Here is a 144,179-nt window from a genome sequence, read left to right as displayed (position 1 = left end):
ATGTTCTGCCCATCAACAAACACATATACATAAAACAACATTACTTATATTTACTGCATGCAAATATAGGTTTTTGTGCAAATGTTTACTTCAAAATGTGCACAATTTTTCTTATTTATAACACAATATGATGGATTGCACCAAGCATAAACCATAACGTAACCACTCATATCATCAGTTGAGTGCAACTGTTCATAGAGACTCAAATACATAAAGCATTTTTTCAAAAACAATCTCTCACCAAACAGTAAGTACGCTGTATTTATTTGTTAAGTATTAGCATTCATTATGCAGAGATTGTTTATAAGCAAATGTTCCTTTAAAAAAACTTTATACATAAATGTCAAGCACACTTGAGCAGTTGGAAGAAAACTTTCCAACAGAAGAAATGAGTGATGATAACATGTCTAATGGTAAACAATACATGGTTTCATATAAAGAAATAATGTAATTACTAAAGACCTCAGTGAAAAAATAATGTCTTTTTTTCTTATCGTACATAGTTTACATGAAAAAACAACACCCCCATTTAATTACGAAGAATCCCAAGAATCAGAGAAGCCCTATCCCCAACTGTACATAATTAAATCATGATGTTGTCTTCAAAATTGTATATACTTACTAATGACTTTGAGGAACTTTTAAATTATGTTAAATATCATGTTATTAAGAATGTTAATTATCACTGTCCTTCTTGTACCTGTCCCTCTTGTCCCGAGCAATAATCGCCATCAAATTCCCAAAATTATAATGAAAGACCCTTTGATGAAACTTCACTCTCTTTCTCCCTGATCATCATTGTTCAGAAATTCCAAATTCGCCTATTAATGTTTCCCATTCCGATACCCCATCCCTTTCATAAATACTGGAAGAAGATTTGATCTTTAACCCTTCTTAATAGAGGCAAAGGTATGTAGCTTCTCTGAAGCTTTTTTAGCCTGTAAGCATACCAAGAATGTGGTTTTTAACTTTGTGGTGATTACATATATTTGCAGTGCCTGGCTACTTAGAAAGAAAGTGGTGTAAAAGATACCTATGAGTATAATTATGAGTATTTCTATGAATGCTCAGAGGCTTTTTTTATTGGACAGTAGTATGTGTAACCTCTAGCATTTCCAGCGCTTGTAAATGATCATGATACTGATCATCTCCCAGCTAACTCTCCACACTGAATCTGTTGGTTGTCTCCATGACCATCACTCTGGCTTCAGAGCAGCCTGAGGCATGGCAACTGCTCTCCTGAACACCTATGCAGATCTGCTCACTAATCTCGATTCTAGGCTTCTTTCTGTCTTCATCCTCCTCGATCTTTCCTCTGCTTTTAGCACGGTCAATCATGCCATCCTGATCGTCTCCCTGAGAACATGGGCATCACGGATCAGGCCTTTGCTTGGCTTGGTTGACCTCCTTCCTCCTTGGCTGACCCTCCCAGGTCCAACGTGGGTCCTTTCTCTCCACCACCTCTCTCTCCACATGTGGTATTCCCCAGTGCTCAATCCTCTCACCCTTCAATGTCTACGTGGCCCATTTGACCCACCATATCTCTACCTTCTCCTCTAACTTTCAGTGTTATTTGGATGGCATTCCGCTCCCTTTCAGGCTATCCTCAGCCTCCTCTCCCCTCTCGCTCATTCCTGTCTATCTGCAATTCAGTTGTGGTGCACCTCCAACGATCTCTGCCTTAATGCCATGAAACTGACATACTTCTCATTAGGACCCCTGCTCCCGCTTTCCCTCTCTCACACTGGCTGCCTTCCTTGGGCCCTCTTCCTTTGCCTTCCTATGAGGCCAAAAACATTGGCATCTTCGACTCCACTCTCTTCTTCTCTCCTCATATCAAAGACCTTTCCAAGAAGGCCCATTACCAGCTAAACCTCCTCAGTGGCATTCTCCCTTTCCTCACTTTCCTCCAGAAGCTCACTGTCTCCAGAGCCCTGGTTCTCTCTAGGCTGGACTACTGCAACAGCCTCTTTCTCAGTCTGTCTTCCTCTACTCTCCGCCCTCTGCAACTAATCCAGAACAGGACTACCATATCTCTCCAGCCCTGAAATCTCTTCACTGGCTCCCAGTGACTGCAAGGATCAAGTTCAAAACCCTCTGCATTGTCCACCAGGCTTTCTGGGGCCAGGGCCCACACTACATCCAAATCTTTCTTCCTTAACACCTTCCTTCTTGAGCCCTTTACTCAGCTACCTCAAACTCTTTAAAGGGTTTTAGAGTGGGGGTAGATCTCTCTCCTCTGTAGGTGCCTCTCCCTGGAATGGCCTCTCTGCCCCTCTCAAACGTGAGCCGGACCACCTTAAATTCAGCAAGCAGCTCAAGACCTTGTTTTTCTATTTTGCTTTCTCTCTCCCCCCTGCTGACCAACCTGTCTGCTGCGCTGACTAGCTGCCTAGCTACCTTATGAGTCTCATGGGTACCAGGCTCCCCCTTGACCAGTAGCCCCTGCACTGCCTCCGAGCCTATCGCACACATAGGGGCTGTATCTGGAACCCTACAGTCCCCTGCCTCCTTGCCCTTACCCAGAGCTGTGCTGGCCTGATTGACCTTTGCCCTCCCCCCCTGGCACTTCCCTTCTGCCTCCCCCCTGGACTTTGCATTTCGCACTTGCACGATCTGAATGCCTAGTAATATTGCTTGTTATGACCCCCCTCTGTCTTCCCTGTCTTGTCTTGTTGCACCTTGAAACACTTGTGTACATGTGCGTTAAAAATGACTTATCATATCATATCATATCATACCATATCATATTAATATAATTGTACTGTATTTTACCATTTTATGGGATGTTGTTCTCATGTTGGTAACACATGTATTGTACTTAAACTGTTGTATAATACTTGGGATTTTTATTGATTATGGTGATCTATCAATTAACCACTACAACCTGTGATGTATTTCTTAAAAATATCACTCCATTTGTCCTCCATGTGTTTGACTGTGTGTTGGTATACCAAAATGTAACAGGCAAAAGAACAATATAAAGAGGTGGTCAAAATTATTATTTTAAATGCAATATATGTAAATGCAATTTTATGTTGGAAACACATTTTGGAAGTGTATGTTATCTGTATTTCTCAATATTGCTCTTGTATTGATGAGATGCTTGCTTATATGACGGATTTGCTGAAATAAAGCTATCATTGATGGATTGAATGATTGATTGATCAAGTACAACATACATAATAAGGGGCAGTTTCCCAAAGTCAACATATCTACATATGGCAGACAACTTACTGTCACTAAAACAAATCAAATGCTGGGCCTTGTAAAATAGAAGTATAGGGCAGGTGGCCTGCAAGGGTCAGCAATATTAATAAACACTTTCATATTTTGAGGACACATAGTAATCAGGACTTGAGTAGCTAATATACTGGATGGACAAAAGTTTAATGTGTTTCAGTGCCGAGATTTGAAGCCAGTATTCCACTATGGGGTTTGGACTATGACTCCCATTTATCCTCACTATTGCCTATGCTGGGTAGGGCTAGTGGTGAGTGTAATGTAAAACCTCTGGAGATGCAAAGCTTGCAGACCTCTCTAATATTGAATCTAAATTGTCAATTGCTGTGACAAGAGCAACTTCGGTAGTTCCCCAACCATTATTTACAATGCTTGACAAATGTTTTCAGACCTTCATAAAAGACAGGGTGTATGGCATCTGTGCTGTATGCTCAAATAGAGTCAAACTTGTTTCCACATGGCTGGTACTTAGCAATAAGGTCAATGAAAAGGTTGCATTATGGTGTTGGATTTCTCATATGAAGTCATCACTGATGGAATCTCACATGCCCTAAGTGGCTACGGAGTATGGTTAGGTGGAAGGACTGTAAATGTTGCAAGTATTGTCAAGTGTTCACACACCTCGGGCTACATTCAATGCTTGGTTGTAGTCACCGCACATGTGGATGTCAGGGTGAGTGTGCTAAAAAAATGTGGCCTGCCTGTGAAGGTTACATGCTGACAGAAACCATGCAATGTCAATGCACATGTGAGATATACTGGGAAATGTAAATGTGGGAGCAGTTTACCCAGATACTTCGGTATGTCCCAGGAATATTATTTGTAAATGTAAATTCCAACCAAGCATTGCAACTGAATCCATGCTTATATGCAGAAACATGCTATTAAAATATTGCATCTCCCTTTCTTGCACAATATTCTGTATAGCAGAATGGTGTGTTGCTAACATGTTGATATGGTGGAAGGTGCTTTTGCAAGCAGTTCCTAAAATGCAGACTAATGAATGTCCTCGAAGTCTTTTGTGGCTGCGCACTGGACCAGAGTCTGTGGTTTGTAAAGCTTTCATTTTCTATTGTCTTTTAGTTTCACATACTGATTCAGAAATTGTTGTAAAGATTTAAAGGATTGTTGGTGTACGTTACACATGGTGCTGCATGTCTATTTGCACCCTGTACAGTTTGTTTAGGTGAAAGGAACATTTGGTTGAAAGTTTGCTGGGTATGTTTTTTCTATAAGGGTTTCTTTTGCCATAATGGTGTCTCCTACCATTTCATACCCTCTGCCATTACTGTCTATGGCAATAGTTTTGTGTTCTTGCTTAAAAGCCTCTAAAAGCCTATTCCTTGATATATGGTTCTGTGCTGCTTGTGTGAATCCATTCACCTTCACAGAAGTTGGGACAGGTATCAATATTGACATAGTGCATGTTTAGAAATACATTTTGCAATGTATTGACTAATTTAGTTAGTGGTTTCATTCTGTTTAAAATCAATATAAACAATTTTCTTTTTAGTAGAAATGCACTGTCAATTAGAGTTTCAGGGATTAGTCTCCTGCTGTAGTTTTTAATGGTAGATTGTGACTTTTCAGCTGTTTCTATAAGATTAAAAATGACTCTAAGGTGGACATTTTATTATCAAATACATTTTTGGGATTGCTTTACAGTGGATACAGTAACATTGGAAGATAGTGTTAGGTTCATTAGTAGATCTGCTTTTGTTTGTAAAACTTTTTTTACTTTTAGTTTTTGCAAGAGAGGTTTTACCTTTTTTTTTAGTGGTGGCTGGTTTAGTTTTGTTGAGTAAGGCCACTAGCTCTTTTGTTTTAATGTTTTCTATACATTGTTTTAGAGGTGGATGACTATATGGCTTGCTTTTATTCTTATCTGCTCAATACAGAGTTGCTTTTTAGTAGGCATTTCCTAGTGTCTGTTGGTAAAAAACAAAGTTTGGTGTTGAAAGTTGTGGAATGTGTATGCATGTATTGTGCATGGGTTCATGGATGTGTCGGTGTGATTGCAGAGATGAATTGAGTTCTGTTTTTGCAAAGTCTCATAATAGGTGTGGTTAAGAAGGTTGGAAGAGTAAGAGTCTGGAGAGGTGTAATGGGCTTGTGTTAGTGAAGAAGGGAGTTGTGGTGTGATTGAATAACTAGGGACATTATGATGTTTTGAGGAAAACTGGGTGTTAAAATGGTGGTGTTTAGATGATAATAGAAGGAGTGTTAAAGGTGCAATATAATGAGTAACAGTGAAATAAATGGTAATTCGAAAAGAATACTCTAGGCTAATATGTAGTGGAAGTTTTTTGTTACAATTAGAGAGATATACATTATACATTAATGTACTTACTTTGTAGGATGTGAAGGTTATTCTTTTTTCTGCAGCTGTTTTCGGCAATCTTCTTCTTTACTGTAATTGTAGAAGAAAGTAATTGGGTATATGTGGTAATGGTGAAGTAATTTAATAAGCAAGGCTGTTATTCATGAAGGTAGGAGGATCTGTTGGGAAAAATAGTTAATGGAGTTGTGTCATGGGTTGTGTTCTAAAGTGTGTTAATTATGTTGTTAGAAGAATTGGAGTTGAAGTAGTTGTGGTTCACACCTTAGAAGGAACAGGGCAAACATGGGTGTGAGGAAAGGGTGCATATCTAGCTTATTTTTGTGCTGCTGATTTTCTATAAAAAGTAGTGCTCTGTTTGTTGTGTTATGTATTTGTATTGCATTACAGTGTGTTTGAAGAATATGGAAACGTTGGCCTAGTGGTAATACAATGGTGCATTTTTGTTGCAGCAGTGTTTGGTGCCTTATAGTAGAGGTTGGGAAAGAAGAGTACTTCATATGTTAGGTGAAGTGTTGTATATAGAAGCTTAGGCGGTATAAATAAACTCCCAGCTAAATGTTGCCCATATGTGCCTGCACAAGCTCTTTGTTCTAACAACTCTCTCCTGGTTCGGGTTCCACACTTTAAAAGATCAAGAATTGGTGGCCAGGCTTTTTCTATGGTGGCTGCTATCTTATGGCACACGCTCCTCTGTTCTCTTCGGGTTATTGAGAATCATTTGACGTTTCACCATTCTTTAAAAATGTATCTTTTTTAGTTCTGCTGCATTATCAGCCACTGTTCTCATTTTGACCCAGTAGCATTATGCCTTTTCGGTGTAATTGTGCTCTACATATTTGGTAACATAACATAACATAGCATAACATAACAGTAACAACCATTCCTCCTACGTAGCAAATACCTGTTTCCTCATGTAGTGGGACTGTCGAAGTACTCCCAGGGAAGTTCAATGCTTGATTCAAAAATCATTTTTCGGTGACCTCCAATTTTTTCACTGCTATAAGGCCCCAGATCTTGGCACCATAGAGTGCACCATAGAGTGCAGCCTGCCTAGACAGCAACTAGACTGCAACTTGTAGATGTTGATATATTGAGAGCAGGTCTCAGAGCTCCCCCTCCATGTGCTTCCATCAATCTATGGCCATGTTGTATCTTTCCAGGGTAATATTAGATTCATCTACCTCTTGTGACTAGAGTCTTGAGTCAGTGAGCCTTATCCCTAAATAATTAAATATCACAACCTGCTCAAATTATTACTACCAATTTTAATACTTACATTTTTTAATTTAGCTCTCAGTTGTTTAAAAACCAAAGACTTTGGTTCACTGTAAGGCCAAAATCATCGCAGTTTTAACTGTTTATTGAGCCGGTTTTGGTCAACGAAAACACCAAAACCACATTGTCTGCGAACAACAAAATCGGGTATTTGTACCCACCCAGAATTTAGCTCTTAGTTGTTTAAAAACCAAAGACCTGTTTTTTGAATGATTGACCTTAAGGCCACAATCATCACAAAATGTGAGAAACAGTTTTAACTGTTTATTCAGCCCGGTTTGGGTCAAGGACACCAAACCACATTGTCTGCGAACAACAAAATTAGGTATTTGTCTCCACCCAGAGTTGATGCTTCAGATGGGGTCGTCTGCAAGGAATTTATAGTCCTATTGATATATAACCAGAATAGTGTCGGTGCCAGGACACAGCCATGGTGTGCACACTTCTGTACCTCAAAGAGAGCTGATGTGTCCCCTCCCATGCTCCATCTAACCATGGTAGTACTGTCTGAATGAAGCATTTTGACTCTGATTAAAATAGACACCGCAAAACTAATTTTCTCCAGTCTTTCACCAAAATGGAGTGAGTGGGACTTCATCAAATGCCCTTTGCAGATCAATAAATAATGTGTATAGCTTCATACTCCTTGGGGCAACATATTTTTGAACCTGGAGGTTCAGACAAAACGCCTGATCTATGGAGCCGATAAAAATTCACAATCCTGATTTATTGATCCTATTTATCCACTTATTGAACACTTATTGAACATATACAAAAGTACTCTGACATAAATCTTTCCAATAACATCTAATAAAGAAATAGGCTGAATGTTGATTGATCATTACGCCCCCCCTTTTGGTACACAGGGACAATAATCGCCCTTTTCAACGAATCTGGAATTCCACCCCATTTAATTATGCTGTTAAACAGGCATACTCGAAATCGTCTCAAATCAGGGGCTCAAATTTGAATAGGTTCGACAGGGTTTCAATTAGGGCCCAGTGCTTTATTACTGTTTTCGGTTTGTAATGCAACATTACCAAAGTAATCTCTACATTCTCTGTGCTAGATACAGCAGCGTTATCATGCTAGTGTGTATTCAACAATCCACTAGTATCATAAATTCTGCCCTCGATATATATAGCTCCCTAATATGATCATACAATATATTTTGTGACATACTACAATCTTGGATTTTAACATCCTCGGTAGTACCAAGTGTCACCAATTCCTAAAATGTAGCACTATCACCCATGGCGGTGGCATTGGTGCGCTCAGCCCAGTTGTTTTTTAAAATTAGTTTATTTCTCAGATGTTACTAATGGCACCTGTCTACTTGTAGACCATCTGGTGAATACTCGGAAGGATTATTTACACAATTCCAAAGGTCTGACATAGCTCATTTTCGATCTCTAGCAAACCATTATGTTGTTTTAATTACTTTAAAAAAAAACTTGGATCTAGGCTTAGTTACAATCTTGAAAGAATTAGCCACAATACTACCATATGCCAAAATCACCTCACCCAAGGGAAATTGTAGATTTAGGAACACTTTTTCCAAATTAGGGAGAATTTCTTCGTACATTTGGGCTATATTGGGCCTCATTAGAAGTTTGGTGGTTGCCTTGCCAGTAAAACTGGCAGACTGCTGCCAAACCTCTGAAAATTTCTGGCACTTGTGGATGGGCAATTACTAGGTAATTTGGCCCTGCCCGACCCAGTAATTGCCCTTTCGCGGGTGCCGGAACGGAATGCTCCCCATTCCCATTGAGCGGCATAGGGCTCAATGGGAATGGAGAGGTCAGATGCACAAGCAGTGTTATAAACTATGCCGGTGCATCCGACATGCTGTGCTCGCGGGTTCCTTTCTGCCTGCCAGGTCAGACCTTGTGGGCAGAAAGGCACCCGCAAGCACAACTCGTAGTTTGCCGGTCCAGGAATTATGGTACTGGCAACCTTACCGGTACCGTAGTTCCTGGACCGGCAAACATATAATGAGGCCCATTGTCTGCTTTATTTATGCAATCATACTTACACCTTCAAGACTGATCTGTATCGGACCATGTTGTGTAAATCAACTCCAGTTAAACTACCCAATGTGTTTAAGAGGGTGGTGATCACTGTCATCATGAACAACAGCAGAAAAGCTTTTGAATAGATTGCAAAGGCCCAAAGGATGTGGTCAATATTGCTGGTAAAAGTGCCATTACAAAAGGTGGCAAAGGCAGGTTGATTACCCAAAACCCTCCCATTGCATGCTCTTAGACCCAGTAGAGCGCCAACACTGTACTCTTGGTATACAGTTCTAAAGTCATTTCTGGAATGGGAGTACTGAAATGTCTTCTTTGCAAAGGGGACTGTTTTTAGAAGAATGTGATAAAGGTACTAAAGTATCTCATCATGGTGAATGCTCAATCAATACAGAGTAACTCTGATGTGTATGAGTACCATGGTTGTATGTGGGCAGTATTTTTAAACGCAAACTCCAACCATGCTTTGCACCTGAATCTACCATTATATGAAGAAACATGCTTTTTAAATGTTGCATCTCTTTCTTGCATGCATGATCTGCTGTACAAGTGATGTCCCTCATGATGCCATACGTGATGAAACATGTGCTATCATCTTCAAGCAACTGCTGCAATGCCAGACTTCCAAAAGCCCTTAGAAATATTGGCCAATAGGGGAGCCCGGAGGTCCACCTCAGCTTTAAAAAAAAAAGCTTTTGGCACAAATCTGGGGCCAGCACTTTTAGGGAAGAATGAGAAAATTATACCTTTCTAATTTCAAGGTCAGTAAATGGGGGTTCTTCTATGGTGCACCTAGTAATTGTGTGCAAAGTATCATTTATCTGATTGCTGGGATTAATTGGATTATACAGTTTAAAAGAGTAATCCATTGATGCTGACAGTGTTATATTTTATCAAATGAATATGTTTTGATGCCGTGGCAGCTAATTTCCAAACATGTTTGGAAAAATTCACATGAACAGCATTAATTAAATTGTCCGTGCTGTCTGGACCAGATCATCCTTGCCGTTAGTGCATACATCTGTGCAGGCTACCCTTTCAGAATCAATCAACCTTTTGTCCCTTAAGACATTGCTCAGACTGGAACACAATTCATTTTTTGCAATTCTGCTTTCTTTAGAATACCAAGAGTTTGCTCTCTTTTTGGCTGACTAGTTAAAGACTGATCAATAGTAAACATAGATTTTGCCTTTTGAAAAATCTGTTCAAAATCAATAATACATTCATAACTAGATGCAGCATCGCTCAAATAAACAACATTCATGTGTAATGGCTATGATCAGTCTAACTAGCATTTCATTATGGATAGCTTTTTCCCATTTAATGCATTCTGCATTCCCGATCACAATTACTTCTTCCATGTTACCCCAGGCTATATATCTATACTTCAGCAAATTAAATGTAGCGTAATAGAAAAGGCCAGCACATTGTGGTAACTATCGGCCTGTGGAATAACTTCTCTATAGGTGGGATATTCCAGGGTAAATCGTGTTCCCCATCGACAGCCTCACAAGGGTGTGCCTCATCAGCTTTGCATTAAAGTGCCCCACCCCAAGGAGACCAAAACTAGTCTTCAGCATCAGATATTCATGCCTGCATTCTAATTGCTTGAGGGGATCATGGGAAAGGTTATTAAAACATACATTATTAAAATTAATCAAAGCAATTGTCCAATTGCCACCCATTTCTACTATAAAACCAAATGGGAAATATTCAGGATCAGAACAACACCATGCTGTACAGTATCATAATGATCTATTTTATAACCTTCCCCATGATTACTCCATAAAACAAACTCACACACCCCCAATTTCATGTAACAAATATTAATTCAAGGACCTTGTGAGATTGTTTCAGAAGGGCTTTCCCTCCCATTACTATAAGGGAACTTTATGGATAACTCAGAAGACCATTCATCCTGATATTGCTTATGGGCGGGGATTGAAGAACCAATTACAATTCTGAGTAGCCCCTGTTTTAGAGTTGATCAACATCCTCTGCTGATGTGAAGGCCTCAACGCTGTTTAAATTATCAATTGGATGTGTAGTTCCACTCACTTCTTTGCCACCCAATAACGTGTGTGCATTGTTGCTGACTTTGTATTCTTCTAAAGAATATTAACCTGAATACTGTGAACAGAGCACAGTGTTAGACAGTATTTAACAGTAGAATTTAATCATTCTTCATTTGGGAAGTGTTATCCTTTTCACAATTCTGCCTCATGGATCCCTGCATGTGTAGGTCTTTACTAAAGAAGTACCACAATGGTGATATTCGAACCTGTGAATCTCCTGGATTGAAATTACTTAAATATGGGCTGGATACACTATGTGCTAAGTGTTGATATCTAAAATGATACAATAATCACATCCCCATCACAGATTTTAACCATAGGTCCCAACCCGCTATTTCACCTGGAAAATAAGAATGTCCTGTGGAATAATATCCAGGAACCTGATGTGTTGTTTTAACCAATAAATAGATTTCCAGATTCGCTACTTCTGATTCCTTAAGACCGTAAACTAATTTAGGGATGTTTATCAGGCATAAAAACAGGGGATCTGCTGCAGAAGAAAGATTCAGTCTGTACACTGGCCGTGATGACACATGACAGGCCTGTCTCTCATATGAGACAGCCAACTGATTAAAAATGTTCCATGGATAGTTCAGCCACTGTGTCATAGAGGACATTTAAAATATATGTTCTTATAGTTCCTTATTTAGGCCAGGTGATCCATCTGAAAACCCATTGGAGGCTGATCTTTTAGTAAGGTCAGCATAGCAATTCCCCCGCTTTCTGTTAAAAGGCCACACATTACCTTCATAACTAAAGCCAATTGTAACACCAAAACATGCTCATAAGACAGTGTTCTGGCTTCTGTTTTCTTTCCATAAAGTTTAGTATCATTCTTTCAATCATAGTATTTAGTTTTGAAGAACGAACATCAATCCAACCAGGTGATGTTGTTGGCCCAGAGAGGGTAGAACGTTCAATCCCTTTATTCATTCTAATTGGTACTAAATTGGAAACATTTTAATGGTTCCAATCAAAGTTTTTCTTGGAAGGACCATGTGTCTGATGGTTGTTGACCTCAATAGGACGCCTGTAGCTTTTCATTTACTACTTATTCTTATTTTACTCAATGAACTTGTTTTTGGCACAAAGACCCTGCATCTCTGTCTCCATGGGATGAAGGCTCTCGGGCAACAAAGGCAACTTCAGCTGCTTTCTTATAGGTCTGTAGATTTTCAGAATGTGTGGCACACAGCAGATCCCTTTAACCCTAAATCATGGTCAGGGTGCCTATAACCTTGGATCCTCAATATATTCATTGTAATTAGGATTAACCTTAGCAGTAGTAAGTAATTTTGTCAATTTAACGCAACCTCAGGTTTACCTCTGGGCCTTCCCAAGCTGGCATACTTTGTTGTGAGCTGTTGTGAACACTGATGGGCCTGTAGGCTATGTTGGTTCAGGTTTTACCAGAAGAACAATGGGCCCCAGTAGACACAATCATAGCTGTAATAGTTGGGGGTTAAATAACCATCTCCTTTTGGTTCTCTATGCAGGTAATCCTGCTTTCCACTTCTGGGACAACGCTCCTGAAAAATGACTTCAATAGTTTTTAAGTGAGGAGGTTTATTAGCCAGCCCCTTTTTGTCATGTGGGCTATTGAACGTTATCTTCCTCATAGCCTATCACAATATGTCCCTCCAATAAGTGAGCCAGAAAGCCATCTCCATTAGATGTAACAATGGACTAATACCAGATAATATGGCACTTGGAGGGTCTGTAGAAAGTGTGTATGCGTTGAGTTAATAAAGTCAAATCAAACAGTTGCAGAGGAGTATGTATTTACTCACTGCTCACGGTAAGCAGTCCACCACAAGAGGTAGTGACCAGGTTCTGCAGGCGTCTAGCAGTTCCCCTTTCACCTTTTAATTTCTTATATTAATGCAGGCAACAATGAGCCGAACATGGGCAATCGTACAACAAGGAGAATGGGTGTCACAGACATTTTTATCCACCAGTTCCGAGTTCTGGAATACTTTCAGAAGTGGAGACGACCTCCCAACTATGTATAACATGGCCCTTGGCGCGCTGTTTTGTATGCAAGCCATATGTATGTAGGCCGCAGGCTGCTCCTCCTCAGTAGAGGCAATCAAGTGCACCCCTTCAGCTACAGACCAAGCCTGCCTAGAGATTTCCCATAGCACAGCCCTTTTGTTAATGGCCTAATTATGTTGATGATGAGAATAAACAGTTTTCAGTTTAGTTTGAATGTGCTGTTCATTATTGGTTCGTAAACTAGTTATTATTTAAAATTGACAGGCGAATAAAGTGATTTGACAGATTTCTTGTCTAAGATTAGTCAGTACTATGAAACTGAATATTATATTTTAATATCATATTGGCGCCACTTCAATAGTGGAAGAGATGCGTCCATATCTATGTTGGGGGTTGACACTGGTAAAACCGTTTTGGAAGGAAATTGTTTCGATTTCCTTTTTTGCTGGAGATGAAGTACTATTTTTAATTTTTTTTATTTGTACTTTGCAAAGGTGAGAGTTATCTCCTCTCTTGCGTGTACATGTTTATAACATATGCAAGTGAAGGGTGAATGTATAACTCTCCCTTTCAATAGCCTGCACCTGGATATTTTCTTTGTTTCGTTCTGAGTTGTGTTTTGGTTGGAATGTTTTGTTTACGACGGAACAAACAGAATGTTGACGCTTACTTTTAGTAAAGTGCCTTTGGGTCGTCAAACCTTTGGGCCGTCAGAGGGTCTGTTGTTGTAAAATAGCAACAAAGAAAGACATATAGAATTATAGATGGGTAGATGAATTACAGGCATATATTCTACTGAATAACAAAACATATAATATTCAGTTGTTTATGCTATCAGACAGAAATTGCAATGCACTCTAGTTTAAATGATGGGCTGGTGCTGTAACGGTACATGTGTGAGAAACGAGGAACTGGAATGAGCAGGAATTGTGTTGGGTAATGAGGAAGTGGGATGAGTAGGGGCATTGTGGGCTAATGAGGGAGGGGGATGTGGAGAGGATTTGTTTGGGTAATCAAGCACTGGCATGGTGGAGCAGCTTTGCATGAGGATCAAAGATGAGGAAAGGAGTTGTGTGGATAATGAGGGCATTAAATAAAGAGGGAGGGAGTTGAATGGCAAATGAAGGAATAGGACAAGAAGGAGCGTTGCATGGATAATGAGGAGTGGTGGGTGGAGTTGTATTGTATGATGAGTAAAGAAGACATGGGATAAGCAAGCTAGTTGTATGGATAAAACTGAAGTGGGATGAGTAGAGGATTCACATGGATAATGGGAAGCTAGGATGAGGGGGGAGCTTGCATGGGTAATTGCTGAAAGTGAAGAGGAGTGGAGTTTCGAGTGTCACGAGGGCTGGGACGAGGAGTGGGGTTACATGGATAATGAGGGAGTAGGAATCCAGAAATGTGAGTTTACACTGTTTTTTATGTACTGGTTTATTAAAACCTCATACAAAAACAACAATACAAATTGTACAATAATAACATTAACATTTCACAACCAAATCCCAATTAATAACAATAAATACACTCCTTATATTTCGTTCTATCGCATGCATTCTCAATTAAAGTGCACAGCGTATTTAATCTAGATTCAAAAGAGTATCTCCCAATTTCAAGGAATTTAGAAAAGATACAGCAGCAATTAATAAGGAAGTTGAATGTCCATCTAAAATTCTCAACCAAAAAGACAATAATTTTAAGTAAATTACATCATGAACAAAAACAATAGCCTTTTTAAAGAAAAGTGCAATATATGAAAAAATGCCTTAAAGATTCAATGTCATGATCACAAAACCTACATAGATTGCTTACACAAATCTTCCTTATAAAAAGGATCTCCCATGTATGGATTAAATGAAAATGTATTCTCAGAAAAGTCTGCATTTCATGACCGTCTGGACATTTGAGAATATAACCTTGGAGAGTTCCTCTTGGTTTATTTTCAAGGCACAAATCATTAAACAATTTGAAGGACCTTCTTTTATCACAGGTTTCTCTGCAGTCTAGGTCCAGCAGTTTGCTTTTTACAGCTGAAGGATTTGTCATCAGCAGATCCAGACTAATGCTCCAATTGGAAAGCTCCTCACTACATTTGTTTTTGAAATGAGATAAGCATCCAGTTGGAAGTTCCATCTCTTTACAAATTGGGGCATATAGAGAATTGGGTGATCCGATAATGATTTTCCTATAAAGAGACATCACATTCCATATCAGGACACTTTTCATAGAAGCCAAACCAAATTCATATCTCACAATAACAGATCGTACACAATTAGGTACATTTAACAGCTTATGCCAGAATCTACCTTCTAAATTAGAAAAATCAAAGGTTTCTGAAAAGAAACAGGTCACGAAAGTGCAGGGAGAACTTTATAAAAAAGAGACTAATGGGACCAACGTAATCAACAGAACTTATTCAAGATATCATACATCTGCGTTCAAAATTGCACTCCCCTTTTCATGAGATTTTCAGGCACAAATGACACATTGGATACTCTTATCAGAGTAAAACAGATTGCATTATTGATAATCAGTTATCACAGAGAGTGCAAGTACATATAGGGCACTTCAAACCAGCTCCATTGAAACACAGTGCATTAGTTTTGGTTGAGTTCACCTTTAACTTATTCTATGTGGTATGGGATTAAAAGCCAATTAATACGTTTTTTAGTCCCACCTGTGTTCTGTCCATCAATAGGATATCATTGGCACAGCAAAGCCAAGGGCACTGTTCATTACCCAGTTTTGGTAGAACAAATGAGATGGGATTCAGAAAATCTCCAAATTCTGACATATCAGAATTAAAGAGACAGAGGGCGAGAATGCATCCCTTTCTCTTTCCCCGGCTAGCCGAGCCTTGTGCACCTAACCTGACCAGAAAATTACAGCTGCTAAGTTTTGTCCACAAGAGAGATCTATCTACCATATCGAAAGCAGGAGTCGGGTCAAAAAAGGTGAAATAAAGGGGATATGCTTGTTTTCTACCTGCCTTTTCGATTCACCCATTTATTACCAAACCATTTGCTTGCATTCCAAACCCCCACCTGAACCCTGTCTGAAATTTTGACAGGTGATTCTTGGCAGCTATCCAGTTCTCAATTTCTTTTCAGATCAATACCAGATTGATTTTGCTCTTCGCATCCAGGAGAGCCGTTGGACCTTAATTTATAGGTGAAAAATGATCTCTCTTTTTAAATATAGGTACAATTACTGAGATCTTCCATGGTGCCGGTGTTACTACCTTCACCAACATGCTTTTCAAAAGAAAAAATAGAATAGATGACCAAAATTCTGAAGCTGTTTCCAGAACCTTGTTACAAAGCCCATTCATCCCAGGTGCCCGCGATTCAGATGAATCACAAATGTCCATTAGGATATTGTCCATTAAGAGCTTCATGACCCATGGTCGGCCATTATTATAATCAGAATATTCGTTAGACTTATTCTTATATAGATCTCCAAAGTGATCTATCCATTGGGCCTCTGTAACCCGATTAGTCAGTGATACCATTTCAGAAGAGCTTCGATTCTGGACCAAACTTCAGAAACGTCTAGAATCTTGACTAAATAAAATCTCCAACATATGTTCAGATTCCCATTGTGTTAAGATAAATGTGTGTGCTTTTATCCAATTTTTATATTTTTGCTTTACCTTTTTAGTAAGATTACACTGAACCACAGGGCCAAAGTTACCAAAACATATAGCTCTTATTTAATACTCATGTGTATTTTCCTAGTTTAAACTTCATTGCTATATTTATGTAAGTGACCTTGGGCCAAAGGTGTAAAGCTGTTTTTACATACCTTTATTGCCTTCCACCTAATAAATACTGGGAATGATTCTGCTGAAAAAGTAGTCTGTTTAAGGCCAAATGTGGTAGAGTGCCAAAATGTTCACATTTTGTTATTATACCTTTCCAGGAGGTTAGGCCTCCATATCACATCAGTCCTTTTTGAGTTTGGTACTATATTCCTGCATGCACGTTTGTTCCTGCATGCACGTTTGTGTGCAGCATTTATAACAATCTCTATTGTCACTATCAGCATAAAATGATCACTAACAACATTGTTCACAATCTCAAAATGTTTACATTTGAGATAAAGCTGTTCAGATAAAAAAACATAATAAATCCAGTGTACAGAATTACCCCTATGCCAGGATGGTTGACTCAGGATATCACCTGAAACTTGTCTGTTAAGTTAAAAAAAGTTGGATGGTGAGGTGAGCACTCCAGTTCTCAGTCAAATTAGACCTGATACAAAAAGTAACTGGGCTAGATCCCAAAAACAATTAAACAATTTGGGAAATACTTGTGTATTAGGAGGGGTGTCAGTTCCTGGTCACCTGATTGGCAACATGAGACAACTACAGCTACCAGAATTCCTAGAGACTATTAGAGCTGCTAATTGGAACCACCTGCATACCAGCACAGCGTCCCTGATGAATGTTTGTGACAGGAAAGCACTAGGAGGAGAACAAAAACAGAGCAACAGAACAGCAGAAGGGATCCAACCATGTCAATACTTTTTCATTGTTTTGGGATTCAACCCTGTTAATACTTACCAAGTTGTTTTTAGGATCTAACCCAGGTATTTTTTGTCAGGTATAATTTGACTGGGAACTGGAGTGCACACCTCGCCATCCTCTTTTATTTGTCTGTTAAGGATCAACAGACCCCATTTATTACATAAATTGTGCCAGATCCTACCATTTGATGATTGTTTCTTAGTTTACTCTGTGCCCCAATCTTTGTAGATAGGGGCACAGTTTTCATGTGACAAACACAACGAATCCCAGTCCCCTGCTCGTATAATATGACCATCAGGAACTTAAAGTTTCCAGAATCTGATTTAAAGGGGCAATTAAATATTTAATTTCCAAACCGAGTGGGTGCTAGTATATGTTACCTGAAAAAGATATGCACTCCCTGGCAAACATATTTATATCGGCAAGATTCATCTGACGTCTCTGGATACATACTTACCCACAAAACCCAGGGAATTCTTGACTGCTATGAATAGCCCACCGATGGTCTCAATCCATTTATGTTAAGTGTCCGCTGCTGATAGCACTGACAGCATCCTGCATTAACTCATCAACTGCACAAGTTTAATTAGGTTGTCGGCTTGTGTTAATTTATCATAACGTCTCTCACATTCCATGAAACAATATGGTTATCTTTACTCAAAAATTCGCTATTCACTCACTCCAATCAATCCAGTTCACACTTAGAAACAAAATTGATTCCTCACCTTTATCTCATTATCTTTTGACAATGGGACTGGAAACCAGGACCAGTCCTCCTGCAATTGGGTGTTTGGGGAATAGATTACATAAAACAAACTTTCATGGAGTCATTCCCACTGAACAGACACTTTGAAGATCTGTATCCCTTAGACCCAACATATCTCCCCCCCTTAGTAGCAGTACAAATTATGTTTTTATGTGAGTTACTATATCTAAGATGCAATGAACTGGGGTGTAGGCCATATCCCATTATTCTCAAGGGCACAGTCTACTCAAGAAGCAATGCAAAAACAGCCTTCCATGGAATTTGTATAGCAACAATATCAGATCTGCTCTCAATAAAGACATCCACAAGGTCTATATCCTTAGAGGATATCAGAGGTAGCAGAGGGATATCACTAAACATCGCTAATATACTTGAGCAATTGAGAACTATGTCCGGGTTAGTACGTGTGCTGAACTATGTCCAGCATAAATTCCAATACAAAAATGGTGAGATATAATTGTGATTGACTACCAAGCTTCTCTCTAACGTCCCACTATTCAAAACCACCCCAAAGTTTGTTAAGCCCTTTTCTAATTCTACTTCGCCCTGTTTGTTTTCTACAACATGTGGTATATGACATGATTTATGCTTCAACAGTTATCAACCGTGAAACATGACCAAAGTCACTAGCAAAGGATTCATTAGATAATTCAGCATCTGCCTTTGTTTGAACACTTGCATCTCTTTTATTGTCTAATTTTTTGGGCCATACTATTTGCATTTGGGGGAGGCACGCATTCTTTTAAAAAACAGGGTAATTAGAGAGCTCATTGTTCAAAGAGCAATCTATTACTAAAGATACACACTTTGTACCATGGTCTTTAGATCCTCTAATAAGATGATCAAGAAGTATGTTTATTCAAGGAAATGAAGCACTGCATTGATTGAGAATTTGTGGAACCAAAGTACCCATAACATCACTTTCCTTATTAATCAATGAGCTCATACTGGTGCCATGGTAACAACTCATCACCGCACATTGAACACATTTTTGCGAGGAACCAAACAAAACAGGTGAAATGGAGTAATCGCTCAGGCTCCCAACTTGGGTTAATGCAGGCTTGCCATTGTTCTTAATCGCTGTTGGTGAGAACACATTTGGGGTAATTCATAGAATATAGCGCAGAAGCAGCGCACACGGGCAGATCAGAGAGGGAGCGTGCGCCAGCGTGCACCAAAATCCATTATCACACACAGCGTATTCATGGATACTTACATCCAAAACCAGCTGTGGCACAGCGACCCTGCAGCAGTGCCAGTTACGCCCCCAACCCCGCCGCGTGCACCAAAAACATCGCACAAATCCCCTACGTGGCGCAAAGGCCAGTGGACCAGCATACAGCCCACCAACCACGAAAGTGTGCTAAAAATGACACTCAGCCCTCACACGACAACCCAATCATGTGTAAAACTCCCTGTGCACCCCTCAGATTATGCGTACCCCACTCGCGCCAGCGAAATCGCGTGTAAAACTACAAGCGCACACCTCAGAATATGCGTACACCGCTCGTGCCAGCGAAATCGCGTGTAAAACTCCCCGCGCACCACTCAGATTACGCATACCCTGCTTGCTCCAGCAAAATTGCGTGTAAAACTCCCTACGCACCCTTCGGATTACATGTACCCCGCTCACGCCAGTGAAATCGCATGTAAAACTCCCTGTGCACCCCCCAGATTATGCGTACCCCGCTTGCGCCAGCGAAATCATGTGTAAAACTCCCCGTGCACCCTTGGAATATGCGTACCCCACTCACGCCAGCGAAATCAAATGTAAAATTCCCCGTGCACCCCTCGGATTACGCGCACCCCTCTCGAGCCAGCGAAATCACGTGTAAAACTCCCTGCGCACCCCTGGAATACACGTACCCCACTTACACCAGAGAAATCGTGTGTAAAACTCCCCGCGCACCCCTTGGATTACGTGTACCCTGCTCGCGCCAGCCCAATCGTGTGTAATTCTCACTCCCATACTCCCATATTCACGCCGCAGTGTGGTGAGAAGCCACATGCACCCCCTGCAGCCAGACCACGCCACAGAGGTCCACCCAACATGCCTCCCCATACCCCACAGGCAGCCCATCACCCCTCCCCATGCCCCCCAGGCAGCCCATCCACCCTCCCCATGCCCTGCAGGCAGCCCATCCACCCTCCCCATGCCCCACAGGCAGCCCATCCACCCGGACCATGCCCCGCAGCCAGCCCATCCACCCTCCCCATGCCCTGCAGGCAGCCCATCCACCCTCCCCATGCCCCGCAGGCAGCCCATCGACTCTGACAATGCCCCACAGGCAGCCCATCCATCCTCCCCATGCCGTGCAGGTAGCCCATCCACCCTGACCATGCCCTGCAGACAGGCCATCACCCCTCCACATGCCCCGCAGGCAGCCCATCCACCCTGATCATGCCCTGCAGGCAGCCAATCACCCCTCCCCATGCCCCGCAGGGAGCCCATCCACCCTCCCCATGCCCTGCAGGCAGCCCATCCACTCTCCCCATGCCCTGCAGGCAGCCCATCACCCCTCCCCATGCCCTGCAGGCAGCCAATACACCCTCCCCATGCCCTGCAGGCAGCCCATCCACCCTCCCCATGCCCCGCAGGCAGCCCATCCAACCTGACCATGCCCCGCAGGCAGCCCATCCACCCTCCCCATGCCCTGCAGGCAGCCCATCCACCCTGACCTTGCACCGCAGGTAGCCCATCACCCCTCCCATTGCCCTGCAGGCAGCACATCCACCCTGACCATGCCCCGCAGGCAGACCATCCACCCTGACCATGCCCCGCCAGCAGCCCATCCACCCTGACCATGCCCCACAGCTAGCCCATCCACCCTCCCCATGCCCTGCAGGCAGCCCATCCACCCTGACCATGCACCATAGGCAGCCCATCACCCCTCCCCATGCCCCACAGGCAGCCCATCGTCCCTCCCCTTGCCTGCAGGCAGCCTATCGACCCTGACCATGCCACGCAGGCAGCCCATCACCACTCCCCATGCCCCACAGGCAGCCCATCCACCCTCCCCATGCCCTGCAGGCAGCCCATCCATCCTGAGCATGCCCTGCAGGCAGCCCATCCACCCTCCCCATGCCCTGCAGGCAGGCCACATGGCACCATGCACTTGGGAGCCCCGACTCATGCCCCCCAACCCCCCAATTGATGGGCACCTGCCAGCAGGCCATGACTCATGTCCCCCCACCCACCCCCATTGACAGGCACCTGCCAGCAGGCCCCAACTCATGTGCCCCCACCCACCCCCCATTGACAGGCACCTGCCAGCAGGCCCCGACTCATGTCCCACCCAACGATGCCCCATTGACAGGCACCGGCTAGCAGGCCCCGACTCATGTCCCCCCCACCCACCACGAATTGACAGGCACCTGCCAGCAGGCCTGACTCATGAGGCCCCCACCCACCCCCAATTGACAGGCACCTGCCAGCAGGCCCCGACTCATGTCCCCACCCACTCCCCATTGATAGGCACCAGCCAGCAGGCCCCGACTCATGTCACCCCCCATCCACCCCCAATTGACAGGCACCTGCCAGCAGGCCCCGGCTCATGTCCCCCCATTGACAGGCACCTGCCAGCAGGCCCTGACTCATGTCTCCCCCACCAACCCCCCATTGACAGGCACCTGCCAGCAGGCCCCAACTCTTGTAAAATTTACAGGCACCTGCCAGCAGGCCACGACTCATGTACCCCCAAACACCACATCATTACTATACAGACCCATGGCCCTAATGGCAACCCAAATCCCAAACACCCACCCCCCAGTACAAACACCCAATGATCCATTGCACCCATTCCCTAGTAAATTACCCATTCCATGATAATATGAAAAGAACCAGCATGACCATCAACAAATGTTCTATAGAGCCACACAGTGGCAACACATGACTTAGCCAATGCTCATGGAGACATGCACAAAATAAATCATAGTACACCACACCAATAATGTTGAATCATGAAATGTATTAAAAAGTAAAACAAATGACAACATGGAAACCACACATGCAAATGAAGAAATAAATAGTGCAATAAGAAAACAAAAGTCTAATCCAAGGAAAAAAACAAATCCAAAACTTGAAAAAATATAAGTGGTCCATACCCAAAGTACATAGAAAAAAATCATAAATTGAAAAGAATAAAAATCATTAATCCATGTGAACATCTAAAAAAGAAAGTATGTACATGTCCGGAACAATTGTAACGAAAGTTTGAAGGGTCCATTATCCCAAAACAAAAGGAAACCTACCTAAAACCCTATCTAAAATACAACTATATACAAAAATACAAAAGTGGAACATAGTCTGTGAGCGCCAAATCATAATAAAAACCAAATGAAACCTAAACCTAAATAACTCTATTCAAAGGCGGCAGGCTAGTCTGACGGCTCACTTATTGATGTCCCGGGCTAGGGCATCATTGAACTCCATGTCTATGTTCTGGAGGCGGGCCTGTTCCCTGGCCTCGAGGTCTCGCAGGGATGTAGCCATGGCCTCCTCCAAATCCCTGCGAGTTATCTCGAGGCACTCAGCCCTTCTACCTCCGGGTTTGGAGCGCCATACAAATAAAACAAACAAAGCCCAGTGCATGGAGTTCTCCGCCCTGACCATTGTGAGCTGTACCCTCTCCGGCCGCCGCTCCACACCTATTCGCTGGCCCAACCGCTGCCACACGGAAGACACTCCCAATCCTGGGTCCTCCTGCCCGCTGGCCGATGCCTGTCCCGATGATGTAGAGGGCCCCGAGGCCACATGCCTCCTACGCCGAGCCTGCCGCCGCCTTTCTGCTGCCTGCTGCTGCCACCACGACTGACTCCGGGTAGATGGCAACACCCGGGGCTGTCGTGCAGGTGCCCTGCTTGTATGTGCCTGCACATTGTCCGTTGCCAGGGGTCCAGTTGCTGGGGTGACCATGATGTCCCTCCACAACACATGGGTCAGTGCAGGCAACACACATGGAGTAACAGGCATGGCACATGCAACAAACATTTGCATCCATGTCCAAGGCACTGTAGAAACATCCAATGGTGGGCTGAAACTCACATGCATCATGGGACATGCTGATCACATGCGCACACATCACCGGAGGGTCATGCATCTGGCCCCGTATACCCCCAGACACAGTGGATACAAAGATGACTAGGTTGTGTCAGTGAATCAACACATCGTCACAGACATGTGTCATGCATCCATGGTGTTTACCAGTCACTCACACACTACTCATACACACGGACATGTACACCATGCATGTTCATGTCCATGACAGCAGCACCCATCTCTCACACCCCAAACATGTCCAAGTACAGACACAGGCATGCATACATGTGTGCATTCCGCATGCTGCTCTGCATGATGCATTGTAACACATACACCATCCATGTGGGTCACGCCTGACTGGACTCACATGCAGCGCCATCATGTCCCTGCACACACACATCCATACATGACCCATGTCACACATACAGCCAAGTAGCTAACTACCACCACACTGCAACATGCACTGTTTTAAACGGGAATGCATGGGCACTTACCGTTCGACTCCAGATGGGCCTGCATCCTGAGGATATGGTGGTGAAGCACTGGACAAATGCGCTCCAGGACCCTCATCTGCTGGGTGGTAAGGTGGCCCCGGCACCCCACTGCATCCGCTACGTTCAAGAGGCGCCATGACTTCTTGAGGGTCCTGGACTTGTCCTCCCAACACTTCTGGACGTGTTTGATGATGCGGGGTGCCTCCCCTTCTGCGTAGATGGCACCCACTATGTCCATCCAGATCCTCTTCCGTCCTTCCTTTTCGGCGCGCAATGGTGTGAAGAGGGCATCGTAATGCCCCAGGACTTGCTCCGCTAGGATGACAACTTCATTTACCCCCCTCTGCTGGGGGGTTGCCACTGGTGCCAGATGGTGTTGCGACGGACATGGCAACCCTGAGGCAGATGTGGGTGGGCAACTGGATCCTGGGGCTGGGCTGTGGAGCGATGCAACACCAGTCGTAGTCTTCTGTTCCAGCAGGGGTGGTCACAGCAACTGGACCCCTGCAGATGGCTGTTGTGCAGGCACCAAATGGCAGGGCACTGTTGGCAGCAGGCAGGCAGAAGCAGATGGCTTGTAGGAGGCTTCCCGGGGCTCTGGGGGGCAGGAAAATGGCCTTCTGGGTAGGAGCGTGGTCTTCCGTGTGATGTCGCGTGGCCAGATTTTTGCAGAGTGAATTGGCACGTGATAAAACAGCACGTCAGCATGTAATTAGAGGAAAGGGCCTTAGCGCGTAAGAGTGTAAGTGACGTGATGAGCCCTGGCGTTTCCCTCGTACAGGTGCATAGTGAATCCGCACGTGCAAAAACAGCACGTCTGCGTGTGAATGCGTGTAATTTGAGGAAAGGGTCTTAGTGCGGAAGCACGCCAGGCATTGCCTTCAGCACGGGTTAAAGGTCCAGTGGAGAAGCAGTCCACTGTACGTGCTGTTCGTGGAGACCAACGCATGTGTTTACCATTCTGGATTCACACACAATTATTTCACAGCATTTGAAGTTCGTACCTCTTCTTTTGTCAGGGTGTTGCCTATGCGCACAAGTGCGTGTGTTTTTCTTTTTCTTTTCCACGCAAGGCAGACGGTGAGTCGCGCATGCTATTTTTCCCACTGTGGTTCCCCCTGTGCATCACGTACCGTTTTCAAGATCATAGTAGCCTGCGTGTTCCACGCTTACGTGTTTTTTGTGTCCCTGGGTGCCACACCGTACTGCTGGAGGTAAAATCCATGCACGTGGCCTATTGAGGTCACGTGCACATTTTTCATTTGAAATTGTACTATTTTTTAATCTTTTTTTTATTTCAATTTTATTTATTTTTGGGGGGGGGGGGCTGAGCATTGCGTGACCCGTCATTTTTCCCCAGGGGTCACAGACAGCCTTGCAGGAGCACAGGGGTACCTATTCCATCCAGTACCCTGCCCTCTTCACCTCAATTGCCCAGGACAATTGTTGAGTGCACCTCCCATCGGCTTTTTACCATCTGTGCCATGGTTGGGAGGCCACCAAAGGGTAAGGGGGGCAAAGCTGGGTGTATCCACAGGGGTGGGCATGGTCGGGCACATGGCCACGGAGACAAGGGGCGACAGGGAGTTCAGGGTGGCCAGGGTGGCTACAGAGGGGGAAGAGGCAGGGGTGCCCCACTGGGGCAGGATGCCCAAGCCATGTGCTGGTGCAGACATGCCACCACCCCCTGTGGCTCCTGGTGATGCATCTGTTGCATCACAACTGTGGCCCATATGACCCAACAGCAACTTTCATCTGCTGTCACGGGCCCACCAGTGGTGGTAGCTGCAGGAGCAGCTGTGGGGACCACCACCCGTGCTCGGGGTTGGGCAGCGCATGTTGCGTTGCATGATGAGGACTCTCAGGATGATTTCCATCTTGTCAGGAGGTGCGGGTCACGTGTGTCCAGTTTAGCTGTGACCGGGGCACACGTATCTGGGGCAGTTATGACATCTGCTGACCCAAGCAGCTGGGTGGTGGTAACTGCATGGGCAGATGCAGCCAACACCACCCCGGCAGTGAGTCAGACCCAAGCCAGACCTTCCGTCCTCATTCAAACACCAACTCCCTTGGTCCAGTCCACCAGTGCCACTGCCGCCACTGATAAGTGCCACATTGGCCACTCAGGGTCAGTACCACCGCACAAAAGGAGGAAGCATGCTCCTGCGCAAGAGGCTGAGACCCCAGACACGGCTCCGGCCTCCAGCACGTCGAGGAAGAAGCCTTTCGGCAAGCAGGAACTGGACTTCCTTGTAGACTACGTGTCGGCACACCAACGCGATATGCTTGTGGGCCCGCAGTGCCATACAATGCATCACCAGCATTGGGTCCACTGGCAGCATGTTACGCATAGTGTGACATCCACTGGATTTCAGGTGCACACGGCTCAGGACTGCTACAAGCGTTGGAATGACCTTCAACGCAGTGCAAAACAAAAGCGTGCCTCTAATTATTCCATGTCTCTTTGGACTGGTTGTGGGCCAGCACCAGAGGATTATGAACTCACTCAGCATGAGGAGATCGCTGCAGATTTCTTCCCGGAAGAACAAATCCATGGAGTGGGAGAGAGGATGGATTATGATGCATCGTCTGGTGAGTATTGATGCGTGTTACTCAATGACATGTATGTTTGGCATGTGTGACCCTCCCAGCTACAACTTGGGTCCTTCCTTTCATCAATCTCCCTCTCTACCTGTGGTGTTCACCAGGGGTCTGACCTCTCGGCCTGGCTTTCCAAACAGCACCTGGCAGCTCTCACCTACTGCATTTTCATTTTCTGTTACAACTTCCAGTGCTATGCTGATGACACTCAACTCCTTTCCAGGCTGCACTTGGCCACCTCTTCTCCCTCCCTCATTTCTGATTGCCTCATTGACATTTGAAATTGGTCTACTGCCAATGATCTCTGTCTAAATGCCAGCAATACTGACATCCTTCCCATCGGTACACCTTGACCATCCTTTCCCCTCAGTCTCTGGCTGGCCCCCCTTGGCCCTCCTCCTACCCCCACCGGCAAGGCCAACAATCTCGGGGTCACCTTTGACTCCACACATTCCTTTTCCGCACACATTTCTGACGTTTCTTGAGATATATTAAGTTCTTGCTTAACCTCCTCAGGGGTACTGTGCCTTTCCTCTCGTTCACCTACAAGCTCACAGTCTCTCAAGCTCTGGTTGTCTCAGTGTTGGACTACTGTGACAGGCTCTTTCAAAATTCTACCTGCCTCCACACTCCGCCCTCTACAACTAATCCAGTACAGGACTGCGAGACTTCGTCCTTGGCCTCACGCCCTGGGATCCTATCTTTCCAGCTCTGAAATCTCTTCATTGGCTACCAGTGGATGCAAGGATGAAACTTTAGACCCTCTGCATTGTGCACAAGGATTTCCAGGGCCTGGGTCCAAAATACCTTCAACTATCCCTCTGCCAATACCTCCCCTCTCGAGTCCTTTGCTCCTCTACCTCACACTCCCTGCGGGTCAGTCGTTTATTGAAGAAACAAGATGGGGGCAGATCTGTCTCTACGACTGGGACCTCCCTTTGGAACAGCTTACCTGCCACGTTCAAACTTGAGGAGAAACTTCCAGAGGCACCTCAAGACCTTCCTATTTGCTCCTGCATTAGCCCTACTTCTCCTCATCTGAACAGTTTCCTCTCTTGGCACTGTGCACCTGGACACCCTCTGTCCTTTGGCCCAGGTACCTGCTCACCATGCCTCCCTGCTGCACTGCCTCCAGGGCCCCCATTGCTATGAGTCCTGTATGTATACCCATACAGTCCCCCACTCTTCTTCTGCACTCATCAGATTTGCCCTATCCAAAGGATCTTGCACTTGCCAATTGCTGGCTGTACTACTACCTTTTGAATGCCTATTCTATCATTGGACTTCATTTATCTTTTTTGGTCTGCTCTGTTTGGCACGCTCCACTTCTCCCCCTTCCAGGGTCTTCAACCCTTTATCCCTTCTCTATGGACTTGCGTGTTCTCAATGTCACTGTGCTCAGTATGATCATTGTTTTCATTTCCTTTTCTCCCTTGTTCCCCTCCCTTTGCTTGGTTGCGCTCTGAGCCACTTGTGCACGAGGGCAATCTTGATGAGATGTCATATCATGTCATATACATCCTTTGTCCTTGGTGCAGTGTGTCTCACTCTGACTGTGCGGATGGCAGTGGCTGCCTGTGCACATGTGTGCACATTCATGTTCCATGTGCATTCCATGTATGCCCCTAGGTGTCCTTGACCGCCTACTCATTGTAGTATGTCTCCAGGATGATCCAAGTGTCATGTTATTTGGACAGCCATTTCATGCTCACTGTGGGTCTGTGTGTCATCATGCATGACCTTAGGGTGTCCACATCTGTTTCGTGCACATGGCTCCCCCTGGTACAGGCCCACTGCCTCTTTTCAACTTGTGTTGTGTCTTTTGCATGCATGGGTGTACTACTGAGGGTTCCTCATCTGTCCTGCATCATGTCCGCTTCTCATCCGCTGTAGTGACATTTGCCTGACGACATGCAATAGACGAAGGCCAACACTGTCTGCCAATGCCCAGTTCTGTGGTGAACCTTTCATTGCCATGCAGTGCCTCCCTACTATTGCCCAGAAGGTGGGTGTTTCACGGTATCCATGCTACATGGTGCATGCCATTTGCACATGATGGCTGCAAATGCCCTTACACTGCCATCACATTTGGAGATTGACATCAATACATACGTGTTGATGTTGGAAGTTGAGGGGGTACACATGCACTGCACCGCACACACCCACTCCTGTGCCAAGTTCAGCCCTTCAACATGCCAACACAATGCTGCTGTGTTATAGTGACCTGCCATGTATGTACCCATGTCCCTCCTTTCACTGTATCGAAACGCAGTAGAGTGGGTGCCTCCTGTGACACATACTCTGCATAGTCAATGGTTGTTGAGTGCTGCACATGAACATGCATGTTACACGTGTCATGGTGTGTTTGGTGTGATTGCCAGCTGTGGCTATTTGTTTGTTCCCACATGCTTATGCTACGTGCCATCTCTTTGTTGCCATCTCTCATTTCTGCCTTGGATATGTGCCTGCTAGAGGTTGTGTGTGATGCAGGTGATGGGCAACATGCAAAATATGTATTGGTTTCACATTTTGCACACATCCTTTTCTGCTTTCGGGATACCCTTGCATTGCAATGCCACTGGTTGCATGTTGGGCTTTGAGTTGTGTGTGACATGTCTGCTTCATGTGTTGGCTGTCAATGTTGTGATCTGTATGTGTGTGGTATGTGCTACTAACATGTGTGTTCTTGTTTCTTTTGTTTATGTTGCAGGTGATGAAGCACTGGAGGCAGAGGATGAAGATGTCATCCCAGACACGGTGGTCAGTTCACATGACCATCCAGGCACCAGTGGTGGTCGTGGGGTGGCAGCCCACGAGAACCCACTGGTGCTCCAGGCCATCGTGTCCAGAGCGGACTCTGAGTCAGGCTCTGATGTATCCTCTGACCACTATGTTGAGGCGGATCTGCATCATGATGTGTCTTCGCCGGTAAGTGATCCTGTGTTGGATGATCTTCTGTCGTGACACCTGCAGAAGGGGGCCAGGCGGGGTTGGAATTTCCACCTGTGGTGGTTACGGGTGCACGGTCACACTCAACACCAGTTGGCCATGTTCCTGGGGCATCAGGTCGACAGAGGGATGCAGTACTGCATTCGCGGGTGGCACCAACCCAGTAAGGACCACGGCTCCTTGGGCCCGGCAGGTGTCATGTCCGGCAACTCGGTGGCCGTGCTCTGCTGGGGTCAACTGAGTGGGAGCATGCTGTTATTGCCATAGCACAGCAACAGGGGGGAGCGGTTGAGATGATGGCTCAAGGTATGGAAAGTGTGGCCCGTTCAATCTTCCCCCCTGAAAGGCAAGTGCAGATCCAGCAGCAGGCTATGCGGTCCACGTGCCACTCACTCAGGCAGGGCATGGCGGCCTCTGACAGGGCACGCCGGGCTGAAATGGTGGCTCTGCGTCAAGCTATTTCAGCTCAGGGCAAACCGTGAGGCCCTGAGGGTCGAACACCAAACCCTCCAAACTACTCTGGGTGCTCTCATGATGGACGACAGTAGGCAGACAGAAGACAGGATGGAGCGGCTTGAAAGAACCATCTCAGCTGAACTCCATGCAAGCCAGCAGGTACTCCGTATGTCATGTGAGGCCATGCAGGCTGAACTCCATCTTACATGTGAGTCCTTGCAGGAGGAAGCACGTGTGACATGTGAGGTAATGCATGCAGAACTATGTGTCATTGCCATGCAGAACCTGGCTTACCAGACCTGCATGCTTGCTGCCACTGAGGGGCAAGGTGTGGATAGGCGTGGTGAGGCAACTGTGCCACGTCCACCTTCTGATTTTCATCCAGAGGGTGACGGCAACAACCTATCTCCCACATAGGTCAGGCCGTGCAGGCGCTGAGCTCAGTGATTTTTTTTTATCTCAATATCTACACATGTGGTTGTTGAGGTGCACCCTGTACACCCCACCTCCTGGGAGCCTCCCTACCCCCAGGTCATATGTGGCCATTTTTTAAATGTTTTTTTTTGTTTCCGGCAAGTTTTTTTTTTTTTTTTGTCTATATTGCATTCATGTGACAGTGTGATGCTTTGTGGCATTTGAAGGCATCCACTGTGTGTTCTAGCAGGGTCCATTTAGGCTTGTCTCGTGTATGTGTTTTGCTTGGGGTCCTGACTCATATGCTACTCCTGCTTCCCCTTTCCATGGGCTTGCAAGGATGGCTCGGTGTGACAGCGTCTCACACAGGGGCTTTGGGCTTCCATCAAATGTGTGGCCAGCCTGCAGTCCTACTTGTGTGTACACCCCTAGTGGGTATTCCGGATGGCTTCTCCAATGCATGTCTGCACTTCATTTTGGTGAGTATTCTGTTGACTGTGCATTTCATCATGTTGCTTATGATTTTTTTATGAATTGACTGTCTATGTTCATGCACTTCCTGCTGTAGACGGTACCATGCCCCCTTTGGCTGTCTAACACACACTGATGGTGGTAGGGGTCCGTGTGCTGACAATGTTGCATTGGGACACTTGGCCTACAGTGATTTTGATATGCCACATGAACGCTGCAGGCTGAGTTATCCTTGTCACCACGCATTTCAACTACCCCCACTTCCTTGCTTCCCCTGCTTTGGCCATCTTGCAGCACTGCCTGGTGTTTTGTTGTGCCATTGGAAATATGGCTGCATTGCTTTTGACTTGACTGTCATGTTTGTGGCCTGGACCTGCTCCCCCTCCCATTGGTTGCACTTTACCCTTGTGACAATCCAGCCAACCAGGAGGCTGGAGTCTGCCACCACTACCAAAGGCCCACAATGGAGGCCCTGTCTACCCCTGTCCAGCCCTGTCCACCACCCTTCTGGGTCCCTTGATTGTCCCCCTGTCTCCCCTGCCCCCTGCCTGTCTCCACCTGCCCCCTGCCAGTCTCCCCTGTCTCCCCTGCCCCCACCTGTCTCCACCTGGCCCCTGCCAGTCTCCCCCTGCCTCCCTTGCCCCCCACCAGTCTCCACCTGCCCCCTGCCAGTCTCCCTCTGTCTCCCCCCTTCACCGTTACACCCCCTCCCCTTCTGCACCGTCTTCTTTCCCTCTGCCCCCTGTGTATACCTTCTTTCCCCCTCTCTCCCTTCCTGCCTTTACACCTTGGCTCCCTCCTCCCTTCTCTCCACCCTCTCCCTCCCCACCACCCTTTCCCCTCCTTGTCCTCCGTCTGTCTTTTTCGGGCACTACCCCAATTGCCGTCAGGCATGGTGATACGTAGCCGCTTGTTCTTTGCAGACACTTCCCCCTCTGCCTTCGTACATCCACCCCCCACCTTCACCTTTTTGAGTTTTATTTTGGGACTTACTTTTATCATCAGTCCCTCCACCACTGATTACAGGTTGTCTGTTCCCCCTTTCCCTTCTGTGTTTTTTCTCCCCCTCCCTATCACTATCTTGATTCTTCATCGACCTTCCATAGTTTGTCACTTGTTTTGTTACTCTCCTCACCTCTTCCCTCCTCTTCCCTCACCCCCCTCCTTATGTGACTCCTGCACTGCAACTATTTCCGTCAGGCATAGCAATGATGATGCTAGTTTTGTTTTCCCACATTCCCTCCCTAGACTCTCCCTTATTGTTACAAGCACTTGTACTATGTACTTTGATTTTATAGTTCATTTTCACATTCTGGACTGTTTGAAGGACTTTTAAGAATGTACTGTTATTCTCCCTTGTTCCCTCCCTCCTTGAGGCACTTTGATGCACTCTGTGTGTAGGCCCTATAATGATTTTCAATGAATCAGTGATTGCTCACTGTCTACCATTGTCGATGTGGAGTACTATGTACATGATATGTTCTGCTGGTCAGTGGCTGATCCTATGTTGGGTTTGATTTTGAGGTGTCAGGATATTGGTGTGGTTTAACACACAGGAGGGTCCTTGAGTGCAATGTTCACATGTGCTGTGTACAGGACACTGGGGCTCACAAATACCTAGGCAACGCCCCCCCCACACCAACTACGGCGACACCATGCACACACATGCACCCAGATAGCCTTCTCAGGCATGCTGTCTCCTGACAATCCATGTTCACTTCCGATTTATTGATCGTGTACTTGCATGACAGGGTACTATTTGGTTGATTGTACTTATTTTTCATGATGCTCAAGGGGTTTCCCCAATGCAATGCACACTCACTGTGCTGTCCGGTGAGCAGTGTGTTGTAGGGGACACACACGCAGCACACAGTGTTTGTAATGCCAATTTGCTATTGTCCGATGTGCATGGCAACAGGTATTCTGACTTTTGTTGCTTGCACCACTGGTGGCATGCATTTGTGCCACTGTTTACAGGGTGTGAGGTTTTAGTCAGTCATTTCTTCAGATTCCATGTCAGGTGTAATTGCCTGGTGCCTATTTACATTTCTCACGTGGCACTTCATGACTATTGTGTCATGTGTTGTGCATATGGTTTGATGTTTTGCCATTGCATACCATGGTATGGTGTGGCAGACGGGGGTCATGGGGGCAGGAGGGTTTGGGTGGCATGAAAGTACTGGTATGCCACCCAAACCCATGGCCTGTTTTACAGGGGGGGGGTATGCACCTTGCATGTGTTCCTTTTGGTCACATGGGATTGGTTGTGTTTAAGTAGCTAGGGATGCACACAATGTGGCACATCCGTGGACACTTTTGTTAAGGTTGTGACAGTTAACTGTTCCTTTCTCATCATCGATTGTCACCTGGTATGTGCCAGGCCTGTGTGCACTCCGCAGAGGTTGGAGTTCAGGTTAAAAATGTGGCCACAAGCTAGGTCACCACATGCCCTTTACCCTCCCATGCGCAGCAGCCGTGTGTGTGGTTGGGGATGTGGGGGCACCACCATGTCCACCGGTACGCCCCACCGTGTTGCAACCTTGTGCAGGCCACATGCTGCCACAATAATCCTGCACACTACTGGGGGTGCATATAGTAGCTGTCCATCAGAGCGGTCAAGGGAGTGGAAGCGTGACTTGAGCACTCCGAATGTGCACTCCACTATGGCCCTGGGTGCAATATGGGCTGCGTTGTATCTTACCTGGGGTGGTGTGGTGGGGTTCTGTATTGGCGTCATCATGTAGGTGCTCGAGGGTAGGCCCTGTCCTCTGGTAAGGTGATAATGGTTGTCATTAGTTGGGCTTGTGTATTTGTATGTGTGTGACATGCATGCATGTGCACAGGCATTTGTATTCACCTATGAGCCATGGGTCGCCATGCTTCCCAGCTTCCAGGGCGAGGCTCAAGGCAGACATTCTGTATATGAAACGGTCATGGGTGGACCCTGGATAGTTTGCATAGACAGAGGTGATGATTCCCTTGGCTTGGATACAAACTGCACGTTGATGGAACGCCAGTGCTTGCGGTTGCGGTAGATGTTTTCAGTGGCCCTAGGTGGACGTAGGGTCACATGGGTGCAATCTATGGTACTGAGCACTTTGGGGAAGTGTGCCAACCTGTAGAAGTCCTGGACCACGGCCTGCCTTTCTGCGGGTGTTCTGGGCATGTATATGTGCCTGCGGACTGAGGGGTGCACAGTGATGATTGTCAACAGCTGGTGTGGGCAACGTGACTGTGTGGGCTGTGAGACGCCCCCTACTATGGCAGTTGTCCACTGAAATGACCCAGTGGCCAAAAAATGCAGTACATTGAGCACCTTCTCCAAGGGGCTCAATGTTTGGGAGCACAGGGACGGTTATGTGAGTTCATCCTCCCACTCATTGACCAGCTCTAGGATGATATGAGGTGGAAACCTTTACCTGCTATTGACCTCGTCATCAGGCATCCCAAAAAGGCTGGTCCTGGGCAAAACAATTTGGGGCTTTCGTGTGGCAGACTTATTTGTGCGTGTGCGTGTGTTTTGACATGAGCAGGTTTTCCCTATTCAATTCCATGAATACATGTTGTTCACTAGCTTGTGGGCATTGCGTGTGTTTCCCTGCGGTACTTCCCACGGTACGCCTACATTTTCACACGCTGTTCCCCATTCCCCGTGTTTCGCCCCATTTTTTGGTGTGTGCGCGAGAATTTGTGTGCTTTCCCCGTTCCTGTCGCACACGCGTTTGGAAAGTCGCAGTGACGTGTAAGGTAAGCTTGGATTTGGTGCACATCCTGGTTAAAACACGCCCAGGGTCTTCAATGAATCGCACGTGTGTAAATCGCAAGCATGTGCTAGCTTTTTCACGCTTGCACCACAAATTTCGGTGCACATTTTGATTCCATGAATTACCCCCATTATCTTCCAGGCCTCTCGGCTTGAACTTAAACATAAGTTACAAGCTTATGCTTGTTCTTATTCACCAATGGTGAAGTCACATTTTGAGCTTTTTCCAGTGCCTGGGTAACTGCTAATTCCGTAATATGCAATGAGCCCAAGAATTTGTCTGAATTCCCGCTGTTTGATTTGGTTTTCGCCTTCATCTCCCCTGTTTCTTATTACTAGGAAGAGCGCTGTTTGCTCAGAAACAGCTAAAGGAGATTGCGTATTAGCAACCAATTCTTGTGGATCCAAGCAAGCTGAGTTATGTTCTTGGATTCCTACTTCTCTCCCCTTTCCTATAGCAGATGAATTGCCCACTCCAGATGGAATTAAGCATGGAAATGGATTGGCTTGAGATGCCACCCTAGAAGAGGGGCACATACTAGGGGTCACAATTGGGCGATAGGATGCATGATATGATATGATGATTTATTTTGCATAGCGCCTATACAAAATGTGTTTCAAAGCGCTTCAAGGCAAGGGAGGGAACAAGGGAAAATACAATCACATTCTTACAGGCCATGAACAGTAAGGATGTGAAATTAACTATCATACTCGGCCTGACGGCATTTCAGATAGTACAAGATCTAAGACATAGATAAGGAAAGGAGGGGGAGAGTGGGAAGGAAAGGAAACAGACAGACGACCACCGTACTAGGTCTGATGACATTTCTGGTAGAGCCAGAGAAAACAAAAAGGTGAGGGAGAGAAACAAAACAAGCAATTATCGCACTAGGCCTGACAACATTTCATACAGTGCTGGAGAAAGGAGGAAAAACGTAATGGGGAGGGAGACAAACAAGGATGCTATCATACTAGGTCAAGGACAATTCTGATAGATTAAGTGCAAAGAAGAAAGTAAGGGAGGAGAGAAAGCAGGGCCGGACTGCCCCACCGGGACATCCCCCGGTAGGCCTCTGGGCATAGGGCCTTTTGCTGTGGAAGGATACACAACAGAGGACCAATTAGAATGATCGTGTGTCGATTCCGCCTGGGTGGTTTTCATTGAATTGGCTGCACCACCAACCTAGATATGCAGGCTTATGAATTTCTTTTCTTGGGGGGGGGGGTCTACGGTCATGAAAGTTGTAATTTTTATTTTCACAACACTTTCAGAATGTTGAGGTTGGAGGATTGACTCGAACCCCCAACCTATCAGGTACAAGTCCCAACACTTACTGACTGTGCCACAGAGATTGGCTTGGAAATGAGTGTACAGCAAGCCATGTTATATCAATTAGAGCAAACACCTGTTTTGAATTAACATGCCAAGATGCACAGACAAAACTGCACAAATGAGATCATATACAGTTTATAGAAAGGTAAAGTGCTGGAAATATGATTGGGTGGTGGTTGTGGGAACGTGTTGGGAGAGGGGCGGTAATTGGTGGTCTGCAATAGGGTCGTCCTTCTTTTATGTTGTTGGTCGTCCCGGTTTTTCGTTTTGGAAATCTGGTCATCCGACTGATCAGATGATGCTGGCTCGCCCCTGCGCATGAGGGCCTGAGCACCGGGGACGCACGCACTGGGGAACCGCACGTGCCCTGCCTGCTACACACACATAATTGCGCAGGTCAGATTCAGGGCAGTTGGGCAGCTAAGGCGGCAATGGGCAGGCAGCAACAGCAGCCAGCCAGCCAGCCAGGCCTGCTTCTTTCCAATTCCAACGATGACGAGCAACACCAAACCACTAAGGTGAGAAGGAAATTGATAAGAGAACGCAGAGCAGCTGACTGTTGGTGGGGAAGTCAGACGGCTCCGGAATGGGGGTGAAAAAATGCATTTATTTATTTTATACTTTGATTTTCAACGTACAATAAATGCATTTTTTCACACCTTCACAAACGTTGAAGATTTAAGAAAAATAAAGATTGTTTGGTTGGTGTGCTGCGGCCAGTGGCACTGGTCCGGTGGGATTGGAGGTTTGGGGGTGGGTCGGTGATGCGTAGTAGTGTATCCTGTGGCTGCTGCAGTGCTGTCCTGGAACAGGGCCATGGCCCATTCCTCCTTCCCTTCAAACATGGACTGCTAGTCGGACCTACGGTCCTCAGAGTCTCGGACAGTTCTATCTGGAAGGAAGCAATTAAAGTAAATATATTCCCTGCCTTGTGAATGCCATCGACAAGGCGCATAAATAATCCTGCATTGGAGAGGGCAGTGAGATCAGCATGAGCATTCGCGTGCAAACCACGCTCGTCGCCGCCGCCCCCATGCATTAGAATAGTCACTGTCATTTTGGAGTGCTGGGGGCCTTGCTTTGCAGCATGGGGGAAGCTAATTCTCACCCCTCCTGGTGCGCTAGTGCATGTTTGTTTGGCGTTGGCACGCCCTGTTCTGCATGTGGGGAGGAGTCAGGGTCTGGGGTCTCTGGTGCCAGGCCATCCAACACTTGTGTTTCCGGGGATTGAATGAGCCACGATAGAACGTTTTAAACATGTAATTATGACAAATTAAACTTCCCTCAGGCGCTGACCCGTTTAACTCTTGTGTAGGATGATCAGACCTAGCGAGAGTCACTTGGCATAAGCCGCCAGCGTGATTCCTTCTAAGATGGGCTTCCAGGTTTGATATGTGTGCACAGTGGAGCGAGTGTGAGAAACCAGAGTCCCTTCGCATTTCACCTACATTTTGAATGCTGCAAGGACACTTTCAATGTCATTTTATTAGAACTGTTAAATGCATGAAGAAGGGCACTGCACATTTTAGTACTTAAATGCTGTTGGGTGCCGTGCATATACAAGTTTTCGGAACGGAGGTAAAAAGTAAATCCTGTCACATATACGGGTTTACGCTCCGTTTTGTAATAAACGGAAACACTACCTGCAAATTATTCTTTGCAAAAACCACTTACATTGTGTTGCTACGACGCCCCCCCCCACAGCTTTTATTATTTGCTAAATTAAGGCCGACAACATAGGAATCCATTAGTTTTCAATCTGCATGAACATCTCATGCAGGCTTAAAACACTGCCCTTTGAAGAGAGTTAAGCACAGCAAAAATGTTATTTCCGTTTTGTGCCCCTTGTCCACCTTCAAGGGAATTGAAATACCACAGGGCAGTAAAGCAAGGTATACACACATTACATCTTGCTTTACCGTTTCGCCCCTTAGAACATGTACTTGAGTTTGTTTTATTTTTCTTGAAGTAACATCACAGTTACTTTTGTGATGTGTGCTGAGCAGGTTGGTGGCTGTGAAACCGTTTTATCTTTTTTCCTTTTTTACCTTCCACTTTGTTTTTGACTGCAATAATGCTTTTTACAAGTATCTACCCAAAATGGCCCTGCTCATAGTAAAAGGCAAGTTTTTTGTTCGCTGCCTGCTTTCCTTTCCACATTGCAAATAAGGGAATGCACTTTTGCTGAAGTTCAGCTCTGGACTCGTGAACAGTGCTTTGTGTGTGAACTACCTGGAACTGATATTTTGGGTTGTCTGGTGTCGATCCATAATTCAGCCAGAGGATGTTCTGTTGCTGGGCATAAGGGGAGTTGGCAGGCTGTCCCTGACTGGACAGACTCCACTTATCAGAATGTTGCAGGTCACTTACATAAGTGGGCTAAATCAAACCACAGCATGAAATTTCAATAACAGGAGAGCTCCTGGAGCCATTTGGAAAGGCCGACCACAAGATCCAAGTATCTGACGCCAAAGGACCACCAGAGAGCCGCAGGTGGAGTGCTGTTGCAACCAGCACTGGCCAAGCCAAACGCTGTGTTTCAGCTCTCAAGTCTTCAAATCAACTGGGAAGACCTGAACCTGGGAACTTCCTCCTTTGAACTGGTGCGACTAACCAGTCTGAAGCCCTTCTCTGCATCCATTGCCATTTGAAGGTTGTAGTCCTCAAACGGTCTGCATTTGTCCTGCTCCTGACTGGAAATGGAAATCATGCAGATTTCCACAGGCTCTTTGCGGCCTCAAAGCTGAAAATCTCACTTGCCTACTCAGTGCTCTGCTGGTACCTTACCAAACCTGCTGCTGCTGTCTCCCTCAACAAGGAAGGGCTTGCTGGATCCCAAAGTCTGATCATGCTTCTTCCATGGGCATGCCGGCCCTGTTCTGGTCACACCAACAGCCACTCCTGTCTGCTGCTCCTTCGGGGTCCTCCTGCGCTGTTGGAACCAAATTTGAGCCTCTTTTTCCTTGTCCTGGGATCTCTGGCTGAGCCTGACCTAACAGTCACTGGAAGCCTTGAACCCGCAGCCTGTGAACCGCCTGCAACTAACACTACAGTGAGCCTCTTTGACCTAACACATTTCATGTCCGGTGACGTTGCAAGTCAAGTCCCGCGGTTCACATACCTCGCATTACTTTACGTACCCTTGTGCATTTTCACTTGTACTGGTGCAAGGCCCTTGAGGTAAAAGTAGCCAGGTGTGGAGTGTCCTATAAGGAAGTCTGGAGATCCCCGGGTAGGCCCCTGCACCCTGGGCCTCTTTTGTGTAGTAACTTATTTTATTTCCAAATGTTCTCATACGAAAAAGGGTTGGGCATGCTGAACATTTTTAATATGGGGCCACTTTGAAAATTATTTCCAGGGCCTCTTTTTGTTCCCAGTCCACCCCTGGGAGAAAGGGAGAAAGGGGAAAGGGGAGGAGGCGAGAACAAAGAGTAAGCAGTGAAGGGAGTGGAGAAGCAACAGGGGGGAGCATATACAAATGCAGAGGTCAGTGGTAATACGAAATGTTGTGAGAGAACAGCAGTGCAAGCCAGGATTCTAGATGGGAGCAACATGATACAGGGCAACCATGAGTACAGAAGCAGCATGAGTGGAGAAAGGGTGATGCACCGTGAGCCAAAAATCAAATCCAGGCATAGGGCACAGAAGGTGGTGTATCATAATGTATCAGGACAGATTCCTGAAGCGGTAAGAGGTAAGGGGCAGTGGGCTAGAGGGACCGTGGGCAGTGGTCTCACACAGGACATCGAGGGCGGAACCACTGAGTGGCACACGGGCAACACGATGGGGTTTGGGGGGTCACAAGGAGCACAACGAGCATCACAAGGGGGTTGGGGGTAACAAAGAGCACAATAGGCATCACAAGGTGGGTGGGGGTGACAAGGAGCACAACAGGCATCACGAGAGGGGTGGGGGGTGACATGAAGCACAACAGGCATCACAAGGGGGGTGGGTGGTTTCAAGGAGCACAACGGACATCACAAGGTTGGTGGGGGGTGACGAGGAGCACAACAGGCATCAGGAGGGGGTGATAAGGAGCACAACAAGCATCACAAGGGGGGTGGGATTGACAAGGAGCACAATGGACATCATGAGGGGGTGGGGGTTGACAAGGAGCACAATGGGCATCACACGGAGTGTGGGGGTGACAAGGAGCACATCAAGCATTATGAGGGGGTTGAGGTGACAAGGAGAACAATGGGCATCATGAGGGGGTTAGAGGTGACAAGGAGCACAACTGGCATCACGTGGGGGGCTGGGGTGTGACAAAGAGCACAACGGGCATCACAAGGGGGTTGGGGAGTGACAAGGAGCACAACGGGCATCACAAGGGAGGTTGGGGCGACAAGGAGCACAACAGGCAGCGTGAGGCCATCTAGAGGGGGGGCGGGTGTTCCGGTGGCAGAAAAGGGGCAGACAGGGGCCCCGTTGTGGGCCCTAGATGGTGTGGCCAGCTACCGCCTCCCGGTTGCAGCCATTGTCTTAAGGGGCCAAGGTAATCAATGGGAGATGGGGGCAGGAGCTGGCCCAGAGAAGGAAACATTTTTTCAGAAACAACGAGGAATGGCCATCTTGGAAGGCCTGCAGGCAGGGAGGCAGCTGGCAAAAACAAAGCATTTGATGTAAAAACCCAAGTGGGTAGTTCGCGCAGCGCAACATGCTGGCCACACCATGCCAAAGAACGCACAGACAAAAAGGTTGCTCGCCACAGCAGAAACAATGTCACACAATGTCTGATTCCTTACCCCCAGCAATGTGCAGCAAAGGTGGAAGTCCGGCACGATGAAGGGTTCTGGGGAGCAGAGGGAAGGGGCTCCGTCTGGATATGAAGAAAGGATAGAATAACAATCCTTCCCTAAATATTATAATATACACTTCCAGAGTTGTTGTTCATTTCACATAACTTCAACCTCAAATGGGAAGCACTTACAAAATGTATAAAACACAGGTGCCAACATTGAAGCTGTATTTCTGTGAAGTTCTGAAATCTGAAATTCAAAACTGCAATGTTCACCCATTTGTTCTGCATCACTGTTCTCATCTGAGGCTTTTCTTGGTATTACACAAAAGCTCTAGTTTTACATTTATGTCACTCAGTATCAGAGAATGTGCTTGTATTTCATCGCAGATATTGTCATAAAGTTTGAAAATTGCACTCAAAACCGAGTGAAGTGCTGAAATGGTAGTGGTAGTTAATTTTATCCTCTCCCCGATATCACGCAAGTATGATGTAAAGACACTTTGTCCATTTGACTGTTGCCTGATTGAGAAGTAACCCTACTGTTTGATGGAATAAGATCTGTTAACATAGAAGGAGAGCCGATAAAAGACCCTCCACGTATTGGTGGAACAGGTGCTGCCATAAACATTTTGCTTGCTTCTCGTGGTGCAAGATCTAAAGGTGCAAGTTCTGACCGGGCAATCTCTTCCACTGCCTGGATCATGCTTTGATTATTAATGCTGGAACATTCCACCAGGGTTAAAATGACACAGTGCTGAAAATGTAACTTCCGTACTGGTCCCGAATGCCGGACGAAATCTGTAATTTTTTGCCCAGCAATGGGAGACATTTTCAACAATTCTAGTTGTTTCCACTTTTCCTTGCATTTGTTTTGTCTGTCCATCGAGGACAACGTTATTTGTCAACATCAGCCCACCTAGATTAGCACGAATTTGAGACACCAGGGCGTCTACTTTACAGCCCAAAGGCCCTCTTCACAAGTATTAGCAGGTATTTCAGCTATCAAGACCTTCAACCCACAGCCTGAGCCCTGCTCACGTAAGTTAATAGGGTATCGAAAGACCAGACCTCTTCCCTGCAGTCCATACCCTTCCCGCTAATAGGAGGATAACACTACACTCCAATCTATGCAGGATTAGCTACAGGATCAGATGCGGGGCTGGAAACCATGGCGCCCACCAGAGGTACGGAGTGATCAGGAAGCAAATGTACATTGTTGTCCATCATTCTCTGTTTTTTCAGGCTGTCCTCAAACAGCGTCAGCAGCCCGGGCAGATTACTCACAGTTAAGTACAGGAAAATACATTGATTCTTCTCATACCACAGCCATCACGCTGCTAAACTGCAAAACTGCTTTTTCACTTTACCAGTACTTGACAGAAGCGCGTCACCATTACTCTAAAATGTGTCCCAGGTTGTTGGTGAGGCCGGCATCTCAGCACTAATAAAAAATCCACAAATTCACGGGTAAGAGCCCAACTGCAAAACTGTTTCTGCACTTTACCAGCACTTGACAGAAGCATGGGCACAGAAGCATGTCACTGATATAGTGTGTCCCAGGTGGTAGGTGGGCCAGCGTCTCAAAACTAATAACAAATCCACAAATTCATGGGTAAGAGCCCACTGCAAAACAGCTTCTTCACTTTTACCAGCAGATGACCGAAGCGCTGTTTTTTTAATCTTGTAATTACATGGATTTAATGTGTTTGTGTGTGATGGAAACAGTACATGCGTTAGGTCATATTTTTGGGAGAAATACTTTCAAACCTCTAATTGTCATTCAAGAAGTCTCTCGCCTTGCTGCATATGGGTAGCCAGCTAGATGATGGATTTCTAATGTAAACTGTAAAATTTGTAATGCAGGTTCTAGTGGCCACTTATTCAAATGATGCACTTACTTTATGTGAAAAACAGTGATAGTAGTTTTTGTAGATTCAGATTTCTGTGAAATCTAGTAAACGGTAATAGTGTGTAGTATGACCAGGCATAATGGGGTTGTGGCTAGTAACACAGATAAAGTATTGTATGCGTTGTCAGCTGCAGATTGTGGAACCCTAGGCTACCCCTGTCTAGTGTAACAATACGAGAAATTCAAATTGGTTCCATATGCATGTGCTGGCATTGACAGAATAACTGTAACAGCATGATAAGAATGAGCAATTTATAGTGACTGGAATGACAAAAAATGTTGTATTCCATAGTCAAAGCTGGTTGTGTCGACACGTGTTTTGACCTCATCGGTCTCTTTCAAGGCACAAAATGTCCGTGGCTTGCATGTAGCCTGGCTGGTTATTCCAGTAAGGTATCCGTTTGGGTTGATTACAGGTATGCTGAAGCGTAATGCGTTAGTTGAATATCTGTGGGGTGTGGTTTCCTTCATGGAAGTTGTATAATGCTGATTGCTATTGTCATTGCGGGTCCACCTATGTCGAGCGACTTTTCACACCTCTTCGTATACGCCAGACAAAGGCTGGGTGGCTCGACTTAGGCGAAACACATGAAAAAGACTGATGAGGTTGAAACATGTGTCGGCACAACCAACTTTGACCATGGAATAAAAAACTTTTTCTCATTCCAGTCACTATATGTTGCTCATTCATGTCATGCTGTTACAGTTATTCTGTTAATGCCAGTACATGCACATGGAACCAATTAGAATTTCCGTGAAATCTAGGCAGAAGCTATAATATTGTTTTTTTTTACATTTAAACAAATGTATGATAGATACACATATTTGTATGCTCTTTTAAACTCCCTCCCCTTTGTATATGTGTGACTTCATGTGGGTGTTTCTGCACATTGGAATGTTCGCATAACATTTATAAGCATATTGCACTTTGAAATGTGCACACATGACTCACATATCCTGCTCTGGTTGGGAATAGGCATATGAAGAACTCCAAGAAATGACACCCTCATTACGAGTATGGCAGTAATTGGTAAAATTGGTGGTAAATCTGTTACTGGCAATGTTACCACTATGCCAAATTATGAGATTGGGTTTGGAGTGGAGGATTTACCTCCAGGGTCATTCTGGAGGTAAATCTTCCCACAACGCCGAAAGATCATCAAAATCGGAGGTATTACTGCAGCGGAAATTCTGCCAAAAGAGTCCCATTGAGTCCAATGGACTTCAAATAAATGGGGAATTACACCACCACCACCACCACTTGCAATCTGGTGGAAATGTCGCTGGACCAAATGGTGGTAACAGTAATTCAGTTGGGTGGTATTCCCGCACATTTACAGCCGGAATACCGACCAACTCGTAATGAGGCCCACGTGTGTGCCATGTATTCTTTTAAGTGCATGAGTAATGAGGTACTGGGAGGCGGAAGGGAGTTGCATAGGTTATAAAGGCACAAGAAAGAAGAGGGTTGTAGTGTCACAGATGTCCTCAAGAAGACAACAACATCCAGATGAGGTTCAAGGTTTTTTTTTCTGGTTTTCAATGGGCGTATTGGCCATCTTCTCTCCAACCTAGGGATGGGCAATCCCACCCTAAGCCAGACTTCCCTCAACCCCCACATTGGTTCTAGTGATCATTACCCCCTACTATATAAAATCAATCGAGTTTAAGATTATGGCCCAAAGGCACACACCTTATCTACCCAGCCCCCCTTAGGGAACAATCAAGGGTTTCTATCCATCAATTTACCCAAGATGTGATTTAAGGATGTTTCCTTCCAGACACCATGGTTTTCACCCCCTTTGGTCTGTTTACACTTTGATATTCCGCTCCTTTACTCTCTATGACACGCTCCCTTTCTCTGCCTATTCTCCACTCTTCTACTCCTCCCACCATTTCTCCCATCCCTCCCTGGTTCTTTTTCCTCTGTCCCACTAATGCATACCTCTCCTTTGTAGATTTGTGCATTTTAATGCTTGTTTCTGTGCATTGAAATGCACATATCAAATGTATACTTGTGATGCACTTTGAAATTAGAACAAATTCTCACTCCTTTACTCCATTACTGCTCCTTTTGAGAATAGGCCTAGGGGGATGTGCAGAAAATGTCACTGTCTGACATTTTAATATATGTATGAGTAATGAGTTATGGGAACATGGAAGGGAGTTGCATAGGTAATGAGGGTATTGACTAAGGAGTAGAATTGTGTGGACAATGGAGGAGTTCGATGAGAAGCGGAGATGTGTGGATAATGCTGACAGGCAAAAGAAGGGGAGTTGTGTGGGTCATTAGTGTATGGAATAAAGAAGGGTGATGTGTGGGTAAAGATGGAGTGTGATGAGGTGGGGAGTTGTGTGGAAATGAGGAGCTGGGACAATGAGGGGACTTGCAGGGATAAATAACAAGACTGACGGGCTGTTGATTTACCTGCATAATAAGGGACTAGGATGAGGAGTGGTGTTACATGGGTAATGAGGGAGTGCAATGCAAGAATTGGGTTCTACACTGTTGTTTTGACCCTCAGAAATATATGGGTTAACTGTGATAGCGAGTGAGTGTAATGGTAGAATGAGTTAGGTACATTTTTGGGAGAAACACTGCCACATTTCTAATTGTCATTAACATTGCCTCTACCCTTACTGCACATGAGTAGTCAGTTGGGTGATGCAATTATAATACACAGTTGGTCTCTCTAATTCAGGTTTTAGTGGGGGCACTTATTAAAGTAAAGCGCATACTTTCATTGGAATCCTGAGATTGTTTCACACGCGAGTGGGGTATGTGTATTCCTGGGGTGCGTGGGAAGTTTCACACGCGATTGGAGCGGGGTACGTGTATTTCGGGGGTGCGCGGGAAGTTTCACACGCAAAATGTCCTGTGCAAGTGGGGTACGTGTATTCCTGGGGTGCGCATGCGATAGGCCCTGTGCGAGTGGTGTACGTGTATTCACAATTGGAGCGGGGTATGTGATTTTCGGGGGTGCGCGGGGAGTCCTACACGTGAATTGGCAGTGTGGGTCCTCCCAGGTGTTCCCTCTACACCCTCCACGGCCCCTGCAGGCAGCCTACACCACAGGGGTCTACCCTGCACCCCTCGTCATGTCGCGCAGGCAGCCCATTCACTATGGGCATGCCCCCCAGCCAAGCCACATGTCACCTTGCACTGGTGATCACCAACTCATGTTCCCCAGCACCCCACCCCCCAGCAGTCAGGGGCACCTGCCAGCAGGACCCCACTCATGTTCCCCAGCATCCCCACCCCTCAGCAGTCAGGGGCACCTGCCAGCAGGCCCCCACTCATGTCCCCCAGCACCCCCACCCCCCAGCAGTCAGGGGCACCTGCCAGCAGGCCCCCACTCATGTCCCCCAGCACCCCCATCCCCCATCAGTCAGGGGCACCTGCCAGCAGGCCCCCACTCATGTGCCCCAGCACCCCCACCCCCCAGCAGTCAGGGGCACCTGCCAGCAGGCCCCCACTCATGTCCCCCAGCACCCACGTCATGACGATCCTCAATCATGGGCCACATGGCCACCCACACCACACCCCACCCCAGCCCAAAGACCCAAACAAGTATTGCATCCACCCACAGAGAAATGGCCATTACATGATACAACCTGAATGGCAAGTTGGTACATGAACACATGTCCGTCACACACACACACACGATGGGTGCAAGTGAATGTGAAAACCCATATCAGGACATGCATGAAACCAATGAGAGAATACAACACATCGAAGTATGAAACAAAAATGTATTGAACACAACATGAATGTAATGAAAAAAAAAAAATCAATAATGGGAATAAGAAATAAAATGCAGCATGTCCGGAAAAAAATAAAAAATATGAAATCAGAATCCAAAGAAATCCAAATGAAAATTTGTCCAAAGTCTCATCCAACAAAGCAAATCCAAGGGAAAAAAATATATGAAATCCATTGCGCCATGGTGAAATTAAAATAAAAACGAGAAACATCCACTGTTCAACCATATACAAATCACCAATCCAGGGTCCATGAGCCCAACAAATTAAATGAAACCTACAAAAAACCCTACCTAATAATGAACTATATACAAAAATTTGGTTCATTGTCCAAGCAGCCCAAAATGAACAAAAACAGAAAGCAAACCTAACACTATCTAACTATTTACAATGGCAGCGGGCTAGTCCGACGGCTCACTTTTTGATGTCCCGGGCCAGGGCATCATCGAACTCCCGCTCAATGTCCTGGAGGCGGTCCTCTTCCATGGCCCCGAGTGTTCGCAGGGATGACGACATGTTTACCTCCAACTCCCTGCGAATTGCCTCGAGGCAGTCGTCCCGCCTCAGGGCCGTCCGCATGGAGTTCTCCACCCTGACCATTGTGAGCCATGCCTCTTCCGACCGCTGCCGTGCCATATCTATGGCGTGGCCCAACCGCTGCCACACAGAAGACACTTGAAATCCGGGGTCCTCCTGCCCTATGGCCGATGCCTGCCCCTCCAATGTTGAAGGCCCCGAGCCATCATTGCTCCCACCATGTTGCTGCTGTTGTGCCTGTGCCTGCGCCCTGGCTCTTGCTGCCTGCATGTCCTCCTCCGGCTGGGATGCAGTTGTCGTGGTGGCTACCCCTGCTGGACGTCCGACTCCTGACTGTGGCAGGGATGTGTCCTCCACCAGCGCCGCTGGGTCAGGGGCAGCTCCACAGGGTACCCATGTGACACATGGGTGGGAAGATGGCATGGAGGACGAATGGCGCTTAGGGGGTTCAGGTGAGGAGGGGGTCGCAAGAAGGTCCAGCACACGGATGAATCCAGCACCAGTGACCCGTCCCAGTAAGTCAACCTGGTCAAAGAGGCATGCTAGACGACGTGCAGTCTCTCCACGAAAAGACTGCAGGTCACCTTGCATGCCCCATTGACGCAACGCTATCCCACTCAGGACAGGCTCAACACGGTCCCGGATAGCCACGTCCGCAGAGAGAGGAAGGCCAGTTGTTGTGCGCTCATACCTTCCCTGAAAACGGGTCTGGAGGTAGGCATCCCTGCTGGTGCCAGATGATGCAGTGACAGGATCAGGGACAGGATTACACACAGGCACCTCCGCGGCTGCCTGTGCTGCCTCCTGTCCCTGCCCTTGCACTGCACCACTAGCACCAGTGGAATCCCCACCTCAAGACCCCGTGTGTGTCCCTTCCGCAGCCTCCTCCTCCACCAAACCCCCCACCAACCTGGATGACTCCGTGCCATCTTCCTCCGTTGGACCCTGTGGGGTCTCAGCTGCCCCTTCTGCTGCCGAGGAGTCCATCTCCGACCTCTACCTGTTGGACCTACCCTCGGCAGCTGCAGCCTGGGACGTGGCACCAGACTCTTCACTCCCCGACGAGATGGCAATCTAGGAGGGAAGCCGGGCCTTGCGTCTCCCGCTGGTGGTGCGATCCCTGCCGCTGTGCTCCACAGCACCCTCTCTGCCCTCTTCATCAGTTGATGCTGCAGACAGGGAGAGATAAAACACAGACATCAGGGCACTGTACAATGGACTGATACACACATGACAGTTGCACATGAGTGGCAGTGTCAAACTTCGGACATGGCATCACACTCCACGACACACATGTCATTTCAACTCACACACATGAGTATTTCCACAGCAATATTGCACCAGGCAGCAACATCCATACACATACAACAGCATGAGCAGCGGAAGGTGAGCCTGACATCACATGAAACACAGGGAGTGCACTAGACATGCACACACACCACCACACTTACATGCATGTCTACATCTTCTCCAACTGTCGCAGTGATGCGATCGCCATACATGTCACATCTGGCATTCAGCCTTCTACATATCAGTGTCACGTGCATCCATGTTGCATCACAGTTGCACACTTGTGAAATACACACACATGCACACAGTGCAGATACATGCAGCAGGAACCACCATCCATGTGTGACACCACAACCATGCCAACGTACATACACAGAAATTCAAGCATGTGTCCTACCACACCTGCATTTGCACAGCATGCTTACCAACACATACACCATCGATGTGTCTCACACCTAAGAGGACTCACATTTGGCAGCCTCACGCCCCTGTTCATACACATCCCTACATGGCCCTACAAAACACTTGTGCAACCTGCACACTACTGGCACACCACCACACACCTCTTGTCCAATCAGTATGCAATGTAGACTCCAGACGGGTCTGCCTCTCAAGGACCTGGACGTGGAGCGCTGGGCATATGTGTTCCAGGACCCTCATCTGGTGGTCGGACAGGTGGCCCCGGCGCCCCTTGGCATCTGCTGCCCTCAAGAGAACTTCCAAAAAGGGCATCATACTGCCCCAGGACTTGGTCCACCAGGACACCAACATCCCTGGCACTGAAGCTGGTGGCCCTCTGCCTTTCTGTCTGGGGGTTGCCAGTGGTGACAGATGGTGTTGTGCCCGACATGGCAACCCCAGAGGCAGGAATGGGTGGGCAACTGGGTCCTGGGGCTGGGCTGTGGAGAGAAGGTATCCCAGTCGGGAGTCTTCGGTTCCAGCAGGGGTGGTCACAGCAACTGCACCCCTGGCTGACGTGCAGGCAGCAAATAGCAGGGCACATGGGCAGCAGGCAGCAGCAGATGGCAGGTGGGAGCGTGCTCGGGGCTCTGGGGGCAGTAATTTGGCCTTCTGGGCAGGAGCGTGGCCTTCCGTGTATTATTGCCTGGCCAGCTTGATACGGAGTGATTTGGCACGTGAAAATCTTGCACGTCAGCGTGTAATTCGAGGAAAGGCCCTTCGCGTGTAAGTGCGTCAGCACACGTACGCGGTATCATTGGACCAAAGGCCCTTATCGCTTAAGCGCTTCTGTGACGTGACTCGTGCAAGCGTTTCCCTCGTGACATGGGCATAGTGGTTCAGCGCGCGTGAAAACACTGCACGTCCGCGTGTGGATGCGTGTAATCTGAGGAAAGGACCTACGCGTGTAAGTGATGTAACGCACGCGGGCGTTTCCATCAACACGGGTGCATGTTCATCGTACACTTCCAAAAACTGCACGTCCGAGTGTCAGTTGTGTAATTGGAGGAAAGGGCCTTAGCGCGTACACGCGTAAGTGACGCTGTACGTGTGGGCCACTTTAAAAGGTACATGTAGGACCCCATTTGCTTGTACGTGTTTTTGGTTGAGAGCAAGTGGGTGAATTCTGTACTTCTTGTCGGTTCACAGGCGATTTCTTCACAGTGTTTCAAGTTCGTACTCCCTGTTACCTCTAACAGCCTTCTTTATTTTTTTTGGGCCTGTTTCCTCAAACAGCATTCACTTCTTCTTTTGTCCTGTCTCCTCAGACAGTGTACAGTTCTTCTTTTGGCAGTGGTGTTGCCTACGCGCACACGTGCGTTTTTTTCACATTCTTTTTCCAGGCAGAGGGTGAGTCGCGCACGCATTTACCAACTGTGCTTGCCCCGTGTGTCGGGTACCCCTTCAGAGGTCATTGTAGGCTTCGTGTAACACGCATACGCTTGTTTTTGTGTTTCTGGGTGCCACAGCGTAGTGCTGGTTCATTTTTCCACACACGTGGTCTACGAGGGGTTGCATGCACGTTACTTTTTGTTTTTGGGGTGCCTGTGCATTGCGTGACCAGTCATCTTCCCCCGGGGGTCACAGAAAGCCTTGCTAGAGCACTAGGATTCGAATTCCATCTAGTACCCTACCCCTTTCACCCCCAATTGCCCAGTACAATTGTTTACTGCAACTCCCATACGCACAACAACATCAGTGCCATGGTTGGGAGGTGACCTAGCAGTAAGGGAGGCAAAGGTGTCCGACCTCTAAAAGGTGGGCGCGGTGGGCACGGTAGGGGACGTGGCCAGGATTTGCAGGGTGCCCCTAGACCCCCATGTGTGGAGGACCAATCAGGGACACCCATGCCCCCCACATGGATGAGGGTAACGTGGCTGACACCATCCCAGCTCAGCCCTTGTTGGACCAGCCCATTGTGGCACCTGAGCTCTATCCACCCCAGCTCTGAGTCTCCCAGCCGGGACAGTGTCGGTCCTTGTCCATCTAACTGACGTTGCCCCTGCCAGCATCACACTTCAGCCAAGGCCTGCACCAAGACCTATGGTCATTGTGCCTTCGCACACTCCCAGTACCCAGTCCTCCTGCGCTTCTGCCCCTACTGATCAGAGCGGCACAAGCCACTCAGGCTCAGCTCCACCTTTGAAGAAGAGGAAGAAGGGTGATCTGGCACTACAGGCTGAGACCCCAGACACGGCTACACAGTCCAGCATGTCAAGGAAGCCTAGCTTTATTGACCCCGAACTTGAGGCACTTGTGAGTTATGTGTCGGCACATAGCTGCAAAATGTTGGTCAACGTAGGGTACACTTGCAGACCATCGCGGACCGCATAAGTGCCCTTGGATTGTGAGGCACACAGCTGATGATTGCTACAAGCGGTGGAATGACGTGAAACGCAGAGCAAAGAACAAGCTGGCCTCAAATCATGCCGCTACTCTGGTGACTGGCGTTGGGTCTCCACAAGAGGACAACAAACTCACTGAACATGAGTCTGTTGCTGGGACCTTCGTCACAGAGGAACAGATCCAAGGTGTGGGAGATGTACCTGATTACGACGCATTGTCCGATGAGTGCCCATGCATGTGTGTGTAATCCATGTGTATGTTGTTTGGGTGACGGGTTCTGATTGAGTGCCAGGTGAGGGTGTGTACTCCTGAGTGTTATGGGTCACCCATTGCTTCCTCCCATACATTCACGTGCCTTGGATTTGGGTATGACTGTATCCCTTCTGCCCACAGTTGTCAATTAGGCCCACATTAGTGCACTTTACCTTGAACTGTCATCTTGCAACTACATTGTTCAGATTTTGTAAGTGTTCATTCAGGCTGATTGTTTCCACTCTCCCATGTTTGCTACACATTATTCTGCCCTATTGCAACATATGTGATATGCTTCGGGCATTATTTACAGCCCAACTGGGCCACTATTTTTACCTGGTTATGTTAATGATTACACCATTCAGGCCGATGGAGTATTGGGCTTCACACATTTTTTGTTAGGGCCTGTTTGCATGTGGAAGATGCCAGATGTTTCCTGTAATTTTAAAGTGACCAACCATTTATCAGCCCACAATGACTGTGTTATTGGACACTGGATGTGTTTCAGTGTGTGGTACATGCATATTTTGCAACACTATTCAGCATCAATCTTCGCATCATGTCGATGTGACATGGATGTGTGACAGTACTCATTCACTGACATATTACTGTAGTTTTGTAATTTACCGTGGCTATGCTACATGACATCTGTGTGGTGCCATGTGGCATCTATTGGACATGCCACTCACAGCCTGATGTGTGATGCCAGTGCTACCCAACATGCTGCAAATGTGTTGCTTTTCCATCTTGCTCTCCCCAGTGTCGTCCTTTTTGACTCCATTTCCAATTCTTTGACAGTGCATGCATGGCAGGGTTATAGTCATGTGGGACATGTGTAAATCATGTACTGGATCTCTGATGCTATGGTGCTCATGCCTGTTTCCATTTGCTGTCTTTCATGTTTTTGCAGGTGATGACGCACTTGGTGCTGTTGAGGTTGAGGAGATGGTGCAGACCCAGGAGGAATCTCAGGCACGACCGGGCACCAGTGGGGGACGTGGTGTGGTGGTGGGTGAAAACCCAATGTTACTGCAGACAATACTGTCCAGGGGTGTCTCTGGGTGCACCTCCCCAGACCTCTACTCAGGTGCTGAATCGGATGATGAGACTTATGTGCAGGCGCAGATAAGTGTTTCTGGCAGGGATTCTGTTCTGTCCAACAGGTCCACCTTTGGCGGTTACGGATGCAGGGTCACACTCCACAGCATCTGATCCTGTTCCTGGGCCAGCAGATCAGAGGGGAAATGCAGTCCTGCAGCCTCAGGCAGTGCCAGCACAGCAAAGTGCAGATCGCCTTGCCCCAAAAAGATGTGGTGCCCGTCGACGCGGTGGCCGTGCGCCACTAGGCAATACTTTATGGGAAAACTCCATGTACTCCAACAGGCAGCATCAGTAGAAATGATGGCTCAGGCAATGGAGAGGGTGGCCAGTTCCATTATCCCCCCTGAAAGGCAGATGGAACAACAACAGCAGGCAACAGACTCCATTTGCCAATCATACAGGGAAGACATGTTGACATCCAACAGGGACCGGCGGGCGGCACTGTAGACTCTGTGCGAATCCATATCAATAGAGTCACAGGGCCACAGGGAAGCCCTGAGGGTGGAACTCCATAACCTCAGGCAGAGTCTGCTTGAACTTGAGGCTTCCCTAAATGCTAGGGCAGAACAGCAGCTGGAGCAGCTCACACGTTTGCTCTCAGCTGAGCTGCATGCAACACGTGAGGAGATCCGGGCATCACGCGACGCCATACGTGCAGAAATGCAGGCAACCCGTGATGTGCTGCATGGGGATTTCCGCACTTTTATCCTCCAGAATCAGACCTTCCAGACCTGCATGCTTGCTGCCATGTAGGAGCATACCAGGGCTTTGCGTGGGCTGCCTCCCATAGTGCCACTGCCTCCTGATGCAGCAGCAGAGGATGAGCAGAGCGACAGCAGTTCTCCCACAATGGCATAGCCGTGCAGGCCATGAGCCCAAGGAGTTTTTTGTTTTTTTTCGCAACATCCATGCAGGTGGGTGTTGGTGTGCAGCCTGTCCTCGAACCTCCTGGGTGGCCTCCCCCAAACCCCCTGGCCCCAACATGGCCATTTTTGATTTTTGATTTTTTTTTACAGTGTGTTGCCTTGTGTGGCTCCCGTGGGCATCCACTGTATTCCGGCTGGGCACATGCAGGCTTGTCCTGAGTTTGGGTTAGATGCTTGGGTTCGTGAGACACACACCCCTCCTGCTTCCCGTTTGCATGGGCTTGCAAAGTATGTGACCAAGTGACAGTGAATTACACAGTGACGTCGGGCTCCCATGAGCTGTGTGGGCAGTCTGTAGTCAATACTGTGTAGACATCCCTAGTGGATATTGTTGTATTGTACACTGCATGGTGTATTGATATGTGTTTGTGCATCCATGTCTTCCTCCTAATCTGCAGGTTCCTCCCTCATGTCTTCACAAGCCCGTCTACTTTGCAGATGCAGTTCATGTTGTATGCAGTACACTGAGACATTTGCGTGGCAGCAACACTCTACAGTTGGAAGGGGTCGATGTGCTGGCGTATTCAGGTTGTAAGACTACCACTACTTGAACTTAGTACTGTCATGTTTTTGCATTTTTCCATGGTGTGTTGCAGCATTGTGTTGGTGGTAAGTATTTGGTAATGTGTGCTGTTAGTTATACATTTCTGGTAGCATATTGTGTGTGAGCAGTTTCCATTAGGGACAGGGTACTTTGTGACACTTGTGTCAGGTCTTGTGCATTGCTTTGTTTGCTTTCACATTGCATGACATGCCATGGTGTGTTTGGCGGTGGAGCTGGGGAGGGGTTGGGTGACATGGTGCTGTTCTCATGTTGTATTTAGCAAGGGGGTAATGAATATAGCAGCATAGATGTATGTCTTTTGATGACACAGCATTGGTGGTGTTTGGGTAGGTAGGGATGCACACAATGTAACACTTCCAGGTGACCAATCTCAGGATGGAATGGTTGTGACAGTTGAGTGTCCCTTATGCCATCATCATTGATTGTCAGCTGGGGTGTCATTTTATGTGCAGTAATTAGCCACCAGCTGCGTACGGGCTGCCTCACCACGTGTCCTTTCCCCTCGGATGCACAGTGGGCGTGCATGTGGTTGAGGATGTGGGGGCACCACCATGTCCACCTGCAGGCCCCGGCGTGTTGCAACCTTGTGCAGGACACATGCTGCCACTATGATCCTGCACACTACTGGGGGAGCGTATAACAGCTGCCCACCAGAGCGGTCAAGGGAGTGAAAGCGTGTCTTGAGCACTCCGAATGTGCGCTCCACCATGCCCCGGGTTGCAATATGGGCCGTGTTGTATCTTACCTCGGGTGGCGTGGTGGGGTTCTGAATTGGCGTCATCATGTGGGTGCTCAGAGGGTAGGCACTGTCCCCTGGGGAGGTGGTGATGGGTATCATTAGTGGGGTTGTGACATTACTCAGTATCTGACATGCATGCATGTGCAGTGGCATTTTTACTCACCAAGCAGCCATGTATCGCCATGCCACCCAGCTTCTAGGTCCCGGTTTAGGGTTGACATTCTGTAACTGAAACTGTCGTGGGTGGACCCTGGATAGTTGGCATATACTGAGGTGATGATTCCCTTGGCATCACATACTACCTGCACGTTGATGGAATGCCAGTGCTTGCAGTTTCTATAGATGTGCTCAGATGCCCTGGGGGGACGTAGAGCCACATGGGTTCAATCAATGGCACCTTTCACTTTGGGGAATTGTGCCACCCCATAGAAATCCTGGATGGCAGCCTGCCTTTCTGCAGGTGTTCTGGGCAGGCATATGTTCCTGCAGACTGATAGGCGTGCAGTCATGATGGCCAACACCTGGTGTAGGCAGCGTGACTGCGTGGCCTGTGACACCCCCCCACTATAGCACTGGTCTGCTGAAATGATCCGGTGGCCAAGAAGTGCAGTACATTGAGGACCTTCTCCAGGGGGCTGAGTGCTTGGTAGCACAGGGCGGGTGATGTGAGGTCATCCTCCCACTCGCTCACCAGGTCGAGTATTATGTGAGGTGGAAACCTGTACCTCCCATACACCTGGTCATCAGGCATCCCAAAAAGGCTGGTTCTGGGTGTAAAAATTCTGGGCCTGACTATCCTCCTTCTCCTCTTGCGGTATCCCACGACCACTGCTGCTAGGAACGGTATATTCATCTTGGCGTCTGAGCTTGTTTGTTGTTTGTGTACACTTTTATGCTGCACGGGTCCACATACGCCTGCTTCCTCCTGGCGTATGTGTTTCCGCATTAGCGCGTCTTTTTTGGCACACGCATTAACCCTGTTCGATTCCATGAGTACGTGTTGTAGACGCGCGTGTGGGCGTTCTGCGCATTTGCCTCTTGTACTTCCCCCGTGACGCCCACATTTTCACGCGTTGTTCCCCATTCCGCGTGTTACGCCCCCTGTTACGCCTACTTTTGTTGTGTGCACTCCGCTATGTGTGCTTTCGTTGTGCGCTTAGCACACGCTGTTTGGAGACATGTGCACCAGCGTGCGCCACGCAGAATTTTAGCGCACATCCAGGGATTTACACGCACACGGACTTCCATGAATCGCTGTGCACGAATTTCGCTGCGATTTTCACACTTGCACTGCGATTCGCACGCTTTCGCCGAAAATTTCAGTGCTCATTAATTCCATGAATCGGCCTGTAAATGTACAAATGGAATATCCTCTGAAATGTGCAACAATGGCAATGGGCACGCGGGGCATGAAAGTGATGCCTGTGTCTAACTCTTTCAAGCATTTGCCATTATGTTTGGCAGAAGCAGGTTTGAATGCTGTTTTAGTTTTGCATTTCTGTCTTCAAAAAGGGATACAACTTTGTTTTTTTCTTCAGATTTTACAATGCTAAGAACTTCAAGGTCCTAACATTGTGAAAGGCACTCTCAGTGTAAAGTGTGTGTTGGAAACTTGTCATACATCAGTGTTGGGAGCTTGTTCCTGATAGTAATGTATGTAAATGGGCATTTCAGTGCTTTTTCTGCTGCTTTGGAGAAATGTGCAGGCCGTCTTTGTGAATTAGGTAACAAGTACTTTTATGAAAGATGTGCAAATAAAAAATAAAAAAAAATCCTTTTGTGCTGTTTTTCTCCTTTTACATTTGAATAATGGTGACCATTTATTGTTAGTTAACCTGGATTGTATATTTAATAAGAAAATTAGCTTCGAGTATAGTTGCAACCATGTGCATGTATTTGAATGTGTTTTAGAGCTGCCCTAAATATAGCTTCATTTTTTAAAGGGTTGCCAATTGTACCATCTAGAAATGGTGAAACTTTTGGAAATGCTATTCATTCTAGCACATAAATTGCCCTGAGAATAGTGCACTACTAGTATAAGTGGGTAAATAATGACAGCAGAAGAACCTTTGAATGCACTAGCACTATTCATCATTTATTTCCCCAGTGATTAGAATTTCAAGTGTAAAGTGTGTGTTAAATTCAAAAACAGAGTTTACAATGTGGATGTGAATAATTTAGCTTAAGGTAAACATGGTACTTCTTTACAGTTAACTGTTGTATCGGTTTTAAATTCTTGATTACATTTTTCAAAAGGCTGGTTTTTAACATACCTGAAGGAAGACTTAGATGTTGATGGCTGCAGATGTTGGGAAAGTAAAGCTTGCTGTATACGTTTGGAAAGAAGTGTGTAGAACGGCAGAAGCACACAGTACACATCCATGTAAAATAAGAGGACCTATTCAGCGCAGAATGTACGCATGACACATTGGGTCCAGTTGAAGGAGAAAAGAAAAGAGGGGCTCAACAGTAGTTACCAAGTTCACTTCCATACACAGTGTTCCTCTGTGCCAATATAATAGATTGTATTGTATTGTTTATTATTTATAGAGCGCGCCTGGCCTTTAAGCAACTGGGCGCTTGAAGTGAAATAGATCTTAGGTTACAGGTGCATGACTCAGTTACATTTCTTAGGTTACATACATATATTACCGTTCCATTACATTTCTTAAGTTACAGTGTCATATATTACAGGCTCATATGTCGAGCATTACTTACAAGGCATATATACTTACAAGAGAGATATATTACATTTATCGTAATCTTTTGTGTAACACTGTCGGATGACTTGCAGTATAGCTAAGTTACAGTTACACTGTTTGCAATGAGAATACAAAGTTTTTGGTATGGTTGGGGCATTTAGCGGTTGTTATTTTTGCAGGCTCGAAACATTCCTTTTTGAGGTGCTTTGGTGCCAGAAACCGACTCTGCTTCATGGACAAGAGTTGATTTCCAAGCTCTTGGTGCCAAAATCGGAGTATCCGTGGCATAGTACAGTCCTTGTAGAATGCCCTTTATATGGTCGGTGAGTAATCCAATACTGAGAGCAACAAGGGTATATAGGAATATTGACTATGCTTTAAAGCACCACAACGGAGACAGGTCTATAGTTGGAGGGATTGCAAGGGGTTCAGTGTTTCGTTCAGGATAGCAATGATCTTGGCTGCACAGGGATGAATAAGAGTGCAGGGTGAGTCGGCTGAGGGAATGAAGGTGTGACCTTGACTTCGAAGAAGGAGGTTGAGAAGTGTGATAGAGAAAAAAGAGTGTAGCCTGAGAGAAGGAGGGATTGTGAAGGACATAATGGTGGACACGCCTCCCATAAATTAGTGATTTTAGAGGTGACGTATGAGCCAATGTTGTCATCAGTGGGGGAGGAGGATAACAAGTGAGGTTTGAGGGGGTAATGCATGGACTGGATTGTGATGGACAGATTCCAAGGGTGTTAGCCGATGCAGGACATGACATCAATATAGGATGAGGATGTTACCCAGTTAAGAGCAGTGGTGAATGCAAGGAGATGGCTCGTGTAAACAATCAAAAGAGCAGGGGAGTGAGCTATGCTCCTGTGACCTCAGTGCAGCCATATATGTGTCCTCTGCTGTTGGAGGGCTAAGAAAAAATATGCATGAGAGGGGGAGAAGGATCAGGGTGAGTATTGATAGTCAAAGAGGGTACCAACTGATGTGAACTCAGAAAAGCCTGCCTTAATAGAGTGAGCAAGTGAGGGAGAGAGAAGTAAGCAGGGGAGGGAGTTCTGGAATTCTTAAGATAGGTACCATATATTTATTTTCATAATAAGTGAGGGAGGGGAAGTGAGGGTGGATTTAAAACAGAGATTTAAAATGGTAGTGTGAGTGGTCAGAGGGTTAATCATCAACAGAGAGATGAGATGAGTCGAGTAGAGGATAGGACATTACATCTATCAAGTTGATGTGAGTGTGAGTCGGGATACTGTGTGCACTGACCAGGGAGTGCAATATAGTTCTAGTCAATTGTTTATTGTTAGGTTGGTGAGGTTGAGGTCTAAAAAGTAGGTACATCAACCATGAGAGTTTCTTTTTAAAAATGTTAAACTTATGAATGACAGATTGAGTATTCTAGATGGGTGGTAGATGAATGATATAGTGTGGTGTTTGGAAGCGGAAAGTTGGACAGAGATGTGTTTGAAGAGGGACAGAGGCTTTCTTTTCCTGCTGATCGTCAGACCATCACCAATGCATTTTCTTGCTTCTCTGATTGAGTGAGAGAAGGAAGAAAATGTATTATGATATTAGGATATCAAGAAACTGGAGGCAGTGAGAGAGAGGGGTAGAGAGAGAGAGAGAGAGAGAGAGAAAGATAGATAGAGAGACAGAGACAGAGAGACAGTGAGAGGGAGAGAGAGATATGGGTCTCTAGAGGAAGAAACGTGATATAGATGAGGTGGAGTAGGGTGGAAGGTGCATGAAGGAGTGCAGTTTCATATCAATTGTAAATGGGGGATGGGAAGAGAGAGAGGGGTTAAGAGGAGATGTCAGATGGTGTTTTGGAGTATGGGGAAGCCCCAGGGAGAGGAAGAAAGAAATTAAGTCAGGAAAAGGATAGGCAGCAGCATGGTAGGCTAGAAGATGGCCAGGGGCTATGTATTGTACTACCTCAGGTCTGAAGGAGAATGTACAGCCAGTAGGTGCACCATCTGTATCCTGTAGGGTCTGCAGGTAGGAGACAACCCACATGGGCTCCAAGGGGAAGAAAAAATCCCCTATTCCGGGCTCACACCCCTCTCGAATATCAATTCTGTTTGTCGGGTTCCGTCTGGCATGTCATGCATTCAAAAGGCTTTCCCTATTATATTTTGAATTCTTGCACTCATGGGTCAGTGGGTGTTGCCTTTTCACCCTTGGATCCCCCTCTTTTGGGCTCAGATCTGACTTGACTGTTCGCCTCCCTTGATTGGGTTCACTATGGTTTCAATTAAACTTATTTGTTGACTTTTGTAAATCTTAATGCTTTTTTGCACAGGGTTCACTTTTGTCAACACACTGTATTTCAGGATTTAGACTTCGCCCCCTTAATCGGCATCCCTTGTTTGGGGTTACTCTTGCCAATCTTATCAATCACGCCTATTCCATTGTACTCTTAAGATGCAGGATTCACTTCTCTTAGTTTCGCAACCATCCGTCGGTCGAAGACTTTTGACTGTACAGAGGATTTTTCCAAGACCCCTGAATCACCACTTTGATAAACTTCTCGCCTTTCCCAAGGCCTTCTGGTTGTGGTAGTTTCAACAGTTGGGTAATCTCCCAGAGTTTCCTAAGTGAGCATCCACGTGGTGCCAGACTCCTCTGTTGCTGGTTTTCCCCCTTTCACAACTATCGCTCTTAATGCATTCAAAGTTCAATTAGCCGTTTGCTACTTTTCATCAACACAGTTCGGTTTCTTATCAACTCTCCCCTCGACTCACCAGCTTTGATGAACCGCTTGGCCTCTCTCATTGGAGTCAAGGTTGGTACCAGCGAGATAAGTGTCTATCCCTGGCTCGGTTATCAGCGGCGGTGGGTTTTGTGTACTGTTGACATCTGCTGGAACACACGCTGGCTATTGTTTGCAGTATTGCAATTCCTTCTGCAGAGGTTTCACAGGCCTTGGTCAGAAAGGGCAAGATCACTTCCCTCCTTGTCACCCTCTCGGTATGCACCGTCTTTCTCCTCCTCTTGAACTGCCATGCTTGGTTAGCTCCATGGACGTGTGGTCTGCCTTGCGCGTGTTGTGCTCTTTTGCCCCACCTTTTATCCCTGTGGAGAAGTGAAAGGGCCGTCAGGTGTGTGTGATTCTGGTCAATTGCCTGACTTTGCCTGAGACTTGTGTTGGAAAATGTCAGGTAAATGGTTTGAGTGTTAATCGGTCGTCTATCGTAATATGCAAAAGTGTTTGCATCGACAGGAGGGGTATTGTCATGGAAAATTATACTCTTCGTCCTAGGGGTGTTGATAACGTCAGAAGGATGAGATCGTGGAACAATCTAAAAAGGAGGATTCTCGGAGTTGGGGTGTTTGAGGTTTGTGTATCCTATGTGGTATGCTGGGGTAAAGCTATCGGAAGAAGGGGATACTGCGTCTCACCCGTCAGTGTCCCACTTCCACTCCCACAGTCCGCCCATCCAGGTGATCCTCCCTCACTAGTCCACCCCCAGGAACTGGATCCAATAGCGATGGCCGTGTCCTGGCCACCTGGATGACAGACCCCGTGGGACTAGTCATGTAGACACCTTCAGGTTTCTCAAAGCTCTCAGAAGAGTTCCCAAGTAATCAGAAATTCCCATCAAATAGGTCTTCCATTAAGACTACCATTCATGCTAACTCAGACATGACGTCTGACATTTGCTGTAATCGCTCAAGGGGAACAGGACTGCATCAACAAATGGCTCTAAGAAACTGAACTTCAAAGAAATGTTGTCATGAAACCGTGCATCTCTGGGGACCTAAATGACCCATCTCTAAGTCTCAAAGGAACTGACAACATATGGCCTGTTGCCAGGCCTGGAACTGGAAATACCTTTAATATCTCGGGAACCCAGCACAGGGGAAGGAAAATAATTTCACTTCTAAATTTTACATATGGAATCACATTTTCTTGATTACCTTTTGACATAGTAACTTATTCTTTTTTTTATAGTTCAGGGTGAAAAACTAGATCAGCTGTATTTATTTGATATATGCTATTTATGCAAATTATACAAATGTAGATTTTTTGTACAGAAATGTTGCAAATCAGTAATTCATATAGCCTAGCATGCATGTCAGGCAGGCCGATATTTTGAGATTGGATTAGGATCTTTGAGTGAAAGCATCAGAGAATGAAAAGCAAAAATCTGTCACACACATATTATATTGTAACGCTCACCTTGTATCCACAGGGATGCCACCCGACTGGTCTGGGATGCTTCTGGGACCGCTGCACCTTTTCCGGGGACTCACGCTGCCGAGGGCCAGTTCTGGAAGACAGGAGTTTGGTTTAGCTGTAACCCTCTCTCTTGGAGCCCACCTTCCCCGTGCTCCCCTTGCGATGCCCCCTTGGAGCCCTTCTCACCTTGTGGTTCATTGAGGTGAGCTCTCCGTCCTGCCGTGCTGAACAGGGGTGCGTCGTTGCTGGGCACCGTTCCGCGAGTTACTTCACTGGCGTGGCCCTGGAGTCCAGCCCGGCTGCGACTCCACTCTTGAGGTAAGTCTCTCGTATGGTTAAGAATTAATGTCCGTAATTGTGATTGCCCCGAATAACCTTCACCTTCTTTCTTGCAGATGCAGAAGGGATGATGGAGATGTTGAGCAGATGTGGAGGGTGTAGCTCGAGAAGGTAAGAGAAAGCACAAGGCGCGGTGCTATGAGCGTCCTTAGAAGTTGGCTGACCTGTGCTGTTGTTCCTTGCAGGTCGCCGGAAGATTCCTGGAAGAATGTGGCCAGATGGAACAAGATGCCGGATGGAAGGTGTTCGTACAGCGGTAGACTTCCAGGAGAGTTTGGTAAGTAAGTGAAACCCGGAGGTGATGGAGAGGATGAATAGTCGCTTACTAATTGTCCTCTTCTCGTCTCTTTTTCCTAGGATGTTGCTGGACGAAGATAACAAGTTCCAGGTAAGACTCCGGATTCTTAGAGGAGCTGGATGCAGAGCAGGTAAGGATGAATAACATGGTTCTTCTTCTTCTCTTGCCCATGCAGGCCAAGGATGCTGAGCAGGACCCGGTGAACGTCACGCTGCAAGATCAGAATAATGCGAAGCACGTGCCCCAATTCGGGCGTGGTTTAAATAGCCAGCAGGTATCCCAGGTGCCTTTGGGGTGGGCCATGCCCTGGATGCTAGACTGCTTGCTGCAGTTGCACATTGATCCTTGTGGGGGGAGCCATGTTGGTCCACTGCCCAATGGAAACTACACCTGCCATGTGAGCTGGCGCCAGCGGCGCCAGGACTGACACCAGGGCACCTGAGAGGGGCACAATTGGGCCCTTGGGGCTTTGTTGAAATACTGTGGTGAGCGCTAGAGGCCCCGAGTTCCCTGGCCAGGGGTTAAGGTCGTGACAGCACTCCCCCTAAGGCCCCTCTCGAGGTGGTTCTTCTGTCCGGTCCTGGCTTGGTGGGGTATTTTTGATGGAACCGCTGAATCAGGCGCAGAGCATGAATGTACTCACTGGGCTCCCATGTCCTATCCTGTGGACCATATCCCTTCCAGTCCACTAAATAAGAGTGTTTCGTTCTCACATACTTGGAGTCCAGGATGTCTTTTACTTCGTACACTGGTTCCCCATGAATGATTACGGGCCCTGGTGGGGTAGTTATTCACGTTCCGGGCTGCACTGGCTTCAGAAGGGATACGTGAAACACTGGATGTGTCCGCATGTGGGTTGGCAGTGTCAGCTTTACTGCGGCTGGGTTGATGATGGACTCAATGGGGTACGGCCCTAAAAACCATGGGCGAAATGTCCAAGTACCCTTTAGGGGTGTATGTTTTGAGGCTAGCCATACCATATCCCCTATTTGGCAGCAGTCAGCGCCTATACAGAACACTGACACAATAGCAACAGTACCACTTACATGACCTGGAAGGGTCATCTTGGTGGGGAACAACCCTTTCAAAGGAAATAGATTGACATTATACTCTTAATAGGACAGCCCAAGACAAATGTGATTTGTCTCATTCTGCCACACACACTCACGCACACTCAAACCTGAAGAGGACAATCGCATAGGGGTGGTGATAGGTAACAGAAAATGTTATTTTCTGGGTGACAGTGGGGTGACTAGGCCATGCATTAGGGAATGGAGATTTGTGACATTATGAGCAGACTGGATATGACAATTGTATTAACAGACGAGCCATAACTTGTTCAACACAAGGCATACACATGTTGAAAGTAAGGAAGATTGTTTAGGTATAGTGGAGGGGCATGATACAGAGGGGGGTGCATAAAGATAGCGCGTCACAAGATTTAGCTACATTCTGAGCACACATTTTTCAGCGAGGAGACTGGGCTCATGCAAACACGAATAACACAGAGCAATTAAATGAGGCACACAAGGTGGAGGAAGGTGCACTTGAGGGGGGAGGCGTACATTTCATTGACGGTTCACCACGGAAGGAGAGAAATAGGGGTAAACGGTGGATGATCCATGTTCCCAACAGACACCATTTGGCGACAAAATAACACAGTGCAAGTAGTAATGCCACTAGCGCTTTTGAACACAGCACTGGCACAGATGCATTAGCCAACACACATAGGGAAAGAGGTCATTGCTGCACGAATTGGAGAATAATGGTTATATTAAAATTTGGGAGTAGATAATGGGGGGAGAAATATATTGGAAGTAGTGGAGGAATACAATATTAGACTTAAATGAGTAATTATGTAGGTAGGGTTTAACAAGTGGACATGGGGTGGGATACAGAGTATGGGACTAAATAGTGATGGTTAGGATTGATAGAGAACAAAAACAAAAAGAAAAAAGAGATGAAAAAGGGGAGGCGGGTTAGCAAATACTTGGTAGCAAATTTTATTAGTACCACCTTAAAGTGCCTGAAGTTCACTGCGGGGCACGCCTTGAGAAGTTGTGAGAGGAGCCATAGAAGAAAGATTTAAAAAACCTGCGATTATTTTAACTAAGGAACATGACCCTCTTAATTTAGACACACAGCCACCCAATATGACAGATTTACCACCCTGATGTTTCCCTGTTTAGCTTGTCAGTGCCTAATGCTCCCCCCCCCCCGGGACAAAGGTGCACACTATAAATAGCTTAAAACAAAAGTACAGTAAATATAAAGATCCAAAGGCCCATTTGTACATTAGCACCTAAATTGCGTATATATGATGCGAGTGTGTCATTAGTATATTAACCTAAATCAAGTGCAGATGATCCAGATGTGTTAAGGATACAGCTACAGGATAGTGGTTGTCTACCCATTTTCCAGGTAAATTTCGAATAGTGTAACAATTTACGGTCAGACCGCCATTGAACACCCACCAGGTGGTGACAGAATGATGCATAAATGTACCCTTGGCTCCTCCCACTAGGACACTGAATAGTGCAAGTGTAGTGCAGAGAGGTTACGTCAAGAAATTGAAGAATATGTAAATTCTCAGGTTTCAAGCACTTCTTTTTCATTTCTCGCCAAATACAAAGGACCCAGGGCAGGCCTGAATACAACGGACAACTAAAACCCAATGGCTAGGGACTAGAGTGGGACATTTTACCCTCCTGACAGTCTTTGCGAGATGTGTAAGGTGTCAAGCCCTACAAAGTGGTGGCCACCCTGGCAACGAGGGAGCAACGATCAACAGGGCCAACGCAACAGATTTTCATGAACTGCAAGCACGAATACTTTCGAGTTATGGAAACATGACCATCCTATGGTCCAGCGCACACAAGCAGCTAGAATAGGGACCAACCCCCCAGTGTGCATAACATGCTGAAACAGGATTTCAATGATATTTTGTGCACACAACAGTTGTAACAGGGTTTTGTTCTTTCTCTTTTCCTCGCACATGCAGGTTGTTGCGTAAGTATGCTGTTAGAATTGTGTAGGACATTTTCTTAATGTTATCTCCCATTAGTCACCCTGAGGCCTACTCATTCAACCATTCTGAAACTTTTTCCCACTCAATTTGCCCACTCTGTCAGAAAACTCCGACCCCTTAGAGCACGGTTCCCTGAAGTATATTTCCTTGCTTTCCTTGAATACAAAGCCCAAACTTACTTGAATACAGTGCATATACTGTCCGACACACATTGAGAAACCCTCAACAAGAAATGTCCGTGGGGAAGGTTCATTTTTTGCCAAGTACTAACGTATTAACGCCTTTCTTGCGATTTTCAGGCGGGCAACTTTATCATCTCATCAGCTGCAAGGACCCAGCAGCGTAAGTGGTTATGGGAAAGCCAATAAGGACTCTTATCTTCATGATGGGACTGTTAATGATGAACGAAATAATGGGGGCTGGTCATTTAAAAATTACATGTAATAGTGAGCATTACCGCTGTACTCCCTACTAACATTCCCTAACCCAAGCAGGAAGACTTACGGTGTCAGAGGGTGAGGAAAAAAATGCTGCCAAAGTAAGCAGAGGTAAGCGCAGACACAAAGGGAGTAAAACATACACATCACACACATAGCAGAAGTAACAAACAACATGCACACATGTACAAAATGAGTAGGGACACCACTGTGGAGAGCTGTCCTGACTGCTCTTTAATAGCCTATGCCTTCAGAGAATTGATTACAACAGAAATTACTACAGCAGAGCACGACACCCATGTATCTCAAAGTGTTCCAAACGTGAAGAAGGGAAGACAGCAACATTGAGATTGATGTAAAAAGAGGCAATCCCCTATGAAAGAAGATTACATCAAGACACTACCCATGATGAACAACTACTGGCAGCTCAGTGAAGAACAACTGTATGTAACAAGTGGCCAGAGAGAGAAGAAAAAACTAGCAAATGCACTATTGAGCAAGCTGCAAAAAAAAAAAGAAATAGAAGAAAAAAATAAATAAAGAAACATATGATAAGTGCCGAACAGGGTGGGCCAAGAGAGCGCAGATGGTGACTTGGGTGGAGAATGAAGAAGGACCTATACTGTGAAGGCACCAGCCTTATGTTACCAGCACAAAAGTGAAAAGAAGTGGGCAAGAAGGTTGAGGAAAGTAGGGAGAAGAGAGCAGGAACATCAGTGCCTATGGACTACTATTGAGCATATGCATCTAAAGCTCAAGAGAAACCACCAGCGAATTGGGGAGGCGACTGTTCGTTGGTGCGCATCAGCATGTCCTTGTTGGTGATGCCCAAGGAAGATGTGAAGAATGACACATTCCCCAAGATGGAAAACAACGGAAGGAAAAGGAAGTGACTGAACAAAGAGACAAAAGCACAAACAACGGAAGAAGAGAAACAGACAGAGGGGTGAAAAGAGGGGGGAATTACTTCTCGAGCGAGACAGAAGCAACATTGGATGAAGTACCAGCACACTAAAGACTGTTCAGCAGAAAACATGTGTGAACAGAGAAAGACAAGAACTGGCTAGCGTTTCCATGGTAATGGATGCCATCATGACTGGCTGGTCGATTGAAGGTGATAACGGAAGCACTAGTACCGAGCGCAGCATCATCGTGCAAGATCAAGATACATTGCAAGATGCGATAGAACAGCAGAAGAAGAGATCGGAATGCAAATAAGAGACATGGTGGAAGCAAGAGCCGGACTAAGGGAGAAGATACCGGTGTGTGACATGGTTCCAGCAGTAATAAAGGTGGACACTCCCTGTGATCTGAGGAAGTACGAAGGGAAGTGAGTGTGGTGAAACGCAGAAGGAGAACACTCCTACATGTACTGTTCATCGACAATAATGTGAACAATTATGGACACTTTGAAGAATTGACAAAGATATGAAGACCGGAAGGAGGTGAATGTTGCTTGGTGGTGTGGTCGACAAGTCAACCAGAGGGGGACTGAAGAGGGAAAATCGAGATCAAACCCCTGCCCCCTCACCCCAGGCGCATAAACAGAAAGAACAGCAGGAAGAATAAGGAGCACACTCATCATTTGAACCAGGCCCCAGCTCACCCATGGGTGACAAATATGCTATAAGACACCCACTTCACCAACATTGCAACCTACATGCTACATTAGCCTCAATGCAGCAATACCAGAATCTACAAAACACAAGAATCCCTGTTTAAAGGCTTGCAGATGCTTATATGAATTAACCTAATCTAATTGCACAGTGTAAAGCCATGTTTCAGGAAAATTACAGCCAAGTGCATTTGTCTCACTGAACACCAGCCGCAGTGGGGATTCGTGCTGACTTCAGCAATGCGCCTCGCAAACCCAGGAGCAGCCAAGGTCTTACAGTAAGATAAGATTCCTTTCTTTGAACGACAGTGAACTCTGACAGACAAGCATTTTAATTCTTCACAAATACGAGTGAGCCACTGCAGAACATCCACAGCCAGTGTTTTTTCCCTGGGAACGAAAGACATTTTCGCATGACCCACACATCATTTGAAACATAATTGTAACAAGAATGGCTCGGCTCTGGCCAATGAACGCTGAGAGCCTAGGGGCGAAAAGACTGTCCAAGCAAAAACGGATGGGAACAAGTTCATAATGCAACAAGTGTAGAATTAGGTAATGGGGGTGGCGCAGTTAAAACCAGCCCACTGACGCAAAAGTCCTAATGTCCAATTATCAGGCTCCCTATAAGGGCGCCATAGGTAACCTATCACTTAGCAGCCAATAACAGATGAGATAGGTTTCTGGGAGCTGGTCCAACTATGTGATGTCAGCCTGCAGTGTGTTACAAAGCTGGCTTGCAAGCCAGCCTCGGGGGAGACGATGCCTGGATTTTCGCTGTGCACGAAGCTCTCTGTGGTTTTTTTTGCTGCCCAGAAATAAACGCAGTTTGGAAAATGTTGCTGCCTGCTTGGGACTCTGCTGCATTTCTTTGAGCAAAATGGGAGATGTAGGGGTCTCCCATAGCTGACCCCCAGAAGCACTGGGGGGGGTCCAACTTCTCCCCAACAACAGTGATTTAGTTCAATGCACAGTAGTCTATGCATGTTCTCAATTCTCCTTCCTTCTTCGGTACGAAGAATAAGGTAGCCGCTACCGATGACTTCGAAGGACGGAGGAATCCGTTGGCCAGGTATTGCTTCAGGTACGTCTTCAGGTGTTGGTTTCCGGGTTCAGTGAGCGCGTAAATTCGCCCACATGGGATTCAGGCTCCAGGTAGCAGATCGATCTGGCAGTCGTAGGGCCTGTGGGGTGGTAAAGTGTTTGCTTGCTCCTTTTGGAATACGTCTTGAAAGTCCTGGTATTGCGTTGGTAGGGTAGCGACCACCCCTAGGGCACTCATAGTATTGTATTGTATTGTATTGTTTATTTGATAATGCGCACACAAACCCAGGGGTAGCCGGGCGCAGCAGGTACAAGGTTACTTAAACTTGGGTTACATACAGAGTATAGGCGAGAAACAACATAACAGTACCGTAAGACAGATCAATACTTGCCGTGTGGCAGAAGAAAAAGAAAACTAGCATATTGTAGTTTTGAGGGAGTGTGCAGGTCTGAGAACAGAAGTCATTATGGACAACGGTATCATGGGTGCCTCAGGGGTTAGTTGTCATTTGTCCAGAGCCAGTTTTTTACCTTGCGTCTAAAATTGGAGTAGGGTAAATTGGCTCTTAGTGCAGTGGGTAATGCGTTCCAGGCCTGGGCAGCTTTGACAGGGAAACTTGCTCCGCCCGCTTTGGAGCGTCTGAATCTAGGGGTTTCGAGCAGGTAGTGGTTAGTAGCCCTGGTATGGTGCCTAGATGATTTTCTAGTTAGTCTGGCTGAGATGTAGGGGGGAGCAGTGTTGTTGAGCCCTTTATGGGTAAGCGATAGTGTCTTGAGCAGGACTCTGTCGCTGATTTTGAGCCAGTGGTGGTCTTTCCTAACGTTTGAGATATGTGCTTTGCGGGGTATGTCAAGGGCAGCTCTAAGAGCGTTGTTTTGAAGGATTTGCATTTTATTTATGATGGATTTGTTGGCCCCTGCATAGAGGGCATTGCAATAGTCTAGTTTGGACATGACTAACGCATTGGCAAGCATGATGCAGTTGGTTTTAGAGAGGTAGGGTCTGCAGGTCCTGATTAGTTTGCAGGTGTACGCTGTAATGATTTTAAGGAGGAATGGGACCGTAGTAATAGGCCTGTAGTTAGTGGGGATAGCTGGGTCAAGTGTCTGTTTTTTGAGGAGGGGGAGAACCCAGGATCCTTTAAGGTTGGTGGGTACAGTGCTCGTGTTAAAGGAGGCATTGATGAGTTTCGAGATGAAGGGTGCTAGATCTCTAGCTGCATCCTTAATGATTTGCGCAGGGCAACTGTCACCTTGGCAATTTGACGGTTTAAGGGACAGAATGACCTTTTCCGTTTCCAGTATAGAGATGTTGGTGAACCTGAAGGGTTTATCATTGTTTTGGGGGGGTGTGCTGGGTGACTCCTTCAATGGGGTGGTGTGGGTACCGTAAGGGTGCAAGGAGGCTTTTTTCTCAGCAATTTTAGATTGAAGGGTTATGATTTTATTTGCAAGAGCATTTTGGATGCTAGTGCACCAGGATTTATCCTTGGGGACATTGTCTGTGGGGGCAATAGGGTTTTCCAATTCACGAAGAATAGTGAAGAGCTCTTTGGAGTTGGAATTGGCTTTACTGATTCTATGATTGAATGAGTCTTTTTTCGTTTGAATGATTTCCTTTTTGTATTTTTTGGCAAAGTTAGCAAGTGTGGTTCTATTGTCGGCAGAGGGAGTATGCCTCCAGATAGCTTGGAGTTTGCGTTTTTGGATACGCATTTCTTTGAGATGGGGGGTAAACCAAGAGTTGAGGTGAGTTTCCCGTTTACTTTTGTGGAGTTTGGTAGGGGCAATCAAGTTTAGCGCTTTGGTCATGGCGTTGTTAAATGATTCGACTAACTCACTGGGGTTGGAATCATTTGGACTAGCTATGAGAGTTGGTAGGAGGAGTGGGAGTAGTTTTTCAGCTGTGATTTCTTTTTTACTTCTTGTTGGCATGGGGGGTGCTATTTTATTCTTATTGGGTTTGGGAGGTTCGATGTTGGCTGTGAAGCAAATAAGATGATGGTCAGTCCATATTTGAGGTAGGATACTGGAGATGGTGATGTTGCAGTTGTGGTTGGCTATCCAGTCTAGCGTGCAGCCTTTTATATGTGTAGGAGCTAAGACATTTTGGGTAATGTCGTGATTGGCTAGAATAGTTTGGATTGCTTGTGCTTGTTTGTCTTCAGCGTCATTGAAGCCTAAGTTAAAGTCGCCTAGTAGAAGGAGCTGAGTGGAGTCTTTGATGCTGTCGGTGAGGAGGCTAGATAAGTCTTCCTCAAAATTACCTAGTGGGCCTGGTGGTCTGTACACAAGAAGTATAGTTAGTGTACTGTTATTTGAGATAGGTATTTTAGCTGAGAGAAGTTCGCATGATGTGAGAGCTGGGTGTGGGGTGAGTCTGGCAGCTAGGTGTGTTTTGGTTATGATGGCTAGGCCACCTCCTCTAGTGTTGGGACGGTCGACTCTAAGGATATTGAAGTTATCTGGTATGGCAGTCGAGAGGGCAGGGCCAGCTGCATCATGGAGCCAGGTTTCAGTGACAGCAAGGATATCTAAATTGTCCGAAGACAGTATATCTGCTATTTCGGTGTTATGTGCTATAATGGACCTAGCATTAATGAGTGCTCCTGATAGTGTTGGATTTATCTTGTTATCTTTGGCAGTTCTGGGATTGGGGTGGTTGTGTCTCCTCTGTTTGTAGTATGGGTAATCAAGTGGTTGAGGACGATTTATCGTCGCAAGGTCTGGGAGGTTAGGATTGATGGTAGTGGGGGTGCGCGTGGATACTGGTGGGTTGGTTCTCTTATTTTTGATGTCATAAAGTCGTGGGAGCCTAGCTCTAAGTCGCAAGTTTCTCTCATGCAAGTTGCAGGGTGTAGAGTTGGTGAGGGCCATTATGATGGTGAAGGTTAGGAGAGTCCAGGCTATGGTCCCACGTGGGTGTGAGACGCAGGTAGTAGTGTGCATATTGTGGTAGCGATGAGGTAATGCTTGTATTTGGTGAGTTTGGAGGGGATAGGGGTGCAAATGTACTATGAGTCTAGGTTGGTAGATCCTGTTAGTATCTGTAAGGCGGATATGCTACAGCAAGGGTTCAGGCTTGGGAAGTTCTAATCGTGGCTAAAAATGCCAATATAGTGGGGCATGGCACTTAGAAATTGACAAAGGCATAAGGCACACACAGTTTAGAGTGGTCTGAAAGCGACCATAAGGCACAATTTAAAAGTGGTCTGAAAGCGACCATAAGGCACAACACAATTTAAAAGTGGTCTGAAAGCGACCATACGGCACAACACAATTTGAGAGTGGTCTAAAAGCGACCATAAGGCACAACACAATTTGAGAGTGGTCTAAAAGCGACCATAAGGCACAGTTAAAAAGTGGTCTGAAAGCGACCATAAGGCACAGTTAAAAAGTGGTCTGAAAGCGACCATAAGGCACAACACAATTTGAGAGTGGTCTAAAAGCGACCATAAGGCACAACACAAATTTGAGAGTGGTCTAAAAGCGACCATAAGGCACAGTTAAAAAGTGGTCTGAAAGCGACCATAAGGCACAGTTAAAAAGTGGTCTGAAAGCGACCATAAGGCACAGTTAAAAAGTGGTCTGAAAGCGACCTTAAGGCACAACACAATTGTACCTTCTTGAACGAGTGAACTGGCATGCCTTCCCTTCCATCCGTTTGGATAGCAAGTGTGCGAGCAGCCATGGGCGAATACCAACTCGCGGGCATGCCAGTAGAACCGTGTGTTATGCGCAACCAGCCACGGCATTCCCAGGATTAAGCGGAACTGCAGTATTTTGATAAGATCAAAGGTGACGATTTGGCGGTGACCATCTTCACATAGGAGGGTGAGTTCTGTGGTGCATTCGGACACGGGACCAGAGGTGATCTCGGTGCCATCTACAGTAGTTACAGTCACTGTGGTAGGCTTAGGGCAGAGTGGCAGCCCCATCTTTGCTGCAAGGTCCTGGTCTATATAATTCCCCACTGCTCCGCTATCAATGTAAGCTTCCAAAGAATGCATATTTGATGGCTGTTGATGTGTAATTAAGATCACGGGTAGAGCAAAATGGGAGGTCTGTAGTTGGATCTCTTCACTCGACAATTGGACCCCTACAATTACCGGGCTTGGCAGTTTACGACTCCTCGCTAGGGGTCTCCTTGTCTGTAGCTCCGACAGTTCTTCTTGGCGGCTTGACAGGACATTCCTTAAGGAAGTGGCCGGCCTTTCCACAGTACATGCATAACTGCTGTTCTCTCCTCTTATCTCATTCGGCTTTGGTCAAAGGAGGCCTTACCCCTCCTAGTTACATAGGTTCAATGGTGTTTTCCTGATCCCCGTTGGGCTTGGTCTCTGGGATGCGGAAACATGGGACGTGAATCCGGTTTGCTTCGGTCTATTCTCCTATCCTGCAATCGCCGGTCCAGTTGCACATCCAGGTTAATGAACTCGGCAAAGTTCACCACGTGGGCCAATACATCTTTTAACTCCCCTCGTAAGCCCCGGTGGAACAAAGTAGTTTGTTTGTCCTCTGGCCATTCAGCCTCAACCACCAGCCTGTTAAAGGTGCTATGTATGCCAGCAGATCCTGATTCCCTTGTCGGAGGGATAAGAGTTCATTGTCCAAGGCCTGGCCGTGAGAGCGATGGACGAAAAGCTTCTCCAGCTCCAGCTGGAAGCCCACAAAATCATGTAACAGCGGATCGTCCCGGCTGATAAGCGGCACCGACCAGTGCGCTGCACTACCACTCAAGTAGGACAAAACAAAAGCCACTCGTGTTGGTCATTGGGGAACGCCCCAGGTTGACACAAAAAGTGGAGGCGACACTAATTCTCATGTTCAGTTTTTAATTCATTGAGCTACTGGAGGGCCAGCTTTCTTCCCTCTAGCTTAGTTTTTAATTGGCTTATTTCCTGGCCTAAGACGTCCCTCTCCTGATTTAGGGTGCCCCTCTGTTCAGCCAGGTCATCCCTTTGTTTTTTGAATGCACCGGATTTCTGGCCCTCCTCATCAAAGTCCTCTTGAGAGTGGAGGTCTTTAATAATGAATTTATTATTTTCCTCTTTTAATTTGTCTATCTGGTCTTGTAGGACAACCATCTGTTCTGCGCAGACTCTATTAAAAATGTAATTGTTGCACCAGTTTCTGTTGACTCTGTTCTAAAGAGTCAACCCTTTCCTGACACTCCTCTTTTAGTGCCTGTAATTGGGTGTCTTGCTCTCCCTCCTCTTGCTGTAGGAGATCCAGATCTTCTTTTAATTTTGTGACATACTGTCTATATTCTGTCTCTAATTCTTGGCTCTTCAGTAGCCCTTGTTCTGCAGATTCTAGATCATTCATTCTGGATTGTCTCTAGTGTTACCACTTGCTTCTTTGCCAGAACTATCTTTTCAGCATGCTTTTCCTGCATTACTCCTATGTGGAGGTATAGGTAGGCCGCTATTCTGGCAATTGTACTCTGCTCCTCTTTAACTTTTGGGGCCATGTACAGTTCACTAAGAGCTTGGTGTAATGGGCCCTTGTCCTGCCATATATCCAGGTCCATGGCAGTGACCTGTTCTTTAATTTCCTGCAGCCAGACATGTTCATTCTGTTCTGGCCACTCACCTCTGACAAAAAGCTTGTGCAAGAGGTGCTCCCTAGCCATATTGATTTCTACTGGGATCGCCATTTTGGAAATATCAATTTCTTTATGAATTATTTCAGGGTTAATTTACTTTTATTTTTAAAAAACAGGCCTAGTTTTGGAGTATATATTTTGAGAGTTGCTTGTACAGTGTAGCACAGTACACCAACCAAAAAAGGTGTCTCTACCCTGCTGTCTGCTGTGTTAAACTGTCATGGGTGGTAACTCGAACTCAAAATCATGGCACAAGCCCACAAATCTGTTAAGGATTTCAATCAGGCAATACACCCTGGTCTCAGCCTAGTATGCAGTGCGCAAATGAAATACTTATTTTATTGTGTCTATAGGTTCAATATTCTGAGTGATATACCACTCATATAACACCCCTTCTCAAAATACCCCCAGGTCACAATGGATCAGGAATCAGGCTGGTTGGTAAAGGTAATATTTATTTATCTATTTAAAATTCAAATCAAACATATGTTTTAATATATGGGGCAGCAATCACCAATGTGGTGACAGTATAAATAAGAAAGTAGGTAATGCAGTTGAATTCACTTTTAGCAACACAATGTATAAAACACAGGGAAAAGAACAGTTGTGGCTTGTTTGAAAGATAGCGCTTAAGTTAAGACTTCCCCCTGCAAATTTCTCAACTCACAATGGGAGCAACATGGGAAAGATGCCAACAATCATAAGCTTTAGTTTGAGCAACAGTAAACACTTTGTATCAGAATGGAAGTTTGCAAATAATTGAAATTGAAAACCACACGTGTAAAACTTTGCAGACATGCGAACTCCCGCCTAAAATTCACTGAACAGTTTTTAAGAAAAACAGGTGAAAATTGTTTTGGGATGCAGTTCTTGTGTTGGGATGTAGCTAAAGGTCTTATGTTTAAGTCAGAGTTGAAATGAAGTCTCTAGCTATTAAACTGAGGAAGTTATGCAAGGTTGAATCAGAGGCATTTTTAGAAAAATAGAACAGAGAAAAACAGAAAATCAGTTTTAAAATGGCAGGTTAATTTTATTAAACTAGATTTAATGGCTAAGAAAAAGAGAATGCCACCCGTGAATCCCCGCAGTTACACGGCCGCTTGTAAACCTTCACGTGGCGGATACCCCAATTTTCTTTATGGGACTTACTTTATTTAATCAAATTCACTAATGACTTATGTTCTAGTAAAACCAAAATCAAGAAAACATCGGCGCTAACACTAGGAATTACAACCAGGGTTGCAAGAATGGTTCTGACAATATTATAGGTTCTTAAGGTAAAGATAGGATGGTTTATAGATTGGGATAGGACAAAGCAACGAAAAATATGCCATGGTTTACTATGATTCCTATTGATACTTACAGTCCACTTTAATTTAATATTTTGGACCATTAGGGGCTCTGGTCATCACACGGATCGTGTCTAAAGGGCAGCTGGGCACATCTGGTGGAATTAGGTCAGCTGGGTGGTTCTGGTTACCTGGCCTGGCACCTCGGACTGGACTGCACCGGACTGTACTGGTTACTGGAGACCGGAGATCAGTGGGATGGTGAGTTTGGAGCAGACAAGCATTTAGAGGTAACAAGCCAAACTAGATCAAATTGCTTCCCTTTGGTTTTGGGATGGTTTCAGAATTTGGGCCTAGCTGAAAAAGAGTTCAGCAATGCAGAGGCCTTGGCTTTGCAAAGAAATCTGGAATCAGGAACAAGAGGGAGAATTCAGGAACAGGGCGCCACGCGAAAATCAGGATGGAGTCAGGAATCAGTGTGTCTGTGTGTTGTGTGGTTCCCTTATTTATCATGCCAAATGACATCACTAGAGATTATGGTAGGGGCAGACTTACTACCCACACCCACAAGGCTATGATTGGGTAAGAGCACAGTTCCAACCTTGCTCTTTGCTGGTTGGATGACAGAAAGGGCTGTCATGTTTTATGAGATGATCTGGAAAACTCCCATAGCTATTGGGACCAAAATCTAAATTTCCCACAAATACATGTATATATATATTTTTTTTTCAAACAATTTTTATTGGTTTTTACATCTTATCAACAAAACAAACACACCGACAGTATACATTCTTAGCTTCATAACATCTTATACATTTGTGGGCAATTGTCACTGCCCGCTACTAACCGTCCCCCCTTAACTCAAGCCTAATCCTCTGTCCCTTCACTTATCTTTTCTCTGGAGGCTCATCTTCTTCCGCGCTCTCTGAGGCATCATGCTTGCTTGGACTGGTCAGGGCATTCCCAGATAGTGTGGCCACTAATTGTCTCCAGGCCATCAGTGGTCCCACTTCCTCCTCCTCCTCCCTGTTGGCCACTTCGTACCATACCCCTGTTTCCGCTTCGGACCATTTTAGAAGGTCGTTTCACCATACCTCCATTCTGGGTCTATGGCTTGCTTTCCAAATCATCGTTATTCTGCGTTTGGCCAGGATGTACTCCAGATCTTTAAGTTTGCTGACATGTCTTAGGTTGCATGGCCTAGTGAAGCCTCCAATCATGCATGCCCACAAGGACCCCTAATCTAGCCTGATTTCTTTCTCGGTTAGGTGTTGGTTGACCTCCCCCCAGTATCTCTTAACCTCCAGGCATGCCCAGAACATGTGTATCATCCCCGCGTTTACCTCCCCACATTTAGGGCATGTTTGTGTCTTAGAGTTCTTGAAATGGGGCGATCCTCTGTGGGGTCATGTACACCCTATGAGTAATGTATAGCTGGATTTGTTGTAGTCTCGCGTTTCTGGAGACCTTTTTGTGGTATCTTTGTGCTCTTTCCCATCGCCCGTCTTGTATGGGCTCCCCCGCATCCTCTTCCCACTCCTGTTTTAGCTGCGTCACCTCCTTCCCCACCCTGCACATTACCAGTTCATAGATCCGGGATATCTCATGCCCCTCTTCCGAGGTGTCATACATTGTTTCTATTGCCGTGTCTGGCAGGTCTTCTAGTTCGATCTCAGACCAGGTCTTCCTTACTTACTTAACCAATCTAGTGTAGGTGATATATTGCCCCAGATGCACACCCGTTTCATCTACCAGCATTTGGAATTATAGTACTTTCCCGTCCCGCCACATGTCTCCCAGAGTTGCTATACCCGCCGGTTCCCAGTGTCTGCTTATGGTCTTTCTTAGTTGTTCATCCATTCTTGGCAATGCCACTAGCTGCACTTGTGGGGAGCATGGGTTTGGGTTCTCCATAACCTGGCATGCCGTACGCCATGTCTTCCACACCGATTCCAGCAACCTCGATCGCCCTTTCAACTCTGATTTGGGCAGCCATACTAATTTGTTTAGGAAAAACGGGGCACATTCATCCTTCCACAATCTTGATTCTGCTGTAGTGTCTTCCATTAGCCACTTAGCCATGTATTGTAGCTGCCCGGCCAAATGGTATATCTGAAAATTTGGCAATTTTATCCCCCCTCTGTCATACGCATTTAGTAATTTCCATAGGGCAATCCTATTTCTGGTGTTATGCCAGATGAAGCCTCTGTATAAACTCTGCAGTTTACCAAAGAAGCGTCTGGGCGGGATATATGGGATATTTACAAAAAAATGCAGCAACCTAGGCAATACGACCATCTTCAATAAGGCTACCCTCCCCACCATTGCTAGGGGGAGTTTAGCGCAAAATGTCATGCTGTTTTCGATTTTTGCTACCGCCATTTCTGTATTGTGTTTGTGTTCGTCTTTCACCCCGTGATAGATATCGATCCCCAAGTATCTGAACGTTTTGGTCTCCCAAGGTATCTGTAAAACTGGTAGGTCTTCTTGTGGGATTCCTTTGTATCTCCCAAGGGGAAATATGCATGACTTCTTGGGGTTGATCGCTAGCCAGAGAGTGACGCAAATCACTCCATTACTTGTAAGATGTATTGCAGGTTTTCATCGGGGTACCTTAGGTACACCAGGACATCGTCTGCATACAGTGATATGAGATGCGGCCCCCCTTTGGTGTGGATCCCCACCTCCTCATATTGTTGTCTCAGATAAATCGCTAGGGGTTCTAGCGCATGGATGTAACATTGGAGACCATGGGCAGCCCTGTCTGGTTCCCCTGCTGAGTCGCCATTTGTCCGAATGATCGCTCCCATTTTAACTCTGGCCAGTGGCGAGCTATACAGTAGTTTAACCCATCTTAGGTACCCTGGCCCCACTCCATATTCCTTCAGAGCCACCATTGACCAGGGCTATTTTACAGAATCAAAGGCTTTCACTGTGTCTAACGAAACAATAGCTATCTCACCTGCGCCCCCCTCCGCTTGTTCTTTGCGCGGTAGAGCCTCCTATGGTTGTCGGACATACTTCTGCTCGGTACATACCCGGTCTGGTTAGAGTGTATGAGTTTGCTTATCACCAATTTGAGTCTATTTGCCAGCACTGCCGTGAGTATTTTGTTATCCTGGTTCAACATGGACAGCGGTCTATACGACCCACAATCTGTGCTTGGTTTATTTGATTTCAGGAGCGGGATGATTATCGCCTCCTTTAGGGATTCTGGTAATCTCCTTGTTTCGAAAGGCTTCATTTAGCATAGCCAAAAGCGGGGGGAGTACCTCCAGCCTATATGCTTTGTAAAACTCTCTAGGGAGCCCGTCCGCGCCTGGGGCTTTGTTAGTGGGTAATTGTTTGACTACTACTTTCTCTTTCTTCTACACTCAGTTTGGGTAACCCTATGTCCTCTAGCGTCTCTCTTATCTCCTGCGTTTCAATCCCCCGGTGTCTCTGTATAGGCGTTGATAGAATTTAAGAAATCCCCCGTTCACGCTCTCTTGGGTGTCCCATATTTGGTTATTTTCTCCCCTTATCTCCCTTATCGCTGATCTGGGTGTCTTGTTTTTATATAGCCATGCCAGCAGCCTCCCTGGCTTATCTCCTCCTGCATGCTGTCTCTCTCTATATTTCTTATAATTTAAGTTGCATAATCTCTCCCAGTACCTGCCACATTCTTGTTGTAGTTGGCAGATGGATTCAGCGTCCTCCTGTGAAGTGTCCCCTTTGCTCATGATAGCTTCTAGTTTCTTTTCTGCTTCCTGCAGCTCTCAAGTTATGCCCCCTTGCAGTCCCTTGGATTTGGATATTGCCGCGCCCCTTACCACCACCTTAAATGCCTCACACAGAGTACCCTCTGATGTTAAGCTGCCGGTGTTGTTCTCAAAATATTCTATGATTTCCTCCCTCGGGTCTTCTCTGAACCCTGTGTCTTTCAATGCTTCGGCTCTAAGCCACCACATAGGAATCTTAGTTCTGGGGGGCTGGTGTTGCCATGTTAGGACTAAGGTTGAGTGGTCCTATAGTACCCTTGCTTTATATCCGGAGTTTGCCATCTCCCTGGTGAGGTCCGGATTGGCGAACACATAGTCTAACCGTGTGCATAGGTTTTGTGAAGCCGAGTAATGAGAGTAGTGTTTATCCTGTGGGTGGTGCTGCCTCCATATGTCTTCCAGCTGGAAGTCATCTAGCAGGATCCTCAGGGTTCTGGCCGCCGGGATGGGCTTATCTAATTTCCTATCTGATCTATCCAGTTTAGGATCCAGTGTGCAGTTAAAATCCCCTCCCTAAATGACCGCGCTGTCTAAGTGTGAGCTGACTTTGCCATACAGGTCTTGAAGTAGGCTACTGTGTCTTGATTTGGGGCGTATGTGTTGAGGATGTATAATTCTCTATGTTCCAGCATTCCCCATATCATTACCATCCTCCCATCTGGCTCCACTTTGGATTGCAGTAATTGAAAGGATGCATGTGGCGCCACCCAGGTGATCACCCCCCTGGCATCCGAATACATAGCTCCGATAGTGGTCTCCTTCCATCTTCTGCCTATTGCCTCTTGTTTTTCTTTTGTGAGGTGAGTTTCCTGTAACATGCCTATATCTATTTTCTTGCCTCCTCAGGTATGTCATGATCTTATTCCTCTTCAAATAGCTATTGAGTCCCCTGAGGTTCCAGGTTGCTATCCTGAGGTCTCCCATTTTCATCCATATCCAGTCCCTCCTCTATCTTCTCTTGTCCTCTGCTTAATGTACCACGGTACTTGGGTGCAGGCTCGTTCACTAACAATTACCCTTCCAAACTCCCCCTCCACCCTCCATCCCCTACCCTCCCTATCCCAAACCGTTGCACCCCCCAACTTCCTCCCCACACCCCTACCTCCCTTTCCCCAACTTTTGCCCAGCTCCATACCTGGATCTCAGGCTACCCCGCATCTAGTCGGCTATAGCAGGGGGGGTCACCCTATTGGTTTCCCGTCCTCAAACTAACTATGGGGGATGATAGTGAGTCCCACCTGTGTTCTGCATTGCTATTCCAGTAACTGCATTTATGTTCAGTGTAAGTTATGCATCTATCCGTCCCACTTTAGCTATATTCCTGCCCGGGTACTTCTCTGAGGAGCCAAGTTCAATTGTCCCGCCTGTCTTCCATGTGATCATCCGTTCCTGCTGGGCAGTTGCGCGCATCCAACCATACTGTCGCTTCTTCCGGGGTTTCAAAAAAATGCACCTTGTTTTTGTGTATCACTTTCAGTTTTGCAGGGTATAACAGCATATATTTGTACCCCGCCTCTTGCATCCTCCTCTTGATGGTCCCATAGTTCAGCTGCTGCCTCTGTACCAAGAATGTGTAATCCAGGTACACTGTGACAGTAGTGGATCCTCTTGCGGAAGTGCTCAACTATTTTCTCCCTATCTTTGTAATTTAGTATCTTGGCAATGAGTGGGCATGGTGGGGCCCCCGGCGGCGGTCTTCTGGTCAAGGCCCTGTGTGTTCTTTCCACTGCAAATCCCTGCAACAATGCACCGCTAACTTTTTCTTGTAGTAGCATATTCTCGACGTAGTTAGTGGGGTCCGATCCTTCTGTGCCCTCCGGGAGTCCGATTATGCAGATGTTGTTTCTGCGTGCCAGCCCCTCTGCCTCCACTGCCCTATTTTCCAATTTATGGACCTTCTGTTGCAGTACAGAAAGTTCTTTGACATTCACCGTGCAGGTCTCTTCATTCGATTTTGCTTCTTTTTCTAGTTCCCCCGTTCACTCTGCCAGCTTCCGTACGTCCTGATGAAGGAGGTTGACATCCACACACACCTCGTGAATTTTCAGTTCAAGTTAGGCTTTCAGTTCCGCCATAGCTCTGTCTAGTTTGCTTTCCCATGAGGACTATAGCTCTACTATGGAATCCAAGATGGGTTGATCGTTCCGTCCTGGGGGTTCTCCACCTTGGCCCTCTTGCTTCTTAGGTCTCGCCACCTCCTCAGCTTGAGTCGGCTTGGTGAAATCCTCCATCGTCTGTTGCTTCCCCTTCTGTTTGCTCACCTTGGATGTCTTCACTGGGCACGTGTGTTTCTAACCAGTCGCTGGTGCTTTTGGTCGTCGGTCTGTTCCACCTGGATGTTATCCAGACACCTGCTTTATGGCTGCATGTGCCTTCGGTGCCACCACACTTCCAATGCTGTTTTGTCTGTCATAGCGTGCCTTTGCTTCCACGCTGTAGTGCCCCATTCCTAGCCGCAGTTGGTGTGGTTGTGGTTTGTGTGTTACTCCACCCTCCGCACAAGTGCTCCTCCTGTGTGTTACCACTGCTATCTGTTGCCGTGGTGCTATTGCTGCCACTTGCTGTTGCGCTGTTTCCGATCCTAGTCCTTGCCTTGTCCGATCCTTGGTGCTGTCTGTCCATCTGCCTCCCCTGTCCATGGGCCACTCAATGGTAGTGCTTGTTCTCATCTGCGGGTTTCGTAATAACGCGGAAGCAAGACGACACGGAACACCACAGGTTCGATCCCCGGGTCCGAGTTTAGAAACCTCTGGGTATTAAGCACGTTATAAATAACCTATCATATTATAGCACCCGGTGCCTGCTTCGTGTGTACACCGTCCGGGCTGATGACGTTACCTGGGAGTGTACAGCCCGTGCCCTGCTCGCGGGTGCCTGCAGTCCCTCTTTGCTGGTGTTCCTGTCGGTGCCTGGATCAGCACAGTGACCACTTCAGCAGATTGACTGTCGACTCCCAACTCAGGCAGGGATGTTCGCTCCACCAGACCAGGCAATATGGGTGGGACTGGTGCAGAGGGGCTCCTGGTTGTATGTGAGCCAGAAGGCGCACCAGAGGACGACTGGCACACAGAGGAAGAAGACGAGGAGGGGGGGTCACATTACTGAGCAGCCCACACAGCACAAACTGGCACAGGATTGTTGCTGGGCACGTGATGATGTGCAAGCAGCTACGGCAAGCCTGCACATCATCACGTATGACCTGGTACGTCTCACCACACCAACCTGCAGGGGTACCACAAAGTCCTGAATGGCCACAGCCGATGGCATTGTGGTGTCGGTCTGTGTGGAAACATCAGACTTGTGCGGCTGGGTCCGGTTTGAGGCATGCCGGCAGGTGTATACAGCTGCATCCACTAGCCCAGGGATAGAATTTGTACAGGCACCGCAAGGGTGGCCTGCACAGGCACACGCCCCAGGAGCAGTTCTGTAGTAGCCAAACCCACCTCATCATGCCCGCCTGACCCAATCAGCTGTGTTCCTTCGGCCCCTCCTTCCACTCCACCCCTGTCAACCTGGATGACTCCAGAGCGTCTTCCGCACTGGCTGGCCCCTGTGTTGCCTCACCTGCCACCCCTCTCACTGCTGAGGAGTCCACTGCCACCTTCACCCTCCTTGCCTTACACCCAGCAGCATTGCCTGATGGTTCATTGCGCCTCTGCCTGGTGGAGGCATCCCTGCTGCCGTGCTCCACAGCACTACTTCCGCCCTCTTCTTCCAATGTAACTGTGGAAAAGGAGACACAGAACACAAACATCGTTGTACTGCACCATTGTGTGCGAGGCAATACAAACATTCACATGAAGTCCAAAAGTCAAGGGAACGACCATCATCTTACACCCCCACAGACATGGACATGCATTCCACATACATACACAAACATGTGTGCCCATCACTCCCGACATTCACATCAGGCTACATGACACTCTCCCAAACAAGCAATTGTGTATGCTACACACACATGCCTCACGTGCACATACACATGTCATGTACACACATCAACAGAGTGTCTGCAATCAGTGTGATGAGCAATCACATCAGAGTCCTGGTAACTGTATTCCCACTACATGACTACCTCAGACATGCATATGCATGTGTTGCTTCCATGCGTGAGTGATGGCCAGTCACACATTCCCATCTTTCCCACATACACATGAATATCATGTACATGACGCAGGCAACAATACCTTAACTGTCACACTTATCACACTGGCACATCTCAGACGCAAGTACCAATACATGTGCACGGTCTCAAAGGCAGCAGTACAACACGCAAGGCCAGGAATATCTCATTCAGAAGACATATGCTCCAATACACACATGGAGAGCAATGTCTTGGGCATGCACGCACACATCCGTATCACAGGCATACGTGCTGCAAGCCCAAGGGGCACACTCCCAACATCCTGCAACATGCACATCCACTGTAGAGCATAGCAACACATGGATACTCACCAGATGACTCCAGACGTTGTGGAAAATCGCTGACCTGGGTGTGCAGTGCTCGGTAGAACATCTCCAGGACCCGCATGTCGGTGATTCTAAGGCGGCACCTGCATGCCCGGTGCCCCTCCGTAGAAGCACCAGCCTGCATGAAGCGCAGGGCCTTGATCTGGGTCCTGGATTTCAGGTTGTCCCAGTGCTTATGCATGGTCTTAAAGGTGCAGGATGCCACCCCAACCGCGTTGATGGCATCCACTATCCCGTCCCAGGTCAGCTGACTTCCTTCCTTGCTGACTTGCATTGCAGATTTAAAGAGGGCATCAAAATTCCCCAGGAACTCCTCCACCACGATGTCAAAGTCCTTTGCAGTGAAGTTGACAGCCCTCTGCCTCGCTGCCATGGGGTTTCCATTTAGCTCAAAAGATGATGGTTGAGACATGGCAACCCCCTAGGCAGGTGTGGGTGGGCAAGGTGGTCCTGGAGATGGGCTGTTGAGCGATGCTGATGGTATGGAATGTTGGGAGTCTGGTGAATCAGCTGAGGTGGTCACAGGGCCAAGGACAGGAACAGCTCAGGGCAGTAGGAGTCAGGTTTCAAGGCTTGTAGGCAGGATTTAGCTCAAAAGATGATGGTTGAGACATGGCAAACCCTAGGCAGGTGTGGGTGGGCAAGGTGGTCCTGGAGATGGGCTGTTGAGTGATGCTGAGGGTATGGCATGTAGGGAGTCTGGTGAATCAGCTGAGGTGGTCACAGGGCCAAGGACAGGAACAGCTCAGGGCAGTAGGAGTCAGGTTTCAAGGCTTGTAGGCAGAAGCATGGGTCTTCTGTGTTTATTGCGTGGGCAGCCAGAAACAGAGTGACGGTTAATTTTCGCATTCGAAATTTGCACAAACACATGAAATCTGAGGAAAGGCCCTCAGCGTGTAAGTTACGTGACACACGCTATGCGCTGCCGTTCAGTACGCCTGAATCGGGTCTATAGAAGTACACATAGAAGAAAATCAGACCGTATGTGCGATTGGGAGTAGACGGAGTGTTAGGCAGAATTACATGCAGTACCCTTTGGGAACACTACACACAATTAAGACTACAGGTGTAAGCACAATATCACCTTTGGTACAAGCCTGCACTACACAGTTATATGGTAGTAGTGACTGAGCAGCCAGACCTATCTCAAGAGGGATGTGAGCAGTACAAGATGTTACACAAAGGTCTTGCAATCACAGTAGTTGTTCAAACAAAAACTTACTCAAGGTTTCTTGGTAAAAGAATATACAATTATTTACACATTTAGTTAGAAAACATTCCACTAGCAAGACGTAGCTTAATATCACACTACAATACACTACAGTACACAACCAATACGTTTCTGAACAAGTTAGGCTCCCCTGAAATGGGATGTAGAAAGACAAAGGTTATAAGAATCAAAACACAATTACTTTCAGAGGCAGGGCAAATAGTTTCAATTACCTAGAAGAGGTAATTCAATACAATAGGCCTGAGCAAAGTAACCGCAAGAAGCAAAGAAATCGTGAGGCTTGCTTATGCTTAGTAGTAAGATAGATTGCGGCAAGCACCACCTGTACATATCTACCTCAAAAAGAGCACTTTATATAAGTATACTTCCACTACACACAAGAGCAGAATCAACCAAAGGTTACTAAAGGTCTCAAGAGGAGAGTTTTGCAGCAAACAAATTGAGAATTAAAGACAGAGAGAAACTCAGACAAAGGTAACCATGCCAAGAAGTCAAGGTCGTATCGTCTGAAATAGGCCAACAGTGGATACAATTAAAGAGAAGAAGAACAGAGTATCCTGTTCAGAAAGGTCAAGACAAGCCACAGATGGCAGACGACTGGCAGAATTAAATAAAATACACAAAATTGCATGAAGAAAAGGCCGATTTCACGGTGTTGGAATCACGTGACCAAACCGACAGGAAGGGATGAAACTTTCACACCTATGCATGGACCTTTGCCATGCCCAGACGCCTTAACTTTTCCACACCAAGAAGCAGAGTTGAGGTCAACCGCAAAGAAATAATTGACACATGACCACTGAGGTGATGATTGATTGTAAAAATAATTGAAGGGAAGCTGGGGTGCAGACAAACTCCCTGCACCTAGCCAGCTATTCTGCATGCTGCTAAGTGCAAGTGGAAAATTATGAGTGTGGTTGATGCCAACCCAATCATAGTGGACCATGCAATCTAGGGTCCTATAGTTAGTAGAACCAATGAGACGTTGTACTTTTAGTGACGTTTAAAGTAGCCATTTTGAAGGAGGGGCTTAGTTGTCCTATCTGACATTGGCTATCCAATCCCCTCTCCCCGTTACCATATACCGATATAGTACTTACATGAAAGTTACCTTCCTAGAACCAATCGAGTTGCATGCTAAGTTTTAAGAGTTACACGACAGTGATGACGAGTTTTTGGTATAAATGTTATGTTTTTTCTGAAATTAATTGGAGTTGAAGCGAGAAGGAAGATCGAGCGATTGCTGATATTCATGCACTTCCCGTTTTTTTGTACTTGTCATTAAACTGACTCCCTTTGCCAAACTATCGAGTTGTCATTATTGATTTGGTGCAAGAGTACGAATCTGCATCCCCATCCATCTCAAGGGTGCTGCTGCTCATCTTAAAGTGCTGTTTGGAAACCCCCAGTCCTATGGGCCGGCTGGGGTCCATCTAGTACAAAGGCTTAATGTTATTTTCATGATTTATATATTGAATATGTTTATTATTTAAGCTTGTATGGATATATGTTCTTTTAACCGAAATTAAGTATTTTGAATTTGATTGAATTGTGTATAGAATGCATAGTTCAGAAACTGAAAATGTAATGGTCTGATCAATGGAATAAGTCACAGAATGTAAAGATGACACATACTTGGCACCAGAAAGAAGCTCTTTGAAAATCCATATATAAGGCCTGAGGCTCTGAGGGCATGCACTCCATGTGTACTGACTGCATCCTTCCTGTCGCAAAAGGGGTAAACCACAGAAGCACAATTTAACCGACACCAAATGACTTTCTGGCCGTCCAACAGAATCCAGTTTTTCCTTGAAGTTGGAAGCAAAACAAAAGAGTTGATAGCTGGAAGGTTTAGAAATAAATCTTAATCTCTGGCATTGCTCTGGGCAACCCTCCAGACCACCGTTCTTCACCTGCCAAGCCATTACAAAAGGGGAAAGACCATGGGCAAATCAGGGTTGGTCCCACCCCAAAAGGGGCAATCCATCCCTATATGCTTGGTCACATCCCTTCTACATGAGACCAGAAGCATCCCCAAACATGTTTTTGCCTTGCTGGGCCTCATTAGTGAGGAGCAGCTTGGGTTTCTAGGCCCAGCAGGCATGTGACCCACATCTGGCCATACCCGTCCCACTCCGGGTTACTATAGAAAAACAAAAGAGGTGATGGCTGGAAGGTTTAAAATTCATCTTAACCTCTGGCATTGCTCTGGGCAACCTTCCAGACGACCGTTCTTTGCCTGACAAGCTATTACAAAAGGGGAAGGGCCATGTGCAAATCAGGCTTGGTCCCACCCCTAAAGGGGCAGGCCAGCTCTACCTGCTCCGTCATGAAGCTGAAAACCACAGAGTTTCTTAATGATCAAGGCCGGTGGGTCCTCATCCATCAAGCTCAATTCTCAACTAAGCAAACATGTACATAGTGATAACATCTTTGTTAGAGCCTGGTCAACAACCGAGATGGGCTGGAATGAAAAGGTAATTTGTTTAACACAAATCTTTAGATGCTTAAGTACAACTTGCTCCAGCTGTTTATCAAGGAAGGGAAGTTGAGAAATAGCTATATAGTTACTAAATACATTACAGTATATAGACAATGCAAGTGCCCTAAAGTACAAAAAGAGGCTTTGGTGAGGAGGGAGCCAAGGAGAAGTTCATGGTCAGGAAGGAAGAAGTTGAGAAGAACAAACGTCCTGTGGACTAGGAGCATGGTGATGGGAATGCGAGAAAGAAGTTGAGATGCAGTGAATTCAATGGAGTGGGGGTGAAATTACAATTGCAGAAAGGTGTAGAAGGGTTATCTCTGTAGGACATGAGTCCAACAACCCTGCCATGTTTATTCAGCTGGAAGAGGTGGACGAATGTAGCAGTGTTAGTATGGAGGGGAGCAAGTGCAGCAGTGTATTTACAGAGTTTCATGTTTTGGTGAAGTTCATGTCCGCAAGCCGTAGACTGTTATTTTCTTTGCACATTTTGTTGCATTACAAAACCCAAGGAAGAGTTTCATAGATGGGGAGAAGTGGAGGAATGGACTAGAGAGTTGCAGGAGGGGAAGTGAGAAGGTTAGATTAAGTTGACATCAGGGGAGCAAGTATGGTGTCTTTTGCCGAAGGTGCACTGTGTAGGGATGGATTAGGAGGGGGAAGAGATGGAGACAGAGATATGGTGATTATGTGGGGGTAGGTGTGAAAATCACCGAAGAAAGGTATAGGGAGAGTAGTGACAAGAATTTCAAAAGGAGGGAAATTCATGATGAGGGTGGGACAAAAAAGAGATGGGAGAGGAAGGATAGCATGGGGCCTCAGACTGGAGAACAGTTACACAGATTATCAGTTCAACATAGATAAGTCTACACAAGCATTAGTTGACATTCAGCCTAGGCCAACATAACAGCAATGGGGTCAATTTGCCTTACAACTTTTGGCACAATTATTGAAGATGTGCAGGGCAAGTGATCATTTGCTTGGTTATAGGTGTCGAGTAGTAGTTCTATGCTGTATTCACGTAGAAATCAACCAATGTATCTTTTGATCCATATAGTTGTGGTGGAGTAGTAGCAGGCCAGTAATGAATGGAGGACCACATAATGAGTAACCATGGTGTATACTAGTTGTACAGTTATAGATCCTAGGCAGTCACAATGGCTTGGTTGCTGGTGCACCAGGGCTGCAGGTAGCCTTGGAATAGAGCATTCTGAAGAATTTGTTGGCTATAGGAACCAATCTGCAGGCCATAATGTTTTGTCTTACCCATAGATTGTCCAGTTGGAATGCTCATGGAGCATTCCAATAGATATAATACAAATTAGCCCATGGGAGGTGGGTATTAAGTGAAACCCGAAAAGACGATCAATTTAGAAAGACCTCTCTTTGACCACACAGAGCGTTCTTTCTAAATCAAACTGTCATGCCCCTGCTGCACACGAGTGCATGCAGGGGCTGACAGGCATGGCGAGACCCAGCGAAGTCATTGCGGGAATGTCAGGTGAGTGTGTGTGTGTGTGTCTGTGTGTCTATGTGGGGAGTAACTGTGTGTTGTGCTGGGAAGGGCTGGTGCGTGGGAAATGGGGAGTTTTGGGGGGTCACCCCCAGATTAACAAGACAATCAGCGGGAAGGTTTGGGGGAGGGCAAGGGATCACCTTGCGGGAGACGGGGCGGTATGTGATATTTCAGCATTTTAAAGCCAACACAAAAAATGGCTGAAAAGAATTGGTCTTTTTTGTGTTCAGTCTTTAAAATGGGGAACATCACATAGAACCGGGAGGTGATGCAATAAGACCTCCCAGCCAATGAGGGAGCTAAGAATGTGAGCTGACTTCATGGTTTTGGCTGTCTTTTGAGCCCACCAAGCAGTTGGAGGCTACCATCCTGCCTTCTGGGGCAAATGCCAATACTGCCCTAGTCCCCCCGGCTCTGCCTCCAACTCTGCCCACCGGATCTCCACACCAAACCTCACTTACCTGCGGCCATATCGCCTGTCATCTTCCCTCTCCCAGTCCAGCTATCCCGCCCCTTTCCCTCCAAAGCAAGAACCATTCTAGAAAGGGAGAAGGGTCTACGTGTATTTCCCTTTTCCCTATATCCATGGGCTCCATTTTGTTTTGTAGATTTGAGAAATGGAAAATGGACCTGGGTGCTAATTGCTACAAAACCCCTCAGGTGATTCTGCCGAGCTTCACTCAGGCCTGTATCTCGGGTCCAGGGTTAGTACATGACTACTAAACATCAGGTCTTATTGCTTTATTAAAACAAAATGAAGCAAACATACTGCAGTCCCTTTGTATTTTATCAGTGCAACCCGATGTGCTTGTAGGTTGTGTATAATGCTTTCAGTGTGCCAATAAAATGATATACAGTATGCTTCTTACCCTAATTAAAATGCATAATAATGGTTAACAGGCATTCTTGTCGCTCGGCATTTTTTCACTTGCTTCTTCGACTGGGTAAATGGATTCCTCGTTGTGATTCAAAACACATTTCCAGCCCCATAGAAGGGAAACATCATTCAGTGATTGCTGATACAATTACTTCCGATTGTATTCACATAAGTACCATTATTGGTTAAATATTACAGTGCATGGCACGTGGAATCATGGAAACTAATGTCTAATCTAGTTTCAGAGGCATTTAATTTACTAAGCATTCACATATAAGATTGCTTCAACCCCCATTAAAGAGCACATCCCATTGCTTCACAAACGGAAAGCAAGGCAGTAATGTAAGGAAAAGCTATAGAAGACAAATTCAAATCTTGCAGGTCAATTGAATTCTTTCTTGGAAAAGCATAGCCATCTTATCTAATACAAATATTGTCATAAAAGGCACATTTAAAATGTATTAAAAGGAGAATGTGTGTCTCAAGTGCATGCAATATATTATTCACAAAGGGAATATGCTAACAACTCGGCAAGACACCTCATACATTTATCATATTCCGAGCCTCAATAACCTTTTGTTCATCTGTCACATTCATCTTCGATAGGTTTGCAGAATCTACATAGAAAATATTAATAGGTACTCACACTAAGTGCATGCTATTATTGCACTATGGCAGGTGCTACAAGGTTAGCCTATATTTTACGCATTCTGGCTTTCGTATTCTGTCATAACACTAAATTAGAAAGTTAAGCATCCATTCTTTAGACTTGCCTGAAATCACCCTCTAGTGAACAGTCATGGCGATTGTTTTTAAAACATGCTTCATAAAACTACAAAGTGCTTTGATCGTCCAATCGTCCCATGTGGGAGAATCGTCTCACAAAACCGGTGTCACTGTGGAAAGCCTTTGACCTTTTAGCAGTAATATTATTTCCACAAGCAAGCTGTGACACCACAACATGCAAGAATCAAGAATCATTTGCAACTAGCCACCTGCAATACATTATTACAGGTGAGCAGTGACTTTGCAAAGCAATCATCTCAGACACTAAAGAATATCTTCCTCATTTGTATTTGCAAAAAATCACAAATTCATTATAAACACATCTCCCAAACGAGTTCAGTCTTTGTTCGAAATAGCTTTGTTGAACTAATATTATATTCTAAATAAAATGTTGCTCGGTTCAAAAAAGATGCGTTGTTTCTTCAAAAATACCACAAATATATTTTATAGGAAATAAAGTACCACCATCTGCAGGTTAAATGTATGCTGCTAATCACCTTGGGCTTGATTTTAAAATGCTCTCAGCTTGCGACCCAATACACCAATATATCCATGGAACACTGCAGTGGCATACAATATCCTTACAATATAGGAGGCTGTACTTTGTTTCATATAATACAATGGAGACTCAAACGTATATTTGTCACACCTGAGGAGGTCACTAGACCTAAGGTGTGACACAGCCTGTCACACCTGAGGAGGTCTCTAGAGAAGTCTGGTCTATGGAAGCTTCTTCCAAACAGGTGGACACCTGCCCCTCCAAAATCATCAAGGAGAACATTGACTCCCTCACTCCAGCCTTGGCAAACCTCTGGAACCTCTCCTTCACCACTGGAGTTTTCCCCACTTCTCTCAAGCATTCTCTTGTGCACCCTCTGCTCAAAAAACCCTCTACCAAACCTACCATTCCGACAAACTATCGCCGGATCTCCATCGCTCCTTTCCTGGGAAAACTCCTGGAGAAGTTGGCTATCTCTCAGCTTACCCTCCGCACTGAATCTGTTGGTTGTCAATGTGACCATTAGTTTGGCTTTAGAGCATCCAGAGGCACGGGAACTGCTCTTCTGAACACCCAAAAACAAATGCTCTCAAACCTTGACTCTCATTCTTCTTGACCTCTCCTCTTCTTTCAATATGGTAAACCACAACATCCTGATCTCCCATCTCCATGAGACCCTGGGCATCACTGATCAGGCCGTGGTGTGGCTAGCATCCTTTCTCTCAGACCGTCCTTCACAGGTAGAACTTGGTTCCTTTCTCTCCGCTATCACTCTCTACTTGTGTTGTCCCCCAGGGATCTAATCTATCCCCCTGGTTTCTCAATGTCTACATGGCCCCTTTGGACCACATGATCCCGGCCTTCACCTCCAACTTTCAGTGTTATGCGGATAACAAACAGCTCTCTTTTAGGATACCCTCAGCCTCTTCCTCCTCCTCGATCATCCCGAACTGACTGTCCACAATTCAGTCCTGGTGTGCTGCTAATGATCTGCGCCTTAATGCCAGTAAGACGGAAATCGTCCTCATTGGGACCCCTGCTCCTGTTTTCCCACTTTCACTGTGGCGGTACTGCACCTTGGTAACCTTGGTACTGCACCCTCACCCACCAGTGTGGCAAAAAATCTGGGGGTCATCTTTAACTCTACTCTCTCCTTCTCTTCTCACATCTCGGACATGTCCAAAAAGTCCCACTACCAGCTGCACCGCCCCAGAGGCATTCTACCTTTTCTCACCTTCCCCCAGAGGCTCATTGTCTCCAAATCCCTGATTCTCTCCAGAATGGACTACCACAACAGTCTCTTTCTCAATCTTCCTACTTCTACTCTCCGACCTCTTCAACTTATCCAGAACAGAACCGCAAGACTTATCTTTGGCCTCAAGCCCAGTGTCTGTATCTCTCCAGTGCTGAAATGCCTACAATGGCTGCCCATGGCTGCAAGGATCAAGTTCAAGTCCCCCTGCATAGTTCACAAGGCTTTTTGGGGCAGGGGCCTTTACTAGCTACAACGCTCTCTTCCTAAATACTCTCCTTCCAGAACCCTCCACTCGGCCTCCTCCAATTCTCTGTGGATGAGCCATTTTTCAAAACAGAGATTTGTGGGTAGATCGTTATCCTCTGCAGGTGCCTCTCTCTGGAACAGCCTACCTGCCTCTCTCCATTTTGAGCCGGACTCCCTTAAGTTCCAGAAACTCCTCAAGACCTTCCACTTCTCTTCCTCTTTCTCCCTCTCCCTTGCTAACCTCCTTCTCTTCTCTCCTACTTCCCTCCTTCATTCTCTTCCCGAACCTGCTCAGTTCACTGAATGGTCACCTGGTGCACCTCCAGAGCCTCACAAGTCCCAGGCTCCACCACCAGTCCTGCACTTTTCTCTAGGCCTCCGCACTCTGCCTTCCACTACTGCACTCTGAATACAGTCCATGAGAGTGGCAATCACTCTGCACTTAACCCTGGCTCCTGCTGGACGAGGCACACTGTCCCCCTGGCTGCACTTGTCCCCCTCCCTCGCACTTCTGTCTGCGCACTTGCATGACCCGGAATGTACTTGGTTTAGCAGGTCTGTCTGTCTTGTCCTCCTCTATCTCCCCTCCCTAGCTTGGTTGTGCCTGAAAGACTCAGGCATAGGTTCATTGATGAGCAACCTTTTTTGTCTTTGTATGTTCCTTCTCTCTTCCCCCCCCACTCTTTGTCACACACTTATTCCAGTAAAAATACCTCTGGCCTAGGATGCTAGTTATTGCTGTTGATCATTCGGAATCTTCAATGCCTACGGATGACGACTATATCCCCTTGTTTACTTCCCGCCTTGAAGTGCTTTGAAGCACTTCACTTGTGTATAAGCGCTTTACACATAAAAAATTACAATTGCGGCGGTGAGGCTTCTATGTTTGGTGGTATTGGCTGGACGAGCTGATCTGGGAATCCTGGCGCGTGCATTCTTTTTGCCAGTTCCATTGTTGGAGGAGAAGTCTGCAACAGCCTAATAGACCGGGCCAGCACGGAGCGCAGCGCAGAGCACAGCTTGTGTGTTTGGCGAAAGGTGTTGGGGGATAGTGAGGAACTGATTTGTGATGGAGGCACCCGATCATTTGGAAACCCTTGTTTGAGTGCTCGTGTGCCTCAGCTACTCTGCCAGGTACGCTTTGCGTGAGTGTCTGTGCACCCTGACTCTGTGCAATGGCATCTATGTTCGCCTATAAAGAACACTGTTACGGGCTACGTAGCGAAGCCCCCATTAGAGGACAAAATACACACAGTGCTTCTCATAAATCACTCTGTGTCTAAGACTGTAAACAAGGGTTAGAAAGGCAAAGAAGGCTGGAGTTGAAAAGCGCAAACTGAGATCAACAGTTTTTTTCGAGAAACATGCCCTTACTGCGTCAAATGGCGTGACTCCCCCCTTGACCCAGGAAATCTCTGTTTCCAATGAAAACCAAGAAAGCGGGAACATAGATCAATTGCTCTGTCTTCGAAACTCACATACTATCGATAACAATGAGTCTTTATTGGACCTCTTTCTTTCCTTAAAAAGAAACTCTTTGGGTCCACCCAGCAATACTGCAAGTAGTGACCTGCCTACACACCTTTTGGCTTCTCCTGACCTGGAAAAATATGCATTCTCCTCTGACTGCACTAGTATGGATAGCGAAGTTGGGGAGCCTGCCTCACCTGTTTCTGCGAGGGGACAGATGCCTCTACCCTCCATTACCACTGGCTTCATGCAACATATCAAAGCCAAGATTGAGTCTCTGCTGAAATTATATTCCAGCCTGGCTATGGGACAGTCTGAAATGAAAAACAGCATGGGACAATTGATTGCGCAATGATTGGGCATGTCACTAGCTGTCCTCAATTAAATCAAGTGCTGTCTGAGGTAACCTATGGTGATCTCACGGCGAGGGGGCGGGAAAAGGAAAAGGCTGACCTCTCCCCCTAGGGTCAGCCTTTCAATCAATTTGATACCGTAAACATTATTGCCTCCACAGAGGATCAAGCTATTGATGCTTTATGTGTGGAACTATCCATGTTGGATAGCCACCTGTCTTTGTGTGATGAAACCATTAAAGAAATCAGTGTGAAACAGACCGTCCCATGTATTATGGAAAATCAGAGGTCAACTGTAAATAAACCTCCAAAGGTTGCGAGTAAACCTCAGCCCCCTAAATCTAGAGTGTGGGCTTGCCGTCCCCCCTTTTGGTCACTACACTATTGCCAATAAGGTGGGAGATGGCACGACACAGCAAGTACTTTTCCATGACCCTTTGGACAAATGGCTGGGCGAGGAGTTCCCTTTGGTGACCAAACAATTGTCTACAATGGCTCTCTACTGTAAAGGACCTTTGGTTTATGTACAGAACAATTATGGCTCATAAGTAAATGCTTAGGCATTCCATGTGGCCTGAAGTGGCCTTCCCCATTCAGGATGAGAGATACGACCCACATTTTCTTCACAGAGTGATAACTGGGAACTTCTAGATGTACACCTAGCTCTGGGGCATAAACCATCGGAGTGTATGGAACCTACATGTGGCAATTTAACAACTAGGGCCCTATTCACGATAATTGGCTTGCCTATGTGAAGGCCTCTAGGATTGCAAGATCAGCATTTGTTACATCTCTGCCAGATCCTGAGTATTTTGCTGGCTAACATACATAGACATTGTTCAAAGACTCCCTATGGGTGAGAGCCCTTTTTTAAATCGGATCTAGCTGCTTAACCTAATACATCAAATTCCGGCCCTGATTACTATTACATAAAAAGGATATTGAGGGACTGGAACTACATAACTTGAAAAGTGCAACAAACTGGGTCCTAGCTGTCTTTGACTCACCTTTGGTGGTGGAATCTATCTGCAAGCATTCTAGGGATTTTCTCCACATGGGATTTGATATTTATGTTTTCTGACTGTCTCAGAAACCAGCTTCTGTGTTTGAATCCTCCTGTAAAATAAGTCAGGATGGATCGAGAGCAGATGTACAGAATTCTGATTATGGGTGAATGGATGAGACGAAGGAGGGTATATGGATTGTTCCTCTCCAGATTCCACAATGAAATCTGGATTCTTGTAGAAACTCAATTTTTAAGGTTATGTCCTGGAATTCGTCATTTATGAACAACAGGGTTGCATTAGATTACATGATGCTAAATGATATCTTTTTACTACTGGAGACCTGGCTTACTTCCGGCTTTGATGTAGATAGTTAATTATTATTTTTTCTCTTATTTCCCTGCCTTACATCAGGTTGTCCGGTAGGTGGTCTAAGTATTGGAGTAAAAGCCCCCTACTTAGCAAAACTCATCAAAATGGCTTGCTGCAAAGAGTATTTATAGTGTGTAAAAATAACTGGGTTGCCTGTTGGGGGGCATGAACCTGTTGGTGATCACTTTGTATGACCCTCCCGGAGGTATGCAGACCACTAGGCTGAAGAAGGTTCTCATTAACACCGTTCGTCGCTGGCCACTACTGCATCCAAGGGGGGGAATTATGGAGGAAGGGGATTTTATGTGGATTGTTACCAGTATGGGACCCGGAAGCCTTCAGAAAATGTTGGTATTAAAACTAAACACCATAAGCAGGTCCAGGAATGGAAGGACCTGTTGGGGGAAATTGATCTACAGATATTGTGTCCGCCAATGGATGCTGTATTCCATACATGGATAAATGGCAGACACCACAGCTGTCTTGATTTTATTTTTCTCAATGGTCCAATATGGTGAACATTTTGCCAGTACCATTGAGTGATCATACTATTTTGAACATGACACTCCAGGCTGTTTAAATTGAAACTATCCAGCAGATACATTCAGTCCTGTAGTTGGAAGCTGGATATGCTGGTTGCTAGGTATGTGCCACAATATGACAGGTCGCTCACTACCAGGTGTGGTACAAAAAAGCTGGGAACGCCACATGATGTAGTGATTGCCCTTAGAAAGAGAGAGTTAGGGCAGCCACTCGTCTGGTTAAAAGGGATTATCATACTCGCCTCAAAGTGAGGAAAGAAGACATCTCTACCCTCAAAGGCAAGTACCAATGCTAGCTTATAAATCATCAATACTTCAAGGCTGGTGCTGCTTGGATGATAATAAATGAATTAATCCAAGAGAGAGATTCCAGGAAATTCTTGCATCTAACCTGGCTGAGGGTGGGGCTCATGAAGTGTGTGCAGTAGCAGGGACCCAATGGGAAACTTACATCAGGGAACACTATTCAGTGGAACTGGACTCTTTTCCGGTTCTGCCAAGCAGGCCCATGGTTAACACAGATGTCGAGAAGTTGGTGGTGGAAGCTGATATGTTCATGATCATCAGTAAACTGTCTGCTTCATGGTCAGCCGGCCCGGATAGCTTTTGTAACATCATTTTTAAGAATAAACCCGAATATTGTGCAGTGGCCTTGCGTCTATGGTTTCTCCACCTATGTTAGACAGGTATTATTTCCAGGCCCTGGCACCACTCCGTCTTAATCCCTGTTCATAAGAAGGGCCCTCGGCAGTTACCTGAGAACTATAGACTATTGGCCATGTTGGACAGTGAATATAAGATATTTGTGAAAAATGTTATTGGAAATTTTGTCATACTGGGCTACAAACCATGCCCTTTTCAATTTCACGCAGACGGGTTTCAGGACAAATTGCTCTAAGAGCCACCCTTTGTGAGTCCTTCTTACATTAATTTCAGATACATTATAAACTCTGGACCAAGTATTGTATAAGTGCTTTGTCGTCTACAGCTCGGCATCTGACAGTGTTTATCAGGGGAAAATTTGATCTAAACTGTAGAGGTAGGGAATAGAGGATTATGTCATGTATTTTTTGAAGCAGCTACATTCTGATACTCAGGTACAGATTTGTCTTTCGCAAACAGGCAACCTGGGAAAACCCATCTGAACTAACAGAGGTTTGAAGCAGGGTTGTGTGCTTGCCCCAATCTTATATAATCTTTACGTGTCCGATTTACAACCATGCTTAAGATCAGTAAATAACTTACCCCCCAAATTCGGCAGCGCAGCCATACCTTGTCTCACTTTTGCTAATGACACTGTCATTTTTGATCGAACAGCGATGGGGCTACAGCGTTCCCTAGATGTACTATCTGTTTATGTGAGTAAAAATGGCCTTAAGGTTAATCTCACCAAGGCATAAAAACATGGGAGGAGAGCATAAGGTGGTCCGACTTTTGTCTGAAAAATAGATGGGGAGCCCCTGGGACAAGTTGCTGAATACAAGTATTTGGGAATGACAGTTAAGGCCTTGAAAGTCCAGTCCCACATGGGTGAGATTGCTTTTATCAAGGCCTAGACTAAATGGCTTGCTCTCAGGAGTATTGTTAATAGGCTGGTTGGGGGGGGGGCGTCTATTGAGACCAAGCTAAATGTTTATAAGCAATCGATCATACCAGGTATAGGGCATGTTATGATATGATATAATATTTATTTATATTATGATACATACACAAGTGTTTCAGAGCGCAACCAAGCAAAGGGAGGGGGAACAAGGGAGAATAAAAACAACAATCCTACTAGGCCCAGTGACATTAAAACGCACAAGTGCATGGAAAAGCAAAAAAGGCAGAAAGTGCGAAGAAGGGGGAGAAGTGGAAAGTGTGGTACAAAGGAGAGAACAGAATAAATATTAAGTGCAATACATAAATAAATGCAATAAACAAGTAAATAAGTACAGGCAGATCTGATAAGTGCAGAAGAGAAGTGGGGGACTGTATGGTTACAGATACAGATCCCAGTGCAAGGGGTGGCTCAGAGGCAGTGCAGGAGGGTGAGCAGGTACCTGGGCCGAAGGACAAAGGGTGGCCAGGAGCATGGTGACGAGAGAGAAAACAGATCAGCAAGGGAGAAGAGGGGCAAAGGCATAAGCGAAGAGGAAGGTTTTGAGGTGCTTCCGGAACCGAAGATTGTTCTCCTCAAATTTCAAGGTGTCCGGGAGACTGTTCCCAAGTGAGGCCCCCGCAAAAGAAAGAGATCTACCCCCAGCTCATTTCTTTAAAAAACGACTGACCCTGAGGGAGGTAGAAGTAGAGGAGCAAAGGGCTTGAGAGGGGAAGTATTTACGGAGGGATAGTTGAAGGTATTTTGGACCCAGGCCTCAGAAAGCCTTGTGGACAATACAGAGGGTTTTAAATGTAATCCTTGCACCCACTTGGAGCCAATGAAGGGATTTCAGAGCTGGAGAGATACAATCCCAGGGCTTGAGGCCAAGGACAAGCCTTGCAGTCCTGTTCTGGATTAGTTGTAAAGGGGGGAAAGTGAAGACAGGTAGATTTAGAAAGAAGATGTTACAGTAGTCCAACCTAGAGAGAACCAGAGCTTGGGAGGCAGTGAGCTACTGGAGGAAGGAGAGGAAAGGCAGAGTGACTCTTATGAGGTGCAGTAGGAAGTTTGACTTTTTAAAGACATCAGGGATGTGTGCAGAGAAGGAAAGTCTGGAGTGAAAGATGACCCTGAGATTCTTAGCCTCACAGGTAGGGGTAGGAGGAGGACCAAGGGAGTATGGCCAGAGAGTGAGGGGAAAGGATGGTGAAGGTGTGCCAATGAGAAGGATCTCGGTCTTGTTGGCATTTAGAAAAAGATTGTTGGCGGAACACCAATTTTGAATGGCTATTAGGCAGTCAGAGATGAGGGAAGGATAGGAGGGGTCTGATGGAAGCCCGAAAATATGTTTGGTGTCAACAGCATAGCACTGGAAGTTTGAGCAGAAAATGGAAATGCAGTAGTCGAGAGTAGCCAGGTATTGGTTGGAAAGCCAGGTCGAGAGGTTAGACCACTGGGGAACACCGCAGGTAGAGAGGGAGATAGAGGAAAGGAAGGACCCAAGTTGTACCTGGGAAGGTCGATCAGAAAGTACAGAGGTCAGCCAGGCCAGAGCCTGATCGGTGATACCCAGGTTATCATGGAGACGATTGAGCAGGATGGTATGGTTGACCGTGTCGAAAGCAGAGGAGAGATTAAGTAGGATGAGGACAGAGGGAATGTTAGAGTTAAGTTGGAGAGCAGATCTTCACAGATGCTCAGGAGTGCAGTTTCCATGCTTCTGGCAACTCTGAAGCCAGATTGGTGGTCATGGAAAGAGCCAACAGAGTCGGAATGAACATTAAGGTGTGAGATGGCCAGCTTTTCCAGGAGCTTCGCCAAAAATGGAGTAATGGAAATAGAGCGATAGTTGACAGTACAGGAAGGTTCAGCTGTGGGTTTCTTCAGGAGAGGATGCACAGGGGAGTGCTTGAGAGGGGAGGGGAAAGTTCCAGAGGCAAAGGAATGGTTACAGAAATCGGCAAGGGATGGAGCGAGGGTATCAATGTGGTCATTATTGTTTTTAGAGGAACAGGGATGAACCTGGTTTGATGAGGCTTTCATAGATCGGACTTGTCTAGCAACCTCATCTGGGGAGAAAAAAGGAAAGGAGGAGAAAGAAGGGGGGTGTCGGAGGGAGGATCAGCAGGCAGGGAAGGAGAGGGAAGAGGCGAGGGAGGACAAGATGTCCTGAATTTTAGAATTAAAGTGAGAGGCAAGGGAGTTGGAGACTGCAGCAGGGTTAGAAAGCTCCTTGCAGATTTTAAAGAGTTTGTCTGAGTTATTGGATGCTGTATAGACACAGGCTTGAATGTGGAGGTACTCCCAGAGAGATCAGGGAGATGGTTGGAACAGTTGGAGGCAAAAATACTTTGCTCGTTGCTGAGCCTACCCTGCTCGGTTCCAGATCAGGCAATAAGGCTCAAACTTGAGTTACAGTCCTTGAACTCACAGTGGAAGCTTGCCGTCTGCAGGTTGTGGGTAAAAATGACTTTGAAATATACACTTCAAGGCTTGCCTGTCCCTTTAACTATCTTACCAAGTATCACCCTCCTGGGCTGATACAATTTATACTCTACTTAAGGTTTGATATCTACCGATCTTGACCTATAATGGGACTTGGGTAGGAATGCCTCTTGAGACAAAAATGTGTAGGCTATGTGGTAAAACAATTGGGACCACACTACACATCCTGACTCAATGCCCTTGATTACAATGTATGTATAACAAGGGATACGCTAAGTACAGAAACGCAAAATCTGATACATTTTGGAGCCTACTGTATGGGGCGGAATCTCTTGCTCTTACTGTTGGGGCGTACCATATTTGGAACAATGTGAAAACCAGATTATGTGACTGAGTGGTTTAAGATGTTGTGTTTTCTTGATATGGAATTTCTTAGACTCTACTTAATGAATTGCACGGAAGTGATATATTATATATGTTTAGCATGTATTTTAATATATTTATATTTATTAAGGATGTTTATATGTAGTGTGAAAGGTTAATTAACCATATGCACTTAATAAAAAAATTAAAAATAATAATAAAATTTAAAATTACAATATAAATGCCTGCATTTTATTTTTAATTCTGCAAGTGAATTCTGATAACACATCCGACATTTAATAAAACAAGCACACATCCTAGCTGTGACAAGCTCTCACAGCCAACTTCCAGCAATGTGACAAGGTTTCTACAAAGCCTTGGCACTTGTCATCATTCACTGATTGATTATGCGAGACTATTATCAGGGATGGTGCTTGCCACAGTGCTGCTTGTCCGATTGGGTGAAAGGTCTCTTTACGATAGGGGAGGGTTAAGGAGATGATGCTACATCAACCAAACTCCTCATATATAATAATATACAGCAAATAAAGATCACAAAGCTATATGGCCACCTATGCAGAACCAACCCAGTGGAAATAGCATACATGAAAAGATGGGAGGCGGAGCTGGGAACGAATATCACCATAGAGATTTGGTCAATAATATGGGGTGAGGCGACAAAATCATCAAGGTGCACCACCATAAATTACTGCTGCTACAATATAATTCTTCGATGGTACTGCGGCCCCAAACCCCTGCACACCTTCAAGAGAGAGGTCTCCCCAATGTGTTAGAAAGGCGCTGGCGAGATGGGCAGCCTAGGCAATATGTGGTGTCCCAGAGCTCAAGGAAGGTTCCTGGCAGGAGATCTTGCCAGACTTAAAGAGATGACAGGAGTGTCATTTCTGCAAGATCCGGTATTTCTGGTGCTGGGCAGCTCGAGGGATATGAATGAGGAAACTGTGACGGTCCAGTCCCACAAATGTGTCACTCATGCCCTTAACAGAGCTAGACTCACTCTGTACTTCAAAGCTGGAAAGACACACACGGCCCCCACATAGCAATCTGGTGGGAGTGAGCTATGGAAAATGTGGCCGATGGAGAGACTGACACCCCCACAAAGCCCCCCTCCCCGAGCGAGTCACTTCAGAAAATGTCGACATTGCTGGGCCCCACTTATAGACTTTCGCTCTTTCACTGTCACTACCACTAATAGGCCTACTTTGCTTAAATGTTCATCCCTTTTTAAAATAAATTGTTGTTCACATGGTGCTAGTTTATGATCTGTTTACCAATCACTGATTTATGTTCTAAATAAATTCCTTCTTGGCACGCCTTGCTGATCCAATGTCATTCCTAACCACCCCCCTCTGTCAAAAATGGTTAAATCTTGATAACTTAATAAAGTTGTGGAAAAGAAAAGATATGTCTAAAAAGGAAAGGAAAAAAAGAAAGTTGGAAGACTGGACCGTCAAATAATGAAGAAAGCTCTAAAAAATAATCAGAAAGAGAAAATGAAACACAATGTAACAAAACCTATTATCGCTAGAATGCACAGTCCTCTGCAACTCCATCATGCTGTATAGAAAATGTCGAATGGCACATAATAACGAAGTCTTCAGATTACTAAAATGCGAAATGGACAGTAGAAAATGTAAAATGCTAAATGAGTGGCAGGATAAAAACCAATTGATTCTGAAGAACATCGCATCTGAAGACCAAGAGCTCATAAACAATCCATGCAGAATACTAAAAAAATTGAAAGACAACGATTGGGCTCTGACAATAGAAAACGCCGCCAAATTGAAACTCACTCTGCATCTTCCCGGTAACATGTTAAAAAGGAACGAGTTACAAAGATATGTAAATCAATGCCCAAGCAGATACATACGAAACGCAATCCTGCGAGCACGGCTGAACTTCTCCAAAACAAAGGAGATTCTACACATTCGAGGACAAGCAGCAACAAACGGATGCCGCTTCTGTGAAAATAATCCTGACCCTCCAAAAGAAACACTAAGGCATTTGATTATGAGCTGCTCAGCCACAACTATCATCAGGCTACAATATCTATCACCTATGGCAGGTTTTGACATCTTGGCAGAAGAAAAGACATGGTGGTGTCGACTAATAGGAGGCGAAAAAACTACATGGCAAATTGCAATGGCACAAATAATTCGATACATCGAAATCAATCTACTAAATGAAAATGACAAGAAATAAATAAAGCATTATGTAGAAAATCACCTGTTCCGTCATCAACTGGTTGAAATGGATGAAGTGATAGCAAAGATTAATGCTTGTTCGAGCCCAACAACTTTAATAACAAAAAACGAGAAAAGCCTTGGCAAAGTCCTGCCATGAGAAAACGATCTGATGATGATGACTAAAGAACTTATACTTTGTATTGTAAAATCTTATTTTTTGATTAAACAATAAAAAAAAAAATGTAACAAAACATATACCTGCAAAAAATAAAAAAAGGAGAAGCGAGGGAGATGAAAAGAGAGACAATATTCAGAAAAAGCTTAGCAAGAAAACAAGAATGGAAGTTAGAGTAAATGAGAAATAAGAAGCAGCGAAAGAAACCAGAACAGACAGAAAAATAGAAGGAGAATAGAAAGTCGGGGAACGCGATGAAAGGAAAGCTATACAATGGCAAAAATGAGACAGTGGCTGTAAAGGTGGAGGAAAAAAAGAATACAACTTCAAGAAATGAATTAGCTGGGGAACAGCAGCGTGGCCAGACAGAGGATGGACATCACTGAGAGGTCTCAGGGACCATGTCTGGTGGAGGAGTTGGGCTACTACCACAGCCATAAACTGCACCCCTCTGCCTAACCTCTACATGGAGCTGCTGTTTCCAACACATAGGTGTGGGGCGCTGGAAATAGGATGGAAGTGGAGGCTGGCATAATACGTGATTTCAATGTCTCAGCTGGTGGCAGCTCTGTCCCTATTTATTGAGAAGCCAAAGAGTTTGAAGACTACAGGTGGGAGTCTTCCTCCCACATGCTTTACATTGAGTTCTTAGTTTTAGTATGTTTCTCTTTATTTAATTTTAACGTTTGTTTTAGCACACTGTCACTCCTAAAGGCAACATGTGGCTGTACAATAAGAATACTAAAATACAATATAAAAGAGTAACACGAAAATATGGAATAATAGAAAAGAGAAATGAAAATACAGTGATGAATATAACATAATTCAGGAACAAGCACACAATCAACATGATCCCTAGACCATGAAATGTGCCTCCTCATACTTCTAGATGATATATGAACTGCTAATAACTGCCCCACTACTTTTAAAACCATCTCATCTTCTCAAAAGTAACACATTGTAAGGAATCGAATTTCATGTATCCAGCCTATATTCTTTATGGTGTACAGATTGCTGTGCTGATAAACGCAGAATTATGGCTGAACTCCTGGGGAGGAGCTATTGCTCCTTTTTGAGCATGATTGGATGTTCAAATAACATCTGAGATTTCAATGGAGCTCACTTTCGCAACACCTGATGTCTCAACGGAGCTCACTATAGCAGCATCCGGAGTCTCTACAGTGCTCACCTTCTCAGCATCTTGAGTCTCAACAGTGCTAGCTTTAGCTGCATCCAGAGTGTCAACGGAGCTTAATTTTGCATCGGAAATGGTCATTATAAGTTCATTCAACGGTTGATAGTCTTCGATCATTGGTACATAATGAGCATTGTGTGTTGTATTTGCACATGAACTGGGAACTTTTATAGCTAGTTGTTTTCAGTTTAGACCCAGCATTCACTTGCGGGATCAAACATTTTAGCAATTGTTTAAGATTAGGCCTGGATCGAAAAGGAGGAGCTGTTTGATTCTTCGATTTTTTGGACATACCTAATTTCTCGCTCCTTCGTATGGATCCTGTTTTATTTTGAAATAATTTATAAGGTACTTTTTTGCACTGCTCAGCCTGCCCTCCAGAAACTGCAGGCATCCCCAAACTTCGATCCATTGTAGATTTGTCAAATTCTTGACTAGTCACTAGTTTGTCGACTACCACAATTTGCGAACAGGGACTAATCGCAATCTGATTTGGAATGTCACCTACTGACTTGACCACACTCAATTTACCAACATCAACTGGCAAATCAATCTTATTTTCCAAACAAAAGACGAGTGACTTTTCCCACACAAGAGGTTTTTCCGACCCAATATCAAAATCAATAGCAATAGGCATTTGAATAGAGGCATCCTGAGCCAATATTTGCTCCTGCATAGAAATGACTGGTGTTTTTCTGCTCAAGTGATTTACACTTTGTAGCACATTGTCACTCATCCATGACACAACTAAATCAATTTGTTTTGCTTGCGCAGAGATTTTAAAGTCTAGTGTTTCAAACAATTTTACAAGTGTGGTATTGTCGTGTGCATAGCCTGTATAGTGATTTCATATAAATTGGATGGTGGTAAACTCAATGGGTTTTGGATGGAAGTCGATAGTTCACTCAGTCTCCTTGGGACTTGGTCCTCCATGGGCAATGCTGCCAATGGCAAGTAAACTATTTTGTTAGTCATCAAATAGACTCAGAGACTGATACAAGCTGTTGTCATGTGCACAAATAGAAGAAGATGAGACAATTATAGAAATCTCTCCAAGGCTACAGTGCTCTATGCACTTAGCTGAAAAGAAGGTAGATAAAGATATTGCAACGTTTGCACTAGTATTGTGCACAGATAATTCAGAGCTGCCACCAGGATAAGGCACAGAGATAACAGCAGGAAGAGAGGCACAGTCCTCCTCATTTCCAGATTGCAGTTCCTTGGAGTTCAACTGGGCAAGAGGACTAGACAATGTCGGCTCAGAGTGTATTTCCACCTCCAATAATTGTGCGTCAGTAATGGACATGCTCATGCGGTTTTCGCAGGGGAACCAACAGGGGGTACAATTCAATTTAATTCCGCTTCTTTCACACCAAAAGAGGTCAAACACCTGGGTTTGCAGAATTCACGTATGTCCCTAGGACAGAGTTTCTTCTCCCCTGAGTCAAGAAAAGAGTCCACCATTTTACATTTTAAAGCACTAGTCGATGAACGACGTACTGGGGTGGACTTGATAGTAAGTGACTTACTTGATGTTCTTAAAGTAGGAGGCATGTAAGATGTCAGCTTGTAAAGATTGAAGACCCTTTACACTTAATAGGCCTATTGGAAGAAATGGTAGTTCAGAGGGTATGGCCCCACAGGTGCTGCTGTTTTAATTTGTGCATTTGCACGTTACGCTCGACTGCTCAAAGGGCCTAGCCCCGCAGTCACAGTCAAGCGAGAGAAATAAAAGCAAAAGCAATGGCCTCCTTGACCCAGGAGGGAAAATCCCTTTGCTTCAATGAATAATGCACGTATCAGCTCACCTTTAATCGTCCAAGGGCTCACCACGGTTGCCGCAATCACATCTGCCGTGAGTTAGGCTCGGCGGCCTTGCCTCCCCTCACACCGAGCCACCGGACACCTGACACTCAGCTCACTATGCTACGCTTCGCTTGAGGTGCAGGTTTTGTTGCGAGCGTGGCTGGAGGAGGAGCTGGGCGTCCACATCCACAGAAGCAAAGGTTGTCTGTGGTTGTAGTTCTTGTCCGCAGTTGTAGTCCTTAACGCAGAACACGGTGCGAAAGCAGCCCGTAGCCGTGTGTAAAGTAACTGTGAAGTCAAATCAAAAACACAGTTTGCACAATGAGCAGTGTCTTTTCAACACACCTGACACTCAGCTCACTCCGCTACGCTTCGCTTGAGGTGCAGGTTTTGTTGCTGAAGCAAGCGTGGCTGGCGGAGGAGCTGGGCGTCCACGTCCGCGGCAGCAAAGGTTGTCTGTGGTTCTAGTTCTTGGCCAACAGTTCTAGTCCTTAACGCAGAACAGGTGCACAAGCAGCCCACAGCCGTGTGTAAAGCAACTGTGAAGTCAAATCAAAAACACAGTTTGCACAATGAGCAGTGTCTTCTCAACACACCTGACATTCAGCTCACTCCTATTTCTTTTAACTGTGAAAGAAGGATGTGTTCCTTGCTTGTAGGGTTCATTTATTCTAATAAGATATTATGTTCAACTGATTGTTGCATTGTAATGAATAAACAGACTCTGTAACTTGTTGCAAACTGAACCAGCGGGTTAGAGCTTTTTGACTTCCACTTTTGTGCTGCAATTTCCGATGGCAACACCGGCTAAGACAACAGCAGGTTTATAGAGCGCTTCTCTCCAAAAGCTGTTACTGCACCTGAGAAAGTAACTTGTAAAATCGCTAGTGAGATCTTTGGAGAGGGGCTCATCAACAGGTCTTTAAGTGGACCGCAGCTAGCCAGGGCAAAGCCTCGGAAGTCTCTGAGATGGACTCCAGAGCCGAGACCATGCCAGGCCTCACCCCGACTAGCCCCAGCCACACTGACCTCTCAGGCAGCCATTTATCCAAGCGCTGCACGGTTCCATGGCTGCCTGCAGGTGTCTACATTTCTAATGGTGGTAGGGTCAGCAGGCAAGTGTGCATCCAGGGATGATGTACGAGCTGGGCATCAGGTCTCTGCCGGGATCCAGATAATTTTCGATCCCGGCAGTGACCCAGTTTACCTTGCGGAAAGGAAGATTGGTCAGGGGTGTTGTGCGCGCGATGGCATTGGGATTGAGACTTCAAGGCTTGCTGGCTGAGACCGGCAGAGATGGTATGTTGCAGCCTTAACTGCGGCCTTCACTTCGGCCATTTCGGAAGGATGCAAGCCAGCAAGGTTTCCTCATGCATGCTTATCTTGGGTTGGCTTCTGCTTATTCTGCTAAGGAGTTCATCTACAGTTTCAGCTTCCACTGATTAACAAGGTACAGTATACAGCCGTGGACTGGCCTGTGGGGAACTTCGGGCATTTCCTGGTGGTCTTCCCCACCAAGGGTCTCTTGTGTATGATCACCCTGGTTGTCTGCTTGTCTGCCATGCATCCCCATCCCTCTTTCGTCCATCTGTCCTCATCCCCCACATCCCTTTAAAGCAAATAATATGTTATAAAGTTTACAGTATGGTATACATCACTCTTAACAAATGTATGGGTTCGTTGTTGATGTGTTTATCTACTTTGTGATCCCTTTCGAGACAAATTCACTTTTAATTCACTATTTTATTGTGGGAGAACCACCAGAACCCTACTTAGAGGCGTTAGGCTATTTTCCCTCCTTTCCACTTCCCATGTGTGTTTGGTCTCCCAGTCATTAGCCCAGTATCATTTTCAGAGATGCTGCATGCAGTCAATGGAGCATATTGTTTTTACCTTCTTTTATGTCCCAGCCTTCATGTTAGGTATGCACGTTATTTTTAATATTTTCAATACGTACTTTGTATTTTGCCACCACACAGTAAGTACAATAGCATAACCCTTGAGCCCAGTCTCAACTCCCAGTCTGTTCAATACATTAGTTTGAAAAGTGTTAATTTTCTTCACAAATACCAAATGTGAACATGCCACCACACTATAGTATCAAGAGTTAAACGTGCATAGTGCTATAAACCCAAATCTCTATGTATTGTTTGTAAACAGGGTTACATTATATGAAGAATTCTATATCTGAGAATTGCGAGACTTCCTATTAAGCTTTATGCAAAGCATCACACGGACTGCTTCTTTACTTGCAAGAGCAGTTGCTAGGTGCAATGTCTGTTTCCTAGCAACCCACATGTAACCTACTTTCGAGGTGCTTGTGTTAAATTGCATTAGAAATCATTTCACAATTTTATACAGCAGCCATTTTCTTTACGATAGAAAAATACATACATTTTGCATAAGCCGAAAGAGGATTGGATTTCATGTCTATAGGCACTTGATATATACACAACATTCTTGAGAAATTGAGTGAAGTGCAGCTATGGGAGATAAATAATCAGTTTCATGTCCTAGGCTGTTCTCATGGAAACCGCGGCCGCCTTAAGACACACAATACAGCGCTTTGTACCTAGAAATGACGCGCACGTGATCTTGGAACACACTTATAATGTATGACTGAAAATTAAAGCCTTGTTGAATCACATTTAAAAGACACATAATTGAACTTCTAAAGCTCTGTTTTTAATGCGGGCAATTTATTCTCTTCAAGCATGCGCATTTTAAGAGCTTACATTCTCATTAACAATGCTTTAAAGGCTTCGCATAGTGCGCCAACAAGGTTCCACCAATTAAGAATGCTTCCGGGATCAGAGGAACTCCGTTGGCTTTCCTACAATTAAGAATATACATCTGTTAATATTCATGAAAACACACGAAGTTTCTCATTGCAAGCTCTTCGGGTTGTCTGTGCAAATCTTTCTTGCGCCCGAGAAAACCAAGGTAAAGATTGTTTTCAAAAAGTGTCACAGGGTCATATCACACTGTGCATCCTGTCATGTTGCCAGCAACTCCAGAGCAGTAGCGATGGCCGAACGTGGCTACTGACACATCTGAAGATGAAAGAATAGGGGCACGATTTGTTCCCTTCATGGTCTGGGCAACACTGGCCCGAGTCCTTCCTCTCGCCATGCCATTTAGTGCAATACATTTCCATTTCAAACAGGGGCATCGATTGAGGATTGCCTCTGGTACCCCGGTTCACGCACGCAAGGCCAGCAGCAGGCAATTGAGTTAAGTGGAGCGTCACGGAAATACAAGGTAAACTCGTGTTCCACTTCGTGGCAAGGACATGGCACCTGAATGTCCGTGAAATGCAGCATAAAATAGTAGTACTTGGACACAGGACCCTCCACTTGGTATGTTTCTGTACTCCCTAGACATACGATGCTCTACCTGGTATAAGTTACCACTATGAGGGCCATATGAGGTGGCATATGATGGCAGCACTTATGTTAGGCTGTGCTGTTTGTAACATAACTAGCTATAGTGTGCATATGAGTGCAGTACCTACGCATTTAGGCCGTAGCTGGACCTATACTTCTGTACTGGCCTATGGTGGATAGACTGAGTGTGTCCCTGACATATCATGGCAGCGAACTAGTTTAAATAAAGCTATTAACAAAATATGCATCAATCTGCCTCATGTCTTATTACATGTCACCAATAGTATTTAGTTTTTGGTTAATTGATTTCACTTCCTGTGATGTGATTGTTATATCTAAGGCTCATCAGCCATGTCTATGATTGTGCGCGCAATGGATCCAAAAGTTTCAATATATAATGCTATTGCGCGCAGTATGTTATGTCGGTTGGTGATCCTGTTGCCTTTGCTCCCAGTGGATGGACCCGTGTTGAGGTCTTTCCCTTGAATAAAACTTCAAGAACTATTACTCGATTGTGCCGCCTCGTTATTACGACATATTACTGCCGCCGAGGATTGGTGTAAGGTAGACCCCAACACTGACAGGAACCTTCAATTTTTGTGGGATGTTCGGAGGCTAAGGAGGCAAACATCTGGTCAGAGGTGCCTTAGGAGCCTGAGGAGGTGTGGGGTGGGAGCGACGGTTGGTGTTTTCTTATACCCAGCTCATCTTGGTATATTTTATCAGTCCAATCCGGATTGATGTGGTGAGTCGATGAGGGCCAGACGGGTTGTACCAACTTATGCTTCTGTGTCAAGGCCTGCCTGGATCGGGGCTCCGGAGGGGTGCACGCTGGCGTGTGTGCTACAACCTGTGATCTTTCCCTCAGGGTCCAGGTGGGGGCCCGAGAGGTCTTTTGAGAGTGGCACATCCTCACCCTCACCTTCCACCTATATTAACCCGCCCATCATTCACCAAGGCTCTTGTCGGGGCTTGTGAAGTGGGCGGGCAGGGCACCGCTGGGTGGTGCTCACAGAGGTGATTTTGCCTCAGGGAGCGAGTTGCCGGCCCGCTTGTGGGACGGCAAGATCATGTGGTGCCCCTGTTACAACCCGTGACCCCTGCCTCGTGGTCCAGGTCGGGCAGAGGAGGTCTTTTGAGTGTGGCTCATCCTCATCCTCTGCCTATATTAACCTGCCCATCACTCACCCGGGCTCTTGCCAGGGCGTGTGAGGTGGTTGGGCAGGTCACTGCAGGGTGGAGCGCACAGGGGTGATTTTGCCTCAGGGAGCCAATGACGGGGCACACTTGTGGGCCAGCAAGATCCTCAGGTGCCACTGTTGCGCAGCTCGTGGTATTTCCAGCTACAACAGCCGGCAAATTTTCCAGGAGATTGTGGTCTGCAAAGACATCCAGCTGAGAACCCAGCAGAAGTTATTATCCTGGGTGAACTGCATAGATTGAGAGGCGGTGCTTTCTCTGTGGGTCTACCCGCGTATTGAAATATCCTTCATCTTTTACATGTGTGTCAAAGCAGTATCATGTTCAGGCCAGAAGCAGCATAACATTTAGACCTGTTAAAGTGGATCATCATAAATGATGGCACACGTGGAATGATGTAAAACATGTTTTTCCTTGCCAGCAGGTACAGTTACTGGTAATCTTGAAATATTATTTCTATTTTTCTCTTCCAATTTTAGCGGCAGTGGGAGGTCCCTTCTGCATGGACATCAATTGGTTGTGGTCAGTTTGGAGTGGTTAATCCAAATTCATTATATTTAAGTTCTGTGATTGGTTATACTTTCAGCTTCACCAGCATGCAGGATTTGGATCCACCCTTACATTTATGGCAACTCCTGGGGGACCTCCCATTCCACAGGAGGACTGTAAAGACATATTTAAGTTTTACTTTGTTGCATCAGGTTTTGAAATGTTTTCTGATGCAATGCGGTGTCCAACACTTACGTGTTGTGGGCTGGTTGGGGCGGTCAGAGTGATAAAAACTTTGCCAGATGTAAAAGGTATCGATGGTGAAGAGGGGGTGGGGCTGGAGATGGGGATGGTTTATGTGGTAAATCTATGAGGAAACTGGAAGCTCAATATGGAAGAAAGGTAAATGTGGTGTTCAAAAGATATACATTCTTTTCAAGGAAACAGGGTATCGATAGGATGGTGAATTTATTTGTAGCTGATCTGAGAGGGTTATTAGCATCATGTGAATTCACGGGGAGGGAGGATGAATACATCTGGGACCATCTTATGATGCGCACATCTAATCCTAAAATACAGGAGAGGTTGTGGCAGGCAAAGAACCCTCCATTATAGGATGCTTTGTCCATTGCTAAAGGTATGGCATTAAATAGTGTTTGAAAGAGGTGAATGCCAAAATTGGTAAAGAAAATATTCAGGTGGTGATAGGGGATGGGGAAGAGGGGGGGATGAAACCCGTGGAGCCTAAGGTATGTGCGATGAAGAGATTGGACAAGCCAGGTCAGAGCAATACGGGTCCCCAACAGGGCATGCGCAAGGGGAATTGTCCACTGTTTCAACTTGAAAAACATGGGATTAACCCCAGGGAGGGTCCGGCAATGAGAGGGATGTGCAGGAAATGTGGCATAATGGGCCATTTTGTCAGATTTTTCAAAGTTGATGCTGGAACAACAGTGGGGCAGATGGATATGAAAGGTGTATCTGAGGAGAACAAGAGTAGTCCAGCAAAGTTGTCCACATAGTAGGGGACGGGGCGATGATAAAGAAGGGGAATATATTTCCCCTGAGGTGAAAAAGTTGGTGGCTGGGTGCGCAATTAAAGCTTTGGCGGACTCTGGATCACAATGTACCATCATACATTCCCTGTAGCTCTCAGGCTGGCCTCTGTTGGCCCTCCTCCTGCTCCCACCTGCAAGGCTAAAAACCTCAGGGTCATCTCCGACTCCACACTCGCCTTCTCTCCTCACATCACTGATGTCTTTAAGAAGTCACACTACCAGTTGCAGCTCCTCAGATGTATTCTTCCTTTCCTATCCTTCCCCCAGAAGCTCACTGTCTCCAGAACTCTGGTTCTCTCCAGGCTGGACTATTGTAACATCCTCTTTCTAAATCTGCCTGCTTCTACTCTCCGCCATCTGCAACTTATCCAGAACAGGATTGCGAGACTTGTCCTTGGCCTCAAGCCCAGCTATCGTATCTCTCCAGGACTGAAATCTCTGCACTGCCTCCCAGTGGCTGCAGGGATTAAGTTCAAAACCCTCTGCATCGTTCACACGGCCATCTGGGGCCTGGGGCCTCAATACCTTCAACTCTCTCTCCCTAAACATCTTCCTTCTCGAGCTCTTCGCTCATCGCCTCCAACTCCCTCGGGGTCAGTCGCTTCTCCAAGCAACAAGTTGGTGGTAGATCTCTTTCTCCGGCTGGTGCCTCCCTTGGGAACAGCCTCTCTGCCTCCTTTAAACTTGAGGAGAAACATCTCCGGTTCCGGAAGCACCTCAAAACCTTTCTCTTTCCTTCTGCTTTTTCTCTTCCTCTCCTCTGCTGACCTCCTGGCTGTAACCGGAACTGCACTGGCTACCTGGATACCCTCTGACCTTGGGCCCAGGCCTTCCCCTGCCAGTGTCACACACTGCACTGCACACCTGGCAACCCTGCACTTGGGGACTGTTCTGTATCCATACAGCCCCCCTACATCCCATGCACTTGCCACTTGCTGGCCGTTCACTTACTAGTGTTATCATTTTTCTCTTGTACTGCACTGTCCCTGACCCCTTCCCACGCACCTGCGCAATCTCAATGACACCTGGTCTAGTAGGATAGTTGTCTGTCTTCCCTCTGTTCCCCTCCCTTGCCTCGTCGCACCTTGAAACACCTGTGTATAGGGGAGTTATAAATGCCATATCGTATCATATCATATACCAGAGAGAAAATATAGGGAGATTTGGGGCGACAAGAGCCACATGTTGCATAACACTGACATCCAGCCCAAGGCATATGGTGGGGGAAGGATTCAAAATCAGGGTGTTGTGTGGTGCAACATAACATGGTGGAAGACATTATGCAAAGGTTTCTGTGTCTGTTAAGGGTGATTGCTTATTGGGATGTAAACATCAGGGAGAGTTGGGCCTGGGATTACACCCTGGAAAGGAGTTGCAAGTGTGAACAGTTGACAAGGATGAATCTGAGAGATTTTGTGACAAGGTTGGCAGAAGTTTCAGTAAAGTGTTATGCAAAGAAATTGTGAGACTAGGGGGTTACACTCATAAAATCCAATTGATGGAGAATGCAAAGCCAAACGTGCATAAGGTGAGGAACCTCCATTGGGTGTGAGGGAGAAGCTATGGATGAAATTACAAAATGTGAGTGAACAGCTGGTCATTAAACCGTTTGAGAGTAGTGCGTGGCTTTCTTACATAGTGGTGACACAGCAACCTGATGGGAGAATCAGGTTGTGCACAGATTTGCAGGATTTAAACAGAAAAATGTTGGTGAATAGGCATCTCCTACCCAAGTTTAGTGAAATGCTTTCTACTATGGAGGAGGCCCAGTGGTACTCCAACATTGACTTATCGTTTGCTTATCATCAGGTAGACTTTCACTAATCATCTAGTCCTCTTACAGGATTCATTACACCAAGGAGGGCATACAAAATCAAGAGATTACCATTTGGGTTGGCTTCTGCATCTTCTGTTTTTCAAAAGATCATGGAATATCTCAAGGGTGGCATGCCCAATATTTGCTATTTCCAAGATAATATTTTGGTGGGGACAAAGAATGAGGTAGAGCACTATACCGGAGTGAAAGAGGCTCTAAGGAGGCTCGAGACAGCAGGGTTCACTGTGAAGAAAGAGAAATGTCAACTTTAAGTCCACTAGGTATCGTTTTCGGGACACAGGTTGACTAGCAGCGGATTGTAGACTCATCCAGATATAGTAGATGCCATTATGGAAATCAAGTTTACGACAAACAGGGATAAGTTAACATCCTCATTGACAATGGTGGAATTTTATTCCAAATTTGTGGAAAAGATTTCTGCAAGTTGTGTGCTCTTCAGAGATCTATTGAAGGGGACATTGGAATTTGTGTGGGGTAGGAAGGAAGAGGAGGTCTTCAGAAAGATAAAAGACAAACTGCCAAATGTCCCTACATTACATAGGTTCCATCCATTGGATGAGATGACTAGTACCGTGAATGCATGTTCTAGGGTGATGGGGGCGCTACTATCTCAGTGCAAACAAGGCATTGAGGTTCCCGTGGCATTTGTGTCACAGTCTTTGTCATCATCAGAGTCAAGGTATTCCACTTTTGAGCAGGAGAGTTTGCATTGCTATTGGGCATCGACTACTTAAGACATTTGTATGGGGTATTCCTTATATAATAAGTAGTGATCATAAGCCTTTAGCTCATTTGTTTACCACCAGGGTTTCTGGTTTAGCTACACACAGAATAGCCAGCTGGCTGTCAACATTATAGGATTTTAACATCGTGGTGGAATTTGCACAGGTATCAGCAATCCCATAGCTGATAATCTCTCGAGATCCCCTAGTGAAGGGGTGGTTGTGGGGAAAGGTTATGTGATGAATGGATAGCCCAGGTTGGGAATATGGTGAATGCTTCATTTTCAAAAGATATTTGGATGGAGGGAATTGAGAATGATGTGGAATTGAAGAGGGCTATCACCAGAACCAAGAATGGTTGGCATTCGGGTGAGGAGATAAATGCACCATTTTATAAAATAAAAAGGATTAATTGAGTAGTTCAGTGTGGGGTTTGGCAAGAGGGGAAAGGTTAGTCTCTCCAATGTCCCTACATTGTGAGCTTGACAAAACGTAGACTGAGAGCAAAGTGTTGGTGGGGGGGTGGACAGCATGGTTGATGAGAAGGTGTTTTTTTCCCCATGTAGTGCCATTGACAAGTCGTTCAAGATCCAGAAACTTGAGACAGGTAGTGCAAAGATCCCTGAGTGGGCATGGGAAAAAATGGCTATCAATTTTATGGGTCCTATGAGCATTCTGGGGCCGGAATACAGATTTGCTATTGTACTTGTGGATTACACATCAAGGTGGTTCAAGGTGGAATTCGTGGCAACCATCTCCACTAAGTGCAAGGAAAGCATGGTATCAACAGTAAGACAGACACAAGTGACACAGTTCAACAGTGTTTATTGAACTTCAGTTGGGCTTCAAAAATGCTGATCTAAACCTAAATCTGAAGATGGGAGCAAGCTACGACCATCAAATAATAATAACGCCTTCCTAGTGTTGTCTTTGTCAAAATAAAAGGGCCTATACTAATAAACCTATTTCCAATCCTTACTTCTAAATACAAATAGTGCAGGAAACAATGAAAGCAAAGGAAACGTGTTCAAGAAATGATATGTCAGGATATTCAAGCTGTTGGCTTCCCTTCCCCATGTTTTCAGCAAGTTGCCTTGCTTGTTTGTTGCCTTTATTATTTATTTATTGTTATTTATCTGTTTCTCCTCTGCTTCGCACTTTCCACCTCTCCCCCCTTCCATGCACTTTTCCCCTTCTCCCTCTCCCATGCACTTGCGCGTTCTCAATGTCACTGGGCCTAGTAAGATCGCTGTTTTGTTCTCCCCTGTTCCCCTCCCTTGCCTTGTCGCGCTCTGAAACACTTGTGTACGAGCGCGATAGAAATAAAATATCAATCAATCAATCAATGGGACAAGCGGCACACTCAAGCTTAGCACAGTCTCTGGCTTCTCTAGCACAAGGGTGCAGTTCAAAACTTCAACATCCTTTTGAGCTAAACTATCTGTTATTCAAAGTCTCTTCCTTCAGAGGGTCTGATGCAACAAACAACAATAAAGTTCCTTTCCTCTTTGTATTTCGCATGTAAACAATTTTCTTAGGTGATTTCCTATTCACCTCGGATTCCCATCTGCCGGGCTTAGATCCACTTTAACATAATGTTCTCCAGATTTTCACATATCCAATTTCTTGGGTGATACACTGCTCACCAGGATCCCCTGTGCCGGTCTCAGATCCGCTTTGACACAAAATCTTTAATCAGTCTCCCTCTGCCAGGCTCGGACCAATTTATGTATTGCAACACAAATCTTTACTGTATCAACATCAAATACTTTCAATTGTGTGCAGGATTTTGCATGATCCATCAAAGGACCACATCTACTCACAATCCTTTGCCACTCTTTCACTTTTATCAATTCTCAGCTGGATACCTAACAGAGACCTTCTGTTGAGCACACACCAAGGGCCAGACTTCTCTGTCAAAGCATCGTATTTTGGTTTGAAAGTTCACTCACTCATCTGCAGTTCAACTTTACTTGAATTGTTTATCAAATGCGCTTGATACAATGCTTGTTCCAGCGCTCGCCATACAATGTTGCCGCTTGCAACCTTGGCTTCAACAGAGACCAGTCTTGTATCGGTCTCCCCAACTCACCAGCTGAGTTGATTTCACGTACGCTGCTTTGTTGTTGGTGCCAAGGACAGTACCACGGCAGCTGGTGATTCTCCCTGCCTCGATTATCGACGTGGAAGGGCCCCGATTACCTTTGATACATCGTGCAGGATTCCTCAGCCTGGTTTCGTGGTCTTATGCTTTCTGTTCTCGAGGCTTCCTGAAAGTAACGGTTTCATGTTGAAAAGGTCAAGGGAACTTCCTGCCTTGCGATCCCCTTTTGTTTCACCATCTTACTCCTCTTGTTAAACTGCCATCTTGTAACTGCTATTTCCTTGTGTGCCATGCGTCACTCAAAGTGCGCTCTCCTTGTGGGGAAGTGTAATGGAAGTCAGGTGTTTGTGATGGTCAGTAATTGCCTTACCTTGCCTGACCATTGTATTGGGACACGTCAGGTATACGTCTCAGTGTTAGTCCATTTTCTCCCATAGCGGACTGTCTGTGAGAAAGTTTTCCTGTTGTAAAAGGGCAGGGTTCAGTTCCTAAATATCCTACCTGGTAAGATGGGGTAAAGGTGTTACAGGGAAGGGGATACCGTATCTCACCATCAGGTGTCCTACTCCCACTACAGGAAGACCCCTCACCCAGGTAATCCGTCCGCACTGGTTCACCCACAGGCACTTGATCCAAAAGTGATTGCCGTGTCCAGACCACCTGGATAACAGATCCCCGGGACTAGTGGGCAAGACACCTTCTGGTTTCTCAGATAAGTCTGTCATTGATTTCATGGAAAGTTTGTTCTCTAGAGAAGGATATCCAGAATTATTATTTCTGACAATGGCATGCAGCTTGTTTCATGTGAGATGTGAGAATACAGGTTTAGGACCTTTTGACCGCATGCAAAAGTTTGCATGGCCAAAACGTCCTAAAAATGCTACCACCAAAGGTTTGAACACCAAAAGTTTGAACCTTTGGTGGCAGCATTATAGGTAAGTATATATATGTGTGGTATAGTGAGCGGGGTGTTGCGGGGGACATTCCCGCAACGCACCCAAAAAAAAAGATTATAAAAAAACAGGGGCTGCAGGGGTGTCCCCCGCAACACCCCGCTCACTATAGTGAGCGGGGTGTTGCGGGGGACACCCCTGCAGCCCCCATAGTATGTAAGTGTGTTTGCATGAGAAGGGTGCAAACTTTTGGCAGTTTGCGCCTTTCTCATGCAAACGATTTGTCCGCGGTAACTTCATTCACGGGCAAATCACTCGGATTCAGAATACATGCAATCTCATCACATAGAGAATCCCTGCACAAACTCTACAACCCAAAGACCAACGGTTTGGTTGAACATGTGAATGGCATTATCAAGCAGACCAACCAATTGGCATTTTCCAATGGCTTAAACTAGAGGAAACACATGCAGGAAATGATGTAAGCGTACAGGGACATGCCACATGTGCTGACAGGCATGTCATCATTTGAGAAATTAAAGGGTACGAAAATGTGCGCAGAATTGTTTCCCCAATGGTTGGTTGAGGACAAGAAGAATGAGTGTGAAATGAGGCCCACTGTTGTGTGTACAGGATATGGTACATATGAAGAAACCATTCAGGGTACCCAAATGATATTCACGCTATTTCGAGCCCATCACAATTATGAGGGTGGGTAAAAAACATGTGGTGACTAGTGACGGTAGACGTTGGAGTATGGACCGAGTAGCCATTTTACAGGGTCCAGACGCCATGTTCGCTGAGGCGCATAAGGGGCATGGGCATGATGAGGAGGATGGGGGGGGTCGAATGATACCAGGACCCCTATGATGGTGATGGAAATAGTTCTAATGTTGAAAGTATGCGTTAATTATCTTATGTTGTGGGATTGGGTGGATCTCAGGAGGTGGCTCTGGATGAGTCTGTGGGTGGTAATGATGTGCTCCTAGGGAGGGATGCAAGGGAGCAGGGAAGGAGCTCAAGCTCCACATTTGTTCGAGTAAGAAAATTACCCTCGAAATTCAATGATCATGTAATATCAAGTGTACATCCTTCATAGTATGGTCTGTATGTTCATGTATATAGTGTGTTTCTTTTCTTTTCAGTCCATAAGTATGTATCTGTGCAATATAAGAAGAAGCATATGTTATATCTAAGGCACGTCAGCCATGTCTCTGCTTGTGCACACAATGACATCCAAACGTTTCAAATTAGAATGTCATTGCGCGCAGTATGTTTAGCCAGTTGGTGATCCCTATGTCTTAGCTCACAGTGGAATGACCCGTGTTGGGGTCTTTCCCTTGAATAAAATTTGAAGAGCTATTACTTGGTATCGGACGCCTCTTTATCATGACAGTGATATTCCATGTTCTAATGTAATCAGGTTGAAAGGTAATATGATCTCACGTTCTGAAATGTCATTGGGGAAAATCTGTGCAATGAAAGTACCTTGTATCTGTGACCAGTAGATGTTTTGGTAGTGAAACAACATAAGCTGGCACATATATTTTTCTAAAAACGTACAAAAAGGGCATGTAGGACTGGGCACCTTAACGTCTCTATGCACTAAAAATATTATGAAAACACTGTGGCGAGAGAAACTTATAACTGTCCATGCACAGACTCTAACTTTCCCTGTGTGTGGGTGTGCTGTCCCTAGACGGCGTTGATGAGCCACCTATCTAGATGAAAGACAAGGAGAGGCTGTCCCTATCTAAGCTACTTCTAAAATTGTATTGATTCCCAACGTCTCATATCTTTTTTATTCATGACCGTTGTACCAACAGTTACTAAAAACACAAACACAAAATAATTTGTAAATTGGTTTGAAAAGAAAAGAAACGAAAAGAAGAAATAGATCATTGGCAAAGAAGATTCAGGTGGGTGAGAGTCTTCACGTGTACATCTAGTATCCCAATTGTTTAGGCTGATGGGTGTTTTCAATCTACAAATATCCAAATATAGTCTACCAGTTTCAGTGGCATTTAGGTCAGCGTTACCAATTTCGTCAGGATGGTAGGTTCCAGAGAGATTATGGACCACCTTAATTGTAAATTCTATCTGCCATACAGCTGTCGCAATGCATGGTTTGCTTCATACTCTGGGATTAGCACGTTCTGTGGGGGACAAAATACAAAATAGAGGCACAATTAGTGCTCTATTAGAAGGATCTATAACCTTTTCGAGCCTTTAATAAATAAAGGTATTCCTTTGCATAATGCTGATGTATTCATTATTGTTATACCAGAGTAAGTCTACTGTTAAGGGGAAAAGGGATGAATTGTGAGAGACAGTGGGGGTCATTACGACCCTGGCAGTAGGGGGTGAACAGCACCGGTAGAGCTGCCGGTGCCGTTAACCCCCTACTGCCTCATTACGAGGTCCGTTCGCAGGACCCGCTAAGAACGCCTGGTAAAACCAGGCATCCTTAGCGGGTCCCACGAGCGGTCCAGCATGCTAACAGGCCCGTCATTAACAGGCCGTTGTTAGCATGCTCCCCATTCCCATTGAGCCCTATGGGGGCTCGAATGGGAATGGGGATGCACAGGGTCTGGGTCCCCTGAATGGGGAAATACTGGGCCCGCCAAGGTCGGAATGGCCCGGTATTTCCCCATTTAGTGAAACCGGACCCGGTACCCGGTATGGGGGTAGCCATGCCGCTAAAAGTGGTATGGCTACCTCCATATTCGGAACCCCCAAGTGTAACCCACCAGGCATATATTGGTGTCAGGACTCTTTTTTGAAAACATTCTTGAAAGGCTAACACAACATCTGCGTCTATTTATCTTACCAGCGCTCTGCGGTCCCTGGTGATTCTGTTTTTGTTGTTATATTCTTGTCGGAGGTATGGTATGTTAGTTCTAGGCCGAGTGCTCATGATTTGCTGCCTGCTGTTGCTCCCTTGCTGGTTATTCAGAGGGAAGCTGGACAAATGGAGACACATGTTTTACTATGGAGGTCCGTGATTATCATGTAGAACGTCTTTCAAACTTTGATGCAATCTTTGCACTAATCATGATGCAGCTGGCTACTACATCCAATTTTTATGTGGCGCTTGCTATGCACTCTACTTTTTATATTCTCTTGTCTTCAACTTACCCTGCCTCCCGGCACACCTGTCTTATTCGGAACGATCGGCTCGTATGTTGTGAGGCGGGCCAATTGGGACAAGCTTGTACTTGTAACCATGGGCACGGCAAGTCTTGTGCGTCATATCAGTATGGAATGGCCTTCAAATAGAGCCACTATCTTGTGTTTGATGGTGTGGCTCCATTTGCATGTATCCTATGCCATCAAGCCCAATCAATGCTCGGCTGGAAGTACGTTTGGGTCCTGGTTTTTAATGTAAAATGTTTTCTTGCAATTTTACAGATAGAAAAAAAGAATTCTAGTGACTCACCTAATTGGCCTCTTCTGTGCTTAATTCCCCCACTGAATTAATGGGAAGGCACAAAAGTGCTACAGTAACTTACACTCTGATATTAGCCCTAAATTGTCCTGCCACTCGTGGTATCTAAAAAGAATTGTCAAGATAGGCTGGCATCTACTTCTAACTCTGTGTTTGCCAGATGTGGGTTCCAACTTGTGCAGTTGTGCTTGCATCCTTCTGTACAGTGATGTAATACGCTAATGGGCATTACAATAGATCTGCTTAAGTGGCTAACATAATTCAAGAATCTGCACATTAAACATGTCATGGGCGTGTTGTATGTTAGCAGAGAGCCCATGTCATTCTTGTGGGTCAAGTGTCTGCAAAGGAACATTGCTTGTTATGTCACTTGGTATGTGGAATGTATATCACGTGAGCCCATGCCAGTGTGCTGCTCTTCATATATCGTTATTCTGTCTTGGTGGTACTGCCTTCATTTAGGCCATACGAATCTGTATTGAGTCCGAAAATCCACTTCTGTTCTGTTAACAAGAGGAGGCGGCCGATACCACCGCCTGGTAATTTCAATGATTATCAATTTTAGATTTTTCTCTGAGTGTTTTTTAAGCATACAATGCTCCACCATTGGGGCAGTTTGTCTCTTCGTGCAGATGCACGATCTGTGCTCCACAATTCTCTGCCTAATCTTCCATGCTGTCATGCCCATATACTGGAGGTTACATGGACATGTGATCATATATATCATGTTCCATGAATTGCAGTTAGTGAAGCTTGTTTGTAGCCATAGAGTGGTCCAACCTATATCTATAGATGTGCTTCTGTATGTCTGGGGTTGCTGTTGGTACTCTTGCTCAGTGGAGAATTGCCTAGCATTTGTTTGGAATATTTCTCGCCTGTGAAAGAGATAGTGAGCTAAAGAATCTGGTTAATACTCTTGAAACCGGGACTAATGCCTGGCAGACGGACTCCCAGGACCCTCCTTGTTTTTGCATAACTGAGGAGAGCTGCCAGGAGAATGGGAGAGACGTTTCTGATGTGGAAAACACAGCAACGTTAAGATGTGCCAGGCTGGCGCGTACCGGAAAATAAATAGGACTCAATGCAGCAGCCGAAAAAACTAGAACTTAACTCCCATTGCGCCTATTGCATGATGGCCGTGGAGCGGATGTCATTGATTCTGTCAGGGAGACACTTGTCGCAGGTGTAACCACCAGCAGTGACACAGGGAGTGTTCCCTGACAAATGCATACCCTACTTATTGACAATCTTTGATGATGATTTATTAATCTTGGATATAATTACGTCAGGCCTGAAATGGGATGCTGTTTAAGATTTCTGTAGCAAAGATGAGGTGGTGCAATGACTGAAGGTGTGGCAGACCTTGCCTCAGTCCTATTTTTTTACTGATAATATCTCAATACATGGAAAATGATTAATTGCGCATGTAACCTACGTTTTATTCCTACGTTTGTTGAGATTAATTGAGCCAAAGAAATTGTTATACTTATAAAATTATATTTCAATCTTAATTCATGCATTTGCTAATCAGGACTAAATTCAAAGAACACTTTTGATGTGTCTGCTTTCACAACTTTTGTCAAACAATGTTTATCTCTCCCGAAGATGGAAAAGAGAAAAGCAGTGTTAAGTATCCTTATGGCGTGCACGAATAAAAGAACACTAGTCATGGCTCCACTGAATGAAGAACATGCATTTATAGCGGAAATTAAGACATTATTGCACAAAATTCCTTCTATGAAATGGTTCGACAATATTACTAAAGCCAATGACCCATCACCCGTTTTTCTGTTGTAACCTGCTGAGGATAACGAAGCAAACTCTGATCAAGGGCCTCACTTGTCTAAGTCCAAACCTGCAACACTTATACAAACAAACATTTCTTCGATTTCCTCAACCAGCGATTTAAAGGATGTTGTCACTTCTGCTGTGTCTCACGAATATGCCGAAAGAAATACCATATTGAAATGGATTGTCGAAACCCATTATCAAAGTTTGAAGTTTGAATTTGACAAAGGCGAAAAGCTGTTGGGTGGCACGACGTATGCAATTCCTGCTGATGTTTATGAAATTGCCGAAAAACATAAAGCCAATCTAAGGACAGCAATGTCTGTAACATCCAGCTTATGAATAGACCCAATCATTCCTCTTTCGAACAGCTTTGCACACTACCTGATAACAGTGAAATGCCATTGTTGCTGAATGAACTGTCCAATGAAACAGAATAGCATATTTAAGGTTTTTCTAAAACTGAAAATAACTACAAGATCTATGAAATTGATTCTAAGTTTGGTAGAATCTGTGAGAAACCAGAAGGTGTCTCGCCCACTAGTCCCAGGGTATCTGTCATCCAAGTGGCCAGGACACAGTCATCGCTTTTGGATCTAGTTCCTGGGAGTGGACCAGTGCGTTAGGATCACCTGGGTGAGTGGTCTTCTGGGAGTGCGAGTGGGACACCGGATAGTGAGACACGGCATCCCCTTCCCTGTAACACCTTAACCCCATTCTATGAGGTAGGATATTTAGAAACTCTACCACCCCTTTTTCAACACAAACACTTTCTCATGGACAGCCCGCTATGAGAGAAAACAGACTAACATCCGAGCAGTACATGTGACGTGTCCCAATACAATGGTCAGCAAAGGTCAGGCAATTACTGACCATTACACACATCTGACTTCCATTACACTTCCCCAAAAGGATAAAAGGTGCAGCACGAGCGCACACTCTGAGAGAGGCAAAGCACACAAAGAAACAGCAGTTACGAGATGGCAGCTGAGCAAAAGAGGAAAGACGGCAAAACAAAGGGGATGGTAAGGAGGGAAATTCCCTTGACCTTTTCATCAAGGAAACATGCCTTTCCGGAAACCTTGAGAATATAAAGCGTAATACCAGGAAACCAGGCTGAAGAATCCTGCATTGTGTGTCGGAGATACCCGGGGCCCTTCCACATCAGCAATCAAGGTGGAGAGAATTTACCAGCTGCTGTGGTATCGTCGTTGGCTCCAAGAGCAAAGCCGCTTCAGTAAAATCAAGATAGCTGGTGAGTTGGGGAGACTGATACAAGACCGGTCTGTGTTGAAGCAAAGCTTGCAAGCAGCAGCATTGTATGGCGAGCACTGGAACGTACATTGTTAAAACGCGTGTTAAACTGCTGATGAGTGATTGAACTTTAAAGCAAGCTACAATACCTTTGACAGAGTGGTCCAGCAACACATGTGTGATCAATTGAATGTCTCTGTAAGGTATCCAGCTGAGAAGTGATGAAAGTAGATAAATTTGGTCAAAGCCCGGCGGAGGGAGATCAATTGAAAGAGAACTAATAAATGTGACTCGAAGTGGTCCTGCAATGGGTCAAGAAAAATCCTGCGCTCAGTCGGAGATCTTCAATTTTGATGACTTAGAGAAGGTTTTGGACAAGTACATGAATCTGGTCCGATCCTGGCACAGGGAGACCAATTAAAGGTTCTGGTGTAAAAGTGGGTCTGAGCCCGGTGGAGGCGGACCCGGGATGAACAGTAAATCACCCAAAAAGTAGTATAAGTGAAAATCCTGAAAAGAATGCAACTTTAATGTTTTGTCGTGTTGCATCAGGCCCTTTGAAATAAGAGACTTTGAATGGCAAATATACCTTGGCACAGAAGGCAGTGATGTTGAATTCGTGAACTGCATCCTTGTACTAGAGAAGCCAGAGAGGGTTCTAAGCTTGAATGTGCCACCTTCCTCCATGCTGAAAACATGGGGAAGGGAAGCCAACGGGCTTGAATATCCTGACATATTATTTCTTGAACACTTTACTTTTGTATAATATTGTTTCCTACACTATTTGTATTTAGAAGTAAGGATTGGCAATATCTTTAGTAGTATAGGCCATTTTTATTGTGGCAGACTGAACTAGGACTGCTTTATTATTATTTGATGGTCAGTGCTTGCTTCTATCTTTAGATTTAGGATTAGATAGGCATTTTTCAAACCCAATTGAAGTTCAATAAACACCCTTGAACTGTATTCACTAGTGTCTGCCTTAGTGTTTGATACCATGCTTTCCTTACAAAGCCCCACAAAAGCCTTGTTCACAATACTCTAAGAAACTAAAGGGCTCTTTACTCTGTAATTTACTTCCAGATCATGGAGTTAAATATTTACTTGATGTACCAGCTTGTGTAAAGGAGATCATGCCTGAAGTTACTTTTTTAGTGCGAAAGGTCTGAAATCTGACTGCAACCATCATTTTGTATTTTGTATTTATTGAGTTTTATGTAGCTCTTGTAACCAAAGCGCTTTACAGAGAACAATATGTAATACATAAAATAAGCAATTTAAAACGATGTTCAGAATCAGTCAGTAACAAATAACACGTTGCAGAGAACAATTTACAAAGGACAGTTGGTAATTCATAAAATGAGCTGTGGAGATCGATGCTCTGAATCAGCCATTAACGATCAAACAGACGACTGAAGTAAGAGCGTTTTTAAAGAGGAGTAGAAGGAGGAATAGGACGTAATGGAACAAAGACAGAGAGGGAGAGGGAGAAGGTTCCAGTGAAGAGGAGCAAGAAGTTGGAAGGACCGAAAACAGGATTGTGCACAAGGGGCGCATGGGACAGTATGTCGAAAGTGATCAGCAGAGTGAAGAGAGCGAGAGGGAGAATAGAAGGAGAGGAGAGATGCAAGATAGGTAGGGGTGAGACTGTAAAGAGATTTGAAGACAAGACAACGGAAGTTGTACTTGAGTTGAGAGCGAAAAGAGAGCCATCCCAGTGAGGTAAGGGACGCAGAGTATGAGTCCTGATGGGAAAGAAGACAGAGAGAATGGATGGAAGAACTATATATTGATTTAAGGGGAGCTAGACGTGAGGAGGAAGACCAAAGAAGAGGACAGAGCAATAGAAAAGTTGAGAGAATATTAAGGAAGAAACTAGAGGTTTTGTGGCGTGGAAAGTAAGCAAAGTTTGAATTTTGTGTATATTGTAAAGATGGAATCGACAGGCACGGGAAGTAAGAGAGATGTGGTGAGCAAAGGAAAGATTAGTGTCAAAGTAGAGACCAAGATTGCAGGCAGAAGGGGAGATAGGCAGATGGGAGGGAGGAAAGGAAATGGAAGGAGAAGATGGAGGTTGGAGGACATTAGCAGGAAAAAATAGTTCTGTTTTCCCAGTGTTCAGGGTAAAAAAGTGGGTGGTCACCCAGGATTTGATGGCAGTAAGGTAGGATGAGAGTTTGAGATGAATGTCAGGGGTGAAGGATGAGAAGGAAAGAAAAAGATGAGCGCTGTCAGCGTAGAAGTGGTGTGAGACACTAAAGGATGAGATGATAGGAGTACGAAGGGAGGTGTACAAAGAGAAAAGAAAAGGGCCAAGAATAGAGCCGTGGCCGAGTGGAAATGAAGGGGAGGTGCAGCCACCCCACGAAATGGCAAAGGTATGGTTATGTTAACCAGGCAAGAACAGAACCACAGAAGCCAAAGGATGAGAGAGAGTTGAGTAGTAAAGAGTGATCTACTGTGTCAAAGACAGCAGATAGGTCGACAAGAATAAGGACAGAAGAGTGTTTAGAGGCTGTGATGAGTGGTTAAGAATGGAGGTAAGATCTGTTTCAATGGAGTGGCGGGGACGGAACCCTGATTGAGTAGGAGGGAGAAGAGATTGATTAGAGACGTGTGTTGAGAGTTGGGAGTAGACAAGGTGTTCAAGGAGCTTGGATAGGAAGGGCAAGAGAGAGATGGGGCGGAAGTTTGATACAAGAAGGGGGTTTGCAGTAGGTTTCTTCAGAATCAGAATGATGATTGCATGTTTGAAGGCAGAGGGAAAAGTAGAAGTAGCAAGACAGATGTTGAAAAAGAAGGCAAGGAAAGGTACCAGGAGCCGGTTGACTTTGGGAAAGAGAGATGTGGGAAGAGGATTGCCAGGGGCAGTGGTGGGGTGGGTTTTATACAGGAGAAGGGAGACATCAGAGTCTGAGACAGGAGCAAAGTTAGGAATAGTGGTGGAGGGGGTTGGAAAAGATAGGCAAGAGGGAATATATGGGGGGATTGTAGAATGTCTTGACGTAGAGTATGTACTTTGGAGGAGAAAAGGTTAGCAAGATCAGTAGATGATAGAGGTGAAGCAAAGGAAGGGTCAGGAGTGGGAGGAGACAGAAGGCGAGTTGGAGTTTGAAGAATGTGACATAGGTGAGTTGATTGAGTGTGGAGAAGGTCCAAAAAGTAAGTTTGCTTGGCAGATTTGATGCAGTTGTTATAGAGAGTGCAGTAGGAGAAGTAAGTTGCCTGGTGATCTCGAGAGCAGTGTTTGTGCCAGTGTCTTTCAAGGTGGCGGAGAAGGCAGCGCATAGATGTGAGATAAGGAGAGAGCCAGGGTTGGGTGGGTTTGCGAGTGGGGCCGAAGGTGGCAAGAAGGTAGAGTTGGTCAAGACTAGAAGTGAGAGATGAGGAAAGAGTGGATGTAGCCTCACTCGCAGAGATAGAGGAAAAATGAGTGAGAGGGGAAGGGAGTGGGTGCAGGTGTCGTAGGAAAGTGAAGAATTGAAATTACGTAGGTTGCAACGGGAGAAGGAAATAGAGGGAGGGGGGAATAGAAGGGGAAGTAGGGGGGAAGAGAGACTGAGAGTAGGGAATGGTCCGACATGATAGTGACTATGGCAAGTGCCTTTTGTCCCAATGCCCAGGTCTACACTACAAACAAAGTGGCATTTCAAATGTTCAATATTGGCCAATTAATACACCCTTAGGTCTAAGATAAGAAGAAGTAGCAAGGACAAACCAAATCATTTGTAAATAATCAAGAAACTTGTTATTTCCCCCTTATGTGAGGACATATTATAACCCTGTCTCCGCTTCCACTCATGTCTATCGCTCTGAGATTTCGATGCATAATGCTCCATCACTGCCATCTGAGTCTTGAGAGACAGGTGATGTATTATTCAACAAGACCATCTATTGGATAAGGGATATGGGATCAGAGACAACATTGCGGAAGTGAATTGTCTAGATGATATGACAAACCCTGATTTAAATTATCTATGCATCAGACTAAAGAATCAGAGCTTAGCTCGTGATATACTATCTATAGAGTACAGATCACTCCTCTCTATAAGCTCAGCAATCCAAATGAAACCCATCCCTCCATTGACACCAAAACCAACTTTTGTGAATTAGGGTGCAAGGAAGGAACACGAGATTATTAGTGCAACATCTAAGACACATGCAGAGGTTCCATCTTTTGCTAATGCCAGGAAAACTGGATGTGTTCAAACAGATATAGTTTTGTGTGATGATGATGACTTAACTGCTTATTTGGACGACATTGATTGACACCGCCCATCCACCACTGGTCTCTGTCCTTCACTACCTCAACTTGCCACCATTGATAATCGATTTATTACACTCTTGAGCCGGAATATATCTGGTCTAAGGAAGTATGTGGATGATTTAAATTGGGCAAGATGGGTTTGACCTTCTCTGTACTCTTGTTCCAGAAAGCATGGACACATGAGAGAACGACAGAAGATATTTCAATTGCATTTTTTTCTGATTATCACATACTGGCAGAGAAGGGCGATAGAGGTCGAGCTAGTACTAGTGGTGGATTAGCTATTTGGGTAAATATGAAGCTAAAGAAACAGCATTAATCACTAACACATCTGACATACAATCCATAAAAATATGCTTCCCTATGGGCTATCTGGTCTATTAGTGGATGTATACCACTGCCCAATAGTAAATCCGGCTCGCAATCAGTGATCATTTTGGACAATCTTTTACCTATGTGCGTTATATTATTAAACAACCCTAAGATATCTCTAAAAGCAATAATGAGCCTACCTCAAAATGCAATTTGAACCACTGAGAGCGCTAGATGGGTTCACCAAAGAAGAAGACCATATATGGAGCATTTCAGATATAGAGCAATTGATGCAGGAAAATAACATCAAAGTTCATTACCATGCCGGCTTTCAAATTTTTTTTAAAAGATCATGGTTTTAGATTAAATGATTGTGCTACATAAATTTACAATTCTAAGATAAAAATCATTACAGCTAGAATTTAGTGACCTTAACATGCTTTTGATGCTGTTCTTAGAGGTGGTCTGTGGTTGTGCTTGCTAAATTTGAATATTCCTCTCTCTTTCCGTTGCGGTAGAATGATGCTTTACAGTGATAATTCCACAACAGTGAAATCGGGAATACATTATGAAAGAACGAGACATATTAATATCAAGAGAGGTGTATGACAAGGATGCGTCCCGTCTCCTTCGACTTTTACAAGTTTTTACATTACATGTCTGGCTTTAGCCTTGCAGATAAAACCGGAAGGCTGCTGCCAAACTTGCAAAATTTTCCAGCACCCGCGAATGGGCAATTACCGGGTCATTACGGCTGTCCCGGACACAATAATTGCCCATTCATAGGCACCGGAATGAAATGCCCGATAGGGCTCAATGGGAATGGGCAGGTCGGATGCACCAGCATCATTCAGAATGGTGCCGGTGCGTCCAACATTCTCCGCTCGCGGCTGTAGGTACGGCCGCCAGGAAAGACCTGGTGGCCTAATGGCACCCGCAAGCAGAACTCGTAGTTTGACGGTCTGGGAACTACGGTACTGGCAAGCTTACCGGTACCGTAGTTCTTGGACTGGCAAACTTGTAATGACCCCCATTGTCTTTTTTCAATTTGCATTGCATTGATGTACTAACCATGTACTAATCAAACAGAACTGTACCCTATCTGCTGACGCCCTCACTTTGGATGTCGAAAAAGTAGGAATGCTCTAACCTCCATTGGGTCACGGACACAATAGTTGAAATTTAACAAACTATGCATTGCATATGGGTTGAAAATCAACCAGGAGAAAATAAAAGCAATGGTATGTGTAGGGAAAAGTAGGAGAAGGTACAAAATGTAAAATGAATCATGGTTGAAGGATGAAAATGTTCAGATACATGCTTCCTGTGACTTTTTAGGAGTTAGGTTCAATGAGACAGGCTCTTGGTACAATCAGATTTTAAAAAGTGCAGTTACTATATCGCCGCATGCTCATTTGGTGTGAAACTATGCTGGACCAATAAAAATCCTATGAATCAGACATGCATTGGAGAATTATAAATCCTGAGCACACCAAGCGGCCCTTTATGGGCAGAGGTCTGAGGAAACACTTCTGTTATACCTCTGGGAGCAGTAGAAAAGAATTTTTTTTTAAAAAAATAGCTTCCAAGTATCACTCATTCAGCCCAATTGCATCTGAAACTTGGCTGGACGGGCATTGGGCAGGAACCTAGCCTTAGACCGTTATTTCATTAGAACAGACTTTTATCTAACCTGTCTTTAGAAACGTATTGCTGTTCCCTGTAAGATTTGTTAAAATGTCAAGAGGCCAATTCTTTGGACTTCTACTAAAAATAGGACAGGTATTTGGCTAAAGGAACGTGTCTTGGGGTGCATCACAATTTTCACGGTATCCCGCTAGTAATTCTGGCAGAATACCGGGAAACTGTCCCTACAGTCTCCACGCCTGATATCCTGGTATTACCAGGATATTACGGGCGATGGAGATGGCGGTAAGTTCCCATTCCATAGGACTCCATCCATGTGACGGAATTGCCGGAATGACCGACAAAGTAGTGCTGGTGAGGGTAATTCTGGCATTACTTTGGTAGGGGCCTGATCTACCAGTAGTTCAGGCCTGCTGGTAGTTCAGAGCCCCCACCAGCAAACTCTGGTTTCTCAGGTCTGGTAAAAATGCCAATTTTTCAGACATTTTTACCAAACAGAGGATCTCGTAAAGAGGCCCTCGACTTTAATGTGAAACTGAGTGTATCATGTTGCCTGAATACTAAAATGAACATTTTAAACACAATATTGTAAAACAAGTCTTATTTGGCGCTAAAAGATTATTTTCACCAGATGGAGCAGTCCGACCCCCCAACCCAGGTCATGAGAATGTTTCTGACATTTTTGGCTGGGAATTTTACGTTTAGCAGCATGCTTTACATGCATATGGGACAACTCTGAAAATGATGTTTGTATTTTTTGAATGAACAAGAAGGAAACATTAGCCCATTTCCTGTTCTTTTACCCTTTGTATGAAAAGAACACACATTTAGATTTTAAAGTTTCTTTAAGAAATTACAAGATAAGAACAGGCAATGATGCCTTGGCCTTTTGTAAAGAAATGCAATGTAAGGATGTAACTTGTGTTGTCTCGCTTTTTATAAGGAGCGCAGGATCTCTAACAGAAACATGTTAGTTAACGTGCATTTCTGATTAGTGAATCATGAAGAAATATCATGTGTTTTCGATGCTGTATCGCTCCGACTATTTCATCATAACGTACTCCATTTTTGTGAGATGGGCACTAATTCTCTTCAGTGCTTTTTAGCTTTTATAGCTTTGTTTTAAGATTGTACATTATTATATGGTTGCATTTATCATTGTCATATTTTCTGTTTTGGTTTTATGTAGTCAAAATCGAATTAAAGCTACACGTGAATGAACATTTATAAAATCAATACACATTTTTATTTCTGCTGTGCTGAACTGTTATTACCTAAAATATGTAGCCACTTGTCTGTCTTTTTTCTTAAAATATATATCATGTTCAGCAAAGGAATGAGAAGCAATGAGTTGCTTAGTTATGTGATATATTACAGGGCCTACAGTAGCGGCCCTGTAGATATGGTTAAGTTGCTCAACTCATAGAAAGAGCCCTTTTTGGGATCCTTATTCATGTGCCCCCACCCTGGAAGAATCCTCACCAAACTTTGCAAAAAAGGTATACCGCCCCGGATCGATTCTATGGTGCTGTTTCATCAAGGGGGGCAAAGTTATAGAAGTGTCGCAACATGTGTGGAAATCCGCATAGATGCTATGGAAAAATAATTGTGCTTACGTCTTCATCCCCAACCGCTGGATGGATTTTCATCAAATGTGCGTCAGGAGCGGCGGCTTGATCCCAAAAACAGGCCAAAAGTATGTAAAAATAGTGATATCTGTGTCCGATCCGTGTATCCACTCGCCTATTCGATCAATAGACACCCCACTGGACCAAACAGGATCCGCCGTGAAGTCTGCATACATCGGACGTACCCGCTGATTGGATGGTGAAAGGTGTGAGGAGAGTCATATTCTTGGGAACGGCCACCATTGTGGATCCCCGGACAGCAGGCGTCTCCGCAGATAGCGTGGTGGGGGGAAACTATGGAAAACCAATTTGGGGTTATTTGGTGGTCGAAAGAGGGGCTGGAAAGGGTGGGATGTGGAATAAAGATGATATGAAGCTGTTTTTCTAGGTGAAAAAAGTGGGTGCGTATGCCACCCAGTCTGCGGAGGACACTGCGGTAGTCTGCGGACAGTGCTGTGGACAAACAGTTTGGAAAACACTTTTGGGGTTATTTGATGTCTGAAAAAGGGTGTGGAAAAGATAGGGGAGTGCAATAAAGATGATATGGAGCTTTTTGTATAGGTGAAAAAAAGTGTTTGGAGATGTCGCTGAGCCTGCGGTCAATATTGGTGTCCGTGGACATCATTTCAATTGTAGGTGGCTCAGGGCGAGTTTTGCTATGTGAAGCTGTATTGTATGTATATTGTTTAATTCTATTGTGGTGGTTATGGCCAGTGGGCAGATTCTTGTGGGTATGGCCATAGGCCATGCCCCCAAAAATCCTCCACTAGCAAGTCATAGTATAGTAATAGGTGTATAGTAATTGTGGGTAATGTAGGGGGAGTACACAGTAATTGTAATATGGTGGAATTATATATTTAAAGTGTATATGGTATTTATGATTGTAGTACAATTGAGGACAGTGCTCCTTAATGTCTCGTCCGCCTTTCAAACGGTCAACAATTGTATCCTCATTGAATGGTTGCATGATATCATTATAGTATGGTAATGTTTATTTGTAACTCGCCTATACACAAGGCAAAACAACAGTCATTCAGAGCCCATGAATTTCTAAACGATAGAAGTTTGCACAGGCAGAGTACATGCATATAATACAATAAATAGTGTAGATAACAGAAAATAGGTCTGATGACGATTCTGCGTTTTTTCCAAGTGCTTTGAGTCACCACCATGGAATGGTGGGAGACAGGGAGATAGACAATCTTCAAGGCATGGTACATTGAGATTGTGCAAGTGCACAGATGGTACAGGAGAGGGGGGATAAGTGGAGGGGGGTCTGAGCGCCCCCAGTCAGTCAGAAACTGGGGTAAGTGCTGAGAGATGTCGATCTCATGGGTCATTGACCAAGTGCAGTAGCGATGAGGCAAAGTGCAGGCACGGAGGCAGTGTGAGAGGACTGGAGAGGGTTCCAGGGACCTGTGAGACTCTGAGGTACACCCGGCAGCCAGTCAGCAAAACTGTGTGGAAAAGGAGGGAGAGAGGGGGATAGAGTGGAGAGAAAGGTTAGTAGGGTAGAGGGAGAGAGAAGGTGGAGGAGAATACGAATGTCTTAAAGAGTTTCTGGACATGAAGGAGATCAGGTTCAAGAGGGAGGCCCCTGCTGAGCATAAAGATCTCCCTCCGAAATGTCTGCTTGTAGAACCATCTCACATGCAGAAGGTAGGAGGTAGATGAGCAGAGGCCTCAGGAAGGACAGTATTTAGGTAGGCATTGTTGCAGATAGGAAGGTCCCAGGTCCCAGAAAGCCATGTGGACTTTGCATCATGCCTATGGCTTCACCCCAGTGTGATTTCTCTGGTGCATCAATAAATGACTTCACCTTGAAGGGCGCATTACATTCAGAACATGTCTATGATGTCCCCCAGGTGTATCACAAGTTGCTTATTTTGTGATTATTAGCATCATGGACCAGGCACTGGGCTGGGTGATTTGTTTTTTCCTCACTAACCACCCTTACCAGCGGCAACTGGGCTGTTTGTACTTCACCACCTCACTGTAGTGTACTCCGGGGTTTTATCCTATAATTGTGGCTCTTCCATATCTATTTCGTCCCTGTGGTTCACCTGATGTCTTTCTTTTTTTCTCATTTCCAGTGTTATGTTAACAACACAGGGCTTTCCTTAATCTTCCCTGAACTAATTTGTTATCCTCATTTTTTATCCCTGATTGTTTGATCGCCATTCAGGCATTGTGTGTGGCTAACAATCTCTGTCTCAATGCCAGTAAGACAGAGCTCTTTCTTATTGTGATATCTGTGCCCTGTTTTTCTCCTATCCTCCGGCCGCTGTCTTTGGGCCCTCGACTTTAACCATCCTGTGAGGTCTGCTTTTCTGTTCATGTTTTGCTTAATCCCTTCTCTGCTAACTCACACCACTGCCACTGAGACTGGTGGTCTGGTACCTCATGAACCTTACAGGTTCCAGGCCCTATATCTAGTTGACACGAGTAAACTCCCAACCCCCTTCAGCACAGCTTTGTGGTTCGACAGCCTGGTGGCTGTGTACCACGCCCTTGGGACTCCTCTACCCCAGCAGGTAGCTAGTAGCCTCCCACCTTAGCATCCATTGGCCCTTTACTTCTGGGCTCCTATGAGCACTTGTCAATTCCTGCTCCTCTTTCCATTCATGCACTGCTTTTACTGCAAAATGCATATGTGCATTTATAGCAGCAGTGTGTTCAATCTTTTGGGATAAGCAAGGGAAATGCATATGAAAAAGATTTGTAGACCATTTCTAAGTGGCAGTTGTTGATAGGGTCATATGTATAGTTTTTTAAACTTATTGGGGGATATATGCGTGGCTGTTTCAAAGCAGGCAGTGAGGGAGTACTGCAAACATAACAGTAAAAAGAGTAGAAGAGCTGTTTTGTGTGATGGTGTGCACGTGCATTCCGGGTGCATGGATTAGACAGGGGACTGCAGAGACCATGAATAGTGATGAAGGGCCATGTATTATGGTCTTTATTGTATGCTAGAGAAAAGTATTTGGTACAGAAAATTGTTTCTGTGCTTTTTCTTGTTCTCTAGTATACAATTGTCCATTATTATTCCATTAGCATAGTATAAAATGCTAACGGGAATGTTGGAGAATCTTATTGAGTCTAAATTATTTTCTGAAAAATGTAAGGTAGATTGACTCTATAGCCTTATTTATTTTTACTTCTATGTTTAAACTGTGAAAGGTCGCTACGATATGATATGATTTTGTATTTTTTTCCCAGGATAGCTTAGGAAGTAGGTTGGTGGAGGGAAATAAGGGAAGGGACACCAACCACAGATTTAATGGGGCAGGTGGACAGGGGAAGATTTTGAGCGGGCATTCATTTTAAGGTATGGGGCAGTGTTTCTCATGCTCCTTGATGACAGCCTCGAAAGCACTTCAAAACTGCTCACCGCTGCATAGTGGTTTGTTGCACTATATACACAGTACTGGTGTCTTGGAAAGATATGGATCAACAGCTTCTTTTATGGCTTGCAAGGTAGCTGGTGGCATTTTCGGCCCCACAGGATTAGCCTGTGTGGTGTTAGTATTGGTTGAGGAAGATGAGGTGGAGGAAGATAGCGTACTACTTCCTGAGAAAAGAACTTTTTCAGAGCATTCTGGTGGTTGGATTTTGTGTGGTGGTGCATGAAGGTGGTCCCGTAGGAGTACTACCCAGTTGTCCGCGAATGAGTACAGCGTTGCACTGAGTGCATTTCACCTTGGTAGCCTTAACCTTTGGTACACCCCCAACTGTTATAAAGAACTGCCACAGCCATGATTCTTTCTGTGTGTAGAGATAGCCATTTCCTCTACTTTTTCTTTCTTGTCCTCTTGATTGTTTTCCGCACAATTCCACTTATTTCGTAGTGTATGCCCTCCAGCTGGTGGTGGTGGTGGCTCATGTGGCAAGGGATGGCAATAGCTGATGCCATTTTTGAAGATAAATAGCAGTTCTGTTACTATTCTTCAAAGCATGTCCTCTGTTCTATATTGCAAATGGATAATGAGTAGAAATAGGTCTAGGAGCTGTGCAATGGTACATTTTCAGCTTTAAACTTCCTAGATCAGCTAAAAATGCAGTTTCAAACTGTCTGTGAAGCACAAACCCGTTCTCAAAGTTGCTAAGCCATTCGCAAACTCATCTTCATACCGCTCACAAGCGCGTGGTCACTTGACACTTTCCAGAAGGTCTGTGATGACATCAGACGTTTGCGAACGTCAGCAAACCCAAACACAGTGGAAAAAGAGGCAAAAAATGTGTAGCATTGTAAAAATGTTAGTAGCAGGCGGGGAATGGGACAGTTTTAAGGTCAAACTCTCTACGTCGGCTGAAAATACTGCTATTTTTGGGGTAAGTATAATATTACGAAGTTGTAGCAAATTAAGGTGCACTGGTAAAAACCCATGAAATCCAGTGAAAAAACGTTATTGAAGGGACATTATGGTTAAGTTGCCTTAATAAAAACTGTGAAATTTAATGAAAAATGTTTATTAAAGCGACGTTTTGGTTAGTTTGCACTTACAAAAACCTATGAAATTCAGTGAAAATACTTTGTTAAAGGGACGTTATTTATTTGGAATATACTTGTAACCAGAAAGGTTTTGTAAATACAACAGAGAATAAAACACAACATATGATTTGACATTAACAATACATATATCAACAACACATAAAACACAATTTGTGATTACGTCAGTATTACAAAATCATCTCTGAGGTTGTACAATAGGCGCATAAACAGGATAAAATTACTTAAGAATGGATTGGTCGTGTATGAGATTCAAATTAAGTTGGTCATAAATAGGAAGTCAGTTGGATAACATTTTTAAAATCTGAGCACATTTCCAATAAAATGTTACCATATTTTACACAACTATATCGTAAGCGTTGTAAACTTTACCACTCAATTAATAAATGTTTTATAATTTCTAATGCTTCAAAGCTACATAAGAGGCAGTAACGTGCTTCACGTCGAAGACCTGTGCGGGCAGCGAGAGAGATCAATACTGCACTGATGTTAAATTTCAACAGCATGTGCTGCCTGGCTACTGCACTGTTGCGATAGGCTACAAGATAGCATGGTTTAATCTGACGGGTGCTAATATATTCACAGAATTGTTCACTACTGTGTTTTGTTTGCAGGTAGCTAAAATGTTCATTTTTACTCATCTTGAACATTTTCATTTTACTCATCAAGGGCTGTCATGGTTACAAGTAACACAGAAAAAACTGAAATTTATGGTTAGTAAAGCACCCATAACTCGGGCCAAAACTGTGCACTGCTAAGACTAACACCCAGGACATCAAAGTTGACATCACTAATTGATTACAAATGCACTGCTTCTTTGCTGCAAGTGAGACCTCCTCCCTGATGATATGATGAGCACAAAAATCGGTCGGAAGAGAAGATTAGTAGCTGTGGGGTTGAATAGTCACACTGCAATTGTTTCGAATACACAAGGAAATCGCCAAGCCTGGTCAACCATTTTGGCATTACGAATAAATGCAACTGTCTTTGGTTGACTCTTGCGCCATTCAAAAGTTGACTGCAGCGTAGTCCTCAGTGTAGATAATTTGGAATGTTTTTTTATGGGAGTAATAACTGACTGCACTAAGGGAAATAGTAAGAGACAGTCTCGCCTTACGAAACAACAGCACAATAGCAAGGAATTAGTCACTCGTAAAGTAGAATTAAGACGGCAGATAAGACAGATCAATAAGGATCTAAGGCCTGCTGGGCACTGATTAATAACGTAGACCTGCCATATGCAGCCTGGTTAGTTAACACTGTCTCTGAAGAGGATTGGATAAATCATTTTGAAAGTCTGTATGCTCCCCCAGAGTCTTCAGATGAAGAAGTGCTACTGGTAGGACAATCTCATTTAGACCGATATCACGTAGACGTAAGCCCGGAGTGTACCCTGAATAATCAAGCGCATTAGCATGTCCCGGGTACTAGGCCCAAACCAGCTGTCGAATTTCTTATTTAAATCCAACCCCAATAGGTGGGCAGAGGCACTATTCATGATGTTTAATGACATCATTGGAACTGGCAAGTTCCCTTCATCATGGGGCACAGCGAATATCATCCCTATATTCAAGAAGGGTGTTAGATATCTCCCCTGCAATTACAGACCTATAGCTATAATGGACACTGACTTGAAGGATTTTGCAAGCATCATGCTTGAACATCTCGAGTCTTGGGGGTCTGAACTGGGGATTCTCCAAGTGGAAAACGGGTTTAAGGAAAAACATGGGCATTCCATTAAATGGGATTTTACTTAAGTGTATCCAACATTCTGTGTAGGTGGAGGGCGGGAATCCTGTTTACTTAGCATCGGAGGATTTTATGGCAGCTTTTGACGCCATCCATTGTCGGTTATTTTGCTGTAAGCTACACAAATGGGGGATACCATGGGGTTTGCTAATGCTTATAATGGGCTTGCATGAATACTCTTCCATCAGAGTCTGCTTGAACTGACAAGGTCTGATGTCTTGGCCGATTGTCACATTTAGAGGCGTGAAGCAGGGATGCATACTTGCCCCCTGACTTTTTAAACTACACATGGCAGGCACTGGAACCTATTTGAGTCCAAGGGCTTTGGCTACCCCAGAAATCCAGCATATGAGCCCTATGTGGTTAGCTTATGCTGACAATTATCTAATATTTGATAACACGCCCATAGGGCTACAACATCTACTGGATGGCTTCTCTAGCTTTGTTCAGGAGCATTCCCTGTGCATTAACACTCTTAAAACAAAGGTTATGGCACTAACTCAGTCCAGGGAAAAGGTGTCATTTAACTGGTATATACGGAGGAAATGCATGGAGATGATTGACTATTTAATATCCTGGTTTCTGGATTAATTCGAAAAATATTAGGTCCATTATATGCTCCTGGCTACCTGACAAGGCTATAACATTGGCTAATCAATTATGTAGAATGGATTCGCTCTACGGAAAATTCTCCCTCCTTCCTGCTATCCGTTTTATGAACTGAAAATTATTCCCAAGCTACTTTTAGGTCTCAAGATATGTGATGTCTCCATACTGGATTATCTGCCTCTGTTGGAAACCTTGATTTGGAGAACAGTTCTTCGCATCCCTACCTCCTCCCGTCACCCTGTTATGCAATATGAACTTTGTTTAACATCATTAAAGGCCAGAGCTCACTGGCAATATGTGTCTCTGTATAGGAATATCCTGGTCCACAGTGAACATTCACTATACCTTAATAACATTTCTCATAAAGGGGGCTCCTTAGTCATTGATGACCTTAAGGCACTCTCTGTGAACCTTATTAAACGGATTGGATGTGGTATGGCCGACCTAAGTGCCGATCCTTGTAAGGTAAAGAAAGCCTTGTATGATGCTGACTAGGCGAAAACAATGGATGAGATTCATCAATACTTGTCGCTGTTTCACTTGAGGGGTGACAATGAAAAGGGGGGCACGTTGGCGCCCTACCATTCAATTTAAGCAGGCAAATCTATTCATGTTTTATTTATGTGATTTTGCTTGAACATAATTCACACTAAGGTGGTTCTTTTAAGATATGGTGCTGTAAACGAGGAGTCACTTGCTTGTAGAATTTGTGAGCATGCGACACAGAGGGAAACATTAAAACATCTATTTATGCAACGCAAGTCCTTATATTCACTGAGATAGAGGGTGTTTGGAATATTTCTACACAATTTAAATGATCCAGGTTCTGATACCTTATGGAATTATTATTTGTTTGGATCAACCACTGCTGTAGTGAACTCAGTGGTTGCCTTTTTGAAAGTCCTGAAACTGGATGGTGGTTTTTAGGTGAACATTTTTATTGTCCTCTTTTTATTTTTGTTTTCTCTTTCTTTTCTTCTTCAGTCTTTCTGATATGTGAGAATAGTGATTCTTCTTTCTTTTTTCTATTCATTTTTTCTGTTATTAATGCTATGTACTGTATGTCTTAAATGCATGTTAAAGGTTACATGTTTTAACAAATAAAACATAAAAAAATAAAAGAATATATATATATATGTATGTATATATATATTCAGTGAAAAACACTTTGTTAAAGGGACGTTATGGTTAAGTTGCGCTACTAAAAACCTATGAAATTCAGGGGAAAAACTTTGTTAAAGGGACGTTATGGTTCCAAGTAAAACCCTTGAAATTCGCCAGTCATGGTAAGCTAACCAACCATAACTCGCGCCACTACTGTGCACTGCTAAGACTAACACCCAGGACATCAAAGATGACATCACAAATGTCATTGATGACATCACGGATGACATCACAAATGTCATTGATGACATCACTGATGACATTACATGTGTGGCTCCCCCTTTTTTCCTTTACTGACATATCTAGGCCACATGGTTTTCTTCAGTAACAGTCAGGAATTAAAAGTGGAAAAGGTAGTATATTTGTAGACTTATCCTTCAAGTATGTTCTTACAATAATTCCCTTAGGGTCCAGTCATATCATATGAAACATATACATAGGGGAAGACACAAGCTTGAAAGATAGCAATCCTTTCTGTGCATTAAAATGATCAGTAGAGTTGTCAGCACTTTCTGATAGTTCTGGTGTTTTTTTTATTACTGTACTATCCCTGTATAAGCTCCTATTTTTATATCTTGTATTCACACTACTTTCATTAGAGTCCAGGTACATCATGTGATATATATACACAGGGTAAGTAGCAGCTTTGAAACAGAACAATCATTTATCTGCATAAAGGTAATCAGTTAGTTTATGAACACTTTTTGCTACTACTGCTGCTGTTTTTCTCTTACTTCAATTTCTTTGTATATACTCATGTTTGTATGTGGTGTTGTCTCTTTGTGTTTTGTCTATAATAATGCAATTATGTAGTAAGTGGGTTTTATTATCTATTTATCACATGTTTCATAGTATTCAAAAGTCTAATAAGAAAACAGTTATCATTTCACTATTTAACATGGCAAGCTTATGAATATTGCATCTCCATCATGTTTGCTGCACACAATGCCTACGTTTCTACATGAGCACGTTAGTATACTGGATGGACTAATTAGCCCTTGATATTTATTCCAATGATCCTTCACACTTTTTTTATTAACATTACAATAAGAAACCCTTGTAGAGACTTTTCATGAAAGGTAAATGCACATGTGATGTCATCAGTGATGTCATCAATGACATTTGTGATGTCATCTTTGATGTCCTGGGTTTTAGTCTTTGCAGTGCACAGTAGTGGCACAAATTATGGTTGCTTAGCTTACCATAACTGGCGAATTTCAAGGGTTTTTCGGTTTTACTTGGAACCATAACGTCCCTTTAACAAAGTTATTTTCACTGAATTTCATAGGTTTTTAGTAGCACAACTTAACCATAACGTACCTTTAACAAAGTTTTTTCACTGAATTTCATAGGTTTTTAGTAGCAAAGCTTAGCAATAGTAACTTTGACTTTATGTACATGTAATATGGAACATACTGAACCACTTCTACTGAATGTGATGTCCGCAAACTTTTTTGATTCGGACAACAGTACCACTACCTAAAAAGTCTGGGGGGGTATGTTTTTATTGTTATATTACAACGTGATAACATTTTAAACATTCACAAAGTAGTACACATACATATTATATGTAGTAATACATAAGAAATGTAACCCATATATGTACCACACTAACCATTCATTTAAATACAATATGTTCTAAAATGGAATATACCAAGAGAAGATAAATTGGCTTCCAACATAATTACCTCACAGACACTCCACAACTAAGACCAAGACCAGACCTACAGAGTACTCAGAACATATCTTACCTGAAATAGTAAGTGTACATCATTTTACTCATATATTTATAAACTTTCTGTGTTAGATAAAAAAAAAAAATATTATATATATTTTTTTTTCTCACAGAAATGTCTAGTACTCTGGAATGGCTAGAGGAGCACTTCCCACATGACGAAATGTCAGAAAATAGTGAAGCTAATGGTACACACTTTACAATATAAACCATTTAGTTGTTATTATTTTATATATATTTAACATATATATTTCTTTTTGTACAGAGCATACCAAAATAGAAAATATCTCTGAAGAAACTGTTATGGAAAACACGCTTGACAGCTTAAAAGAAAAAATGGATTTATTATTGAGCACTTTTAATAATTTGAAAACTTTTGTTGAGGATCATTTTAAAACAAAAACCTCATACCATTGTCGCACATGTACTTGTCCCCCCTCACCATATCACAGTCAATTATCCCCAAACCCTCTCCATAATCCAAAAGGTTTTGATGAGACTTCCATCACTTCTTCACCTGATACCAATCATGTTGAAACCCCTAGTTCTCCTGTTTTTGTTTCTGTTTCTGTCTCACCTTCTCTGTCATAAATTATTAATATATGTGAAATAAAGTTACATTTTTGTATTGTGTTGTAATTAGTTCCCATTTTTTATTTTAAAAAACAATGTAGATGTCCGCGGACAGCGCGGGTGTTCTGAAATGTTCGTAAATAAACGAAAATGGAGGTTTCCTGAAGTACCTGTCCGTACTGTTCGCAAGCAAGTTGAAACTCTTCTAAGAACCCAATTGGTGTCCTGAAATGTTCGGAATTAAACGAAAATGGAGGTGTCCTAAAGAACACTATACCTGTCCGTACTGTTTGCTAGCAAGTTGAAACTGTTCTAAGAACCCAATTGGTGTCCTGAAATGTTCGGAATTAAACGAAAATGGAGGTGTCCTAAAGAACACTATACCTGTCCGTACTGTTCGCTAGCAAGTTGAAACTGTTCTAAGAACCCAATTGGTGTCCTGAAATGTTCGTAATTAAACGAAAATGGAGGTGTCCTATAGAACACTATACCTGTCCGTACTGTTCGCTAGCAAGTTGAAAGTGTTCTAAGAACCCAATTGGTGTGCTGAAATGTTCGTCATTAAATGAAAATGGAGGTGTCCTAAAGAACACTATACCTGTCCGTAATGTTCGTTAGCAAGTTAAACTGTTATAAGAACACAATTGATGTCCTGAAAAGTTCATAATCAAACGAAAATGGAAGTGTCCTAAAGAACACTATATCTGTCCATAATGTTCGCTAGCAAGTTTAAACTGTTCTAGAACACACGCGATGTCCAGAAATGTTTGTTTGATGTGTGACGCACTTTTAATTAATTCAAGACCCGACCACTGTCCGTAGAACATCAACGCGCATGAGCAAACCAATGTCCGTGCATTTGGTGTCCTGCGGACAGGAGCTTACTTCGCGGACATGTTCGCGAAGGGATCATGTGACCGCACCAACGCTAATCGCGTGTTCTGAATGCGGACACTGTTCGTGTCCCCGAACAAATTAAAAGTACATTTTCGAGTAATCCACAATATTTTACCATAAAAACTCATCATGCACAAGTCCCACATAGTAATCCTGAGTTTCTACATATCTTTTGAAACTTTTTGAACCCTTTTTTGTGTTCAATCTGTCCGCGGACAGTGCGCATGTCCGCAAACCGCATAGCACCCCTATAAAAGACCACGCCCTAGAGCTTATTCTCATTGTGTTTCTGGCTATTCTTCAGAGCACAGCTATTTCTCCTGCAACTTGCTAATTACACCATCGAGATGGCATCCCTGGCTGCAGAACTGCCACCTGGTGCTGCACCTGCTTCAGCACCAGCCCCACCCCCTCCACCACCACCACCACCTTCCCAAGGGCCTGAATAGGGGAACAGGAGTGAGGATGCAGAGGAGGAAGAAGAGGATGATGAGAAGGAGGTAGAGGAAATCCCTACTACCCGCACTAGACGTGAGTCTTGGGTGTGGCGGTTATTTTCCATTTATGGGAATGGTCCTAAGGCTTGTGCGAACCGTGTTTTCTGCAATGAGTGCAAAATGATACTCAGTCGCGGGAAGCATGGTTCGTACAGCATTGGAGCGACACCTGAGGTCATTTCACTCTGGGGCTATTCGCAAGGTTGTACCTTGCGAAGAACGTAGTAGATTGATTTCCTCTACTTCATCCTCCGTTTCTGATCCTGTCACCACAAGGGCCAATTCTGTGGGACAGCGTCTTCCTCAAGCTGCCTCACAGGCCATACAGAATTCTGATGACTCTTACCTTTCGAGGGTCACAGTTGTATGTATGTACTGTGACACAGTATTCTGCAGGGGGGAGTGACTTCGGAGTGCTTTTAAAACTATCGTCTCAGAGAACGAGAAGACCTGCTCTCTACCCAAATAAAACCCACTCTACATCTTCCTCTCCCAGCTCGCCCTTTCTTATCCCTGTGGTTGGTGCCCCCCCTTTTACCCTCCTTTTCCCTCCTCTCCTAGTGTGTCGTGTCTAAAAAACCAAAAAAAATACAAAATTACAAAAAACAAAAAAAATAAGGCTCTTTTCAGAGCTGCCTTTCACAGTTAAAAAATAGAAGTGAAAATAAATGAAGCAGGGCCCTTTGTATTTTTGAGAAGTTTGCGGACTGTTCGCGGACATCAAAAAAATTGGGTTGGTACCCTATCATAACCATTGCAATTTTCTCTGGTAGGAAGTGGTGGCTCTTAAAAGAGCCTTTGGGAGGTGTTTGTATGTCAAAAAGTATAAATACTTA

The sequence above is a fragment of the Ambystoma mexicanum genome, chromosome 6q (genome assembly GCF_040938575.1).
Source record: "Ambystoma mexicanum isolate Mex_15411 chromosome 6q, UKY_AmexF1_1, whole genome shotgun sequence".
In the NCBI taxonomy this organism is placed as follows: Eukaryota; Metazoa; Chordata; class Amphibia; order Caudata; family Ambystomatidae; genus Ambystoma; species Ambystoma mexicanum.
This window is presented reverse-complemented; position numbering follows the sequence as displayed.